Source organism: Pongo abelii, chromosome 5, assembly GCF_028885655.2.
Source record: "Pongo abelii isolate AG06213 chromosome 5, NHGRI_mPonAbe1-v2.0_pri, whole genome shotgun sequence".
NCBI classification, from domain to species: Eukaryota; Metazoa; Chordata; class Mammalia; order Primates; family Hominidae; genus Pongo; species Pongo abelii.
Genome location: NC_071990.2, coordinates 75,452,989 through 75,597,167, shown reverse-complemented (window position 1 = coordinate 75,597,167; position 144,179 = coordinate 75,452,989).

Here is a 144,179-nt window from a genome sequence, read left to right as displayed (position 1 = left end):
TCATTGTGCAATTCCCACCTATGAGTGAGAACATGTGGTGTTTGTTTTTTTGTCCTTGGGATAGTTTGCTGAGAATGATGGTTTCCAGCTTCATCCATGTCCCTACAAAGGACATGAACTCATCATTTTTTATGGCTGCATAGTATTCCATGGTTTATACGTGCCACATTTTCTTAATCCAGTCTATCATTGTTGGACATTTGGGTTGGTTCCAAGTCTTTGCTATTGTGAATAGTGCCGCAATAAATATACATGTGCAAGTATCTTTATAGCAGCATGATTTATAATCCTTTGTGTATATACCCAGTAATGGGATAGTTGGGTCAAATGGTATTTCTAGTTCTAGATCTCTGAGGAATCGCCACACCGACTTCCACAATGGTTGAAGTAGTTTACATTTCTTTGGGTTTATATTTTTCTTTGAAGTTTTTGAAATGAGTAGTAGATAACTTTTTTTTTTTGCCTTTTCCCCTTTTTGAGTATATTAATCTCCTACTAAGCAAGGCTTTAGGTACAGATCACAAGTTTTGGTATGATGTATTTCCAGCACCATTTAGTTCTAAGTGTTTTGTAATTTCCACTGTGATTTCTACATTGACCAATGTTTTATTTAGTGCTTAATGAATCAAAGTTCATTCAAAATTTCATATTTCTCCTTTTTAGTTATGTTTGTTTAGTAATATATTCTTTTAGTTTTTAACCCTGATTTAAAACACATTTTCAATTAATTTCCAGAGTCTAATACAAGTGAGCGCTTTTACCAGATTTATAATGTTAATCTTAGACATTGATGTACCACCCACTGCCTTTATTGCTGCTTTTTTGTTGTTATTTAAATTCTACATACAGTTTAAATCACATACAACATTATTATATTATTGATTTCTACTGATATACTAATTTATTTATTCCCTTTTTTTGCTTTGTTTTGTTTTGTCATAATATTTGAAGAGCATATTTTCAAATGTGTAGAATTTAAAATCGATAACTATTTTCTTTCAGCCCTTGGAATTTATGATTCCATTATTTTCTGTCTTTCATCATTTTGTTTAGGAGTCAATTTTAAGTCTTGCTGTTTTTTGGAGGCAATCATTTTTTATTTGTTTTCCAAAAAATGTATGGCTACTTTTGGCAGTTTTGCTATGAGGCGCCTGAATGTTGTTTCCTTTGTGTTCTGTTTTGAGTTTGTGGAGCATTTCATGCATGCTGTTACTTAGTGACTTTCATCAGGTTTTGGAAAATTAGCTATCGTTTCTTCAAATGTTACATCTGCCCTATTTGCTTTTTCTTCTTCTCCTAAAATTCCATTTACACATATGTTAGGCCTTTTCACCATGTCCAAATATATCTGTATTTTCTATTCTCTTTTTCTCTCCGTATGCCAATTTGCGTAGTTTCTATGGAATTGTTCTATCTCCTGTTTTTTTCACAGCTTATTCCAGTCTGTGTTTAAACCCATCAGTTAATTTTGTTATTAATTTGTCATTGAAGTGGAGGATTTCCACTGGATTTTTTTAATAGTTCCAATTTTATGGCAAAATTTTCTGTCTTGTCATTTATTTTCAAATGAATTAGAGTTATTTTCAAATCTATGTCTGATAATCTAATATATAATTCATTTTTGGCCCTATTTTTATTGTTCATTTTCTTACTTGGCCCCAGTTTTAGGTATTTCTGGTAATTATTTATTGAACACCTGATTTTGTGTGTTTGTGTATGAAAAAATTAAGTTCTGGAGACCATTATCTCATTCCTCAGAGGATTAATTTCAGCTCTGCCAGATAGAATAATGAAAGGTCATCTTTGTACAAAGATGGAGCTAATTCAAGTCTGGGTTTAAGCTCTTATATAGCCTCATGCATTTACAATTAGGATGTAGTCTTAAAATGTAGTCCTTCAGAGATTTTAACAAAAATTCTGGAGATCACTGAGGAATTGACAGGATCTTACATATCACTTAGGAATTGACAAATGCTGCAGAAGAGGCACAAAATGTCAGGAATTGTTATTCCCATCTTGCTGGAACTTTTATTTCAAATTCTATTGGCAGCCTCGAGCTCCAACTTTTGTGTCCTCAGCATTATATACTGTGGGAAGCTCTATTTCCCATTTCAGTTTTTTGGTCATTTTACTTAGCAGAAAATATGGGAAAAAGTTTAGAATTTTAGTCACTTCAGTGTGTTGCCCATTTCTATAGGATCTTGGCCCCTCATGTCCTGATGGCCTTGGTATCTCTGTGATGCCTCCAAACATATATATTTTATACTTTGGCATCTTCTCATTTGTTTTAATGTGAGTTGCTTAGTCTGCCACAAGTTATCATATCATAGACAGAGGTCCTCTCTGAAATTGATTTTTATTTATTTATTTTTTTATTTCAACTTTAAATTTATTAAAATTAATGTGGTTATAGGACATTGCAATAGAGATTTAGGAAGTATTTGTATGTAGTTAACAAGTTAAATCTGTTGAAGGGATTTAAAAAAAAAAAAAACTTTGCTGGTTTCTCTATTCTTATTGTTTTATAAGAACTCTTTTACATATTCTGGGCCAGGCATGGTGGCACACACCTGTAATCCCAGCTACTTGGGAGAATGAGACATGAGAATCACTTGAGCCCAAGAGGTGGAGGTTGCAGTGAGCTGAGATCGCACCACTTCACTCCAGCCTGGGAGTGAATAGAGTGCAATAGAGTGAGACTCTGTCTCAAAACAAAACAAAAAAACAAAAACAAAAAAGAACTCTTTACATATTCTGGATACAAATCCTTCTCCCAGGAGTATCTTCTGCTGGTTTGTATCTTTGTGTTTGTTCACTTTTAATATTTTTGTTGGTGTCTTTTGAGGAATAAAAGTTCATAATTTTTATGTAGTCCATTTTATCAATAATTTCCTTTATGTTTGTGCATTTTATTAAGGAAATTTTTCCATAGTGAGGCCATCAAAAATATTTTCCTGGATTGTATTCTAATTGTAGCTTTTTTGCAATCACATATAGATTATTAATAAAACTGAAGTTGATTGATTGTTGCTTATGGTATTAGAGACACAATATCATTTGTCCCCTTCATAGATGCCCAATGGTTCCAGCACCATCTGTTGAAGTGCCAATAGAAACTTCAACAGGTTTTTTTATCCTGTGTGTGTATGTGTACAAATTAATATGTTGAGTCTAAAATTTATATTTAGGTTCAAAGATCAAAAAACTGTTAAGACATTATTCTATTGAGGAAGAAGAAAAAAATGCTTTGTGCATTTTCTTTATTAGATTTCAAGATTTATTATAAAATTAAAGAAATGAAATTCAAGTACTACTGACATGGATTGATAATTAAAGAAATGGAATAAAGAGTTTAGAAACAGACTCATACATTTATTACTTAATATATGACCAAAGTGGTATTAGAAATTTGTGGAAGATAAATAGACTTCAACAGATGGTGCTGAAATTGATTTTTAGTTAAATCTTCTCTTGACAGTCCCTCTTGCACCCCACAGGCTGTGGAAGTTCTTCATGGTGCTTCTCCTACCCTTACTTCTCTCTTAATTTGTTAATGACCATCAAAAGGATAGGGGGAAGGAGAGAGAGGACATATGTTAGTCCCTCCTTGACTGTCAGTGTAATGAGATGATTTTATTCTGAGTCTAGTGGGAGTTTAAAATGGACTCTTTCTCTTGGGGGACGTTTGGCAACTTCTTCCGAGGGCCGACTAAAAATGTCTGTCTGCTCTTCTTGGGTCTTAGTGCGTTTTGCTTCAGTGGGCCACTCTGTTCTCATGCTTTGGTTTTCTGGTGGTCTCTGGGATGGTTTCTTTCTCTTCGGATTCCATTGTCTTTCCAGGCATTCGTCTTTGGCAGAACTCAAAATGGCTCCATATTGGTTCTTTCTCTTTCATATCCCACATTTTGTTCATGAGATACTCAGAATTGTTGCCTCTGCTGTCTGTGAAAATTTAACTGGTTTTAAGTATATTCTACTCTTTTTGACTCACTTCCCTGGCTGATAGTAGTCATTTGCTTTCAGATTCTGTACTTGTTTTATGTACCATACAGCAACCCATTGCAACTCCCCCAGATCCCAGGAAACACATACCAAGCCCTCTGATTGGTCTCTTTGAAGTCTCTCCACCTGTGGACTTATGGTACACTAGCAGCCCTTTTAAAAGAAATCGCTATCTCAAAAGATAAAAACAAAAATAAAAAATCTCTCTTAAACTCCATCTCTTTACCTTTTTACCCTTACATTTGTTTTCTAGAGCTGCCAAAATGAATTACCACAAAGTGGGTGACTTAAAACAATTGACATTTATTGTCTCACAGTTATGGTGGCTAAAAGCCCAAAGTCAAGGTGTTGGCAAGGCCCTGCTCCCTCAGAAACCTGTAGAGGAGTTGCTGTTTCCCAGCCCCTGGTTGTTTCCTGGCAATCCTTGTCATTTCTTGGCCTGTAGAGGCATCCCTCCAGTCCTCTGCCTTCACATGGCATTCTCCCTGTATGCCTTTGTCTTCAGATGGACATCTTATAAAAACACCAATCAGATTGAATCAGTGCCTCATCCTGCTTCTGTATAACCTCACCTTAACTATATTTGCAATGGCCTTATGACCAAACAAGGTCATATTCTCAAGTACTGGGGGTTAGAACTTTTACAAACACACACATACACAAACACACACACGTATTTTTTTTTGGCAGGGGAGACACAATTCACCTACTTTTAATTTCTCCAAATTAGTTTATTTCATAACTCATTTTGGTATCTGTTATTTATTGCCCATGCCTCAGTTGAAACTTCCAATTGAGCACTTTGTTAGAGTTGAATATAAATTGTGTTATGTCTGTCATTGTAGAAATACTACTGGTGAACAGTATTGGTTAATATGGGTTTAGACAAGATGTGAACCACCAAAGAATTATAAAAAATTTCAAGTGATACCTAGGCAAGTTTTTTTAAAGGTAACATTATAGTTAAACATTTTTAGTAAGAGATAATTTCAGTTCTCCAATGCTGTGTGAATTAGTAATTGTGAGGATAAGATGGCCTCAAGCTGAGACAACTCTAGAAATTTTAGTTGGTTAAAACTGGAAAACCAGGTGGAGCCAAGATGGCCGAATAGGAAAAACTCCGGTCTACAGCTCCCAGCGTGAGCCACGCAGAAGATGGGTGATTTCTGCATTTCCATCTGAGGTACCGGGTTCATCTCACTAGGGAGTGCCAGACAGTGGGTACAGGACAGTGGGTGCAGCACACCATGCACCAGCAGAAGCAGGGCGAGGCATTGCCTCAATCAGGAAGTGCAAGGGGTCAGGGAGTTCCCTTTCCTAGTCAAAGAAAGGGGTGACAGTCGGCACCTGGAAAATCGGGTCACTCCCACCCAAATACTGCACTTTTCCAATGGGCTTAAAAAATGGCGCACCAGGAGATTATATCCCGCACCTGGCTCGGAGGGTCCTATGCCCACGGAGTTTCGCTGATTGCTAGCACAGCAGTCTGAAATCAAACTGAAGATGGCAGTGAGGCTGGGGGAGGGGTGCCTGCCATTGCCCAGGCTTGCTTAGGTAAACAAAGCAGCCGGGAAGCTCGAACTGGGTGGAGCCCAACACAGCTCAAGGAGGCCTGTCTGCCTCTGTATGCTCCACCTCTGGGGGCAGGGCACAGACAAACAAAAAGACAGCAGTAACCTCTGCAGACTTAAATGTCCCTCTCAGACAGCTTTGAAGAGAGTAGTGGTTCTCCCAGCACACAGCTTCAGATCTGAGAATGGGCAGACTGCCTCCTCAAGTGGGTCCCTGACCCCTGACCCCCGAGCAGCCTAACTAGGCAGCATCCCCCAGTATTGGCAGACTGACACCTCACACAGCCGGGTACTCCTCTGAGACAAAACTTCCAGAGGAACGATCAGACAGCAGCATTTGCAGTTCATGAAAATCCGCTGTTCTGCAGCCACCACTGCTGGTACCCAGGCAAACAGGGTCTGGAGTGGACCTCTAGAAAACCCCAACAGTCCTGCAGCTCAGGGTCCTGTCTGTTAGAAGGAAAACTAACAAACAGAAAGGACATCCACACCAAAAACCCATCTGTACATCACCATCATCAAAGACCAATGGTAGATAAAACCACAAAGATGGGGAAAAAACAGAGCAGAAAAACTGGAAACTCTAAAAAGCAGAGTGCCTCTCCTCCTCCAAAGGAACACAGCTCCTCACCAGCAATGGAACAAAGCTGGACGGAGAATGACTTTGATGAGTTGAGAGAAGAAGGCTTCAGACGATCAAACTACTCCGAGCTACAGGAGGAAATTCAAACCAAAGGCAAAGAAGTTGAAAACCTTGAAAAAACTTTAGATGAATGTATAACTAGAATAACCAATACAGAGAAGTGCATAAACGAGCTGATGGAGCTGAAAGCCAAGGCTCGAGAACTATGTGAAGAATGCAGAAGCCTCAGGAGCTGATGCAATCAACAGGAAGAAAGGGTATCAGTTATGGAAGATGAAATAAACGAAATGAAGCGAGAAGGGAAGTTTAGAGAAAAAAGAATAAAAAGAAATGAACAAAGCCTCCAAGAAATATGGGACTATGTGAAAAGGCCAAATCTACGTCTGACTGGGGTACCTGAAAGTGATGGGGAGAATGGAACCAAGTTGGAAAACACTCTGCAGGATATTATCCAGGAGAACTTCCCCAATCTAGCAAGGCAGGCCAACATTCAGATTCAGGAAATACAGAGAATGCCACAAAGATACCCCTCGAGAAGAGCAACTCCAAGACACATAATTGTCAGATTCACCAAAGTTGAAATGAAGGAAAAAATGTTAAGGGCAGCCAGAGAGAAAGGTTGGGTTACCCTCAAAGGGAAGCCCATCAGACTAACAGCGGTTCTCTCAGCAGAAACTCTACAAGCCAGAAGAGAGTGGGGGCCAATATTCAACATTCTTAAAGAAAAGAATTTTCAACCCAGAATTTCATATCCAGCCAAACTAAGCTTCATAAGTGAAGGAGAAATAAAATACTTTACAACAAGCAAATGCTGAGAGATTTTGTCACCACCAGGCCTGCCCTAAAAGAGCTCCTGAAGGAAGTACTAAACAAGGAAAGGAACAACTGGTACCAACCACTGCAAAATCATGCCCAATTGTGAAGACCATCGAGAGTAGGAAGAGACCGCATCAACTAACAAGCAAAATAACCAGCTAACATCATAATGACAGGATCAAATTCACACATAACAATATTAACTTTAAATGTAAATGGACCAAATGCTCCAATTAAAAGACACAGACTGGCAAATTGGATAAAGAGTCGAGACCCATCAGTGTGCTGTATTCAGGAAACCCATCTCACGTCCGGAGACACGCATAGGCTCAAAATAAAAGGATGCAGGAAGATCTACCAAACAAATGGAAAACAAAAAAAGGCAGGGGTTGCAATCCTAGTCTCTGATAAAACAGACTTTAAACCAACAAAGATCAAAAGAGACAAAGAAGGCCATTACATAATGGTAAAGGGATCAATTCAACAAGAAGAGCTAACTATCCTAAATATATATGCACCCAATACAGGAGCACCCAGATTCATAAAGCAAGTCCTGAGTGACCCACAAAGAGACTTAGACTCCCACACAATAATAATGGGAGACTTTAACACCCCACTGTCAACATTAGACAGATCAACGAGACAGAAAGTTAACAAGGATACCCAGGAATTGAACTCAGCTCTGCACCCAGCGGACCTAACAGACATCTGCAGAACTCCTCACCCCAAATCAACAGAATATACATTTTTGTCAGCACCACACCACACCTATTCCAAAATTGACCACATACTTGGAAGTAAAGCTCTCCTCAGCAAATGTAGAAGATCAGAAATTATAACAAACTGTCTCTCAGACCACAGTGCAATCAAACTAGAACTCAGGATTAAGAAACTCACTCAAAACCACTCAACTACATGGAAACTGAACAAACTGCTCCTGAATGACTACTGGGTACATAATGAAATGAAGGCAGAAATAAAGATGTTCTTTGAAACCAACAAGAACCAAGACACAACACACCAGAATCTCTGGGACACATTCAAAGCAGTGTGTAGAGGGAAATTTATAGCACTAAATGCCCACAAGAGAAAGCAGGAAAGATACAAAATTGACACCCTAACATCACAATTAAAAGAACTAGAAAAGCAAGAGCAAACACATTCAAAAGCTAGCAGAAGGCAAGAAATAACTAAGATCAGAGCAGAACTGAAGGAAATAGAGACACAAAAAACCCCTCAAAAAATTAATGAATCCAGGAACTGGTTTTTTGAAAAGATCAACAAAATTGATAGACTGCTAGCAAGACTAATAAAGAAAAAAAGAGAGAAGAATCAAATAGATGCAATAAAAACTGATAAAGGGGATATCACCACCGATCCCACAGAAATACAAACTACCATCAGAGAATACTACAAACACCTCTACGCAAATAAACTAGAAAATCTAGAAGAAATGGATAAATTCCTCAACACATACACCCTCCCAAGACTAAACCAGGAAGAAGTTGAATCTCTGAATAGACCAATAACAGGCTGTGAAATTGTGGCAATAATCAATAGCTTACCAACCAAAAAGGGTCCAGGACCAGATGGATTCACAGCCAAATTCTGCCAGAGGTAAAAGGAGGAGCTGGTACCATTCCTTCTGAAACTATTCCAATCAATAGAAAAAGAGGGAATCCTCCCTAACTCATTTTATGAGGCCAGCATCATCCTGATACCAAAGCCGGGCAGAGACACAACCAAAAAAGAGAATTTTAGACCAATATCCTTGATGAACATTGATGCAAAAATCCTCAATAAAATACTGGCAACTGAATCCAGCAGCACATCAAAAAGCTTATCACCATGATCAAGTGGGCTTCATCCCTGGGATGCAATGCTGCTTCAGTATATGCAAATCAATAAATGTAATCCAGCATACAAACAGAACCAAAGACAAAAACCACATGATTATCTCAATAGATGAAGAAAAGGCCTTTGACAAAATTCAACAACCTTCATGCTAAAATCTCTCAATAAATTAGGTATTGATGGGACATATCTCAAAATAATAAAAGCTGTCTATGACAAACCCACAGCCAATATCATACTGAATGGGCAAAAACTGGATGCATTACCTTTGAAAACTGGCACAAGACAGGGATGCCCTCTCTCACCACTCCTATTCAACATAGTGTTGGAAGTTCTGTCCAGGGCAATCAGGCAGGAGAAGGAAATAAAAGGCATTGAATTAAGAAAAGAGGAAGTCAAATTGTCCCTGTTTGCAGATGACATGATTGTATATCTAGAAAACCCCATTGTCTCAGCCCAAAATCTCCTTAAGCTTATAAGCAACTTCAGCAAAGTCTCAGGATACAAAATCAATGTACAAAAATCACAAGCATTCTTATACAGCAATAACAGACAAATTGAGAGCCAAATCATGAGTGAAGTCCCATTCACAATTGCTTCAAAGAGAATAAAATACTTAGGAATCCAACTTACAAGGGACTTGAAGAACCTCTTCAAGGGGAACTACAAACCACTGCTCAATGAAATAAAAGAAGATACAAACAAATGGAAGAACATTCCATGCTCATGGGTAGGAAGAATCAATATTGTGAAAATGGCCATACTGCCCAAGGTAATTTATAGATTCAATGCCATCCCCATCAAGCTACCAATGACTTTCTTCACAGAATTGGAAAAAACTACTTTAAAGTTCATATGGAACCAAAAAAGAGCCCGCGTTGCCAAGTCAATCCTAAGCCAAAAGAACAAAGCTGGAGGCATCACGCTACCTGACTTGAAACTATACTACAAGGCTACAGTAACCAAAACAGCATGGTACTGGTACCAAAACAGAGATATCGATCAATGGAATAGAACACAGCCCTCAGAAATAACGGCACATATCTACAACTATCTGATCTTTGACAAACCTGAGAAAAACAAGCAATGGGGAAAGGATTCCCTATTTAATAAGTGGTGCTGGGAAAACTGGCTAACCATATGTAGAAAGCTGAAACTGGATCCCTTCCTTACACCTTGTACAAAAATTAATTCAAGATGGATTAAAGACTTAAACGTTAGACCTAAAGCCCTAAAAACCCTAGAAGAAAACCTAGGCATTACCATTCAGGACATAGGCATGGGCAAGGACTTCATGTCTAAAACACCAAAAGCAATGACAACAAAAGCCAAAATTGACAAATGGGATCTAATTAAACTAAAGAGCTTCTGCACAGCAAAAGAAACTACCACCAGAGTGAACAGTCAACCTACAAAATGGGAGAAAATTTTTGCAGTCTACTCATCTGGCAAAGGGCTAATATCCACAATCTACAATGAACTCAAACAAATTTAGAAGAAAAAAGCAAACAACCCCATCAAAAAGTGGGCAAAGGACATGAACAGACACTTCTCAAAAGAAGACATTTATGCAGCCAAAAAACACATGAAAAAATGCGTACCATCAGTGGCTATCAGAGAAATGCAAATCAAAATCACAATGAGATACCATCTCACACCAGTTAGAATGGCAATCATTAAAAAGTCAGGAAACAACAGATGCTGGAGAGCATGTGGAGAAATAGGAACACTTTTACACTGTTGCTGGGACTTTAAACTAGTTCATCCATTGTGGAAGTCAGTGTGGCGATTCCTCAGGGATCTAGAACTAGAAATTCCATTTGTCCCAGCCATCCCATTACTGGGTATATACCCAAAGGAATATAAATCATCCTGCTATAAAGACACATGCACACATATGTTTATTGTGGCACTATTCACAATAGCAAAGACTTGGAACCAACCCAAATGTCCAACAATGATAGACTGGATTAAGAAAATGTGGGACATATATACCATGGAATACTATGCAGCCATAAAAAATGATGAGTTCATGTCCTTTGTAGGGACATGGATGAAATTGGAAATCGTCATTCTCAGTAACCTATTGCAAGAACAAAAAACCAAACACCGCATATTCTCAGTCATAGGTGGGAATTGAACAATGAGAACACATGGACATAGGAAGGGAAACATCACACTCTGGGGACTGTTGTGTGGTTGGGGGAGGAGGGAGGGATAGCTTTAGGAGATATACCTAATGCTAAATGACGAGTTAATGGGTGCAGCACACCAGCATGGCACATGTATACATATGTAACTAACCTGCACATTGTGCACATGTGCCCTAAAACTTAAAGTATGTTAAAAAAACAAACAAACTGGAAAACCAAACCAAACAAAAGCAAAACAAAATCCCAAGTCCCTAAATGTAATATTTTCATAATTAGTGAAGTTTGCCTATACCTCAAATAAATCTTGCTTTTGATGCATTAGTGCTCAATATAATTATATCACTTCTTTAATGGAGTGTTCCTTGTATGCTTCAAATATGATAATTATCACACAGTAAAAGTTGAAACATAATTTTTACAGTCTTTATTATTTCAAGATAAAGTGATAAAAGACCAGAACATATATTGGGCAAAAACCCTGAAAAGCACTTAGGAAAAATTCTGAATTTGCAAACTGGACTTTTGTGGCCAGTGAGAAAGGCAATACCCTTCAATTTTCATTTGGTAAAAGTTGGAAAGAAAATTAAGACATTATTAACCAATATGGTTCCTACAGTTTGAAGGGAGAATGACTTGCCATGCTGCCATTTGAGGAAGAGTTCAGACACAATGAAGGCGTCAAATAAAGATAATTCAAACATTTAAATAGTGCTAAAAAACTAACAATGAAAAAAGTATATTCCTACTAAATTATTTTTTTATCCTATTCCACTTTCAAGAAATAGCTATTCTTTCAGCTGCTTCTTCAAGAAATTACCTCCATAATTATAAATAAAATAACATGTAGTCATGCATTGCTCAACAATGGGGATATATTCTGAGAAATGCATTGTTAGGTGATTTCTTCTTTGTGGAAACTATTTATAGAGTGTACTTACACAAACCTAGATGCTATAGCCTACTACACACCTAGGCTATATGGTATAAGGCTATTGCTCCCAGGCTACAAACCTGTGCATAGTGTTACTGTACTGATTACTGTAGGCAGTTATAACACAATGGTAAGTATTTGTGTGTTTAAACATATTTAATCATAAAAAAGGTACAGTAAAAGTATGGTATTATTATCTTATGGGACTAGTGTTGTATATGTGGTCCATTGTCGACTGAAACATGGTTTTGCAGTGCACGACTGTGTATGCATAGTGTTTTTTACTGATTCAGCACTTTTAGACGTTATCTATTGACTTCCTATGTGGCACATAAGGATTTTTTACTCTGTTGCACCTCACTTTTTCCAGAATAGTTATATCACAAATTTTAATTAAGTATTTTCATTATTATTATAATGGTAAATATTGTTCACTAATCAGCGAAGTAATATACATTTCTGTTCTCTTTCTTTCACTGTTGTTTGTATTTCCTGGAGTTAATTGTCTCAGTTCTTTCATTTGCTTAGTTTTCCTTGAATCTATGACTAAGTCTCATCACATCATTCAATTGTTCTGCAGATTACTTATTTTTAAAATTTCCTGTTTGGTAAAACTGCTCAAGTAATCTTTAACTCCTGTGTTTCTTTTTTTTTCCTGGAGACATACCTTCTGCTGCCCTTTATATTCCTTCTCCAATCTAGATTTGCTGTGCAGGATAATAGCTGTCATCCTGGGACTTTCTGTAGAAGTTCCGGGAATTCTCTTTGCCTTGCTCCTGTGTTAGGTTCTCATTTCCATTTCCATGTCTTTTTCTTGTTTTTTTGTTTTGTTTTGTTTTTCTCTCCCCTCCCCGCCCGCATTGTGGTGAAGAACATTCTTCAATAGATTCCTGAAAAATAGTGCAATAAATGCATGGGAAATAAATAATTAGAAACCATGAATGTCTGAAATCGTTTCCATTCTACCCACACACTATATTGATAGCTTGATGAGACATACACTTCTAAGTTGAAGATATTTTTCTGAAGAATTTTGAAAGTGTCACTCTATTATTTTCTAATTAACATTGCTGTTAAGAGCTCTGGTGACACTCTTATTCTCAATTCCTTGCTTGTGACCTACTTTTGTTTTCAGACAACTTTTAAAATCATCTCATTTCCTGTAAAAATTTATGGTGAGAGATTTTAGAATGGATATTTAAAAATCTTCATTGTCCTGAATATTTTCAGTTGGGAACCTTGTGCTTTATAGTTTTGCAAAATTCTCTTTTATTATTTTTTCCATCAGTTCTGACATCCTAATAGATTCTGACATCCTAGATTCTTCAATGTTATTTCTTCTTTCTCTTTGTCTATCCTTTTGTTTTATTTTTAAAAAACTTTTATCTTTCTTTTTATGTTTAAATTTTTATGTGTGCTATATTTGTAATTTCTAAAAGCTCTTTTTACATTTCCTAATCTCCCTTAAAGATAACATATTGTTCTTTATTTCATAAATAGAATACACTTTCTTATATCTGAGGGTGGATGATATAGTTTTATTTTTAAAATCCATTTTACCATGACATATGTTGGATTTGGATATGATCTTTTCTGGCAGGATATGAAGTCTTTCTGCTCGGAAAGTACTCCAGTCTTTTTAATCTCCCATTGAAGCTATAAACTTTTCAATAGACACTTCATGCATAGTTGGCAGCTCTGATTTTAAAAAGTGGAATGGATAGCAAAAATAGGAATTTGGAGTAACAGAAGTCCTGGGTATTCCTAAAATAATGCACATAGAGAACACATTTAAGACAATGGGTATAAATCATATTTCTGAGAAGTGGGAAACATGCCTTTCTTTCACAGATCTACTAGTGAATTATCATCTAAGCTATCTTAATATAAACCATAATGATGTAAATCCAAATCACTACCAAATAAATGAAGTGTTTCTGTGAAGTTAAACCAATTAATACTGCCTGTTTCTAAATCAACTTCTTATGAGCCTTTCTGTTAAAAGCACTTCCATTGTGACCATGCGGCTTCAAAACCTGCCTTCTTTCCTGCCTCTTCTACTTCTGCAACAGTACTTCTCCCTACTTTCTCTTTGCAAATCTTACAAGCAGGACTTTGGTTCAACTTTTATTTAATTAATTAACCTCTGAAATAATCTTCACACTTTTAGCCTTCTCCAACACATCTTGAAACGCTTTTGCCAAATTTACCAAATTTAGCTTCCTCAAGTGTAATTCTGACCATACACTCTTTTGCAAAGAACAAAAGGCCTTTTGTAGGCTACTCTTTGTCTACACAATTAAATGTGAATTCCTAAACTGGGCATTGAAGGATATCTACATATCCTTTCTATTTGTCCTCTGCTATTTTCTTCATATATTGCCTACTCTATGCTCTTCTCTTGCAAATTCATATAGCTACATGACTCAGCAAGGAGGATTTTTAGTGATGTAGGTCTATACATTTTGTTTAAACAAGTTTATTGAGGTATAATTGACATATAGTAAACTGAATATATTCAAAGTGTACAATTTGAAAAGCTTTAACATATATGCATACTTGTGAAACCATCACTACAATCAAGATAATGAACATATCTATCACTCCCAAAAGTTTTGTACACAGAAAGGAGGGCCTGGGATCGGCCCAGAGAAACAGAAGATACTCGGGATGTGGATCCCCGCACTGTGTGGCAGGTTTATCAGCCTCTGATTCTGCCTACACAATTTAGGCCGTAAGATGGAGCCCTAGCCAGAAAATTTCAAATAGTTGCAGCCAAGTGTTTGGCTCTCTTCTGAAATTGGAAAAAGGATGATTTTTTTTTTTTTCACTTACTTACTTTCCTCCAAGAGTGTGAACTTGTTTTCTGCAGCCAAAACAAACAAGCTTGAAGATGATGATATGTATCATACCCAACCACAAAAGCAAGGGGATTATCTGAGGCATAGCAAATGGCTTTGGCATGTTTCCTGGTTTCTGCCTGTGCAACACACCTGATTAACTACAAAAATAGACCTACAAGCAATGGAATTCTCTTTCTCCTCCTTTCCTCCCTGCTTTTCTTCCCTTCAGTATGAATTTGGGTGTGGACAAAATAATTCCAAATGGAAAGTCCAATAATGGGTCTCTATGATAGAAGATTACAGGGGCCTGCACTTACATGTAAAACCCTAGGGCGTGAGGAACCACCCTGTCTATTGCAGACAAAACACAAATCATGAAGACAGTGAGCAATAACTTATTTTGGCATGAATATTAGCCACAACCATGTGCAATCAATGTTAGTCATTCTCAATGACACCCAATTTCTTTCTAAAGACAATACACATAAACATATAGCCATATTTCACATTTTTTGTTGTTTTGAGACGGTTTCTGCTCTTTTGGTCAAGATGAAGTGCAGTAGTGTGCACATAGTTCATTATATGTAATGAACTCAAACTCCTGGGCTGAGGCAATCCTCCTATCTCAGCCTCCTGAGTAGCTGGGGCTACATGTGTACACGATGAGGTCCAGGTAATTTTTTTTTTTTTTGGTAGAGACAGGGTCTTCCTATGTTGTCCAGGCTGGTCTCAAACTCCTGGCCTCAAATAATCTTCCCTCCTTGACCTCCCAGATTGCTGGAATTATAGGCATGAGCCACTGGGCCTGGCCCTATTTCATAATTTTAATAAGAAAGATCATTATTTCTTGTCCCTGGCAATATGGTGCAATCAAGATTTTTACATTAAATATTTGAGAAAAATTACCGTTTAGATATTTCTGAAATGTGAATACCTTGAGCAGGGCTGAATGCTATTCCTGAAGATGTTACTGGGCCTTTACTCTCAAACAGGCATTTGAAGTAGGGGTCAAGATCTAATAGTCTCAGACCATTTAAGGGTCACTTGCAAGGGGATTTACCAAGGGGATAACATAAAGCCACCACTTAAGGGCTTGCAAGAACTACTGGAAACCTTCTATCTGTAAATTCGTGAGGTGAATGATATATCATTGCAAATGACCACTATGCTGGCACTTTCAAAATAAACTTTTTGTTGAAGTATAACAGATAAAGTGCACAGTTTAAAAATGTATGGCTGGATGAGTTTCCACAAAGTGCATATGCCTATATAATCACTCCTTGTATCAAGAAGCTGATCATTGGAATCCCATCTTGCCCCCTCCTGATAAGGTAACCACTATTCTGGTATGTAACACCATTGATTAGTTTCACATGTTTTGGAGATTTATACAAATGGAGACATAGAATATGTACTTTTTTATATTTTAAGGATTTATCCATATTGTTGTGGGTAGGAGTTGCTTATTTTTCTTATTGCTGAATAGTATTCCATTATGTGAATATTTACAATGTATTTATTTGTTCTTCTGTTGATAGACATTTGATTTTTTCAGTATTTGCCTGTTTTTGATCGTGTTACCTTTAAATTTTTATATGTGATTTTTGGTGCATATTAGAATGCATATTGAGGGTCATTATACTTAAGAATGGAATTACTGGTTCTTAGAATTACCATTTTGGTAAGCACATATTTACCAAAGGGTAAGTACATATTAACACTTTTCATTGTTTTTCATTCCTTACTGCATTTACATGTTCCATATAATATAATTTTCCTTTTGCTTGAGAATTTCATTTATGATTTTTTTTCCTTTAGACCTTCTAGTAAATAGTTTCTTCAGTTTTTGTTTGTCTGGAAATATCTTTATTTCACATTCATTTAAACAGCTATCTTTGCAGGGTATAGAGATCTAGAGAGTTTTTTTCTTTTGCATTTTAAGGCTATGATTGATTACATTTTATTATGGTTTTCATCCTTTCTGCTCAGAAGTGGGATGTCAGTCTTAATGTTGCTCGTTAAATATTAAGTGTCTTTTTAATATGGTTTACTAAATATATTTTTCTGTCTTTGGTTTTTAGCTGTTTTATACTGAAAAACCATTGCCTAGGTATAGTTTATTTTATATTTATCTTGCTTTGGGTTTCTTCCACTTCTTGAATCTATGGCTCATGTCTGTCATTAGCTTTGGAAAATTCTCAATTTTCATCACTTAATGAATTACTTGGGATTTTATTTATATAGCTTTTTCTTCTGTGAATAAAAATAGTTTTATTCTATTCCAATTTGGAAATCTGGAAATAAAATCCACCTTTTATTTTTCTATTTGGTCAAATTGTCCTGGTTATAATCTCTACTATAACATTGAATAGGAGTGGTGAGAACAAATATCCCTGTTTTATTTTTTATCTTAGAGGGAAAGTGCTTAGTCTTTTACCATTAAGATGATGTTAGCTGTAAGTTTTTGCAGATGCCCTTTATCAGATTGAAGAAGTTTCCTTCTATTCTTAGTTTGTTGAATTTTTTTAAAAATCAGAAACTGTGTTGGATTTTGTTTAATTCCTTTTATGTACCTGATCACATAGTTTTTGTATCTTATTAATGTGGTGAATTATATTAATTTTGAATATTAAATCAACTTTGCACTCCTGGAATAAATCTCACTTGATCATGGTGTATAAATCATTTCATAGTTAGCTAGATTCAGTTTGCCAGAATTTTTCCATACATATTCATAAGGGTGAATGGTCTGCAGCTTTTTTTTTCTTGTTATATTTTTGTCCTTTTGGCATCAGGGTGATATACTGGTCTCATACAATGAGTTTGGAATTGTTCCTTCCCCTTCTATTTCATGGAAATGTTTGTGAAAAATTGTTGTTAATTCTTTTTAAAATGTTTGATTGAATTTACCAAGGAAGCTATTTAGGGCCTAAGATTTTCTTCCTGAGAAGTTTTAAAATTAATAATTAAATTTCTCTACTTGTTATAGATCTATTCAGATTTTCTACTTCTTCTGTTAGTTTTGGAAATTTATGTCTTTCTAGGAATTCATCCATTTCATCTATCTAATTTGTCAGCATACAGTTCTTTGTAACATTCCCATATAATCCTTTTTTTTTTCCCTGAAGGTCTATAGTAATATCCCTCTTTCATTTCTGATTTTTGTAATTTGAACCTTCTCTCTTTTTATCCTGGTTAATCCAGACAAGAATAATTACTCTTTACTTGATTTTAGCCAAAAGGCCAAGAAGTATTGATAGATAATTACCCTTTAAATATTATTTCTGCTCAATTTTATCTCTTTTTTCCCTCAAGGACTAAATGACACATGCGTACACACATTCACTATAACTTATACATGTCACATTCTATTCTGCATGTTCTACATATACTTTATGTTTTAGTTTAGAATTTTTTTTACTGATCTGTCTTCTAGCTCACTAATTCTTGCTCCAGTGGCAGCCATTCTGTAAATTAAACTTATTTACTACATTACTAATCTAGTTATTTTTATGTTCGATAATTTCTATTTTATTTTTTCTTATAGCTCAATTTTCTGATTAAAGTTTCAATTTGTCATCCATTTTCTTAAAGATATTAATCGCACTTATTTTAAAGTCCACATATGAGAACTCTAAAATCTGGATCACCTCTCAGTCTGTTTGTAGTCTATTTATTTCTGGATCTTACTTCTTGGGAGACTTGGCATATTATTCCATTCTTGACTGCTATAAAGAATACTGGAGACTGGGAAATTTATAAAGAAAAGAGGTTTACTTGGCTCACAATTCTGCAGATGCTAGCATCTGCTTGGCTTCTGGGGAGACCTCAGGAGCCTTAGAAACATGGCAAAAGGCAAAGGGGTGGTGAGCGCTTCACATGGCTGGAGCAGGAAAAAGAGAGAGAGAAGAAAGGTTCTACACACTCTTAAACAACCAGTTCATGAGAACTCACTCACTGTTGTGAAACAGTAGGAAGGGGGAAAATCCACCCCCATGATCTAGTCACCATCCACCAGGCCCCATCTCCAATCCTGGGGATTACAATTTGACATGAGATTTGGGTGGAGAGACAGATCCAAAACATATTCTGCCCCTGGCTCTTCCCAAATCTCATGTCCTCATATTTCAAAACACAATCATGCCTTCTCAACAGTTCCCCAAAGTCTTAACTCGTTCCAGCATTAACTCAGAAGTTACAGTCCAAAGTCTCATCTGAGACAAGGCAAGTCCCTTCTGCCTATGAGCCTGTAAAATAAAAAACAAGTTAGTTACTTCCAAGACACAATGCAGATATAGACATTGGGTATATACTCCCATTCCAAAAAATAGAAATAGGCCAAGAGAAAGGGGCAGGCCCTATTCAGGTCTGATATTCAGCAGGGCAGTCATTAAATCTTAAAGCTCAAAAATGATCTCCTTTGACATCATTTCTCACATCCAGGGCACACTGGTGCAGGTGGTGGGCTCCCAAGGCTTTGGGCAGCTCCATTTCTGAGGGTTTGCAAGGTACAGCCCCCAGTGTCTGCTTTCATGGGCTGGCTCTGAGCGCATGTTGGAGATGGAGCCTAGTGAAAGGTAACTGGAACATGGGGGCAGATTTTCCCCTTTGCTACTGTGTTACAACAGTGAGTGAGTTTTCATGAACTGGTTGTTTAAAAGTGTGTAGAACCTCTTTTCTATCTCTCTCTTTCCATTCTCTTCCAGATGCATGGTACAAGCTGTCAGATCTACCATTCTGGGGTTTGGAGGACTGTGGCCCTCTTCTCACAGCTCTACTGGGCAGTTCCCCAGTGGGGACTCTGTGTGGGGTCTCCAACCTCCCATTTCCCCCCTGCACTGTCCTAGTAGATGTTGTCCATGAGGGCTCTGCTCCTGCAGCAGACTTCTGCCTGGACACCCAGGCTTTTCTATACATCCTCTGAAATTTAGGCAGAGGCTCCTAATTCTCAGCTCTTACACTCTCCACACCCACTGGCTAATACTATGTGGAAACTGCCAAGGCTTATGGCTTGCACCCTCTGATGCAGTGGCCTGAGCTGTATCTGGGGCCCCTTTAGCAACTGCAGGAGCTGGAGCAGCTGGGATGCAGAGAGTAGAGTCCCAAGGCTTCACAGGGCAGCGGGGCCCTGGACCTACCCCACAAAACCACTCTTCCCTCCTAGGCCTCTGGGCCTGTGATGGGAGACCTACAGTGAATGTCTCTGAAATGCTTTTGAGTCCCTTCCCTATTGCCTTTGCTATTAGCATTTGCCTTCCTTGTAGTTGTTCAAATTTCTGCAACCTGCTCGAATTGTTCCACTGCAAATGGGCTTTTCTTTTTTACCACATGGCCAGGCTGCAATTTTAAAAAACTTTTATGCTTTGCTTCCCCTTTAAATAGAAGTTACAGTTTTAAGTCATTTCTTTGCTCACACATATGAACATAGGGTGTTAGAAGCAGCCAGGCCATAGCTTGAATGCTTTGCTGCTTAGAAATGTCTTTTGCGAGATACCCTAAATCATCAATCTCAAGTTCAAAGTTCCACAGATTCCTAGAGCAGGGGCACAATGCAGCCAACCTCTTTGCTAGGGCATAACAGAAATGACCTTTGCTCTAGTTCCCAATAAGTTTCTCATTTCCATCTGAGACCTCCTCAGCCTGGACTTTATTGTCCATATTACTATCAGTAGTTCAGGCAGAACCATTTGACCAATATCTAGGGAGTCTCAAATTTTTCCTTGTCTTCCTGTCTTCTTCCAGGCCCTCCAAACTCTTCCAACCCCTGCTTGTTACCCCGTTCCAAAGCCACTTCAACATTTTCAGTTATCTTTATTTCAATACCCTACTCCTGGTACCAATTTTATATTAGTGTTCTTGCACTGCTACAAAGAAAGACCTGAGACTGGGTAATTTATAAAGAAAAGAGGTTTAATTGGCTCATGGTCCCACAGGCTATACAGGAAGCATGATGCTGGCATCTGCTTTGCTTCTGGGGAGGCCTCAGGAAACTTACAAACATGGCAGAAGGCAAAGGAGGAGTGAGCACTTCACATGGCCAGAGCAGGATGGAGAGAGAGGTGAGAGTAAGTGCCACACACTTTTAAACAACCAGATCTTATGAGAACTCATTCACTATTGTAACACAGTACCAAGGGAAAAGTCTGCTCCCATGATTCAGTCATCTTCCACCAGGCTCCATCTCCAACACTGGAGATTACAATTTGACAAGAGTTTTGGGCAGGGACACAAGTCCGAACCATATCATTTGGAAATTTTTGACTGCATATCAGCCACTGTAAATATCATAGAAGTTTTGGGTGATACTGTCTTACAACTCATGAGAAGACTTATTCTATCCTCTGACAGGAAGTCAGAGTAAGGACAGACCACCTCAATCCACGAGTGTTCTCTCTTGATATTGGGTCATTAAGTATAACATAACACATTTAGGAAACAGAACAACTTTATTTTAAAGACAGTAGGTTTTTATTTTTAGTTTTAAGATAAAATCTATGAAATTAATCTTTGAAGGGTTTACTTCAATATTGGTAGCTCTAAAAAAGTCAACACAATGTTTGATTAGAAAGCATTGATGGAAAACGTTACTGTGCTCATTTAAGCCATGGGGTGCTTAATATTGGAATAATGCAGAGTGTTTTGCTCACTGTCCCTCAGAGAGGTGGTAATTGGCAGGAACTTAGACCCTATTCCCATAGGTGCTGAATAATGCTTGGTCATTAAATTGAATACCAGAGCTGATTATTTTGAGGACAGTAGTGTCTAAATTCTAGGATTGTTTTAAGGACTAATTATGGGAACAAACAAGCACTGAATACCCTATAAAATTTACATGTAATATATATTTATGGATATCTGTCAATCATTTATAAAAATGATTTTTTAACATACTCTTCCCTCCTTGCTCTCCTCTCCCCATCACTATACACATCCGTTGTTGCCTGTTTGCATGTTACCCTGGGCATCAGATCTCCCTTTAGCTAGTGTCTTTATACTACTCATTCTAATAACTGATTATTCAACATTTAGCTGGCCTATCTTCTGTAATGCTTATATTTTTTAGGTTACCATACCTTATACATGCTTATGTAAACCTCTTGCCTCAGTGTTACTTGAGAAGAAACTATAGTAAAGTTTATTATCAAGTAAAGTCAAAGTCAATTCAAACAAATTCCAAATCACTGTTGACTTCCCAGAAGATTTGGATAGGTGACATGAGCTTTAAAATTGTGAACTGATTAACCTAAGGCATTAAACATGGAGATAAAGAAATGTTGAATATGGCTTCAAGGTCTCTCATGTTATAAATGTAAAAATTGAAAATCTGAAGACAGAGGGAACTTTATTTTCCATACCCTATTATTTTAGAATAAAGTAAACCAATTTCCCTCCAATTCTTTTACAAATAAAATAAAGAGAACCTCATTCAGTTCAATTAAGTACTATCATGTTTTTATTTTTTAATTTATAGGATTCAAGATTGTTTATTGGAGCGACTTCAAACAGAAAGGCCCCAAACCTCTCAAATAAGCCAAAATCTTGGCATTCCCCTATCCAATAGAGTTATTTTCAGGGTTAAGTGGTGTTAATGTTTTTAGATGGAAACAACCTCAATGTAATATGGAATTCTAAGTTTTCCTTGTAAGAAAGCACTTTTTACTGAGCTGGTGAGAATGCTGACATTTGAAATGCACAGGCATGGTTAGTTGGTGATATGTTTAGACTGGATTAATTTAAGGGGAGAGAAATTTTAAAGGTTGTGTATCAGCCAATGAAGTTGAGGAAGTGACTTGGCAAGGTTTAAACATGCAGCTTTCTGATATCCAGAAACACATTTGTTAGTGCTAAGTCCTAATGAAAGAAATATATCTTTAACAAGTTGGCTACAAATGTAGTTGTTTTCCTCCCTTTAAGAAGCTGATGAGGCCTGTCCTTTGGATCATTACAAAATTAAGAGATCTATGCATTTTTAGTAAATAACCATTGTGTTCCTACTTCTTTCCAGGAAGAAACAGCTTCTTAACTACAATTACCCCTGCCAAAGAAAGATTTTATTTGTGAGAATCAATTTGAAAATTGAGTAGGAATTGGTATTTTGTACTCTTAATACTACAGAAGGAAACTTAATAAGTTAAAAAATAATAGTGTAGTGTGATGCCTCCAGCTTTGTTCTTTTTGCTTAGGATTGCTTTGGCTATTTTTGGCTCTTTTTTAGTTCCATATCAATTTTAGAATAGTTTCTTCTAGTTCTGTGAAAGATGCCATTGGTAATTTCATAGGAATAGCATAGAATCTGTAAATTGCTTTGGACAGTATGGCCGTTTTAACAATATTGATTCTTTCTCTCCATGAGCATGGAATATTTTTCCATTTGTTTGTGTCATCTCTGATTTATTTCAGTTGTTTTATGGTTTTCATTGTAGAGATCTTTCACCTCCCTTGTTAGCTTTATTCCTAGGTATTTTATTCTTTTTGTGGCCATTGTAAGTTGGATTGTGTTCTTGCTTTGGCTCTCGGTTTGGTAACAGTTGGTGTATAGAATTACTACTCATTTTTATACATTAATTTTGTGTCCTGAAACTTTGCTGAAGTTGTTTATCAGATCTAGGAGTTTCTCTGGACAGAGACTATGGGGTTTTCTAGATATATAATCATATGATCTCTGAAGAGAAATAGTTTGACTTCTTCTCTTCTCATTTGACTTCTTCTCTTCTCATTTGGATGACTTCTGTTTCTTCCTCTTGCCTGATTGCTCTGGCTAGGACTTCCAGTATAGGACAATAAACAGACATTTCTCAAAAGAAGACATACAATACACATGACCAACAAACATATGAAAAAAGGCATAAAATCACTAATCATTAGAGAAATGCGAATCAAAACCACAATGATATACCATCTCACATCAACCAGAATGGCCATTTATAAAAAAGTCAAAAAATAACAGATGCTGGCAAAGTTGTGGAGAAAAGGGAATGCTTACACACTGCTGGTGGGATTGTGAATTAGTTCAGCCTCTGTGGAAAGCAGTTTGGAGATTTCTCACATAACTTAAAACTGGACCACTATTTGACCCAGCAATCCCATTACTGTATATATACCCAAAGGAATTTAAATCATTCTGTGAAAAAGACAAACACACACATTTGTTGATTGCACCACTATTCACAGTAGCAGAGACAAGGAATCACCCCAGGTGCCTATCAATGGTGGATTGGATAAGGAAAATTCGGTACATATACATCATGGAATACTAAGCAGCCATACAGAAGAATGAAATCATGTCCTTTTGCAGCAATGTGGATGCAGCTGGAGAACATTATCCTACGCAAGTTAACACAGGAACAGAAAACCAAATACCATGTGTTCTCACTTATAAGTGGGAGCTAAACATTAAGTACATATGCTAATTACCTGGATGATGAAATAATCTGTATACCAAACCTCCATGACACACAATTTACCCGTGTAACAAACCTGCACATATACCACCTGAACCTAAAATAAAATTTGGAAAGAAAAAGTAATAATAGTGCAAACAGCTAACTTATTTTATAGGACCAATTAGCAAACTGAATATGTTTTGTTAGATACTTTGATGAAGAAAAATAGTTTTCTTATTCAATTAAGGTTTATAATTGAAGGGCTGAAAACCTAAGAAGAAAGTCCTTTGGTTTATTTTATTGAAAACTCAGAGAACTTGCTTTTGAAAATTAGTCATTTTCATCTTTCCAATGCATAGGTTGGGAATCAGTGTGCTCAACAGGATACGTGCCTACTTCAGGGAGATCTGTTTTTCAGTTGCCTCTACAAGAAAGATATTTGGGCCCATCACCACTTCATCACCAGAGAAAGAATGCTTTCCAGGAGTCAAGGAGTAACTTGGAAAAGTTGGATGGGACCATTTGAGATAAAAAAATTGGTATTCCCTACATATGTCTTGGGAATTCAGTGTGGACACAAATTATTTCTCTGGGGAAGTAAAAGCACAGGAAGCCAGACATAAAATAACAAAATGCTATTAGGACCCTACTAGGTGCCAAAGCATACTCTAAAGTTGGCCATCAAAATGTTACATTATTAGCATCCAAATCAATGGAACAGAATAGAAAATACAGAAGTAGACCTTAGTAGTTAGAAGAATTAGTGTATTATCCATAAAGGTGGTCCTACAAATTAGTAGTAGATTATTGGGTCATAATTTAACAAAATTGTGCTGTGATGATTGGAAGATATTTGGAACATATAAAGTTAAAACATTACCTCATTTTATATGCCAAAGTAAACTCCAGATGGGTTAAAGAGTTACATATAAAACCATGTTTTGAAAGAAAAATATGAATAAAATTCATCTAATTTAGACTAAAAATCCCTCCAAGAATAAAAGCCATGAGGAAGTGCCAAATATTTAAACTACATTAACATTCTGGCATACAAAGTTTAACAATATCACATTTATCTATGTAAGAAAGCAAAAAAGCATCAAAATGAAAAGATAAATGTGGCAGAGGGTTAATATTTTTCTCACAAGGAGAGCTATAAAAATCATTAAGCAAAACAAGGCTCCAATAAAGTAATGCTCAAACAACATAAAAAGAAGAAATATAAATGGACTATAATGGATACTAAAAAAGTTCAAATTCATCAGTAAGTGAAAATGCAAATAAAAATGGGACCATATTTCACAGATCATATGGAAAATGATACTAGGAATGCTGGCAAGGATGAGTGTAGGGAGCTTAGTCCCATCCCACATTGGTGGTAGGAGTGTCAATTGTTATTAATGTCTGGAAAATAATACAGCAATGTGTGCTCTCTAATGAGGAGTACTTTATTATTGTAATTATTATCAAAATCAATTATTTTGTAAAAAAATTATTAATTTTTATTTTAGATTCAGTGGGTACATGCGCAGGTTTGTTAAAATGATATATTGTGTGATACTGTGGTTTGGGCTTCTAATGATCCTGTCACCCAAGAAACAAACATAATACCTGATAGGTAGTTTTTCAGCCCTTCCCCTTCTACCTGCTCCCTCTTCTTGAAATCCCCAGTGTCTACTGTTCCCATCTTCATGTCCATGTGTACCTATGTTTAGCTCTCACTTATAAGTGAGAACACATGGTGTTTGGTTTTCTGTTCCATGTTAACTTGCTTAGGATAATGGCCTCCAGCTGCATCCATGTTGCTGCAAAGCACATGATTTCATTCTTTTTTTATAGCTTCATTGTATTCCATAATGTATATGTACCACATTTTCTTTATCCAATCCACCATTGATGGGCTCCTGGGTTGATTCCATGTCTCTGCTATTGTGGATAGTGCTGCAATCAACAAATGCGTGTGTGTGTCTTTTTGGTAGAATGATTGATTTAAATTTCTTTGGATATATACCCAGTAATGGGATTGTTGGGTCAAATAGTAGTCCAGTTTTAAGTTATTTGAGAAATCTCCAAACTGCTTTCCACAGGGGCTGAACTAATTTGCATTTCCACCAACAGTGTATAAGTGTTCCCTTTTCTCTGCAACCTCACCAACGTCTGTTATTTTTTGACTTTTTATTTATAGTCATTCTGATTTGTGTAAGATGGTATCTCATTGTGTTTTTGACTTGCATCTCTCTGATGATTTGTGATGTTGAGCATTTTTTTCATAATGTTTGTTGGCCACCTCTATATTTCTTTTGAGAAGTGTCTGTTCATGTCCTTTGGCCACTTGTTAATAGGGTTATTTGTTTTTTTCTTGTTTATTTGTTTATGTTTCCTGTAGATTTTGGGGCCTCACTGTGTTTCCCAAGCTGGAGTGCAGTGGCTATTTACAGGTGCAATTATTGTATACTGCACCCTCAAACTCCTGGCCTCAGCGATTCTCCTGCCTCAGACTCCTGAGTAACTGGGATTAAAGGCATGTACCACCATGCCTGGCTAGGAATGATTCTTAAGAAATTATCACACTTAGAGTCAAATGCTACTGCACAAGTTTTTTTTTTTTTGCCATATTACTTATAGTGAAAAATAAGATGAAAATGAAAAAAAATCTTGCTATATGTTCAACAAAAATAAAATTATCAAATAAAATAAATGAAACATTATATAATTATTGTAAGTTATGTTTTTAATAAATACTTAAGAACAGGAAAAAGTACCTATAGTTTGATATCAAGTGATGCAAGGCAGGGTAGAAAGTTTATAATAAGTACTCTATTAATTTTGTAAAATTTTGTGCATGTATGTGCATATGTAAATGTATAGAAAAAACTGGTTGAAAATATATTAAACTGTTAACAGTACTTTCTTGTGGGTGGTAGGATTACATGTTTTAATTTTTGTTATTTATACTTTATTATTTTTACTATTTGTACATGGTTTGATTTGTTTTTCATGAGAAAAATAGTACATTTTTAAATTTAACATTCACTACTTAGTAAAAGAAATCAGTTTACTTGAAATTTTTAAACTTACAATGTATCATGATGAGCTATGTAAAAGTGACTAATATCTTGATGGATATCTGTGACTCAAACATTTAATACATTCCTTACATGTTTTAGCAAGGGAGGGACATCCTTGTTCTTCTCCCTCCAGGTCTGTCTCTTCACCTTAAAATGTGGCAAGAATAGTGAAACAATGAATTTCTTCCAGTAAATGGTGCAGTGCGAAAAAAAAAAAAAAATTCCGACGTTTCTCCATAGGATGTTTTCATCCATTTTACTCTTGGCAAGACACTGATGGTTAGCAAATAGAGAAGTTGTCCCTAGGGTGACAGGCATTTATTTCCTCTGGTAAAGGCAACATTTATCCCCTCAAATGGAAAAACTGGCAAAGCAGTGTGATTTGGAAATTAAACCCATAAGCATTCTATTGCTCCCCTTCACCTCTGCTGTGCTTTAACCCTCCCCTTTGCTGTCAAATCTCTTGAAGAACTGGTCTGCATCCATGTCCTGGTTTCCTCAGCACTTCCTCCACCTTTCCGCCTCCAGCAGTGTGACTCCTGTCCTTTCCATTCCTCTAGAAGTGTACTCTTCTTTGAGAGACTGCCCAGTACCCAGATCCAAATGACTTTGCTTCAATTTTCTATCTTCTCGACCTCTCTAAAACATGTAAAACTAATCACCAGTCCCTTTTATTTTGAAATAGTCTCTTCCCTTGCCCCTGGACACTATATCACCCATGTTAATTGAGGGTACTCTTCAAAATTTCATTGGCTCTATGTATTTCTGTCTTTGTAGTCTTGGGGAAGAGGGAGGGCAAAATTATATTCTCTTATTTTAATTATTACTGCCTTGAGATTGCTATTAATAGTTTATTCATTTCTTCCATTATCATGATGATGATGATGATGAAGAAGAATATCAACCTTCAAAGTATCTTAGATGAATTAACTAATTTCAATTTCCCAATAAGGCAATGAGGTAGATACTATTATTTTCCATATTTTTCTAATGAGGAAATTGACACACAGAGTTTAAAAAACTTGCCCAGATCATGGAGACAGTAAGAGGCACAGGCAAGATTCAAACCTTGGAAACTGTACTATTAACATTCTGTTATAATTCTGTTTGTGCCCTTAAATAAATTCACATTCAAGTATGGGGAGGCACACAACTAAGCAAAATCACAACACATGGTGATTGTTATTATAAGATATGGGAAAACTATTAGAAGCATAAAGTAAAGGCATCTAAGACATTCTGGAGATTCAGAGGAGGCCTCCTGAAGCTTAATTTGCGATATGAAGATGGTAAAAAGTCAAACATGAATACACCAAGCAGAAAGAACTGCATGTACAAAGATAAGAACACAATGTAAGAAACAAGCATTTGATTTTTGAAGAATTGCACTTCATCTGATTTTTCTTTATGAGGTAGATTCTCCAGAGTGGCAGAATATAAGATGAGAGATATAGGCGGTGGCCAGATCACACAAAACATAGAAACCAGGCTTAAGGGGCCGGCACGGTGGCTCATGCCTGTAATCCCAGCACTTCGGGAGGCCGAGGTGGGCAGATCACGAGGTCAGGGGCTCTAGACCATCCTGGCTAACACGGTGAAACCCCGCCTCTACTAAAAATACAAAAAATTAGCCGGGCGTGGTGGCGGGCGCCTGTAGTCCCAGCTACTCGGGAGGCTGAGGCCGGAGAATGACGTGAACCTGGGAGGCGGAGCTTGCAGTGAGCCGAGATCAAGCTACTGCACTCCAGCCTGGGCAACAGAGAGAGATTCTGTCTCAAAAAAAAAAAAAAAAAAAAAAAAATCATGTTTAAAATGCTGACTGTTTTTCTGAAAGTGATTGGCTGGCCCTGATGGATTCTAAACTGGGTAGAGACATGACGAGACTTTCATTTTATGAAAGTGACCCTGGAGCCAATACAAGGATGGAGAAAACAAGCTGCCGGCAGGGTGAATGGGTGATCCAGGAAAGCGATGAGAGGGCCACAACAGAGACATGCGCGTTTGCGAGGGAGATGAGGGTCAGACACAACCTTTAGAGGGTGGAATCGACAGAAGTAGTGTTTGATTATATGTGGGGAAAGATTAAAGGGAGGAATAGAAGTTAAGGATGACTTTTATGCTGCAGACTGGGGTGGAAAATGATCTCAATTCCTAAAATGAGGAATCAAGCAGGGGAAGCAAGTCTGTGGATGAAGACGAGGAATTCAGTTCTTGAATGCTGAGTTACAGTAGGTGACTGAGTAGCAGATTAAAAAGGAAGCTGCAAATGTAAGTCTTAGCGTAGGATGAGTGGATTTGGGAGTCCTGGATATGTGAACGAATGGTAAGTCAGACCATTTGGTGGGAATAAAAAGAGGAGTCAGGCAATAGATTCCCCAGAAAATATGGATATTTAAGGGACAAAAGTAAGCAGAGAAAGCATCAAGGAAGTCAGAGAGAACTGCCAGAGAAGTTTTTGTACAGTTTTGTTAAGTCTTTCCAAATTCATAACGGGCTGACCAGTGTCCTGTTTACTTACAATATAAGTCTAAATTCCAGGAAGCCCTGGTGAGAAAGCAGGTCAGGAAAAGAAGAGGCAGAACTGAGGAGTTTGGCCTTCTTGCTTTCTTTTGTTTTCTAAGTGGCAAAGAATAGGCTGTTCTCAAAGGATAAACAGAAGGATCTACAATGAGGTGTGCAATAGTTCTGCTGGGCTGACCATCTGTGCGAGAAGAACTGAAAACATTAAAATAAATAATGGTCTCTCCTGAAATGATATGACAGCTTAAGACAGAAATTTGGCTACTTTTTATTTTTTGATTTAATATTTCCAAAATATCTTTTCTTTGATCACTTTTCAATTTAGATTTTGCTTTTAGAATCATAGAATCATATGACACAGAAATTCCACCCAATTCTACCCAAGAGAAATGAAAATAAATATACGTCTATACAAAAGCTCAGAAAATGAATGTTCACAGCAATGTTATTCCCAATAGCCAAAACTGGAAACAATCTGGCTGTCTATCAACTAGTGAATGGATAAACAAAATGTGATATAGCCATACAATGGAACACTTTTCAGCAATAAATAAGAACAAACTGTTTGATATATGCTGTACATGAATGACTCTTAAAAAATTATGTTAAGAGAAAGACTGAAATGAAAGCAATAGTTGCTTGGAATTAGGGATGGTAGCAGGAATTTACTGCATATGGGCTGAGGCAACTTTTTGAGATGATGAAAATGCTCTAAAACCATAAATTTACTAAAAAAGTAATGTATACAGTTACAATGGGCACATTTTATGATATGTAAATTATACCACAATAAAGCTTTATGTACCATAAAAATCATAGATTCATATCTTATGGCTGAAAGAGATCATCTATCCAACTCTTTGTCTCAGATTCTTCCAGTTTTTTCCTGCCTATTTCAAGTTATTCCTCTTACTTTGTTGACAAGCTTCTACACATGATGAAGTTTATTTAACCTGGCTAGGAGACAGAGTGGATCATAGACCCTTACAGACATGTTGAAATCTTGTAGTTACCTTCCCAAATGACTAAACCTGTATACTTTAGTAACTGAAACCTCTGTAGTTATTTTTCCAAATGACTAAATGGATTTGGCCGAATTTCATATCCAATACTACCTACAAGATATTTAAAAATTACCAAAATCAGTTTTTGAAGGTTGGGACAAAATTTGTTAGTTGTGACAAAGTTTATGTTGCTTGTTGATTTTCTGAATTCCTTCCCTTGTGTTAATTACAATATTGTTGGCTGATTGGGAAATTTTAAGAATTCTTGAAGTTTGGATATGTTTCTCTCTGATTTTTCCTTCTAGAAGACTAATTCTCTTTCATTTTTGACATGTAAACTATTTCTGGTGAATCTTACAAATTGTCAAAAGGAAGATCCTTGAAAATCATATGTATTGTTCATTATTCTCATTTACCTATGAGTATCACAGTTTACTAATGATAAAAACAGGATCACAGGCTAGTGTAGGTTTAAAATTCCCAAGTGGTTTTTATGATATTCTTCAAAGATTTTATTCTAGTTACCTATTACCTCTCTTGAACTCTTCTCTCACAGTCAGACTTGTTTATCTGATTCCAAGTACAAGTGTTCATTTGGATGATTTACAGACACCTCTCCCTCAAAGAGTGAAAAATTGTGTTCTCCCTGAAATTGTGTTATGTTGGATTTCAAGTCATAGCTCCACTGTGTTAGTTTTATGACCTTGTATAGTAATTTAGCCTCTTTAAGCCTTAGTTTAATTATCTATAAAATGAGGATCATAATAGTATCCATTTCATTGGTTTGTGGTAAATATTGAGATAATTTAGAAAGTACCATAGACTTGATAGCTTATAAACAGCTGAAATTTATTTCTTATAGTTTTTTAGGCAAGAAGTCCAACATTAGGGTACCAGCATGGTCAGGTTCTGGTAAGGACCCTCTTCTGAGTTGCAGACTATTATCTTCTCATTGTCTTCTTACATGGTACCAAGAGAATAAGAGAGGTTGGGGTCTCTTTTATAAGGGTGCTAATTTCATTCATCAGAGCCCCACCCACCTAATTACTTCTCTAAGGCCCCATTTTCTAATACCATCACGTTAGGGGTTAGGATTGCAACGTAAATTTGGGGAGGCACAAAAATATTTATTCCATTGCAGGTATCTTCATCAAGTATCTCTGAGCTGTGATATTAGCTGTTGCTCCTGGCTGTGCACCTTCCATTCCTGATTTTCCTACAAGGTTCTATGAACTAGATTCTTTTAATAAATTCCTTAAAAGTTTTTTCAGTAGGTTTCTTCTATGGTCTGAATGTGTCCCCTCTGAAACTTATGTTGAAATTTGATTTCCAATATGGCCAAATTTGATTTCCAATGTTGGGGGGTGGGGCCTAGTGGGAAGTGTTTGAATCAAGGGAGCTTTGCTCTCATGGGAGGCTTCATGCCATTCTTGTAGTAGTGAGTTCTCACTCTTGAGCATCTGGGTTAGTTCTCACAGGAATGAATTAGTTCCCATGAGAGTGGGTTGTTATAAAGTGAGCATCTCCTTGAGTTTTGCCCCTCTTGCATGTAGCTGCTTCCCCTTTGACCTTCTACCATGTGATGAGGTAGAACAAAAGTCCTCACTAGAAGCCAGTGCCATGCCCTTGAACTCTCCAGCCTACAGAACTGTGAGCTAAATAAACCACTTTTCTTGCTACATTACCCAGTCTTAGGTATTCTGTTTAGCAACACAAAATGCACGACAGTTTGTATTGTTTGCAATTAATAGCTCTAACTGATAAAGCTGTAGAAAACTTTCATCAAATGAAAGCTTATTTAGAATATGGAATGTGTAAAACAAATAAGCATTTTTAAAAATGAGGAAATCCAAGAACAGGCAAGCTGATTAACTTACTTATGGAATTGCAGCCAGTGGGAGTGACTTTTATGGTGATTTGGGGGGAAGGAGGTTTGATGGTCTGGAGTAATGGAAGCTGCCTAGGTTCACTGGGCCATATCACTTTGGCCATGAGTGACTGAGGCAGCTGTTTTCTCATGGAAGTTGAAGAACGAGTAAACTTCTTTCTTATTACTTACTTCTTGAGTTTTCCCAGGGAGGGCCTGGTAGTCTGCTATGTGGACTTTTCACTAGGGTACTCTGTAGGCTTCCCATATGGGACCACCCCTTTGTGAAAAGCACAGGGGGCGGAAGTGGTGAGGTGTGGTTGGGAGCTGATGTTGCACAGTTTGTTGTAGTCAGCCTTCCCAACTAGGTCATACAAATATAAAACATGCTCTCATGCTCTTAAAGATAGAGAATAGCTTCAGGCTGCAGAATTTAATGAGACAATTTAGGTGCCAGGCCAGTCACAGCTTTTGGAAGGAGAGTATACGTGGACTAGGTCTTCTACACTATAGATTACTTGATAATTACAGTGTGTAGCTGGTTGCATTCTATACCACAGAGCAAGGAGATCTCTTTTTGCCAAATGTCCAGAAGGGTTCACCCAAAGTCATGACAGGTGTTTTCATTTCACTTGCAGACTTTGAAAAGCTCTTGGCATGAATAAGTATTTGGCATGGAAGTTAACCTGAAGGGAGTTCCAAGTTGCAGAAAGCCTTTTCTTTGGCTAATAAAATTCCTCCACCTCTTTCATTACCAATGTCTTCCCTCTGTTTCCAGGAATTTTTTATTTTGAGAGGTCTCAAACTAGCTCACACCAACATCTGCATACTGAAAGCTTGATTCTGTACTTTTGAAGATTTTAGAGGTAGATAATATATCCTATTTTGCTACTTCCATATTAAATCTGTGCCTTATCTCAGATTCTGGGGCCTCACTGTCCTTGGTTGGCCCACAGCCACATTTCTGTAGAATCGAGACACTGATAAAATGTGCTTATCATATGAGCTTTTGTGGGTTAATTTTTAAGTGTTTCATATAAATCTCTTCTTTATCTGTTTGGTCACTGTTCCATTCCTGACCATTTACTTCCTTTGTTTCCAGCTTTTTTCCATTGTTTTTTTTGCCCTCTGCATCATTGCCGTTCTTCAGGGTAGTGGGAAGGAAATGTATTCATGTTGTCCTCTTTTTTGATTATGATTTTCACAGTTCTACTAAATACAAGCACAAATACAAAATAAGATCCTTCATAGAAGTGTTCAAGGCCATGGGCAGCACAGTTCTCTCACGTCTACTTGCATCTGATGGGAGTTCACTGCTTGGTCATGACGTTTCTCAGGGTGGAGGGGACTTTTTGAGGGGCATCCTCTGCCTCAAGGAAGACTTTAACCTACTTCATCCCACATAGATTCTTTGCCAATGGGAATTTTATAACCTCCTCTAGTGTCTAATGATGTCTCATGAATTTCTGCCTTCTGTTCAGACATGTATGTAGATGGTATAAACTGAAAAGGTGTCAACTCCTGTTGTCTCTTCATTTCAAAGGATAGTTTGATGCTGAGATAGACTGGGAATTTCAGATTAAGCTCCAGGTCAGATTGCTGAGGTTGGGTTGTTAAGAAATCCTCAGGCTTACTTTGAGCAAATTGTTCTGTACTTAATATTGTCAAGATGCCCTTAGAACTGCCAGCTTACAGAGGCTTTTTATGCTGGATGTGCAAAGACCGGAATTTTACTTGTGGAACTTCGCTTCAGTGAATATCCCCAAGGCCAGGATAGAATTTGCATAATTTCAGGGGGTGGAAACAATACCTTCCTTTCCCCAAAATCACTTTGGTATTAGATTGTCATGAACATACATTTTTCCCTGATAATCAGGGAAAGGAGAACCACTAACTAAATTAAATGGAGAGCTATTCTCCATTTAATAGTTATTGATAAGCATAATTAATAGAATCAAACTGTGAATATAACTGATATGTAACTCTTACTGGGCATGAGCTGAAAAGCCATTGCATGTAGGGCCAAATCCAGGCAAATTCTGAGATAACAAAATATAAATTTTTATTATTTTTATTTTTTTAATCTCTTTATCTGGGACTCCTCCTATCTTCATTAATATTCTCTAATACTAATTCATATACCCGACATGCACCCAGTACTCTTATGTGTTCTTCCTACCCTCCCTTTTAAAATCTTTCACTCAAGAAAAGATAAAAATGCATTCACACTATTCAGCACTACCAGCACTATTCAGCACTACCAGCACTATTCAGCACTACCAGCACTATTCACACCAAGCATAGCTGAATACAATCAATTATAAAACTCTCTGTGGAATATTAATGAATTTATAGTATGAGAGATACAGTTCTGTATGGTGGATTTTGCTCCATGGAAACTATACCACAGAGAAAATTGGACCATGATATTTGACCTGAAGTTAACCTAATTATTTTGAATAATTCTTATGGAATGACAAGACAAAACATTTGGTGTAGAGGCTGTCCTGGAAAAAGTAAGACACAAGGTCATTGCACACTGGTGAGATCACCCATCATATCTTCATAAATTCTGTTTTGCTGCAGTAATTTTAGGACTAAAGCTGGCCTAACATGACCTTTTCATTTTTTTATTAGCCTTTAGTTATCAGTAGACTAATGTAGACTATTAATATAAACTCTGGAAATTGGTCAACCATAAATTATGTTGATGGGAAAACTAGCACATATTAAAAATTCATAGAAGTCACTTTCACTTCAGTAGTACACATAATATAGACCTTGTGTAACTGGATTTGAGGATATGATTATTGAATTTATTTGAAAATCATTTCCAACAAATATAAAAACCACCAGTTCTCTGTAATTTTTTAATGGGGCTGCCTTCCAACATGGAGGAGTCAGGTTAGTATTCACTTCTAGCCTGGAGAAAATGGCATGTTTTCTCAAGTATTTATATAAATGACCATTTATCAGACTATTCTAGAAAAATACATGATAAAATAAGCCTGTTTGAAATGCAGCCTTTTCAAAATTCTAAATTTGAGGCAAGAACTCTTGATCCTAGTTTAAATAATTCGTATATATTTTTCATACCCTTTGTTCCTCACTAACATTTAATCCCACTTTAAATTATGGAATACTTTTTTTTTCTTCTCAGGGAGAAAAATCTATGTTCACATAAGGAATAGATATATAAAAGCTATCACTGAATAGACTACTTTAGTATGTTATCCTGGAAGGTAAGGAATAAAAATCTTCCATGCCTTTCACAATCGTTGGCCCAGGGTAGATACTCAGTAAATATTGGTTTAATAAACAGAAGGGGAAAAAACCAAATGACCAATTTGAATGATAGACACAAATATTTTCCTTTGAAAAGGGTCACACATTGGTGGTTTAAAATGACATCTGCCTAAAAGTCCTCCATGGACTATCTTCTAACATCTTCTAAAATATTTAAAAAAATAAAAATGTAGTGAAAATGAAAACAGTCTAAATGTAATTCTTGTAGACAACCTACTGTAGAGTCTTGGAGAAACTCCAAAGACCAATATTACCAATGTCTTGATTGATAACAATACAACAATTATCCTAGCCTAGCTGTGTTTTGCCACATCAAATCTTACCTATATGAAATAATGGATGATATCTACCTCAATTACTAATCTCTGATTTAGACCTAGGGGCAAATCAGCTAGAGGACTAGAAAAGTAAGTCTTCTACTCATACTCTTAGAGGAGGTCAAAATGCTCCCATTTTTTTTGTCTATATTAAAATAAAGTGAGCTCATTAAGATGATATATATCCCTAGGAGATGTCAACACTTCAGAAGACTATCAGAAAACCTGTTGACCAATCAGAACTAAATTTATTAGACCTAATGCAATAAAGCAGAAGGCTACCTAGATCATCTTAGAAGTGTCATAGAAGAGGCAGATCACAGGAGGATTTTTATAAAGGTTATCCAGACTTAAGTGGCTTAAGGTCGGTATTTCAAGGTGGAAACATGTTAGAATTTTGCAAAGTTCCTAACATAATAGTTTAGGATTTACAATTACAATGGTGTGAGGATCTTGAATGATTCCTAATAAGTAAAATATTTCCTGGGCAAGCTGCTTAGATTTTTTTTTTTTTGATAAACTGGTTTTCAGGAATTTACTAAAGCAATAAATGAAATTATGTATTTATTGACATCCTTATCTTCCTTTAATAATGTCCTAGCATAAATACTTAAGTCATGTTGACACAGGTGTCCTGACTTCTCCGTTTGGATAGTGAAGCTCTGTGGATGCAAGTGTTTTCAACTCTCACCAGTTAGGAAGTAGGGAGAGACTGAGGTGATCATTGCATCCTGGAACATTTAAAGCAGAGGTAAGTTGTCTGAAAGTCGGAAGAGTCTTGGTTTCAGGAAATGCCGTGGATTGTAAATTGTGCACAATCTCTTAGGATTATCAGACACCTAGGAGGTGGAATTTGAAGCCAATCTCACCTAAATTTAGCTGAAGCACATGAAGACCTGGAAGACACTGGGAATTAAATTACAAACTGCACATGTTAACCTGCAGTAAGCCTCAAATGGAATTTTGACTGGCATCCAGCCAAAGAATGAGCAGAGCCAATGACCTGCTATTTCCCTAGTCTTTTGGAAATACCATGTCTTTATATTTGAAGAGAAGTACACAGAACAAAACTTACATAGGGCCAATAGAAATACAATTGGAAAGTGGAAAAAAAAACATCATGTGTAGGCTCATAGAAGGGCATAGTGCTCAAAATGATTTACCTTGGAAATCACAGAAAAGTTTATATGCTATTTGGTGTTCTTGGTAGGGTGCACAATGACCTGACCACCACGAAAAAGGAGCAGAAAATTATAGGCATTGAAGAACTCAAATAAAATGAAAAGGGCATAAAATAAAGAGATGATAAGATACAGGGAGAAAGAAGAAAATAATGAAGATTAACAGTCTAATAGCACATTCTTTCTACAGGTTCCTTGTTGAAGAATAAACAGTTTTGAATTGTGTTGCAGGATTTGTGACTTTAGAAGCAATTTTTCTTTTAAACATGTCACAGCAGAGACAAAGAGCTGCTGTTCAAACACTGGAACTAACAGTTTTTTGGTAACAGTTTTTGGGCACTGGTGGAAACAAGAATACGGGTTTGGGGAGGAAAATTAAAAATTCAAAAATTACATTTGTTTGATTTATGAATTACCACAATCACATTAAAAGCATACTTTATAATTCTTAACTTTTGGAAAAGCATTTAGAAGTCTACAATGCAGATGGCTAAAAACAGGACTTCATATTAAATGAATTTAATAGTAGTATAGTCCTTATTTCCATACATTGAATAGTGGAAAAACAACAAAAATAATTTCATTATATCAGAAAATAGTTATAAAATAGAACTTAGTTTAGCTCATCAGGTCACAAGTACTGTGTATCCTCTAACCTCTCTTACCAGCAAAGAGAAGATATGTAGAACACAGTACTGGAATAAACAAAATAAAAGTTCCCTTATAAATAGATGAGAGGGTTCATAATTTTCTTTTAATCAAAACTGACTTTCTTTTTGAAAGAAGAATCACATTTGTGATTACAGATTTTTTTTTCTCAAGATGGGAATGCTATATCCTTTAATTTAGATACGTGTAAGACATTCTATAACTAGATTTCAGCAGAGTAATTGAACTGGAAAGAACTAGTTAACATAAAGTTAGATATAAATAACTTCATAAAGCTGGTTACAAAATTTAATAGAAATTTCCTGGATAAGAGTGAAATGAACCTGCTCTGAAGAATATCCCTACTACAATTCATAATGAACTGAAAGACAATAAGAGAGTACAAATCAGCACCCCCACGTCTTTCCCCTCCAACAAATAAAAAAGTCCACAGCAGCAATTAAAACCAGAATGGGACAAAACCCAGTGCTTCAAAGAATTACAGCTAAGGAAAGAAACATAACTGTGGAATGGTGAGCCTCTTAAACCCAACCCACTCCTCAGGAGCCCTAGTGACAGGTAGGAAAATTCCTGAGAATTTTGTCTTACATTCCCCAATCTGGAGAGAAGCAACCTGAGTCTGTGACCTTATATTTGCCCTGACTGGAGTTAGGGGAAGTCACCATGTTTGAAATTAATGATTCAGGTACAATGAACAAGGTCTGCCCCTCCCTGAGAGAAGTAAAAATTTCAGAACTAACAATGAATTTGGGGCCTGATCCAAAATAGGAAAGCATATCTCAGAGAATAATACTTTGCCATGTTGAGTGAAACTTGACACAAGAACTTCAAAGCCCAAGTCCTTTTAACAAAGATTACTCAACATTGTAACTGAAGTCTCTTCCTCCCTCTACTTCCCTGCTCTCAAGCTACTGGGGAAGAGAATGAAAGATCCTGTGTGAAGCCAGAGGAAAACTCCTCGGCTGATACTGCTACATTTGGCAACATTGAAAAAAAAAATCGATGCTTTTCTTGTGTTAAGATTTATCAATGCTAATAAAAGATCATCTTCTAGGAACTGAGAATTGTAAGAGAATAGAGCACATTGAACAATTTTTGTTATTGCTCAGAAAGCATCACAGACTATGTGTATTTCTGAAAATACAAAAAAGTAGAAGAAAAGAAACGAATCTTGGTAATGCCATTCTCCATTTAAATGATGATCATAGACCTACTATCAAACACATTAACAACATTGTAAAACAAATACGTTAAACAAAAAAAGTTTTGTGACACCATGTACTTTTCCAATGAATAAGGCTTAAAAATTTAAGTGTTAACAAGGCCCAGAGTAGTATTTTGTAAACCAAGGGTCTTATACAATTAAATAATTATTTGATCCTAGTGGCTCAAAATTAGTACTTTTAAAAATTATAAAATAAAATGGAACAGAATAAAAATATAGTTTACTCTTAAACAACTTGTGGGTTAGGGGTGCTGATCTCCCTAAGAAATTGAAAATTCCTATGTAACTTCTGACTCACCAAAAGCTTACCTACAAATAACCCACTATTGACCAGAAACCTTACTGGTAACACAGAAAGGTGATTAATGTATATTTTGTATGTTATATATATTATATACTGTATTCTTACAATAAAGCTAGAGAAAAAATGTTATTTAGAAACTCATAAGGAAGAGAACAACAACTCTTGTTGTTCAAGGCTGCACTGAATATCAGTGCATTTTGTAAAGGTAAGTTTTTTTGTTTTTTTTTTTTTTTGTAAAACTGTTACTTAATTTGTGTGTGTGCATGTGTTCACAGAGTTGTAATATAAAATGCATTTCTTTCTGGGGATTATACAAAAGAATTTTTAAGGCCACCAACCTACAAATTAAAAATTATATTTCAGATGCATAAAGGCCATCTTATATCTTACATTAAAGAAAATAAAACAAGAGAGAAAATCTTACAAGAGAGAAAATCTTTTACAAGAGAGAAAATCTTTTACAATAAATGGCATACCAAAATCGAATCTTCACTAGTCAGCAAATTAAGTCTGTTTAGGTAATTAGACTATAGAAATTCAGGGTTTCTTTTTATCATCTTAAAGTGAGACTCCCTCCAACCTTTCTTTTAATTAAAAAAAGTGTCATTAAGCCCTAGAGACCACTTATGATCTTGTCCTAATTCCCATCTATTCCAAAATATTACTTTTTTTAAAACTCGAGATTTATGAATTTTATTCTACAATTTTCTTACTAAATAAAGACTTGCCTTTTCTAATTCTAAATTGATTATATAGACAATATTAAATGTGAAAAGGCTAGTCATTAAAATTTCATACGGCCATCTCTGTACACAAAAGCAAATTCATAGCTTTAAATCATATACTAAATATAGGATAGGAGAAACAAAAGGCAGATAGGAGACAGGACTAACATGATGCTCCATGGAAAGAACAGCATCTAAATACTCACACTGTGAACATTTACTTCAAGAACAACTGTAAGAACGTACCAGGAAAATAGAAAGAATTCACAGATCCTTCGAAAGAAGCAGTTTACTGCTGGAAATGCTGTGAGACAGCCAAAAAACTGTGAGTTCCCAAAGTGTGAGAGGGGAAAAAGTCAGCCTCCAAACACACATTCCTACTGGAAAACTTGAAAATCCAGGAGAAGGATTTAACCTTACCTAGAGCTGAAATGGATTTAGGGGGCTGAACAACATATAAAAATAGAGGAAGCAACGGGAAGGGCCCTGTAAGCACTCCCAGTTCTTAGTTGAAGCCCAGGGAAGCCATCATTGGCCTGATCTCACAGAGGTCCTTGGAGAAGGGAAGGCAGCCAGAGAAATTTGGGAGGGTCCACAGGGTGAAGGAAGCTCCTAGCTGAACTTTGTAATCATTTCAACTGATCATGAACTTTCCTGAGCAGAATCCAGTGTTGGGAGGGTGAGAGGGAAGTACAGATATGAGTGCAGAAGCCACAGCCAAAGGTGTGGGCAGGTGGGGAGGGGCAAGGTCTGACAGCCCTGCTTGCTTTCTCAGTGGGGAGGCTTGTAGCCTGGGGCAAGATCTCAGCCCTGCTTCAAGGCTGCCTGGATATAAACTCAGCATGATTAGGGAGGCGTGGCAGGAGTGAGACTGGCCTTGCTGGCTGTGTGTGAGCTGAGTGAGGCCTTTCACTGCTGGCTTTCCTTCACTTCCCTATGACACAGTAGAGGCAGCCATAACCCCCCTGGGACCATAACTCTGTTGGCCTGAGAACCACCCCCAATCCCCTATAGTGGTCACAGTAAGTCTCACCCAAGGAGAGTCTGAGCTCAGACCCACCTAACCCTGTCCCCACCTGATGGTTTTTTTCTACCCTCTCTGATAGCTGAAGAGAAAAGGCATAACATCTTGGGAGCTCTATGGCCCTGCCCATCACCTGAGAAACTAGAGTACTCATGCTGGCCTATGTAGGACAAGATTATATCCCCCTTCTACTACTGCTGCTGGAACTCTCTTAATAAAGTGCCACCTCCTGGCTGGAGGCCAACAAATTCAAGCCATTACAGCAACCTAGACAAGAGCAACACTGCTGCTGGAACTCTCTTGATAAAGTGCCACCTCCTGGCTGGAGGCCAACCAATTCAAGCCATTACAGCAACTTAGACAAGAGCAACACTGCTCCAATGAAGGAGAAAACAATAGCTAATTCCACTAACTGCAACATCCTGTCTAGCCGGAGGTCTTTGGTCTGTCTACATGACAACTTAACTGTTAGCATAACCAGCATTCCAGAAAACCAGTGTACTAAACAAAAGTACAACCAAAGACTTCCACAGAGTCCACTCTCCTGCCACCTCCAATGGAGCAGCAGGTGCTGATATCCATGGCTGAGAGACCTGAAGATGAATCACATCACAGGACTTTTTGCAGACATTCCCCAGCACCAGCCTGGAGCTCAGTAACCCTGCTGGGTGGCTAGACTGAGAAGAACAATAACAATCACTGCAGTCTGGCTCTCAGGAAGCCCTATCCTTAGAGGAAGAGGGAGAGCACCACGTCAAGGGCTCACTCTGTGGGACAAAAGAATCTGAACGGCAGCCCTTGAGTTTCAGATCTTTCCAGTGAAGCAGTCTACTCAAAGGAGAAGGAAACAGAAAAGTAATTCTGGTAATATGACAAAACGAGGTTCTATAACACCCCTAAAAGATCACACTAGCTCTCCAGCAATGAATCCATGAAAAAGAATTCTCTGAATTGCCAGAAAAAGAATTCAGAAGGTTGATTATTAAGCTACTTAAGAATGCACCAGAGAAACGTGATAACCAACTTAAATAATTTAAAAAACAATACAGGATATGGATGAAAAAGTCTCCAGAGAAATAGATGTCATAAAGAAAAGACATCACAAGTTCTGGAAATGAAAGACACACTTAGAGAAATGCAAAATACACTGGAAAGTTTCCATAGAATTGAACAAGTAGAAGAAAGAAAGTCAGAACTTGAGGATAAGTCTTTTGACTTAACCCGATCTGATAAAGACAAAGAAAAAATATTTAAAAAATGAACAAAGCCGCCAATAAATTTGGGATCATGTTAAATGAGCAAACATAAGAATAATTGGTGTTCCTGAGGAAAAGGAGAAATCTAAAAGGTTGGAAAACTTACTTGAGGGAATAATCAAGGAAAATTTCCCTGGTCTTGCTAGAGATGTAGACATCCAAATACAAGAAGTTCAAAGAACACTGGGAAATTCATTGCATAAAGATCGCCACCTAGGCACGTAGCCATCTCGTTATCTAAAGTCAAGATGAAGAATCTTAAGAGCTGTGAGGCAAAAACATCAGGTAACCTATGAAGGAAAACTTATCAGATGAACAGTGGATTTCTCAGCAGACACCCTGCAAGCCAGAAGGGACTGGGGCCCTATCTTTAGCCTCCTTAAACAAAATAATTATCAGCCAAAAATTTTGTATGTAGCAAAACTAAGCTTCATAATGAAGGAGAGATAAAATCTTTTTCAGACAAGCAAATGCTGAGAGAATTTACCACTACCAAGTCAGCACTACAAGAAACGCTAAAAAGAGTCCTGAGTCTTGAAATAAAACCTGAAATATACCAAAATAGAAGCTCCTTAAAGCATAAATCTCACAGGATCTATAAAACCATAACACAATGAAAAAAACCCAAGGTATTCAGGCAACAACTAGCATGATGGATACAACAGTACCTCACATCTCAATACTTAACATTGAATGTAAATGGCCTAAATGCTCCACTTAAAAGATATAGAATGGCAGAGTGGATAAAAATCCATGAACCAAGTATCTGCTGTCTTCAAGAGACTCACCTAACACATAAGGACTCACATAAACTTAAGGTAAAGGAGTGGAAAAGGTATTCCTTGCAAATGGAAACCAAAAGTGAGCCAGAGTAGTTATTCTTATATCAAACAAAACAGACTTTAAAGAAACAGTTGAAAAAGACAAAGAGGGGCATTATTTAACAAAAGGATTAGACCAACAGGAAAATATCACAATCCTAAATATACATGTGCCTAACACTGGAGCTCCCAAATTTATAAAACTATTACTACTACTATTACGCAATAGTAGCGGGGGACTCAATACTCCACTGACAGCACTAGAGAAGTCATCAAGGAAGTCAACCAAGAAACAATGGACTTAAACTATATTCTAGAACAAATGGACTTAACAGATATTTACAGAACATTCTACCCAACAACTGCAGAACATACATTCTTTTCATCAGCATATGGAACATTCTTCAAGATAGACCCTATGATAGGCCACAAAACAAGCCTAAATAAATTTAAGAAAATCAAAATTATATTAAGCACTCTCTCAGATCACAGTGGAATAAAATTGGAAATCAACTCCAAAAGGAACCCTAAAAACTATACAGATACATGGAAATTAATCTGCTACTGAACGATCTCTAGGTTAACAATGAAATCAAGAGGAAAATTAAACAATTAGTTGAACTGAAAGATAATAGTGACACAACCTATCAAAACCCCTGCGATAGAGCAAAAGTGGTGCTAAGAGGAAAGTTTATAGCATTAAATGCCTACATTGAAACTCTGAAGGAGTACAAATGGACAATCTAAGGTCACACTTCAAGGAACTAGAAAAACAAGGACAAACAAAACCCAAACCCAGCAGAGGGAAAGAAATAACAAAGATCAGAGCAGGACTAAGTGAAATTGAAACAAGAAAAACAATACAAAAGATAAATGAAACAAAAAGCTGGTTCTTGGAAAAGATAAACAATATTGATAGACCATTTGCAGATTAACAAAGAAAAGAAGAGAGAAGACTCAAATAAACTGAACTAGAAATGAAATGGGAGGTATAACAACTGTTGCCACAGAAATACAAAAGATTATTCAAGGCTATTATGAACAGCTTTACACACACAAACTAGAAAACCTAGAAGAGATGGATAAATTCCGGGAAATATACAACCCTCCTATATTAAACCAGAAAGAAATAGAAACTCTGAACAGACCAATAACAAGTAAAGTAGCAAGATTGAAACAGTATTAAAAACACTGCCAACAAAAAAAGTCCAGGACCAGATGGCTTCACAGCCAAATTTTATCAGATATTCAAAGAGGAATTGGTACCAGTCCTACTGAAGCTATTCCAAAAGATAGAGAAGGAGGGAATCCCCTCCCTCAATCATTCTGTGAAGCCAGTATCACCCTAATACAAAAACCAGGAAGGGACATAACAAAATACAGAAATCTACAGACCAGTATCCCTGATGAACATAGATGCAAAAATCCTCAACTAGCTAACCAAATCCAACAGCATAGCAAAAAGGTAATCCATCACGATCAAGTGGGTTTCATAGCAGGGCTGCAGGGTTGGTTTAACATATGCAAGTTAATATCACAAGTCAATAAATGTAATATACCACATAAAGAGAAGTAAAAACAAAAATAATATGATTATCTCAATAGACACAGAAAAAGCATTTAACCAAATCCAGCATCCTTTTATGATTAAAACCCTCAGCAAAATCAGCATAGAAGGGACATACCTTAAAATAATAAAAGCCATCTATGACAAACCCAGAACCAACTTTATACTGAATGGGGAAAAGTTGAAGGCATTTCCCTTGAGAACTGGAACAAGATAAGGATGCCCACTTTTGCCACTTCTATTCAAAATAGTACCTGAAGTCCTCTCTAGAGCAATCAGACAGGAGAAAGAAATAAAGGGCATCCAAATTGGTAAAGAAGTCAAACTGTTGCTCTTTGCTGATGATATGATCATCTACCTAGGAAACCCTAAAGACTCATCCAAAAAGCTCCAAGAACTGCTAAATGAATTCAGCAAAGTTTCAGGATACACAATTATTGTACACAAATCAGTAGCTCTGCTATACACCAACGGTCACCAAGATGAGGATCAAATCAAGAACTCAACCCCTTTTACAATAGCTGTAAAAATAAATAAAATACTTAGGGATATACCTAACCAAGGATGTAAAAGACCTCTACAAGGAAAACTACAAAACACTGCTGAAAGAATTCATAAGCAACACATACAAATGAAAACACATCCCAGGCTCATGGATGGATAGTATCAGTATCGTGAAAATGACCATACTGCCAAAAGCAGTCTACAAATTCAATGCAATTCCCACAAAAATACCACCATCATTCTTCACAGAGCAAGAAAAAACAAACCTAAAATTCATATGGCACCAAAAAAGAGTCTGCATAGCCAAAGGAAGACTAAGCAAAAAGAACAAATCTGGAGGCATCACATTACCCATCTACAAATTATACTATAAGGCCATAGTCACCAAAACGGCATAGTACTGGAATAAAAATAGGCATATAGAGCAATAGAACATAATCAGAAATAAAGCCAAATACTTAACAGCCAGCTGATTTTTGACAAAGCAAACAAAAACATAAAGTGGGGAAAGGACACCCTATTCAACAAATGATACTGGGATAATTGGCTAGCCACATGTGGAAGCATAAAACTGGATCTTCATCTCTCATCCTATGCATAAATCGCCTCAAGATAGATCAAAGACTTAAATCTATGACCTGAAACCATAAAGATTCTAGATGATAACATTGGAAAAACCTTTCTAGACATTGGCTTAGGCAAAGACTTCATGACCAAGAACCCAAAAGCAGATGGAAAAAAGACAGAGATAAATAGATGGGACCCAATTAAACTAAAAAGCTTCGGCACAGCAAAAGAAATAATCAGCAGAGTAAACAGACAACCCACAGAGTGGGAGAAAACATTCACAAAGTGTGCATTGGCAAAAGAATAATATCCAGAACTTACAAGGAACTCAAACAAATCAGGAAGAAAAAAACAATCCCATCAAAAAGTGGGCTAAGGACATGAATAGACAATTCTCAAAAGAAGATATTCAAATGGCCAACAGCATATGAAAAAATGCTCAACATCACTAATTATCGGGGAAATGCAAAGCAAAACCACAATGAGATACCACATTACTCCTGCAAGAATGGTCATAATTAGAAAATCAAAAAATAATAGATGATGGCATTGATGTGGTGAAATGGGAAGACTTTCACACTGCTGGTGGGAATGCCAACTAGTACAACCACTATATATTTTACCTAACAACTAGAAATGTTACAACAAAACAAACATAAGAAGAAAAGAGGAGGAACTGATAAATAGGAAAGCACACACAAATGATTTTGAATACAGAATGGATAAATAAAATTTATGTATTTCTTTGGGAAAAATTATACCTATGGCAAGATTAAATCAGTAAAAGAGAAACCCCATCCCCTGTAGAATTAACAAACAAATTTGAGAGAAAAATGGTATTTATCATCAGAAAAAACAAATTATTGAAAATTACAAAAGAATAATATGTGCAGCTGTATTTGGAAATATATGAGACTAGAGATATTTTTGAAACAAAATTAAATAATAGCAGAAAATATTAATTGTTCAATAATACTGGAAGAAATAACAAAAATCAGTTATCTTTCCCAAAGATTGCAGAGTCAAATGGTCTTAAAGAGTAGTTATTTTAAGCTGTTAAGTTACAACTATTTCCCTCAGTATATTCAACTTTTGGAAGTATAGAAAAAATGAAAACATCTTCATTAGGTTTTATGAAGGTAGCATAATCTTAATACTAAATGATAACACAAAATTAAAAAATGAAAATAAAATAATTAAATATAATGAAGCTACTTAGCTCATATTTGAGTTTAAATGATAAAATGTTTAGTAAAATATTAGCAAATCAAGTTACCAGCCTATTAGAAAGTAAATATTGAGATAAAAAAGGGTTTACTTCAGAAATAGAAGAGGATTTAAAAAATGAGAATTCATTAATATATTAATGTCAAAATTGTATATTTTAAAATTTCATATAGTAATGGTATTAAAGAAAGACATTTTTCTTATTTAAAAACATTAAAAACTCTTTGTAAAAGAGTTCAATATTTTTGAAAGTTATAGAGGTTATCTATTTTCAAATAATAGACAAACAGATGCGGAGCCAATGAAATGTGCTCCCAATGGCTAAAGCTAGAACAAGTTGAGCAGCAAAACTTTTTTTTAAGTATTGGATTATAAGTCAAAGTATAAAAAACTATGCATGAGTTAATACAGATATAAATAAATGATTATATCTATTATTCAATGAGGGAGAAGAGATAAATTTACTTTGCAGAATTCCAAGTAAGTTATGTAGATACTCTAACCTAAGAAGAGAATAAAACTTTCCATCCTTTAAGACTACATGTAATGACTTCCTTCTAAAGAGTGTGGTATGGAAAGAGGGAAAAAAGTGTAATATTACAATGGATAAATCTGACAAACACACTTCATGCAGGTGATGAAGGTAAACATAAACAGTGATAAGTTATGATGATATTATGTTTCCTGGATATGACATGAAAAGGAATTTTATATTTGTGGTCTTGTTTCTTAAATCCCATAAATCTAGTCTAATCATGAGAAAAACATCAGAAAAACCCTAATAGAGGAGAAGTCTGGAGAATAACCTCCTCAAAATTGTCAAGGTCATCGAAAACAAAGAAAGTCTGAGAAAATATCACAACCAAGAGCCTAAGGAGCCAGGACAACTAAATGTCATGTGGTAACCTAGATGGGATCCTGGATCATTAAAAGGAATCAGGTGAAAACTAAAGACATCTGAATAAATGATGTATGGATTTTAGTTACTAATAAATGTATCATTATTTCTTCATTAATTGCAACAAATGTACCATACTATGGTTATATTATAACTAATATTATTTTAAATTGTGTTTTTTGCCATTAAAAGTAGATGGCAATTACTTTTGCACCAACCTATAATATGTTAATAAGCGGAAACTGTGCAGAACACATGGGAGCTCTTTGGAGTATCTGTTCAATTTTTCTGTAAATCTAAACTGCTCTAAAAATTGTTAGTTAAAACACATACAAAATGCAATTGCCACATTCAGTCTGAACAGTGAAAAACTATTCTAGTGGATTTTTGATTACTATAGTTCTTTTTAGAAGTTCTAACTTAAACAGTAGTACATGAAACAGAAATATGGTTTAAAAATAAGTGAAAAATAATCTTTCTTTACAGGAGATAGTACAGTTTTCTAGAAAACTCAATAGAATAAAAAAAACTCTTAGAAATAAAAAGAAAATTCAGAAAACTGGGTGCCTAGAATATGTATATATTTTTCATACACCAGTAATAACCAGTTATAAAATAAAATGGAAGATCTCATTTGTAGCCCTCCAAAATAGAAAATACCTAAGAATTAACAATATAATAGGAAGTTTGTACATGAAAAAGAAAACCTCGTAAAACTATACTGAAAGATGTAAAATATTTGCACAATGGAAACAAGGCTCTCTGTGGCAGAATCTGGTAGTTGTTGTCTGATATCCATTGTTGCATTCTTCCTTTTAGGGATAGAACCCCATGTTTTTATGGCGGTCATGTAACCTAGGAAGAGTTCACATTTCCCACCCCATCTTGCATTTGAGTTCAATGGTCACATAATTAAGTCCTGGTCTATTGGATATGAGTGGAAGTGATGTGAATGCCTAGGCCACATCCTTAAGAGGAAACTGCTCTCACTTTTTACTCCTCCATGCTTGGTCCACAACACAGATGTGGTGGATGTGATGAGCTCTTGATTTACTGGACTTTCCTTAAGTGGAAGGTTATTTATTTATTTATTTATTTATTTGAGATGGAGTCTCACTGTGTTGCCCAGGTTGGAGTGCAGTGGCACAATCTCAGCTCACTGCAACCTCCACCTCCCAGGTTTAAGGGATTCTCCTGCCTCAGCCTTCTGAGTAGCTGTGACTACAGGCACCCGCCACCACGCACAGCTGATTTTTTTGTATCTTTAGTAGAGACGGGATTTCACCATGTTAGCCAGGATGGTCTCGATCTCCTGACCTTGTGATCTGCCTGCCTCGGCCTCCCAAAGTGTTGGGATTACCAGCATGAGCCACCACGCCTGCCAAAAGCGTATTTTTGTCTTCATTTTTAGCTCTAATATTTTCTTTCTCCACAACCAATTTTTCCCCCCGAGATGTTTAGAAACTTTAAAGTAACCTTGAAAGACTCTGACATAACACCTTGACTAAGCTTGAGTCATGGGACTATGGTGCCACCTTGCTGTGTTTTTCATGCCCCTGAGGTCTTTGGCAGCATCCTCTGTGACATGAATACCATTTGTAGTTTGCCTACACTTTTAATAAAACCTTTTTGCTGGAATAAGCATTGCTCCTTCCAAGTTGTTGCTTGCCCAAGAAGGCAATGCTCATAAGTGCCACCATATGAGCAAATCTCTTGCAAAACTTGTGTCTTTGGTTTTGTGCACAGTTGCTGATGAAGAGATGTTCTTCCTGAGGAATCAGGTTATTCAGGCTTAGCGGCATATTCTTCTGAGTTGAAGCTTGTTTTAGAAATTGTTTTAAAGTTTCTTTTAGCATGTATAGAGAAATAAGTAAATAAAATAGTGAGATATCCTCATTGTAAGAAGAAAGTCAAAGAGAATCTTACTTGACTATTTTCCTTACTTTCCTCCTGTCTTGAAACAATGCCACTAGTGTGGAAAGGTTATACAAACACAGTCCTTAAGGAAATTGACACACGCTGAACATCGATTGTGGGGGTAGGGGTGGGGGAGTTGGAGCTTAAGCTGGTCTATTTTTTATTACAATTCCAACTTGCCTAGTTGTCTGTCAATCCACTCTCTCCTCATCTCCTTATCTCCTTTCTCCCCTTGCCTAGTGGAGCAGCTTCTTGAGATCTTCTTGTTGAGTGTATCAGCACACACATGCACACTCTCCAGTATCTGAGAAGGGCAGAATCAGCCCAATTTCACCCATGTGACTGGACAAACAATTCCAGATTATGTTGATAACGCCTTTGTTTATAAAATAAATGTTACTAATGTTCTCATGACAATGAGTTAAACTGATTGTTTAAGATCCCTACATTTGGCTTGCGTAGTGGATTTTCCTCTTGTTTTCAAAATGAAAATTGTTATATTATTTATTCTAACTGCAAAATAATACAGGCTTTTGAAAAATGTTCAGATATTAGAGAAACATATTAAAGTAAAAGTTACCTACATTTCAGTATCTAGAAATAACCACTCCTACCATTTTGTTGTGTCCTTCCAGGTGGTTTTCCATGCCATCTTTCTCAAACGGCTGTCTGTAAAATGCTGGTTCAGATTATTTTTTTATAGTAGAAGACTTTAATGAAAAGTTTGAGAAATGCTGGGTTAAACAATGTTAAGCATGCTTGTTGTAGGCCACAGAGTTTTTATTCCTGATTTTGCTATGAGAAACTCTAAAAAAGACTTAATTTGCAGTACTTCCCAAATCTATGAGACTGGAATACTTTTTTTTTGGAGAACAACAACAACAAAAAAACCTGGAAAATGCTATCGTTTGAACATTTACTCATACATTAATACATGTCATACAAATGAGATAAAAAAAACTCAACCTAGTTTTTATCCTGTTTCCATATAAACTCAACAATGTATGATGAACATTTGCCCATATCCGTAAATAGAGATTTACATCATTCTTAATGACTGTGTAACATTCCATTATATATATGTATTATCCTCTAGTGAACCAAATTCTCTGTTAATGGACTTTGGAGACAAAGGAACATTGAGCAAAGAGGCAAAAAAAGAAAAAAGAAACATGCACTGAATTCACAAAAATATTTGCAAAAACTAAAATGAAATCAGTAAGCAAACAGGTGAGTATATCTTTAAGAACATGTACAGAGAACACAGAGAATTCACAGAAAGAAAAACAATGGACCATTATAAATATAAAATAATGTTCAGCATTACATCTATGCCATGCAAATAAGGATATCCAGTTTTAATATTTAATTGATTAAAGTAGCAAAAAATAAAGACTAACAAAATACAGCATTGTTGAGGATTTGGGAAAGTGTACACTTTTACCCTGTTATTGAAAAATGTAAGTTGGTACCACCTTTCTTGAGGGTAGGGTACCTATACCCATTATAATTTTCAATAAGCATATCCTTGGAACAGTAGGTCCAGTTTAGATTACTTTTTTGGCTACAAGACTATGATCTCTTTTTTTATAAACAATCCCTTATTGAGATCTTGCCCTGGGCTGTACACTGTGCTAGATTCGTGGACAAGACAATTTTCTCAAGAAGCCTATGATATGTACAGTTTGAGCAAATAAGGCTCACACAGAAACCACTGGACTGTCTCCAAAAACTTTTGAATCTCCAGTAATAATAATGCATTTGAATAAAATCATGATTAGAACACTGAAATTAATCAAGCTTTTTCTAAACAGAATGTTTCTAGTTTCAATAGTGATTAGAAGAAAGTTTATATTCCTTTAATTTCCTGGCAGGGCTAGCATTTGTTACAACTCGAAATCCTGGTAGTGAGTATAAGCTAACAAACAGCAGGTTTCAAAAATCAGGATTTTATATTCTGGGACATGCTTTTCTGTCTTTTTCTTCTTGCACATAATTACACTTCTATTTCCATCGTGTTTTCCTACTTCAGTCACTGAGTGTAGCTTTCTTCATCAGAAAGATAAATTCTGATACAGAGGAAGAAGTCAGCTGGATGCATATATTTAATCCATTCAATTGGAAGCTCCGTGAGGGAATGGATTGTTTTACCCTCCACAGATCCCCAGTACCCAGTGCCTATTGCTAAGCCCATTGGGTGGACTCAATATTTGTTGACTATAGTTTGAGTGGACCTCACATAAGGTGATGTTAATGAACTTAGAGCTTTGAAGGTGAGTTCTAGATGGAAAGCTTAGCCATGATATCTGCTCCACATCCAAGTACTTTTTAAACATAATTGCCTAGATAGAAATGTAAAATCACTGGATAGAAATAGTAGAAACTTCATGGCCAAATGCAAATTTAGCTAAATGAAAATTATAAGAAGCAAGTATTTGGAAATTCCCCTTTATCTAAATCAGACTGGATCATTAACATAGAGTATCAAGAAATAGGTGATTTGATAAATATGAAAATAAAATGGAAGGAGAAGGAAAGGGGATCAGAAAAAGTATGTGTTAAGTAGATTAAGTACAACTTATACTTTTATGGGTATACTACCTTTTATCCTCCCTATCCCTACAATGTTGCAATATTTTTGTTACTGTGCTTATTTTACAAACGAGGACAGAGTGTGTCTAACAGTTTAAATAATTTACTAAAGACCACCTACCCTCCTAGTACCTGGAATACATTGGAAATAAGCTCTGCCATTCCTTCTTATAGGGAAAGACTTGCCAAACATGGTGAAGATAGCAAATCGAAGGAACAGCATAAGAATTATCCATTTGATAAACTATGGAAGTAGTTCTCACACTTTAGTGTATCAGAATCACCAAAGAGCTTGTCAAAACCGGCTTTCTGGGCCCCACCTTCAGAGTTTCTGAATCAGTAGGTCTGGCATGGGGTCAGATAATCTGCATTTCCAACCAGTTCCCAGGTACTGCTGTTGCAGCTGCCAGTCCAGGAAACACACCTTGAGAATCACTGGAATAGAGCAATTTCATTATTATCATCTGTCTTGATTTTAGAAGGGCATTTGCAAAGTCTTTTTATGATATCCATTTGGTCAAGATTTTTTTTTAAGTATTAATCCATAATTAATTCAACGAATGAGTCATTCAACAAATAGAATAGTGATGGAGACAAAGCATAGAATTACAGTTGAAACCTGTTACTAATATATAAAAAGTGACTTAATGACTTAATAGATATTTTAAAAGTTTGGATCATAAAGTCAATATATGGTTGAAGAAAAGAGACTCTAAAATTACTAAGGCTTTTTCTGATTATATTAATACAGGCAGTCTATCTATTTTATTAATTTTTTTTGAGAAACCCGCTCCTGAATTCATTGATCTTTTGAATGGTTTTTGTGGCCCGATCTCCTTCAGTTTAGCTCTGCTTTTGGCTATTTCTTGTATTCTTCTAGCTTTGGGATTTGTTTGCTCTTGGTTCTCTAGTTCTTTTCTTTGAGATTTTAGGTTGTTAACTTGAGCTCTTTCTAGGTTTTTGATGTGGCCATTTAGTGCCATAAATTTCCCTCTTAACATTGTCTTAGTTGTGTCCCAGATATTCTGGTTCATTGTATTGGTTTCAAAGATCTTGGTTTCTGACTTAATTTCATTATTTACTCAAAAGTTATTCAGGAGCAGGTCCTTGTAATTATACAGTTTTGAGTGAATTACTTATCCTTGAGTTCTAATTTGATTGCACTGTGGTCCAAGAGGTTTATGATTTCAGTTCTTTTGCATTTGCTGAGGAGTGTTTTACTTATGATTATGTGATTGATTTTAGAGTAAGTGTCATGTGGTGATGAGAAGAATGTGTAGTCTGTTGTTTTTTCTGTAGGTATCTACAAGGTCAAGTTGATCCAGTGCTGAGTTCAGGTCCTGAATATCTTTGTTGACTTCCTGTCTCAATGATCTGTCTAATATTGTCAGGGGAAAGTTAAAAGTCTCCTGCTATTATTGTGTAGGGGTTTAAGTCACTTTGAATGTCTCTAAGAACTTGCTTTATAAATCTGGGTGCTCCTGTGTTGGGTGCATATATATTTAGGATAGTTAGCTTTTCTTGTTGAATTGAACCCTTTATCATTATGTAATACCCTTCTTTGTCTTTTTTGATCTTTGTTGGTTTAAATACTGTTTTATCTGAAAATAGAATTGCAACACCTCCTTTTTTTCTGTTTTCCATTTGCTTGGTAAATTTTCCTTCATCCCTTTATTTTGAATGTCTTTGGAGGTGAGATGCATCTCTTGAAGGCAGCATACCAATGGGTCTTGGCTCTTTACCCAGCTTGCCACTCTGTGTCTTATAATTAGGGCATTACATTTAAAGTTAGTATTGTTATACATGGATTTCATCTTGTCATTGTGATGCTAGCTGGTTATTTTGCCAACTTGTTTATGTGACTGCTTTATAGTGTCACTGGTCTGTATACTTAACTGTATGTTTGTAGTGGCTGGTAGTGATTTTTCCTTTTCATATTTAGTGCTCCCTTCAGGAGCTCTTGTAAGGCAGGTCTGGTGGTAGGCATAATATGACAATTATGGGAAGGAATCCCACTGTTCCCCTTGGTTGAAGAGAATATATAGATTAATAAACTTAATTCCAGGTGCCTCTTCAAAAAGTAGAAGAGACTCCAGAGTAGTGAAAGGTCCAGAACTGGTACATGAGATGCCAGGACACAGGGAAGATTAAGTGGCTCAGCTTATTTGAGTTGTGGAGTAGCAGCTCCTACACTGGTGAGGAATTGTACAAAATAAACTCTATCTACTTCTGACCTAAGATTTAGTTCAAATTTTAGGGGAAAGACACATAAACAACTATTATACTGCAACACAAAAGGAACCAATTGCTATAATAGGGCTTATTAAAAATGGGCCAGGAGAGAATAGGAAAGAGGGAGTAGATAGGACCATCATGATCCAGCAAGGTTCACAGGAATGCTGCGTCCAAGGTAAGTCCTGAGAAAGTAGTAGAATTTCAAAATGTGGAATTTAAATTTATTCAATTCAACCAACACTTGTGGGACATTTATTGCATATGGGGCCAGGCACCAGATACAAAGATAAATATGACATTGTCTCTGCCCTCCAGAGTGCTGACCACAGTAGATGTTGTACTAGCTGCTGGGTATTGGGTGATGGGAAGAAAACAGAAGTGGGTTCTAAGTCTCATGAAGTATATATGACAGAAATTTGTATAATGGGGTAGAAATTTTGAAAGAAGGTAGAAAGGAACTCTATGGAAAAAGCATGAAAAGAAACACAAATATGGCTGTCAAATGCAAGAGGTACTCTCCTTGACTGAGCAGTTCACTTGTGGGAGTGAAGATGTGAATAAATACAGTGAGAGATAGTTTGGGTGAGTATTAGTGTAGATAAATGAAGGGGACATCCCCGGAGAAGCTTTGACCTAATTAATTGGGTAACAGGATTTATGTAAAAGATGTTAAAAAAATGGGGTTGATATCATCCAGTCTGTTTGGGAGTATAACTGGTGACCACATAAAGGACAGATTTGAGAAGCAAGAGGTTAGATGTGAGGATATTAGGTGAGAAGTCACTGCTCAGGACCATGTGAAAGAGGAGTGCTTTTGCTCATTATGTTAGAAAGTTCAAATATGATATTAAAGAAAAAATGTACGTAGTATATGCTTAAAAATATTCAAAATAGCCATTTGCTTTCTTCTCTCTTTCCTTCCTACCTTCCATGTCTATTTGCCTCTCCTCTTCTCTTATCTTTTCTTACTGTTTGGAAAGATGTTTCTAGGTCCAATGAAATATTTTTGTGTTAAAATTACTAGAGGGATTTTTCCTGCATTTGACTGAGAGATTCTAAGCGGGCAGATTGCTAAATTATATCACTTATTTATCAGTTGGTAAAAACCAAATCCATATTTTCATAGCATTCATTATGATTTGGACTATAAGTATGAGTGCATGCATTGCATATTTGATTATGTTTTCCTTTTTGGCATGGTGCATGGACAAATGATTTTGTTATTAAGTTCTACTTTTAATATAATATTATTCCAGTTCTATGCTGAAGGTACTGTGCTGCCAGAGCAGGGAGTTTTCTGCACTACTTACCAGTCATTGGCTTATCTTATACCCATGTCCTCTCCTTTGGAGCAGGATAACCCAGGGAAACAAATAAAGCATAGGCTAAATAGTCATCAAGTCAATAGCATTTTCGATTTCAAACAAGACAATAGAACACCACTAACAAATAAATGTAAAACGCTAAACCTAGTGAGGCTAAGAAGTTTAATATCAAGGGAAAATAATAAAATTAAAACTTCAACAGTTTGCTCTCACTTACCTTCACACTAAACTGTTCTCAAGTTTATTTGGTAATTCTCTTATTCTGACTATATTTCATCAGTACAAATAGCGAGAGGAAAATCTATCTAACTTATGATAATGAACCTATGGCTCTCATTAAACTCTGTGACATAATTTATTTGCAGAGAGGGTACTTAATGTGGTCTTTGAGTTATTGTTTCAAATAATTCCATTTATCAGAAGGGTATTTTCAATGGCTGTGGATTCAGGCAACATTTATTTGTATATAAGATTGATTAGATTACTTCCACTAATTTTAAAATAATTATGTCAGAGAATAGAATTTTTTGTTTGGTGTGATAAAGTTAATTATATTGACTTGAATAACAAAAATAAATATGATCGAGGAAAGGGAATGAGGTAATATTTCTGTTAGCCTGTTCGGATAGGAGCAAGTGATAATTATTGAGAGTCCACAGGTCTGGCATTAACCAACTGAAAAATAAGAATACATGTCACGGTTAGGAAGCAATATTGGTGATAGTGTGCTCGTGGCTATTTCTGTAACTCTAGCTCTTGATACCAGTGGTGCAGATGCTGCTTCTGAGTATAGAAAGATACAAATTTGCAACTTTAAACAAGTAAGCAAGAAATGGAACTCATCTAAATGGTCTAAACTAAGACCTATCTAGGAATCTGTACTCCCTGAACATGTAACATATCCAATTTCAGTTACTTTTTGGAACTTCTTCCTTCCCAAGGCCATACCAGAAAGCGTAAGGCATAAAGGAAAGCCTGAGAGGCTTTCCTCTCAGGCCGTGAGTGGTTGCTGACACCTCATTAATGAAGCCAGCCTGGGCTGTTGTCGTTTATGGTGCTGCTGCTCCTGCACTAATATGAAGGTGGGAATCTTGGCCTAGGCTGAGAGTTCTGGTGTTTAGGGCTCATTTTATTTGCATTCTGAAATATTTTCCTGGCATTCTAGCACTTTGTGGGGACTGGCTCCCCAGTATTCTTGGGATCCTGTAGACCGTATCTTCTTCATAGCCTCTGGAAATCTCTGCTTTTCTTACTCTCAAGAATATATGCGTTCTCCCACTCTCCTCTTGGGATCCAGAGGACAATCTTTAATTAGCACAGACTCAGACTCTTGTGAGAGATTACAAGGGGAGTTTTATCCAAGCTGAAGGATATGTTAAAAAGGTCTTGCTTTTGGTTTGGAACAGAGGAAAAATACTATAAGGCAAACAACTATAAAATAGTATGCTGGTACATTACCATATTTCTTATGTTGCTCCCTTTCTCTGGTGATGCAGATGTGGGCTTACTGGTATAGACTGGCTGGGTCTCTTTATGACTGCAGAGGGCCTATGTGTTATACAGCTGGGGGCTCCATTCCCCACAGAGTCAAGCTGTGCAGAGTCAGCATGGTTGCACACAGGCCTGGGTTCAGCGGCAAGCAGTATATCCTGACAAACACGGTAGGTTGCAGAGTTAGTCCTGCATCTTGCCTCCTCTATCCACCACTCCCTCATCCCCCCACCCCTCTCAACATGTGAGTCTTTCTTATTTCCCTTTATTTGCTTTTCTTCACTTCTATGATCTGTTACTTATGTGACTCCGTTCTGATTTTCTTATTTTGAGTTTCCCTTTGAAGGATAAGAGATGCTGGCAATTTCCTCCATCAACATGGCAATGTCTTTGTCCCTTTGTGTCTGAGCATCACAAGATATATAAGATATCCATACATTAAGATGGAAAATGTGTCTGGATTCACTCCTATTTGTAAACATTTGGGTCTGGGAAGAATGAGGAAAGGAAATGCTAATACTACATTTCAAGCTTATAAACATTTGCAAAAATAGATGCATCAAATTGGTTTTTTAGATACCATTTTGCAACATGTAGATGCAACTCATACCAAAATAACTTCTTTGACAGGTGTTTCTCTGAGTAGGCATGGTGTCACTTCCATTAAGGCAGAGGGCTTGATCATACACTTTTTGATGCTTCAGTGTCTAAAGTACCCTTCCTTCCTTCTTCCTTCCTTCCGTCCTTCCTTCCCTCCCTCCCTCCCTCCCTCCTTTCTCCCTTCTTTCCTCTGTTTCTCCCTCCCTCCCCCTCCCTCCCTTTCTTCCTCCCTCCCTCTCTTTCTCCCTTCCTCCCTTTCCTTCCTTTTCCTCTCCTTCCTTCATCTCCTTCCTTCCTTCCTTCCTTCCCTTTCTTTCTTTCCTTCTTTCTTTTTGACACAGTTTTGCTCTGTCACCAGGCTGGAGTGCAGTGCACTCTGCTTGGCTCACTGCAACCTCTGTGCACGGATTCAAGCGATTCTCCTGCCTCAGCCTCCTGAGTAGCTGGCATTACAAGTGCATGCCACCACGCTCAGCTAGTTTTTGTTTTATTAGTAGAGATGGGGTTTCACCATGTTGGCCAAGCTGGTGTCGAACTCCTAACCTCAAATGATCCACCTGCCTCAGGTTCCCAAAGTGCTGGGATTACAGGTGTTAGCCATGGCACCCAGCCTAAAGCACCATTTCTACTGTGAACAGCATACCAAACTTTTATTCCAGATGAAAATCCCAAGCAAAAGACAAAGAAGATCTGTAAAATTCCTGCAGCAATTTTATAATGTTTTGTTTATTGGCTATATTTTAAATAAATAAATGAAACATTACCTCAAATGAAAGCATTCACATTGAATTCTAAACAAATGGAATGAGCAAAATTGAGTCAGGGAGCAAGAAGTATTTATTTGAAGCCCTTTGATATGCCTGATACTGTTTTAAGTGCCCAGGAATGCATGAAAAACATATAAAAAAAATCCCTGCCAATAAGGAGTGTTAAATCTAGATCGAAAAACTATGTGTAGAAAATAGCTAAAGAACGATGTAGAAAATAACAGATTCTTTTTGGTAGGTATAAACTTAAGTACAATATGATCAGACTGAAAGTTTATTTTAGGTTCAGTTAGGAAAGTGAAGCTGTAGTGGAACCAAGAGACATAAAATCAAAGAATCACTTTCCTACTTTCAAGACACATTTGAAGTCTTGCTCATGATTGGAAAAATATACACTGATTCTAAATATGTTTAATATATTTTATTAAACCTATTTAGGTACCATTGGTCATGTTGGGAGGGAGTAATTCCCAACTTAGGCCAAATGCTCAGTGGGGAAAACATCCTACCTTGGCAGAAGAATAAGATGAAAGGTGAAACAATAAGGCACTTTCCAGGTTCAACTAAGTTCTGTGTAAACTGAAGAAGCTAGGGTGAGAACAAGACAGAATTGTAAAAAGATCAAATGAAAAAGAATTTGTGCACTGGCTTGCCTCTGTGACTCATTTGAGAGTGAAATTGTTATCACATAAGCCATTTCCTGAAGTTTTAAAAAACATCGGGCCCATCTTTGAACTCTGGTCTATCTACCTCCAAAGCCTGTGTTCCTGTGTCCTTCATCTTCCAATGAAGAGCCCCAGGAGGTGTTATTGGGAGAAAGATATCATGAAATTGCTTGAGGCGCTTCTAGGAGACAGAAGACATTGTGGAACTAGCAGTAGAGCAGAGAGATTCAAACTCCAGTGAATCGAAAATGGTCTAGGAGACAACTGGGGCTGGTGGTGACTGTGGAAAGTATACTCGTGTCTCAGAGGACCCCTGGCTAATCAGCCTCTGACAACTGTTGTCATAAGGAGATGTGGGTACGCTTAGTCCGCCAGTGTTTCAAGAGGAACCAGAAATCTAATTGTTCATGTAAAAATATCTGTCATATTTTAAATGCTGGTACTTATTCATTTGTTTTTAAAAATAAAAATATTCTATAGGTCAAATAAAACATTTCTGACTGGTAATTGGTCTGTGAGTCAGGAGCTGGCAAACTCTGAGATGGTGTGCCATGCTGAGCAAGCCTTATTACTTGAAGGTTTCTTGTTTTACCTCTTTTACTTGAGAAAGCCTGAAGGGAGACAAGGGTTATCTTCCTTTGTGCTTTTGACTTTCAGGAGAATGGAGCTATTCTGGAGAGAGAATGGCAGTGGATTAAAAGCTCCGAACCTGCCTGGGTCTCAATCACAGAAATCTGAAACAGCCATTGGACCCCATTGCTAATCCCTGTGCAGTCTATAGTCACACCCGGAGTGTCGGCTTTTATAGGTGGAGGTAAGCTTTATATACCTTCATTGTAACTAGTCCAGGTTGAGACAGAAAGTGAATACTCAAGAAACACCCTAATGTTCACAAAACCATTTAATGTAGATCTAGGCATATGAAATGGATAATATTTGATTGTTTTTGACCTTAAAAGAGTCAATTTCATATTGTTGTTACTGGCTCAAAGCCATCTTCTTTCTCAGATACTAACCCATATAAGCAGATTTGTGAAGTCATCAGAGTTTGTTTTTGAAGAAATTTAGCATGATGGTTAAAAGTGTGGGGCTATGGAGCCAGATTACCTGGGTTTGAATACTGGCTTTCCTACCTTCCAGCTGGTTTGCCTCAGATTCCTTATCTATACAGTAAAGCTAAAAGTAGAAACTACCCTCTTGTAGTATCATGTTTGAGAGGGCCAGAGGCATTATTGCATGTGAGACTTAGTGTCACAAGGTATGCTCTTGGCAAATGAAAGTTATTTTTTCATTTTCTCTTTCTTCACTTATCATGATTTGATTGATTAGGAGTCCTTTCCTGTTATGCCTTCCCCAGTCTAATTTTTCCCTTCAAAATTACCTCATTTATGTCCTTATCCAAATTTCTTTCCCATTAATCCTAATCTTAGTTGGCACAAGAAACACATTTGGATAAATACGATCAATGCTAGTTTACTAGGTAAATTTTCCCAGTAGCATTTTCATTTTAAATAAAACACTGGAAGAAGTTTGTTTGTTTGCTTGTTTCCCAAACTTGCCTGGTGGTAAGAAGTATCCAAGACTGTTAAATCTCCAGACTCCATCCTTGGAGATTTTGGTTTTGTTGGTTTGGAATGGGCTCTGGGAATCTATATTTTTAATAACTACCTCAGGTGAGTTATTATTTCCAGGCAAGTTTGGGAACACTGTTTTAAACCAAATAACGCAATTTCTGATGATGACACACCATCCTCTATGATTGGCACATTTGCTTCTCCTTTCTTGGGAGGGTTTGCATATGCACTTCTAATGCTCCCTAAATCACAAACATGGGCAACTTTCTTCTCCACCCACACAGATAATCTGAGATCTTAATTTTAAAATTAACTGTGAAGCACACCATTTCCTCTCCCCACCCAAATTAGTTACTCTGCCTTAAAGTCTTCAAGGAAAAGATCTTGCTCGTATTGTTGCTCATACAAATACTCTTCAGATTAGTGCCATTCAAAGTGAGGAGGAACAGGAGCATTTGCATCATCTGAAAACATGATAGACATGCAGGATTTCAGGCCACATCTCAGATCTAATTGACTCAGAATCTGCATTTTAACATGCACACTAACATTTGAGAAGCACAACTTTAAAGTGTAAGACCTTGCTGATACACATTTAACTTATTCAATATAATTTAGTTGGCAGTGAACGTTATAAAACCTTCTCTTCTATGTTCTTGATATTATTATTACTATTTGAGATGGAGTTTTGCCCTTGTTGCCCAGGCTGGAGTGCAATGGCATGATCTCGGCTCACCACAACATCCGCCTCCCTGATTCAAGTGATTCTCCTGCTTCAGCCTCTTAAGTAGCTGGGATTACAGGCATGCACTACTATGCCTGGCTAATTTTTTTTTGTTGTTGTTGTATTGTTAGTAGAGGCAGGGTTTCTCCATGTTGGTCAGGCTGGTCTTGAACTCCCGACCTCAGATGATCTGTCTGCCTTAGTCTCCCAAAGTGCTGGGATTATGGGCATGAGCCACCACACCCAGCCTCTTAATATTATTTTTAAGGTAATTTAGTGTTTTATATTTTGACAATATTTTAGATGAAAGCAAAAGCATTATATCGCATATTTCTATCTGTAGAGAGCCTTTTCTGTATGTTAAATCTTCCTACCCATAGGTAACACTTTAAGCAGTGCATTTTAACCAGACAGTAACCACATAGCTAGCTAACCACTATGTACATTGGCTCAGTGAAAGGGCTGAGCATGCCTTCCATACGTGGCAACTTACAGAAAAACCACATGAATACAATGTGGATTTTCTATTTACTTGACATATTGGTGCTTTCTTTGCAGACTACATCTCAGCTACCTCTCTTTAACATTTTGATAAAAAGTTACACGGAAGATCTAAAACAAGTTTAGATCAATGACATTTGTTTACTAGATAGTAGTACTCATTTTTCCATGTTTAGCAGGGAGAGCAATTCACATTTAAAAAATTATACTGACTTAGATACATGTAGTAACAATTAACATTTTCTTTTTATCTCCTTAATCTTTACCTCTCACTTTCCCCCTTCCAGCCCCCGAACCTCACATGTAGCATATGCTCCACTACAGTACTTGCTTATTTAATATTTGTTGAGTTATAAAAGAATTGAGTTTTGCTCATGACTCTATGCTGCTGGTCCTGTATCAGTTTTTTCAGTTATGTCTAAATATACATGTAACGCTGGTGGTCCACATCATCTTTATGCAAGAGTGATTCAGCTCTCTGTGGACACTCATTAAACACTTATTGAGAATGAGGCTGTTTTTGCAGAGCATGTCTCTTTGAGAAGAAACACGAGCATGGCAACATGCTTGTATGGATTTTTAGTCTATTTTGAGGATCATCCACCTCTAAGTGACTCAGATTAAAAATATGTTATTTCATGAAATAAAAAGAAGCTACTGACTCAGTGTTTAGAGAGTGTATGCATTCTACCAGAAAGGTAATCAACTTCTCCGAGTCATCCATACTCTCGGATAGAACATATACCAGGAAAGGGGGATGTCTGGATTAGTTTTATTTATAGAGAATCACACCGTTTAAATAAAGGCAACCACAAATCATTGGTATTCCTGTCTTTACTTTCCACAACCATAACCTCTCTACCCATATTTATAAGTCAAATCTATATGGAGAATTGGCTTATTTAAAATAGAATTTTAACAAATACAAACAACAACCCAGAAGTGGAATTGCTTTTATTAGTCTCGAAATTGACTTGGGGATGTCTTTGCCATCAGAATATTGTTAGTATGACACCATTATAAGGTTCAAAATATGGTGCAGCACAAAGCAAAGCATGTAGTCAACTCAAATTGTGATAGTGCAGAGCATGACACTAAGTATGTAAATATAAGTATTGTTTTACTTTATAATAGCTATAAAATTTTTCATAGCTTTTTTACTGCCACATGTGTGTTTGGATTTAAAAAAATTCCCTTGTATTTTAAATTCAAACAGGTTCCAAATCACAAACATCTGGAGAAGAGTTTTCTTGAAAGTTTATTAATTTCATAGTACTTTATTTTCAGAACATCTTACATTTAAAAACAAAATCAACTATATATTTCAACAGAAAGAAAGCAAAATGAAGTTCATTATGTGGTGAAATGCCAAGATCAGATGTTTTTAAAATGATCTTGGACACTGTTTCTAAGAGCATAGAAAAGTATTAGCAAAACCATGTTTAAACTGAACATTCTGATAAACAAAATTGTTTTTATATTTTTTCAGTTAGAAATGTAATACATGCACTATTATACCATTGTGAATTATAAACTTAAATTTTTTTTGAAAGGAAGGAATGCTATCATGATGATGCAAAGCTGCAAACCCCTCATGAATCCATTGTTGGATCTATTGCCTCTTCTAAAGGAAGTCTACAGCTGTGCTGTTCAATATGGTATCCACTGGATATAAGGGGCAGTGGTCACATAAAATTTGGCTACTAAGACTAAAGAAATAAATTTTCAAATTTTATTTAGTGTTAATTAAATTAAAATTTTAATATCCACATGTGACTAGTGGCTATAATATTGGTAAATGCAATCCTATACAATAAAAAAGAAAGAATTCTAGTTCCTAGGAAACCATTTTTGGCTTTTTAATGCCTGAAATTTTGGCAGTAGATTGCTATATCCCAATTGGGCTCTTAGATTTTTCCAGACTAAACAGGTTACTGTAGATGAAAGTTTAAGCACAGTCTGTGACAGTGAAGTGGTATGTATGCTCACTCAATTACTTTACTACCAGGGTTGTTAATGTTACTACACAGACATCTTTCCTTCCAAATTCCCTGGCTTTCTAAGAAGTTCACCCACAATTCTGCATGTGGGAGAGCAGCTTTGGTGTGAGTTTCTCATTGCTCTTGGCTCCACTTCACATTTGACTTCTTTCAGGTAATGCCTCCCCTGAGTTACCCATTTGAGTAGAGAGGGAGGGCCAGGATTGCAACCATATCCCATATCTTTCATTCAGTCTCTAGAGATTCAAGGGCTGTGTAAATAGGATTTCCATTCATGCTGAAAATGACTAGGAGATAAAGCCACAGGCACACATCACAAAGAAATAAAGCTGAATAAAGACAGACAAGTAATAGAAGCCTAAAGAGTCAACCAAGCTATCGAATAAAATATATTCACTAATCCTGGAGAAAATACATGTTTAATATTCTAAGTTAGAAGACACGAAGGTAAAAAATTTGACCAAGGAATGTGTGAATCAATCAGATTTTACTGGTGCAAGGAATGTTTTGAAGAGTCATTTCAACATCTTATGTAATAATGAAATGTATCCAGAGAGAATAAATGAGTTGACTCAGATCATATGTGTATGGAAAGAGCTCTGGTCTATACTGTGAGTCAAAAACGACTAGGCCAGTGGTTTTAATTGATAAAACATTTCATACATCTTTAATACTCTGTAGAGAATGCCACTTACTGCTGTTTCTGAAGTGATCTGAAGGACAGTTGAGAGTCAACCTAATGCAGGAATGTCTCTTGTCTCTTTTCCCAGCACTCTCTCCAGAAGGGAAAATCCCCAAACAAGTCTTCAAATATGAGCTTTTCAGCTATCCATAACCTATAATTTCAAGCTTTTTAAGGCCATTCTGGGAGAGATGTTTAAGATGAGAGAGTTCTTTTTCCTTTTGAAAAAAGAAACCTCTGGTTTTCCAAACATTTCATAAACCTCTGGAATTCTTTGGAGTGAGCCAGAAGTGGAAAAAGTAACTGAAACTGCTTGGGAAAAATTAGTAGTAGCTGTTGAAAAGAGCATTTATCAGTAATCCAGACATCGAAGACATTTGGACTTTGTTGAACAGGCAGTTTGTGGTGAGAAATGACTGGTTTAGGGTCATTGCTGGTCAGGCAACCTGGGCTAGAACTGGCTGGGTTGTGTTAGTTTCCTAGGGCTGTTGTAATCAAGTACTACAAACGAGGTGCCTTAAAACAGTGTAAATTTATTCTCTCACAGTTCTGGAGGCTGTAAGTCCAAATCAAGTTTTCTGCAGGGCCATGCTTTCTCTGAAGGCTGTAAAGGAGAATCTCTTCCATGTCTTTCTCTTAGCCTCTGGTATTGCTGGCAATCCTTGGTGTTCCCTGGCTTGTAAATATGTACATCAGTCTCGACCTCTGTTACCTGACGTTCTGTCCTGCAGTGGTTTCCTCTCCTCTTCAGCATGTGTTAGTCTTATGCAAATGTACTCACGCACACAGTGACATCTAGTGGGTCTGGACATAGACAGTTGAATCCTCTTGAATGCTGGAATCCCTTGATGGTTTGACTATCTCTTTATTTGAGGATCATAAGTCTATGTGTTTCCAAGGAATTTTGCTGACACTGTGCAGCTATCAGCATGAAATGAGGCTCAAGTTTATTAGTAGCTCTGTGAACGTAATAGATGGAAACTATATTTCACCTGTTTTTTTTTTTTTCTTGGAAAGCCAATAAAATTTCACACAAGCCAGGATAGAACATGAGACACAAGTCATTTCCTCCACATTAATATCTTTAAGCCATAAGAGAGGCAAAGTATCATCTGAAAGAGACTTTACATATTTGTGTATAAAGTTTTCTTCATTAAATGTGACTCTTAAATGGAAAAACAAAGATATGTTTTACGCAGAGTCCTCTTCAACTTTTCTTTGGTCACCCTCTTCCTCCCTCGCTGACAGCTTTGTTTTCATTCCTTGAGAGGTCTTTCTCTTATCCACAGTGGACGGATCATGTTTTCAAGAGCTTCTGCATATACAGTCACAATAATAGGGAAAGTTTATTGAGATGTTCAAGTATGGTTTGGTTTAAATATTTATAATGATATATATAAATATATATATATAGACAGCTGATATGAATGAAGAACTACATGTCAAATTGTAAACATCAGGTGAATAACATCTAGAAAGTAGAAATGTTTGTTTCTTGTGAATGTAGTCATTGGTTCAAATGTGAATGTTAATATATTATCAGATTACTGTGTAATGCTTTCAAAGGGGCCAGGAAATAAAAAGTAACTGTTTGTTCTAAGATAAATGTCTCACAAAAGATATGCTACCCTTTGTATTTTCTTTCTGAGAACCTAGCAAAACAAAAATAGTATTTGCCAACCATTTTTAATTTTTGTAACTATGTAAATTTCAGCATGAGACCTTTCTCAGAACATGAATCATAAAATATAGATTATTAAAAAAAGTATCCAGCCCATTTTCTTGCCTTTTCTTCCTCAGTTTCCCAAGGATAAGTATTGTTGGGCTTACATTCAGGTCTAAACATAGTCTGGGTCCTAAGTCAAGAGTTTCCTTGCATGGCAGCTTGTCTTTTTGGGGGGAATTGAGTTACATTGTGTTGGGCATAACCTTGCTGAACCAAAGCCTCCCCTGGTTGTTGGCCCAGTCAGACATTCCTGTAGCTTCCTTGTGTCATATGCTAGTTTTTCTATAAAACAGATTGCAGTCTGCCTTCTTGACTGAAGCCCTGGTGCCTTGATTAATTCTTACAATCCTCTTTCCAGGGAGTTTAATTCTGTTCTCTGAACTTCCAAGTTCTGGCTGAGTGTACCTACCTCCCAGGGTCATGGTGCTACTGACTTTGCTGTTGCTGCAGGCCAATGCAAGCAACTGATTCTGTGCACCAATAGCTACTTCTGATTTCTTGTTACTTGTTCTTGGTTTTGTGTTTTTGTGAACCACACTTAAACTTTTTTTTTCTTTTTAGACAGGATCTTTCTCTGCTGCCCAGGCTGGAGTGCAGTGGTGCAATTATGGCTCACTGCAGTCTCGATTTCCCAGGCTCAAATGGTCTTCCTACCTTAGCCTCTTGAGTAGTTGGGACTACAGTCATGTGCCACCATGTTCTGCTTTTTAATTTTTTTTTATTTTTAGTACAAACAGGGTCTCACTGTGTTGCCCAGACGGGTCTCGAATTCCTGGGCTCAAGTGATCCTCTCACCTAGGCCTCCTAATGTGCTGGGATTATGAACATGAGCCACTGCATCCAGCCTTTAACATATTTTGACACCACCATGAACTGACCAGGTTCCCCTCCCCACTTCATAGGTGTTTCCCCAGTTTCATTAAGTCAGTTCCTCAGATTTCAGATGCTACCCACCTGCTCTCCAGAGTTTCCATAGGTGGGGCTCTCTCTGGCTGTGCTCATAATGGGGAGAGGCCTGTGTTCTATCCTAGACTTTGTATAAGGAAACTAGGATGGCAATCTGATTGGAAGGGAAGGTCTGTGAAATTTGCCGGGAAGCTGCATTAAGAACAGACACACCATTTTCTTTAGATTAAACATGTATTAGAGTTGACTTTGGGAGAGGTTGGGCAGTGGAGTTTAAGCCCTCTGAGGGTACCCCTTAGTGCTACTGCAGAGCCTAAACATTTCTTTCTCATTTTCTAGGAAACTTTTTTTTTTTGTCTCAAGAACTTGATAGAGAGTAGAAAAAAATAACTAAGTTATTACATAAAAAACCCCCAATATAATCATATTAACAGCTGACCAAAGGGCCTAAGTATCTTGATCCAAAGAAGTGACTAATTACAGCCACCTTAGGCATATGGTATGCCAAGAATGGGGGCAGTAGTCTTGGTAATTTGTAATTCTTGGTTCAAGATGTGATCTTCCCTAACTTTATGTATGAGGCAACCCAAACAATGAAAAGAGAGCACTTACTTATGTGTCACTTTTCCCCCTAAAGTCACAGTGTGATCCTTTGGCATCTGGAACAAGTAAACTTCCTCATAATAATGAAAATTTGCTTTGGGTTTCAATTTCTCCATTAAAACAAGCTCCTTATCATTTAGGTATTTTTATAAAATGTCTATTCAAGCTATTTATTCTTCTTACTTCTTTCTTGGCTGCTTTTCTATTTGGTCTTGTTTATTTATTTTATGTCAGTCTCTTTTTTCTGTGACTCTACAATAGCTCACACTCCGGTGTTGCTACCTCAGGTTGCTTGCTGAGAAAATAGAGTTTAAGACGGAGGTTCCTCCAATGCTGTGTCCTAAAAAAAGGGCTTGAAGGTAGGAGCCTAAATCAGCCAACCATTTAAGGTAAGGACAAGTAAAATACATAGCCCAGGACCAGGAGACAGGTTGTTTATTTATTTTTTAAATCCCCAATCCAAAATTAAGATAGGCAAAATTTTCAGCAGAAGTGAGAACATCAAGGAAATACTAGGAGCTATTATTGAACTGGAATTCTCAAAGTTTTTATTTTGTTTTGCTTTGTTTTTAGAGCCATCATTGACTACAGCTAAGACCCTTAAGCTGAGGCACTTTTCTCAGCAGATGTGAGGCCATAGAAAATTTAAAACTGATTTGGCAGCCAAACTTGGGGAAAATAGGAACAAAGATGGCAAATAATAAGTTTTGTAAGTTATCATGTGATGTTGCCTTGATTAATCACTTTTATCTTGATCTCGAGTTGATAGGTCAAAGGATTGCAGTTTTGCTTTTACTTTACTTCAAAGTGGACAGCACATTTTCCTAGACTATATCCTTAAAGCAAAAATAAAGTCTTCAACCTAGAAAACAGAAATCTATTTTTCATATAATGGAAATTATGTCTGAGAAAGTCTTTACTGCTCAGTTTTCCAGTTTTTAAGTCAAAAAATGGCCTATTTGCTTCCTATGCCAAGTACACATTATAAAAATTAAAACCTTCTTCGATTTCATACTATATCAATATACTAAATGTCTAGAAGAAGATAGTTCAGGCTGTTCCTTGAGTCTGGGTGCCAGGATGAAGTTAGTGTGGCATAGATATTTGATGGATGGGTAGTAGGCGTGAAAATTAGCTTTGCAGTTGCAAGGGTTGTTTATTGTCACAGCATAATTTGTTCTGCACTGACTGCTACAAAATTATAGTTTGGTAAACAACAACAACAAAACACAGAGGCTGTGATAAGGGATCAGTAGGAGTGTGTATACATGTGTGCATGGATGATCAAGTACATGTATCCGTGCTTATCTATAAACCCTGGATATTAAACTTTTCCCTTTTTTATGCCATACATTTCAGTTTCTCCTTGTAATTAATTTTTTCTATTTGGAGTAGAAAATGGTCAAGGAAGCATGGTCAGATTTGGAGCTGGTTTCATCCATTTCTTCTGGAGTAAGAAGAACAAGGAGGATAATATTTTATTGTTTTTCTTTAATAATTAGGACAAAATCCAATCTGATGACCTCTGCAGATCTGTCTAGCTTTATGACTTTATGGTGTTAAATGTTAATGTTAAATGATAGGCAAAACTGAATCTTCATGAATAAAAGACGTATTATACTTTTGTAACAGAGCTAAAATATAAGACAGGGCAAAGGTAGGAATTCTGTGAAACACTTACCCTTATGTATAAAATGGCTGCTGAGTGTGTGGATATAACTCACAGCTAGTGATGACCAGGGAGATTGAATTATTATTCAGCATGGTCCCATAGCCTTCCAGTAGCTGGGTCCCTACCCCTTGAACTAAATATCATGCACTGCAGTGATTTTAACTGCATTTTCATTAAAATATCTATGATTGTAGAATGAAAGATTTTGCATTGTTAAAGGGATTTTAAGAATCAATGATGAGAAAAAGATAATTGGGGATGAGAAAAGTTAAGGCAAATGTGATTTTCCTCTGAGATGACATAAAAATGTCCAGTTGTCTGTTCTGCATGATTGAGTGCTCTAAATCTACTATGGACAAACTTCACAAGATGCTGAGCATGATTAGCTTAGAAGAGCATGGGATTTGGAATTCAAGGATGCTTCAACTTGGGTTCCTCCAGAAACAGAATCTAAGATGGAGATGAGTGTCTAGGAGGCTTATTAGGAGCGTCCTTGAAAGTAACACCCATCGAAGGGAAGAGAAGCAAGTAGTGGGGAGGAAGAAACTGAACTCTGAGGCAGCTTCAGTGAAGGCAGCGGCTGACACCACGGGGGAATTTAAGGCTTCCTAGCTTGCAGAACAAATAAAAGAAAAAATAGAACTTAGTTCTTTATGCCAAATCATACCTCTTTCAAGGTAACCCACATCCAAAGACTAATGTGGGATTATAAAGGCTTGGCCCTCTCCCCTGTCTCAAAACAGTTCCGAGAAAACATATCATAAGAACTACCCTTGGAGTTTCCTGCAAAATCTCACACTATTACTACTATCACCATGGAAGATGGTGAAAGTGTCATTGAATGAAAAGCTTCTACTTATCTTGGACTATATAAAGTGTAAGAACTGAGTGACTTGATTCATATGGCAAATTTGCTCTCATACAAATTCCTTCTCTTTTGTCCAAACTCTCTCTTTACTGGCACAACTTCCCTCACTCTTTCTACTAGTTCACCCATTGCATCTTTTTTGCTAATCGATTATCTTACTATTCAGAATACATAATTTGTACAGAAATTTTTTTTCCTTTTTTGATTATGATGCATATAATAGCTTTGGGGAAAATTACTGAAATGATAATTGTGATAGTCTTCACTTAAGCGAAATCTGCTTGTGATATTGTAAATATATACTAAATACTTCTGTTAGCAGGCATAGAATTTATGCTGCTATTTGTGTATGCAGGGTAATAATTTCCTAAGCAGCCTGTTTTATGATTACAACATGTTTCTTGAATCTCTTTTAAGATTAACAGGACACATTTCTTGCCTACTTGACTTTTTTTGGGAGTTCTAAGTTTGGAATGATAATATTGCTAGTATTAACAGAGTCAGAATAACACACATGATGTCTTTAACATTTGGAGTTTGAAGATTTTAAAATTTCTTTTTGTGTGTACACATCACAAATATAGTTGAGCATATAACCATCTCTAGATGTATATATTTATAAATGTTATGTGTTCATATTTGGAAAAAAGTAAAAGCCTAAGGACAAATTGTACTTTTTAGGTCAAGGGTAGCAAAATACTTCATGTTATGACATTGCATTTCGATTATGGTTTTCTCAAATGGAAAGAAATCTCCAAGAATGAATCAAATCTAGTCTTACTTGACTACTCAAGCTTAGTTCTTTAAGTTCTGAAGTCCAAGAGAATAATCTTCTCTAATTTGGCAACATTCAACTGACTATTGAGTCAGGCTATAGAATTGGCTTCTTTCTTCTTTTTCTTCATCTGGCATCACTCATTTTATCTCATTGTCTTCTGTCTTCCTATAAATTCTGATTCTTTTATGGCTAACTAAAGTCCTAGGGTTACGTTTTAAATAATAAAGATAAAAAAATCTACTTTTCTTAAAGGGTTAAAGTTCTCCAACTCTTTCTCTTTGTAATTCTATCTAAAATGTGTGACATTTATTGAAAGAGCTGATTACATAAATGTGTTCTCCAGCAGTAAATGTGGAACCAACTTCTACATGTGCACACAGCTCCAGAAGGCAACAAATAACCCTGAGAGTGAACTTAGTACAACATCCAGTTGCACAGCATTGTTACTTAGAAACTATGGAGAAAACTGAGGAAATGCAGTTATTCTGACAAGTGCCCTGACATAGTGGGGGCATAACTTCCATAATCTTTGATGAAGACCCTTGACTTTGCTACTTGTGGGAAGGGAATTATAAATTTGTATCTCAGTTTATTTTTTTAGGGGGGTTGTGATTCTGGGGAGGGTTTAGCTAAAAATGCCCCCTGCCCAACCTAGAATGCTTCTTATGCACAAGAAAAACTGGGCTTATACAAGTCTTAGTGACATTTAGAAGAATTCAGTAGACTAATGACTGAAAATGCACGTTGTCAGAATAAGAAAACAAAATAGGGACTTCATCAACCAAACCAATATTTGAAGCTTTGCTGGAAGTCAGGTGGACAAAACCTAAGAGTAACCAATGAGTTATAGCTCAAAACTTGAGTGAAAAATCCTGTCATACAGGGCATGCAACATTATAAAACCTGTTGTAATACTTCAGAGATTGTGACCTGTGCCGATTCTGCCAGGCAGGGTTCTCAGCACAGGCTGCTTTCCATCTTGCTGAAATCAGTCCACTTTCAGCCCCAGGCTCCAATGGGGGAACTGCATTGCATCAGACTTGGACTTTTGATCCAACAGTGCCCAGTTGCAGCTTGGACCGCGTTGTTTGAGGTGATGTGGCATAAAGTGCTGTCTAATTGGGGGAAGTAATTAATTAAGGTCAGAATGTAAGGAAACAACATTGGTAATGAGATGAGGGCTGAGTAGACATGCATTAGTGGGTCTCTGGGGTGTCATATTTCCAATTCGACCACAAGTATCCTCAGCTAAAGTGAACCGAGGAAGCCTCTGCTTGTCACAGGCAGCTTGACATTAACACTTGACTCTAAGTGTCAGCCACTCTTGTGGCTTGGTGCTGATAGTCAAGAGATCTGATCACCACTGTTTTCATTACCTTTGATAGGAAAGGTCACATTACCTGCCTTATACAAAAGGATTAACCAACCAAAGCCAATAGGTAGTATAGAATGACTTCGGAAAAAAAAAAAAAAAATGAGGTTGTGGGATTGTGAAAACCTTAGGGGTAATAGTTTTCTCTCCAAATGCTTCTCCCTAGTTTTGGTAGACATTAACCTCCATTCAAATGGAAACGCCCTCATTTAAGCAAATGCCCACTTGTTAATGTAAAAATGAATTAGTAAAATTCCTTTCAAACCATCTTTTGGAATTTAGGCATATTATTACTTCTAAATCTTGAATAATTACATGAACAAACTTAGTTTAAGTTTGAACAGAGGACTGACAGCAGAAAATTTTGAGACATTAAAAAAGGGAGCTTCTGAAATTTGTTAAGTACATTCATTTTAAGAATATGAGGGTGTGCCTGCATGCATTTTTGGCAGCTGTGGTTCTGTGGCTAGGTGAAAGTATTCAGACTAATCATGAATGGGAAAGAGTTGATAATTCAGTGCAGAGCACAGGGTGTTCAATTTAGCACACAGGGAATAAGATTATGTGGTATAATGTGAACTGTGTCCATGTGCTCTTGTGGACCTAGTATATTAGCAAACTGAAAAGTTATCTGTCTGTTTATGTAAGCATGCCACTGATATTCCTCATTGCAAGATACATTCCAACCATTTATATTTCAGGCTTCTTGGAAAACAAAATCTCAGACTGCCTGGAAGGTTTTGCTACTTCATGACATTGTTGCCAGTATTTCATTAGAAACATATTTAGTTAAGTACCTTCAGAAGAATTTTATATACAAAAAGAACCCCAAATTAAATTATAATGTTTTGTTATATTTTGACAAATAGTAGTTAACTTGAAAGATAAAATTCTTTGAGAGAATCATTATTTGTTGACTCAGTATTTACCTATGTAACAAATCCAAAATATTTGTGTTTCAAAAAAAAAAAAAAAAAAAAACAAAGGATGAACTGAATGTTTCTTTCATATTGTGCCACATAGACCCAATTTAAAGGCTCAAGAGAAAAACTCCCCAAGAGGGTGTGAAATCTGATTCCTCATAAGCCCTCACAGGTCCAATCAAGTACTGTTGGAGGAGATTCGGCTTCAGTGAGATCATTATATATACATGCATTGTTTAACAATATCAATAATTTGTATTCCTAAGTTATTTTTGTGGCTGTTTGCTAGTTTCTGGGAGCCCTGACATTAAGTGTTACAGAATCAAAAAAGGGGAAAGATTTATTTAGAATCAATCAATTTGTGGAAAGAAATCCATTAAACCACTTGGCTGATAATAGTGAACAGTTTCATTAATAGGTTGAGGAGGGTAGGTGAATGAGTAGATCCTGAATTTGACTCCACTAATGTGGCAACATTAACATCCTGAATGCAGCTATTCATGAAATAAAAAGTTAAATTCTAATGTATTTAAAATACATTTAACTATAAGCACATTCAAGGCTTCCTAATTCTGACAAATTGCAGGGAGGATTAGTATAGCGCTAAGCCTACATTTTCAGGTTGGCCCAGTAAGGAAAAGAGTCAGAAAAAAATTGTTGAAGGTCTTCAGGGGCAGCTGATGGCATCTATTAAAACTTAATTGAGTTCAGCATCTTCAACTTCTATAGAGTATTATAAGTTCTTCCATAAAACAGCATGTGATTTATGAAAATTAAATATGCTACATGCAATTTTATTAACAAGATAAACTTGTCCAGAAGCCCTTCTTTCCTGGACATTATGAATGTAAATATTGCTTTGTACCATTAAAAACAATTAGGTAGTTCAAAGTTGTGGAGTCTAAATTAATATTTAAAACTATAGAGAATAAGAATATCATAAGACAAAGTTCAGATTCATCTTAATGATTTTAGATTCTTTTACATAAAACTTGTGTCACTAGCATGTGCATAAACTGGCACTATAATTTGCAGAAAACTATAATTAATCTATGTTTTGGGATTCTTTTTCAAAATTGGATCTAGTTCTATTTTTCTTCTGAAATCTATCATGCCATGTTTTATTGTGTGGAAAGCTAAGCATAAATAGTAGGGGCTGCATTTTTCTACTGCGGTGGTTTGCGGTAATTTGAAACAGGCAAGGCTCTTCCACATTCTGCATCTGTACTGGTGCTCTGTACCAGGAACTCACATTGATCATATATCATGGCTGTCCTTTGTCCTTGAATCTCTACCCTCCTTCTACCTGGTGGTCCTTGGACTTCCTTTCAGCATCTCCTTTCCTACTTCTCCTCTTCCTCCACATCGTTTTCTCCTCTCATTCTTCCTCCTCCCTTTCTCCTATTGCTTTTCATTTTCTTTCTTTCCTTTCTATCCTTTTCTTCCTCCTCCTCCTCCTTCAATACTTTTAGAAAATTTTATGAAAATACTAATTTGCATTGTTGAAAATTAGAAAAGTACAATGAATAAATGTCATATTGCCATCAACCACAGAATACCATGTAGAAACTCTAATGAATGTCTTTCCAAATTTTTCATATATATAAAAATACATTTTATAAACCTATAGTTTTTATATATATACACATAGAGTTTTTATGTATATCTATATTTTGCATGTTATGTGTTTACATACATATAAATATATGAATATATGTGTGTATTTGTGTAATTGGTTGTACTATAACCTGCTTTTTCCAGTTAGCCATCTTTTAGTCTACTGTTTCAGTACATTTTCATCTAATATGATACCCAAACCTTATTTAAATTTCTTCGGTTGATTCCAGAATGACTTTTGCTGCTGGTTTATCTAAACAGTATCTAATTCCCACCCACGGTGTGCATCTGGTGGGTATGTCCCTTTGAGTCTATTTTCATGGAGCACGTCTCTTTTATCATGACACTGACTTATTAAGGAAATAGGGTCAATTGTCCTGAAGAATGAGTTTCCTTCTCTTGAATATATTGTCTAGCAATCATGGAAAAAATAAATTTATTTATTATTCTGGGGTGGGAGCTAGTTTGTTCTCTACATTGACAACACTGTAATTTTCTGTCAGTACGTAATTTGTTCTTCCTATATAGAGGTTTTTAAGTTATTTTTCTTATCCATCAGGATGTGCCTAGATGTATACCTTTTTCATCAAAACATGTTGGATCTTACTGTCCTCTTTCAGTGTGCAGATTCAGATCTTTCCCCAGCTCAGACATATTATATTTTCGTGTATGTATTTCATTGCTTTCTTCCCAAATACCCAATATTTGCTTGTCAGGCTTTCCATAACTTTTTCATCTTTTACCACATGCCTTCTACTACTTCCTGTGTTTTAAACTATAATTTAATTTCTGTGCTTTAAGATTTATTAAAATTAGGCTACTGATTCTGGTCATCCACTGGTTAAACTCATTCTTATTTATTATCAACTGATTTGTTTTCATTGGAAAATAATGATTGTAATCTCCAGAGGATATTTTGTTTCGTTTTATATTACATTTGGATCTCCTTCAGCTTTCATTATTAATTTTTTTCAGATGATCATCTGTCTGATATAGCAGCGCATGCATCCACATTGTTTGCCTGGTCCTTTTATTATAGGTTGTGGGCTGTGGGCAAGATGTCAACCCTCCTTAGGTTGCAGGAAGAAGCTTCCCTATTCTCTGTCATCCCACAGTCCCTTAGCCAAGTGAAGGTAAATAAGACCTCTCATTTTCAGTTGGAAACTAGAAGACAGACCATTGAGAAAAAAGACCCACAGCCCAAGAATCGTTTACACAACCAGAATTCATTCACATGTCAGGAAAAACGCGAAGTCATGGATAGGCAAGCACTAACTGAATGCCACCCAAGTTCCCCATATAAGGAAAATGCATGAGAAAAGACTATAACTAAACAACAAACGACCTCAGGCAGACACCTCAACCTGGACCAAGATAAAAGAGACAATCATGGTGGGGCAAGGCAGGGTGGCCCAGGAATTATGTACACAGGCCCTGAGCAGCACACCTGGATTCAGTTTCTGATTATGTCACTCACTGGCTGTGTAAAATTAGGCAAGTATTTAACATCTCTTTGACTTCTTCATCTGTAAAAGAATAAGAAAAATGGTGGAGCTTATCCCATAGTATGGTCTCAAATAATTAGCTAAAAAATGGAAAGATTTAGAAGAGAACCTGGCACACAATATATGCTCAACTGTCATTATTGTTCTATATATTAGTTTAAGAAAACATTATTTAAGAATATATAATGTGAGTACTGGATTCTTGAAATAGAAGAGACTTTCCATAAGGGAAGTTTTGATATGGTAAGCACTAAACTATCTCAGCAAACCATAGGTATGTGGAGACAAGAAAGTGGAGATAGAAGTATCCCAAAAGGTGGGAAGGTTATATAAGAACTAAGGAATGGAGGGAACATAAAGTGTTTTTTAAAATTCTCTTTATATTGGAGGGGTGAGGAAGCAGGTAGGGTTAGAACACAGTGGTAGAAGAAACAGGAATGTAGTTAGTGTCTTGTTTTTAAAATAATCACAGCGACATATGTGTCTGATTAAGAGGCCAGGGAAAGCAACTGTAACCATTAAGGGAATGGAAAAATACACCAGAACCTTGAAATTAACATGAGGGAAAGATAAATGACCAGCAATGTAATCATACTAGCAAAGCCAAGGTGAAGAAAAATAGGGAAACAACAATTAAATTAGCGGTAAACAATTTGGAGTAAGGTGAAACAAATAAAGCCAACATTTGACCTTGCACTAAATATGAATGAACTGAATTCACCCATTAAAAGTCAGAAAATACTACTTTGGGTTAAAAAAACAAGTTCAGATATGTGAGTTTACTAAGAAGTTCATATTGAGTCGAATCTCTCTGTGTCTCTCCTTCTCTCTCTTTTCCCCTTCCCTCCCTCCCCTTTTCCCTTCCTTCTTTCCTTCCATTTTTTGCTCAATAAAGGGATTGAGCAATGTAAAGAAATGCAAACCAAAAGAAAACTGGAATGATGACATTAATATCAAACAAAATAAAATTTAAGGTTAAAAGACCTTAGCAGAATAAACAGGCATATTGTATAATAATATAAATCTATGTTTATGAAGATGTATCAGCCATTAAATTACACGCATCAAACAACACAGTTATAACATACAGAAAATGCTATTAAAAATGCAAGGAGGCCAGGTGCAGTGGCTCACACCTGTAATCCCAGCACTTTGGGAGGCCGAGGAGGGTAGATTGCCTGAGGTCAGGAGTTCGAGACCAGCCTGGCCAACATGGTGAAACAGTGAAAGTCTATCTCTACTAAAAATACAAAAATTAGCTGGGCGTGGTGGCACGCCTGTAATCTCAGCTATTCTGGAGGCTGAGGCGGGAGAATCGCTTGAACCCTGGAGGCAGAGGTTGCAGTGAGCTGAGATGGTACCACTGTACTCTAGACTGGGCAACAAGAATGAAATTCTGTCTTAAAAAAAAAAATCAAGGAAAAACCTCATACAAGTACAATGAAAGTGAAAGACTTTTAAAATGTATTTTTCCCTCAGAAGTAGATCAATTTACTAAGCAGAAAAATAGTATTTCTTTAGCAAACTCAATGCTTTTGATGTATACATCTTACATTCTTTAAGTAGAGAATATAATTTTCTTCAAGTATCCAAGTATAAAACAATTTATCATGTACTTGTCCACAGAGAAATCCTTACTCAATTCAAAAAGGGGACCCTTTATAGGACCCATACACTATTAAAATTAGAAGTAAATAATAAAATGGAGACCCCTTATTAAAATTTTAGAATACTTAAAAATTAAGAAATAATACTAGATAATATTTGGACCAAAAAGTAAACAGAAAAGTAAATAATTTTCTGGAAATCAATGGGAAGGGGAATAATTCCTTCAAGTCTAATGAAATCTAGCAGCCAACAGGTCTCAGAAAAAATGTGTAATATTATATATTACTGTTATTAAAGGGTAAAGATGAAATAAAATAACTAGCTACTTAACGAATTTGAAAATATACAATAAAATAAAGCAGAAGAAATTGACAAGAAGGAATTAACTGATAAAAACCTGAACTTAATGAAATATAAAATAAAACTTATTAAAAGGGTAAATAAGTCCAAAATCAGCTTATCTGAGAGGAAGTTACATATTTCTATTAAACTTCATCTCTAAGATCAGGCTCCAGAAAAAAAACAAACACAAGACAAAAACAAAAACCAAAACAAAACAAACAAAACCCAGATAGTTCACTCAAATTAGAGCAATTTCAGAATGGTTTGAAAAAGATATTATTTATCAAAACAAGGGCATAGGGTAAGAAAACCAAAAAGAGTAACACAGTATGCCAGCTAGTAGCAGTGGAGTTGCTGCCACCCTTGTTGTTGAAAGGAGAAGGAGAGGAAGCGGTAACCAGAATTTGGAAAGATGAAGTGGTGCAGAGGATATCCTCAGTGACTTTCTGTGGAGAGTTACAGCCAGCCTGAAATGACCCACTGGGGAGGGAGGAAGAGATGTGTGTGTGCGTGCATGTGTGTGTGTGTGTGTGTGTGTGTGTGTGTGTGTATAAAATGTCCTCCAGCCCCACTCTATTCCTTATCTCCTGGTATTCTCTGTCTGTGAGCCCAACTGGAAGCCAGAGGGCCCTGGAGTTCACTTATATGGTCCATACTGGTCAGCCTCCTGGGTCACACGAGAGGGGCAAGCCGAGCTATCCAGAACATCAACAAATTAAGAGTGAGTTCTCAATCTAAATTAATACCTCTAACATATTTCATGCTGGGAAATTATAGGTTGTCACCTGAAAATACGAGACCTATTTTGTCATAGATAGTGGACAAACTACTGGTTTTAAATCATATTCATAGCCTTTCTTTGCAGGAAAAAGAAAAAATTAAAAAAATTATTGAGTTATGTTATTAAGTCGAGCAAGTTGTTAAAGTACATTTACAATGTGTTCTTATAAAAAGTGTAATCTACTTGCCTAAAGTTTTGAGACAATATGGAGAAGATTTCAATTAAAGAATCTCAAGAGTGTAGTTAAAAAATTTTAAAGAAACGTAATAACCCACATTGGATCAACATTTAAGTGACACATATGCTACGCAGGGGAACTGAGGTTGGAATTTTATTTTGATGAAAGAAAAATTATCCCCATCTGGTGAAGGAAAGACTGCAGCTTGTACAGTGACTTCTTCTATTTCACTAGTCAACTAGTCACTAGTATTGGCTTTGGCTACCATTTACAGTCACATTGATGTGGCATTAAAGACATCCAAGTGTGAAACACCAATCAGTGCTCTAACCAATATTAATCAACACTGTGGCTTGACATTTAGGCTTCCACAGATATTTCAGAATGGCTTCTTCACCCTTGTCAAAGAAATCCAGCGCTTCTTGACCACTGCAAGGTAGTGGGTGTCTGGGCAGAATGGAACAAAAGAAAATGAAGAAATATAACATGGGTTTATTTTCCTTCCTCTTATTTATGTGTGCATTCCATCCTCCTTTTTGATTCCATCATACCAAACTGGATGAGTAATTAACCCTCAAAAATCTGTGACTTCTCTTATTCACTGATTGGGGTACTACAGTACTACTGAAACCTCTCAATGTCAATAACAACATGAAACACCAGGATATGCCAAGGTCTATCCCTTTCCTTTGATTTCCTGGTCTTTTTATAACTCTTGGAAGTCTTCAAGACTTATGCTAGCAGCTTTGATAGTAAATTTACCTATGATGTCAAGTAACAGGATCATAAAAATTAAGAGGTGAGAAAAATCGTAGGGATCATCTAGTCCAAACTCTAATTTTAAGGATGAGAAAAATGAGATCAACAGACTGCTTAGCTGGACAGAGGGCATAGCCATTAGTGGCCAGGACTAGGAACTTATATCTCTTTGTATCCAATTAATTGCTTTTTCTATTATTTCTTAATAACTCTTAAATAAAAAATATAATTTAAAGAAAAATTTTATACCTACCTGAAAAATATATCTGAGAAAGTATTTAAATAAAAATAAAAAGAAATAAGTAGAGCAGAATTGTGCCGCTAAAGATTATATAGATTCTTACCCTAATGCCTAAAGTAAATTATATTTACATGTTAGAAAAAGTGACATCAAGTTTTATTGTAACGTCAAATTAGAGTACTTATTTGATCACATGATCTTCTAGTGTCTGAAATACGGTAAACTATACACTGCATTTCTTTATTTTCTTTATTTTCTTAGGGGTATTGAAAGTAAAGAGAAAGTCTTATGGCACATGTTTTTGGAAGGAGAGAATAGTTAAAAATTGTTTTTAATAGAAGAATGGTTAGACTTATAGAACCCTATAATTTGAAGGGCGTATACTGATTTCTAGTCCACCTTTCTACCTAAAATATGAATTCCTTTTGTAGTATCCCTGAGAAGCAAACCATGGTCTCTGCTTACATTTTTCTAGTAATAAGAAACATGCGATTTGTGCAGCAATAGTTTTTGCCAAGATGACATAAAATTCTTCCATATGGAGCCTAACTCAGTCCCTGCAACACTATACCTTCAACTCGGTAGTATTAGTTCTTCTTTCCTCGAAAGTAAATAAAATAATTTTTGTAACTTTTTTAGTAGCCATTGCACATCCATTTAAAGATTGCTATTCTATTTATCCTAAGTGTTCTATTGCACCAGCATTTCAAGTTTTTTTTAGTTGTTCCACACAAAACATGGCTTTGAATTTCCCAGCTGTTTTAGTGATTCCTCTGTATATAGTAATTTGTCAATGTACTCCTAGAAATGGATTCTTACATAACTATTGTGGATGTCTTATATATTCCAGGTATTGTTTACCAGCTCAAGTGGTTGGTCCATTATGTTCTTGGACTGGGGCATAAAGCTTTCAGTACAGTTATGGTTCATGTTCACTAGGGAGGCAGGGATTGATAAAATATCCCAGATCTTTTCAACATGAGCCTTGTTTAAATCTCCCTGATCCTATCCTGGTGAAATTCAGTTGATGAAACTTAAATATAGAACTCTACATGTTTTGTTGCTAATTTTTTTCATGAGTTGTTTACAGTGTTCTAGCATTGTGAATGACATGAGCAAGTGACAAAACTTGGTGAGAAATCTGGAGCTTAACCTGGGCAAGGATAGACCCTAGTGTCATATTTAGAAAAAGCTCTAAACCCTGGGGAATGGAGTTGGGTGTGGGGACATTCTGGCTTTTCAGGGAACACACTGATGGGGATAAAGAAATATTGGCTGGGCCGGGCGCTGGGGCTCACGCCTGTAATCTCAGCACTTTGGGAGGCCGAGGCAGGCGGATCACAAAGTCAAGAGATCGAGACCATCCTGGCTAACATGATGAAACCCTGTCTCTGCTAAAAATATAAAAAATTAGCCAGGTGTGGTGGTGGGCGCCTGCAGTCCCAGCTGCTCGGGAGGCTGAGGCAGGATAATGGCATGAACCCGGGAGGCAGAACTCACAGTGAGCTGAGATTGCACCACTGCACTCCAGCCTGAGCAACAGAGTGAGTCTCAAAAAAAAAATATATATATATTTTATATATTTATATAAAATTATATATAAATATAAAATATATATTTATATATACAAAATATATATTTTAATATATATATATTGTCCGGGCACATTGGCTCACGCCTGTTATCCCAGCACTTTGGGAAGCCAAGGCAGGTGGATCACCTGAGGTCAGGAGTTCGAGACCAGCCTGGCTCACATGGCGAAACCCTGTCTCTAATAAAAATACAAAAATTAGCTAGGTGTGGTGGCGGGCACCTGTAATCCCAACTACCTGGGAGACTGAGGCAGGAGAATCGCTTGAACCCGGGAGGCAGAGGTTGCTATGAGCCGAGATCGCCCTACTGCACTCCAGACTGGGCAACAAAAGTGAAACTCCATCTCAAAACAAAACAAAACAAAAAAAAAAAAAAAAAGAAATATCAAAAGAGGAATGAGGCAGAAGGGGAAAAGTAAAAACTTCCTATAGGCAAAGTTGAATAATCTGTAGTTTTGTCTGGGGCTGGCTAAAAATTGGGCTTAACAAAAAGACATATTGATATTTTATTATATAGAATTCATCTTTTATGCCAAAAATGTCATGGGGGTGAATTAGGGGTACATTAGTCAAAGATTCTCTATTATTTTGATGCAAACTTTTTTAGAGCAGGACTTTTCAACCCAGTACTATTGACATTCGGGGCCAAATAATTGTTGTGAGAGGCTATCCTTTGAATTGTATGATGTTTAACAGCATCCCTGGCTGCTACCTGCCAGATGCCAGTAGCACTCCTGGTCTAGCTGTGACAACCGAATATATCTTTGGCACTCTCAAATGTCCCCCTGGGGAACAAAATTGCCCCTGATTGAGAACAGCTGGTCTAACTCAGTGAATAATTAATAAATGACATCAATCATGGTAAAACACATAATGTTACATTAGTTGTTAAATAGCCAACAGCAAACAGTAATTTTAGTGAGCATGTCCATTAATAATATGTTTCCATGCTCATTTTTGTGCATGGTACTTGTAAGGAATTATTTATTTATTTTATTTATTTATTTTTTTGAGACAGAGTCTCGCTCTGTCACTCCCAGGCTAGAGTGCAGTGGCATGATCTCGGCTCCCTTCAACCTCCACCTCCTGGGTTCAAACAATTCTCCTGCCTCAGCCTCCAAGTAGCTGGGATTACAGATGCCCACCACCACGCCTGGCTAATTTTTTGTATTTTTAGTAGAAATGGAGTTTCACCATGTTGGTCAGGCTGGTCTTGAACTTCTGACCTCAGGTAATCTGCCTCGGCCTCCCAAAGTGCTAGGATTACAGGCATGAGCCACCATGCCTGGCCTAATTATTTTTTTTTTCCAGTGCCTCCATGCTATTTATTTGCAAAATCTGTAAAATATTAATTCATTAAGTTAATACTTTTTGAATGTCTATAATGCTCTTGGTGTAATTCTACACATTGGGGTTACAGCAATAAATAAGAAAGTGGAAAACCCCTGCTTTCATAAAGCATGAGTGTCTCTGTGTGTGTGTGTGTACACGCTCATGAGCAGGTGTGCTGGAAGTGTGATAAAGAAACAATAAAATTTAAAAAAAATCACATAGTGCTACAAAGTGATTGAAGTGCCATAAAGAAAACAAAAGCAGAGTAAGAATGAAGAGGGTATGTATCCTTTCATTAATTGGTGGAAAAGACAGCTTGTTTGAGGAGAGGACATTTGAGCAGAAGATGGGATGATATGAAAAAAATGAACCATGAAAGTTCTTAGACAAGAACATTTTAGCTAGAGGAAATAACATTCTTATGGGATGAATTGCGTTCCTCCAAATTCATACATTTAAATCCTAATCCTGGTACCTCAGAAAGTGATTGTACTTGGAGATAGGGCTTTTGGAGATAGGCTAATTAAGGTAAAATGAGGCCGTATGACTGATCCCTCATTCAATATAATTAATGTCCTTGTAAGAGGAGAAAATGTGGACACAGATAATATGTGAGCACAGAACAAAGACCATGTGAGGACCCAGAGAGAAGGTGGCCGTCTGCGAGCTGGAGAGAGAGAAGAAATCAGACCTGCTGACTGATACCCTCACCTTGGACTTCCAGCTTCTAGAATTGTGAATAAACATATTTTTGTTGTTTAAGCCATCTAGTCTGTGGTTTTTGATACGCAAAACCTAGCAAATGAAACAAGCATGTCAACTAGAAGGGCTTTGATGTGTTTGATGAACAGCAGTCAGGCAAGAATGAAAGGAGGGGAGAGTGATAGAAGGTAGGACTGAAAAAAAAAAAAAAAGACAGGGATCAGACCATGTGGCAATAAGGGGGTTAGTCTTTGTTCTGAGTATAATATGGACAGGTTTTTGAGCAGGTAACTGACACGAGTGACTTACATTTAAAGACGAGCAATTTACTGCAGCATGAACCATTGACTTTAGAGAGCTAGAACAGAAGCTGTCAATGGATTAATAGGCACGTGTAGCAGCCTACATGAGAGGAGAATGTGGCTTAGACAAGGCTGCTGTTGGAGTAGGTGAGAAATTGTTTGATGCAGGATATGTTCTGAGGGCAGAGCCAACAGATTTTGCTGATAGACTGGAAGTGCTGTGTAAAGGAAAAAGAAGGCAAATACAAATCTTAGGTTTTGCACCTAAGCAAAAGATCTAACGATGGTTTCATTTTCTGAGAGGGGGAAACTTGAAGGAAGAAGCCTCAAATGTATGCTTTGTTATATTATGTGCATAATGAAATATGTTTCCTTAATTAAAAATTATAACTGTAGTAGTTGTGGTGGAAATGCAAAGAATATAGGAGTATATCGAATAAAAAATTTTCTGTTTGTAATCTCACTCCTGAGAGTTGAACACGGCACTGTTAACAGTTAACACTGCATCTTTCTAGACCTTTTGTTCTAGGTATTTTTAATCTCTCTCTCTCTCTCTTTCTCTCACACACACACACGTCTTAGAAAACTGATTTATATTATCATGAAAAAAGTGCCAGAATTCTAAAAATATTATTGAAATCAATGGAACATGTATTTATCTCCTCCTTAAAAAAATTTAAGTGAGCTTGCTAGAATTGTATGTAGAAGGTCAGAGAGTGAGTGGTAAAACCACCACTTTGAGGAAAAATGAGTGACATTCTCAAATGGCAATCACTGCTGTTATTCTGGGCTCCAGATTCCGGATCTTTGTTGTCAACTGAATTTAGTTTTTATTAAGGTGAATTTTGTTCAATTGATTCAAATGTTATTTGTCTATAATTTTACAAGTGTATCATTTTTGGGGTCTGGTGAAAAGTTATATATGTATTAGCTAATGGAGTAATTTTTAGTTTGATAATTAATGTTATTTTAAGGGCTATAGATATTTTTATGCAGTGATTTTCTTTTTCTAAAATTTTTACATGATTAAACCAAATGTGAACACTGATATTCAAGAAACCAAATTCACTTGCTGAATTCACCAAGTCTCTAGATGGGAAAAACAGAAATGAACAGATTCCATATAAAACATGCAGAGGAAAGGGCAGAATAAATTCAAAATCTTCATCTAAAATAGTTTAACAGATCAAAGTTTTTAACCCACAAAGCGCTGTAAAATAAGATAAAGTGAAAATGATGTGTGTGGCTGCTAAGTTAGTATATCACATAGAAATAAACATTGTAATATGTTGTATATGATTCTTGAACAAAGATTCTCAATCATAAACCAACAAATTCTCCATAGCCCACACTATCCTGTTCTTTCTGGTCCTTCTTTTCTCAATCCCCATACAACAAGAAATATATTCTAGAACAAATGAGTAATACAGTGCTCTGAAAAAGAGTGAGTAAATTCAGAGGACCACATATGGCTCTGGAAAAAGGAAGCATGGCTCACATGCTGTATGGGGTCTTTGGAGAGAGAAACAGTGTATCTATGCCAGTCACTGTGACTAGCCTTTGACATTGACATCTCATTTAATCCTTATATCTCATTTAATCCTTACAATCTGATGACTATTGTTATTCCATTTTGTAGACAAGCAAGCAGACCCAGAGACATTGACTTGCCCAAGTTCTTCCATTTAGTAAGTTTCAGGAGCAGAGAGGCACACAGACTTGTCAGACCTCAAAGATTAGTTCTCTCCCCCATGACACAGTGCCCTCTGCTCTGAATCCGAGCACTGAACAGGTGTTTACCGAGTAATAATCAATGAAGGATGTCACACATTTGTCGCTTACTATTAGCTCCTTTATATTAGAAATCTTTTACAATTATATTTTCTATTTTCAAACTAAATATAAAGCTCATTGTGTCTCAATCAACTTTACATCTTGAGCCTTTAGCATTGCACGTCACACAGAGTGAATGTGAAACAGACATTATTGATGGGATGGTGAAGGTCAATCTTTTGGCATCCCAAAAAGAGAGAGTGTGTTTATGACAGAAGCCTATTTTTTATTTAAAACTATCTTAAACATACATTATACCATCTTAGTATACACAAGGAAAATAAAATAGAGAAATACGAAAAACTTTTATTTAGAAATGTAAATAGGGAATCTATATAGCTTCCAAGACCTACAGACGAAATAGATAATCAGTTATGATTTTTTTCCTGTTGGGTTAATCTTTTTTAGTGTTGAATGCACATAGGATTTTTGTTATTTCAAATTATTTATTAATATTAATATAACTCATGGCTGGTGCAGTGGCTCACACCTGTAATCCCAGAACTTGGGGAGGTCTAGACAGGCAGATCACTTGGGGTCAGGAGTTTGAGACCAGCCTGGCCAACATGGTGAAACCCTGTCTCTACAAAAAATATGAAAATTAGCCAGGTGTGGTGGCGGGCACCTGTAATGCCAACTGCTCTGGAGGCTGAGGCATGAGAATTGCTTGAACCCAGGAGGCAGAGGTTGCAGTGAGCCGAGATCATGCCACTGCACTCCAGCCTGGGTGATAGAGCGAGACTCAGTCTCAAAAATAATAATAATATTAGTATAACTCATTACTCTTCTCTGAGCTGCTAATGTATTGTAAAGGTTTACCAAATGGGATAGGTTATTATTGTGCATGTATTTCCCCATCTAAATGTTAATAGTGACATATAACTCAAGTTTTGAATGTTCCTTATTTCTTTACATTTAGCTAATAGAGCTCATTTAAAGATGGCCAAATTTATAGTTTTGTGGTGTTATATTAAGCAATAGAATATTATTTATAGTACATATTACTCATGAATCATGAGCTTTTATGATACATGTAAATAATTCATATGCCCACTACATTTCTTACAAATAATTTTGCCCTAGCTACAGGAAAATTTCTTCTACAAACAGGTTAGATACCAAATAGGAGTGAAAATTGCTCCTTCAACTTTAAAACTGGGAAGGGTGGGAATAACATTTTTAAGAAATTTAGCTAATAAATTATTGTCTTTATATTTCCAAGATGCAATTTCTTTAGGAAGAACTTCAGTTGGCTGAAGCAGATCACAAGTTTCTCTCATTGTAAAGAAAGGATAACACTTTGCAATTAAGACTGAGACAAGTGTCTTTTCTCCAGAAGAAGCAGGGCAAGGTGGAGACAAAGTTCTACTAAGAGGGGAAGGGGAAGTAGGAAGCCACCCGCATTTTCCATGGTATTCTGGGAAGAGGAAGATGGAGGTCAAATATATGACAGGACTTCTTACTTTGGATCCAAACATCAGGGAACAAGTTGTTTTCTTTACCTTGAAGTCTAAAGCTGAGGAATATTAGCTCACCCTCTCTTTTGGAAACCTAGAAAGACACTGCCTTAGCTTATGGTCTCAAAATAACGTGGTGGGATTATACTAATGACGTACATTAGTTTAGCAGTAGCCAAAGAAGATGTCTGGATAAATAAGCTTGACTGGGAATTCTCAAGGCTGACCTCAGACTCTGATGTCATAGAAATTCTGACATGCTCTGAAGGAGAGGGTAAATATAGTTAAGAGTTTGACTGGTGGGGGAGGAGCCAAGATGGCCGAATAGGAACAGCTCTGGTCTACAGCTCCCAGCGTGAGCGACACAGAAGACGGGTGATTTCTGCATTTCCATCTGAGGTACCGTGTTCATCTCACTAGGGAGTGCCAGACAGTGGGCGCAGGTCAGTGGGTGAGTGCACCGTGCGCCAGCCGAAGCAGGGGCGAGGCATTGCCTCACTCGGGAAGTGCAAGGGGTCAGGGAGTTCCCTTTCCAGGGGTGACAGACGGCACCTGGAAAATCGGGCCACTCCCACCCGAATACTATGCTTTTCAGACGGGCTTAGGAAACGGTGCCCCAGGAGAGTATAGCCCGCACCTGGCTCAGAGGGTCCTACGCCCACGGAGTCTCGCTGATTGCTAGCACAGCAGTCTGAGATCAAACAGCAAGTCGGCAGCGAGGCTGGGGGAGGGGCGCCCGCCATTGCCCAGGCTCGCTTAGGTAAACAAAGCAGCCTGGAAGCTTGAACTGGGTGGAGCCCACCACAGCTCAAGGAGGCCTGCCTGCCTCTGTAGGCTCCACCTCTGGGGGCAGGGCACAGACAAACAAAAAGACAGCAGTAACCTCTGCAGACTTAAATGTCCCTGTCTGACAGCTTTGAGGAGAGCAGTGGTTCTCCCAGCACGCAACTGGAGATCTGAGAACGGGCTGACTGCCTCCTCAAGTGGGTCCCTGACCCCTGACCCCCGAGCATCCTAACTGGGAGGCACCCCCCAGCAGGGGCAGACTGATACCTCACACGGCCGGCCAGGTACTCCAACAGACCTGCAGCTGAGGGTCCTGTCTGTTAGAAGGAAAACTAACAGAAAGGACATCCACACCAAAAACCCATCTGTACATCACCATCATCAAAGACCAAAAGTAGATAAAACCACAAAGATGGGGAAAAAACAGAGCAGAAAAACTGGAAACTCTAAAAACCAGAGTACCTCTCCTCCTCCAAAGGAACGCAGTTCCTCACCAGCAACGGAACAAAGCTGGATGGAGAATGACTTTGACGAGCTGAGAGAAGAAGGCTTCAGACGATCAAATTACTCCGAGCTACGGGAGGATATTCAAACCAAAGGCAAAGAAGTTGAAAACTTTGAAAAAAATTTAGAAGAATGTATAACTAGAATAACCAATGCAGAGAAGTGCTTAAAGGAGCTGATGGAGCTGAAAACCAAGGCTCGAGAACTACGTGAAGAATGCAGAAGCCTCAGGAGCCGATGCGATCAAATGGAAGAAAGGGTATCAGCCCTGGAAGATGAAATGAATGAAATGAAGCGAGAAGGGAAGTTTAGAGAAAAAAGAATAAAAAGAAACGAGCAAAGCCTCCAAGAAATGTGGGACTATGTGAAAAGACCAAATCTATGTCTGATTGGTGTACCTGAAAGTGATGGGGAGAATGGAAACAAGTTGGAAAACACTCTGCAGGGTATTATCCAGGAGAACTTCCCCAATCTAGCAAGGCAGGCCAACATTCAGATTCAGGAAATACAGAGAATGCCACAAAGATACTCCTCGAGAAGAGCAACTCCAAGACACATAATTGTCAGATTCACCAAAGTTGAAATGAAGGAAAAAATGTTAAGGGCAGCCAGAGAGAAAGGTCGGGTTACCATCAAAGGGAAGCCCATCAGACTAACAGCGGATCTCTCGGCAGAAACCCTACAAGCCAGAAGAGAGTGGGGGCCAATATTCAACATTCTTCAAGAAAAGAATTTTCAACCCAGAATTTCATATCCTGCCAAACTAAGCTTCATAAGTGAAGGAGAAATAAAATACTTTACAGACAAGCAAATGCTGGAGATTTTGTCACCACCAGGCCTGCCCTAAAAGAGCTCCTGAAGGAAGCGCTAAACATGGAAAGGCACAACCGGTACCAGCCACTGCAAAATCATACCGAAATGTAAAGACCATCGAGACTAGGAAGAGACTGCATCAACTAACGAGCAAAATAACCAGCTAACATCATAATGACAGGATCAAATTCACACATAACAATATTAACTTTAAATGTAAATGGACTAAATGCTTCAATTAAAAGACACAGACTGGCAAATTGGATAAAGACTCAAGGCCCATCAGTGTGCTGTATTCAGGAAACCCATCTCACATGCAGAGACACACATAGGCTCAAAATAAAAGGATGGAGGAAGATCTACCAAGCAAATGGAAAACAAAAAAAGGCAGGGGTTGCAATCCTAGTCTCTGATAAAACAGACTTTAAGCCAACAAAGATCAAAAGAGACAAAGAAGGCCATTACATAATGGAAAAGGGATTAATTCAACAAGAAGAGCTAACTATCCTAAATATATATGCACTCAATACAGGAGCACCCAGATTCATAAAGCAAGTCCTGAGTGACCTACAAAGAGACTTAGACTCCCACACATTAATAATGGGAGACTTTAACACCCCACTGTCAACATTAGACAGATCAATGAAACAGAAAATCAACAAGGATACCCAGGAATTGAACTCAGCTCTGCACCAAGCAGACCTAATAGACATCTACAGAACTCTCCACCCCAAATCAACAGAATATACATTTTTTTCAACACCACACCACACCTATTCCAAAATTGACCATATACTTGGAAGTAAAGCTCTCCTTAATAAATGTAAAAGAACAGAAATTATAACAAACTATCTCTCAGATCACAGTGCAATCAAGCTAGAACTCAGGATTAAGAATCTCACTCAAAACCACTCAACTACGTGGAAACTGAACAACCTGCTCCTGAATGACTACTGGGTACATAACGAAATGAAGGCAGAAATAAAGATGTTCTTTGAAACCAACGAGAACCAAGACACAACATACCAGAATCTCTGGGATGCATTCAAAGCAGTGTGTAGAGGGAAATTTATAGCACTAAATGCCCACAAGAGAAAGCAGGAAAGATCCAAAATTGACACCCTAACATCACAATTAAAAGAACTAGAAAAGCAAGAGCAAACACATTCAAAAGCTAGCAGAAGGGAAGAAATAACTAAAATCAGAGCAGAACTGAAGGAAATAGAGACACAAAAAATCCTTCAAAAAATTAATGAATCCAGGAGATGGTTTTTTGAAAGGATCAACAAAATTGATAGACCACTAGCAAGATTAATAAAGAAAAAAAGAGAGAAGAATCAAATAGATGCAATAAAAAATGATAAAGGGGATATCACCACCGATCCCACAGAAATACAAACTACCATCAGAGAATATTGCAAACACCTCTACGCAAATAAACTAGAAAATCTAGAAGAAATGGATAAATTCCTCAACACATTCACCCTCCCAAGACTAAACCAGGAAGAAGTTGAAGCTCTGAATAGACCAATAACAGGAGCTGAAATTATGGCAATAATCAATAGCTTACCAACCAAAAAAAGTCCAGGACCAGATGGGTTCACAGCCGAATTCTACCAGAGGTACAAGGAGGAGCTGGTACTATTCCTTCTGAAACTATTCCAATCAATAGAAAAAGAGGGAATCCTCCCTAACTCATTTTATGAGGCCAGCATCATCCTGATACCAAAGCCTGGCAGAAACACAACAAAAAAAGAGAATTTTAGACCAATATCCTTGATGAACAATGATGCAAAATCCTCAATAAAATACTGGCAAACAAAATCCAGCAGCACATCAAAAAGCTTATCCACCATGATCAAGTGGGCTTCATCCCTGGGATGCAAGGCTGGTTCGATATACGCAAATCAATAAATGTAATCCAGCATATAAACAGAACCAAAGTCAAAAACGACATGATTATCTCAATAGATGCAGAAAAGGCGTTTGACAAAATTCAACAACTCTTCATGCTAAAAACTCTCAATAAATTAGGTATTGATGGGTCGTATCTCAAAATAATAAGAGCTATTTATGACAAACCCACAGCCAATATCATACTGAATGGGCAAAAACTGGAAGCATTCCCTTTGAAAACTGGCACAAGACAGGGATGCCCTCTCTCACCACTTCTATTCAACATAGTGTTGGAAATTCTGGCCAGGGCAATTAAGCAAGAGAAGGAAATCAAGGGTATTCAATTAGGAAAAGAGGAAGTCAAATTGTCCCTGTTTGCAGATGACATGATAGTATATCTAGAAAACCCCATTGTCTCAGCCCAAAATCTCCTTAAGCTGATAAGCAACTTCAGCAAAGTCTCAGGATACAAAATCAATGTACAAAAATCACAAGCATTCTTATACACCAATAACAGACAAACAGAGAGCCAAATCATGAGTGAACTCCCATTCACAATTGCTTCAAAGAGAATAAAATACCTAGGAATCCAACTTACAAGGGTTGTGAAGGACCTCTTCAAGGAGAACTACAAACCACTGCTCAAGGAAATAAAAGAGGATACAAACAAATGGAAGAACATTCCATGCTCATGGGTAGGAAGAATCAATATCATGAAAATGGCCATCCTTCCCAAGGTAATTTACTGATTCAATGCCATCCCCATCAAGTTACCAATGACTTTCTTCACAGAATTGGAAAAAACTACTTTAAAATCATATGGAACCAAAAAAGAGCCCGCATCGCCAAGTCAATCCTAAGCCAAAAGAACAAAGCTGGAGGCATCACGCTACCTGACTTGAAACTATACTACAAGGGTACAGTAACCAAAACAGCATGGTACTGGTAGCAAAACGGAGATATAGATCAGTGGAACAGAACAGAGCCGTCAGAAATAATGCCACATATCTACAACTATCTGATCTTTGACAAACCTGACAAAAACAAGAAATGGGGAAAGGATTCCCTATTTAATAAATGGTGCTGGGAAAACTGGCTAGCTATATGTAGAAAGCTGAAACTGGATCCCTTCCTTACACCTTATACAAAAATCAATTCAAGATGGATTAAAGACTTAAATGTTAGACCTAAAACCATAAAAACCTTAGAAGAAAACCTAGGCAATACCATTCAGGACATAGGCATGGGCAAGGACTTCATGTCTAAAACACCAAAAGCAATGGCAACCAAAGCCAAAATTGACAAATGGGATCTAATTAAACTAAGGAGCTTCTGCACAGCAAAGGAAACTACCATCAGAGTGAACAGGCAGCCTACAAAATGGGAGAAAATTTTCGCAACCTACTCATCTGACAAAGGGCTAATATCCAGAATCTACAATGAACTCCAACAAATTTACAAGAAAAAAACAAACAACCCCATCAAAAAGTGGGTGAAGGACATGAACAGACACTTCTCAAAAGAAGACATTTATGCAGCCAAAAAACACATGAAAAAATGCTCACCATCACTGGCCATCAGAGAAATGCAAATCAAAACCACAATGAGATACCATCTCACACCAGTTAGAATGGCAATCATTAAAAAGTCAGGAAACAACAGGTGCTGGAGAGGATGTGGAGAAATAGGAACACTTTTACACTGTTGGTGGGACTGTAAACTAGTTCAACCCTTGTGGAAGTCAGTGTGGCGATTCCTCAGGGATCTAGAAATAGAAATTCCATTTGACCCAGCTATCCCATTACTGGGTATATACCCAAAGGACTATAAATCATGCTGCTATAAAGACACATGCACACGTATGTTTATTGCGGCATTATTCACAATAGCAAAGACTTGGAACCAACCCAAATGTCCAACAATGATAGACTGGATTAAGAAAATGTGGCACATATACACCATGGAATACTATGCAGCCACAAAAAATGATGAGTTCACGTCCTTTGTAGGGACATGGATGAAATTGGAAATCATCATTCTCAGTAAACTATCGCAAGAACAAAAAACCAAACACCACATATTCTCACTCATAGGTGGGAATTGAACAATGAGAACACATGGACACAGGAAGGGGAACATCACACTTCGGGGACTGTTGTGGGGTGGGGGTAGGGGGGAGGGATAGCATTGGGAGATACACCTAATGCTAGATGATGAGTTGGTGGGTGCAGCGCACCAGCATGGCACATGTATACATATGTAACTTCCCTGCACATTGTGTACATGTACCATAGAGCCTAAAGTATAATAATAATAATAATAATAATAATAATAATAATAAAAAGAAAAAAAATTAAAAAAAAAAAGAGTTTGACTGGTTAACTTGCCAGAGACTTATTCTAATTAAGACAAACTGATGTTTCACAAAGACTGGAGAAAAGGAAACTTGTTGAGGCAGGGACTGAATTAGAAGTTATAGACAGACCTCATAGGAGGCCCACAGTGCAAGTATAAGCTAATGTAGGGCTGGCTCAGCAAGATATGCAAACAAGAGAACACCAGCTGCCTCGAGACCAACAGGGTGCCAATGATGAGGCTGACAAGGGACAGCACCATGGGGAACAGAGATCCCAAAAGACACAGGACAAGACCAGAACATTTATGTTGTTCCTCCCCCACAATGAAGCCTTATAAACCTTCTGTCTTTCTTCACTTGTATCTTTAACCGAGATCCACCTTGAAGGTGAGCATGGAGATGGGAGAAAATTTGAATGACTGAACATTTACTCAAAGGAGACAGAGTAATGGAAAAGGGTCTCTTGTACTTGAAAAAGTTGAGACACCACTGATCTGCAAGGTTAAGATTTCTCTTTCACCTTGGCATGAAGACATGAAGATGAGTAGACAATTTTTTTTCTGCCCATTTGTAAACCAATGCAGTACTATAATTCTTGTTGACAATTTTTTAGGCATATTTTAAAAAATCAGTTATTTTCATAGATTGAGATACCAGTGAGGCACGTAACCTCTTTCCTCTGATGTGGTGGAGAGCTCCTTAGCAGCAGTAATTTTGGCATGTACTACCTTGCCACACACTTTTTTTAAAGTGTCTTTAACTCAGTGAATTATTCCTGGGTAGTAATAGATCATGAACAGTAGCGCTTTCATCTAGCTCCACTTTTGAGTTTTCCCTTTCAGGCTTTAAGAACCATTATTGCTGATCCTCTAAATATGCACTAAGATGTCATTCTGTTTGGCCAATTTCCTCAACTTTGGTTGATTGATTGATTCATTAACTTATTCAATAAATAAGTACAGAGTACTATGTGCCAGGTATGGTAAACCAAGCTGAAAACTTACCCATTGTCTCTGTCTTTATGGAACGCATATTTTGATTATTTGGATTATCGTCACCACAAAGGCACACTGCAACTCTTGCATACATAGTTTGTTCCTTATTCTCTACAATTGTTCCTATCATCAAACAACTCATTTTTGTTTGTGAAACATTTGCCTTTTTTATCTCCACTATCAGTTTTACCTTTTTCTGCTTTTATTTCCCTTGTATTTTTATGCCTCTTAATATCACTTTAAACATTCTCACTATGTCTGCACTTACAGTGTCTTAAAAAGTTTCTAATGTTTGAAAAACAGTTAACTCATACCTATAGAAAGCACATCAACGAATGAAGTGCACAATAACCAAATGTGTAACAATCTGTTACAGTCACTAACATCATCTATTGGTGATCACCTTTTGCTCTGAGACATAGTTTTGTTCATATCTATTGAAATTCCTGAATTAAAGTTTGTAAACTAAAAACAGAACATGTGTTTAATTATTTAGTTGAAGTAAAAAGAAATGATCAAGCAGTAACCAAAGACACAAAAATTAATAATTAAAAATTTCTGCCTTTAGAAACGTATTGCCTGGATGCGGAGACCATTATCTAAAAATAACTTTTAAAATATGTTATATATAAGGTATTAGCGGTGTAATAAATGAAGGTGTGTTTAATTATCTACAAAGAAGAGATTACATTTGATGTGTGCCTTGAATACTGGGTAAGAGCTGGCTGAGCAGATGGGAAAGAATGATGTAGGCACAGGAAACAGCACATGCAAAGGCAGAGAGGTGGGAAGGTTTCCATGAGGCACAACATGGGAAAGAGAGAGGGAGCTGGAAAATAAATCAGGGTCTGAAGGTGCGGGGTGTTGTGTGTCATGCTAAGGAGGCTGTAGTTAATTCTATAACAATGAGAGCCCCTAGATGCTTTAAAGTTGACCCGTTCACATTTAGGTTTTGGAGCTGTCTGGCCAGTGGGCAAAGGAATATTTGTGCTGAGAGAAGGGTAAGGAAGTAGTGTTATCACTGGAATATATTCCTTATTTTATTTTATTTTTTGACACCATTGCTTGTAACAGGATTATATTACAGTTTGTGATTTAAAATATCAATGTGGAATATCCTACAGAGTGAAAATATGTCTCCCGAGTTACATACAAGGTATCTATGCGATTATTGACTTGATTGCTTTCTAATAGTGCATTTTATTGCTGTAAACAACCCAATTCCCTGAAATTGGGCACTTTTTCTTTATCTGATCAATAGCACAAGCTTACGACTTGTAATTTCCAATACTTCCAGCTTATTTTGTGTAGACATAGTTATTTCAAGTTCTTATTGTAGAAAGTGTGTTTGGTTCATTCATTCTTGTAATCCTCATATGCTTTTACACTTTAGTTATTTTATAAGGTAACATTGCTGAAGAGAGTAATTGGATTGAGCTTCAAATGAAAATAAATCTAAAATTATTTTTCCTTACAAAAAGTCTAAAAAATTATTAACAAATTTGTAAACTCTAAAGATGTGCAAAAACCTATGCTAAAGTCAATATAAGGCCTTTTTTCATCTTGGCTTTATTTTTAAGAAAATAAAATTTAGAGTTGCTGTAAAATCCTATCGTAAATTCAATTAAAAAATTCAACACAGTATAAAATCTCTAACACTATGAATGCAGATTTTGGTGGAGCATCTTGTCATAGTATACATAGTGCTCTTATGAAATTAAAAAATGTATACAGATCTCTATTTGGAATTGGTTGTCAAAATGTATAATTATTTAAACACACATTTAGAATAACTAAACTATAATTCTTTTGTGAAAACGGTGACATTGAATAAAAAAAATGGCAATGCATATTTCTTCCCTGTACCTACCAGTAAGTAGATGCTAAAATATGCTTGAGCTTAAACCAATCTAGTTTACAATGGAATTGCAGTGTTTGTAAATATGTCCTTTAAATATTGGCTCATTTTTTTTTCAAATTTGTAGGAAATCTTTAATCAAAATATTTAATAAATGTGGTGCTAAAACTTAAGGTTTTGAAGCTTTTTAACAAATCGCAATTATTGAGAACAGTGCTTGAGACAGGAAAACAATGATGTTTATATCCCTAAAGTAAAGAAGAAAATGATCCAATTAAATGACATGAGCTCTGGTGGATTCAAGATTTAATTTGTAAATTCTATAATGATATTTTAGAATATCCTGACTTGTGAGAAAAAAACTTTCAATAAAACTCCTATTTTAATTGAACAATTTAAAAATTTTGTATTGGAATTGAAATGAAATTGAGAGGGCCTACAATTTTGCAGTGTTTAAATTTGGAAAAGTATTCAAAGGATCATAGAGACAACTTATTTTAATAAGTTTTGCACAAAATGAAGTTCTCTGGAGAACTCTGGATGAAATTACTTGTGCTGTAAAATTAATCTATTTCAACACAAAAAATAAAAATAAAAATGAGAATAACCTTCATTTAGCAGGTATTTTTCTGAGTATGTCAAACCTTTGGAAAATATGTTTCTCAGTAAAGTATATTTTCTATAGAAAATTAAATTAAAAGTGTTATAATTTCAAATTTACTTCTCATAAAATACAATTTTGCAAAATATTGCAGGATATTTTCTAAAAAACTTTAAAAAATGAAAAAAATTTCTCAAAAATATTATTTTAGGGATGGAAATATGTATCAAGAATAGTTAATCTATACATTTTTAATATTCAACTAATCAATATATTTTTAATTTGTTTATATATGTTTAATTTTTGTTTTTTAAAATCAATTTATGTTAATTTTATTAAAATAATTTTTGAATAAAATTATTTTACAGATTTACCAATCTAATACAACCAATTGTCAGTTAATAAATAAATGTTTCATAAAGTGTATATCTTCATTATTTTAGTAATTTTGCTCATACTCAGAAGTATCCTGGCTAACAATAAATTATACAGTCACTTTATTTAACAGCTGCATGACCTTGAGAAAATCATCACCTCCATTAAACTTTAGTTTTCTCATCTAAGAAATAGAGATGATATTATCTATCTCAAAGTTAATTATGAGGTGTAAAGTAAATAATGTATATAAAGTGTGATCACAGTCCTTGCGTATAATTATCATTTGATAACTAGCAATATTATTAATATAGTGGTTCTTTTAAAAGAGGCTAGTGTTTTTTTTCTTCCCCCTAAGATGGTAGCGTGCCTCACTCACTTGGAAATAGCAAGATAGTGTATAAAGATAAACTCTATGAGCTTTAATTCAAGAAGGAAAATGGGAATCCACTGGAATCATGAAGGACATCCCAGATCGCAGGGAGGAGAACGAGAGCAAACAGCCCCTCTGATGGCAACTGGCTGATAAAAGTGAGTGAAGCCCCAGTACATGAGAGAGGCAGAGAGTCTCCCTCTGTGACTCACCTTTCCCTTAGGGATCTGAGCAGCCCAGGCCGAGGGACAGCACTTTATTTCTCCCAAGTCCTGGAGCTAACTTGGGGAGAGGCTTGGAGATGCTGTGAGAGAAAGATACTGGGAAAAGCTGCAGGCATTTTCCCAGACCCAGGACTGAGAACAGGATGCTGTTTTTAATCTAGGTGCTTACAAGGTCAGGCATTCTTTGGACACCTGGCAGCATGGCCATGCAGGCATTTAGTCTGCCTAAATGCAGAAGTTCCAGTCTATAGTGATTATCTATTATAACTTCGATGGTAATAAAGTAAAAAAAATTTTAAAAAGAAAAATAATAGATGCTACAATCAGACAATCGACAAGTATTTAAGGAACATTTTCCACTTGCATAACATGCTAGCTATTATGACAAATGCAGGGATAAAACAGACTCTTATAGCCTGCTAGAGGAGATACCATTTACATTCATGAAAAATGACTATGTTTAACCTATTATAGTTTTAATTACATATCTATGTGGTTACAGAAGTAGAAAGGAGTTCGGGATAGGAGTGAATACTGTGACCTGGGGTTATCATTTAATCTTTACAATATGCTTAGCACTATGTAAGAAACTGGAAATACAAGAAGACAGATTTCTTATCCTCAAGAAATTCAGAATCTCCTGAACCAAAGTAAGCTTCAGGTATCAGGTGAGATACACTATTCTGGGCAGCAGAATAGAACTTCACATAGAGGAATAAGCATTGCAGGTGGAGTGAGCTTTGTTTATGAGGGCAGTTGGCTTGGCTGGAGTGGAGGGAGCATTGGAGAATGATGGGAGGTAAGCCTGAGTAAGCAAAGTAAGAAATTCCACAATAAAAACACTTGGGATTGCTTTCTGAGCATGGCATTTGTATGTAGTCTGGCATAAAAGTATATTTCTGAAGACCTGCTAGATTGCTAAGTTTTCTGTTAGTAGCTTTATAATTCTTATATTCCTCCTGTATTACACGGAGAACAAATAATATGGGCTTTACTCTTGTTAACACTTGTTCTTGTATCAACCAGTTCTCAATCATGTGGAAGGATGGCATTAGCAGCCACACTATGGTGTAGAGTTATTATGTGGGTAGATTTTTTTCACACATATGACACAAAAAACATTCTGCACAATAGCATATGAGACCTCATTTCTTTATTTTATAGAAGGAAACCAAGGTCCATAGCAGTTGCCTAAGATCCCACTCAATGTGTGGAGGGCCGGGACCCAAACTATAATTCTCCTGATGCCTGTCAGGGGCTTTTTCCACTACATCAGCATCTCCACGATGGGATCCCAGGAATACTCATTCCAGAGGTGTTAATTGGGGCTCACAGAACAAAAGTTTCTAGGCAGAAAAATAACCTTGGAAATATTGCATGTTAAATCCTTCTCTTGAAGATCCAAAGTTCACAGTAGTACATTAAAGACTTACAAGAGTTCCAACAGTAAAGAAGAAACTTATTTAACAATGTTAAATAGTTAAAATGACTTATTTGTAGAAAAGACTTTTCTTTGTATACCTTTCTAATGGGAAATTATTTTCCCTTAAGTTTGAAATGACTTCACTGTCTTCATCCTCATTTCTCAAACTTAGGGTAGCCCAATAGGCTTTGCTACAGGTAGCTGAGATGAGGTGGGCCAGGATTCCTACTGAAAAGACAGCAGAAGGGTTTCACAGCAGGGCTTCAGCCTCAGAAGTGATTGAAGGAATAGCTGGAACCCTGTTTTATTGAGTGTCACCAGACTGATGAGGCTTGTACTGGGCTGAAATATGAGCTAAGTGTATCTTATTTCTCACTTATTGAAAGCAGTGTGGCCAGCAGTTGAGAGCTTGATCTATGTGTCAGCTAGCCTTGTTCTTGCCCCGTAGTAACTCTGTGATGTTGGGGAAGTTATTTCAGCTTTTTGAGCCTCCCTTTTCTCATCTGTAGGATGGAGCTAATGATTCCTAAGTCTTAGAATTTTTGTAAGGCTGAGATGCTGTAATATAGAACATCTAATGTGTTACATATAATGTATGATATATATTTTTTGTAAGGTTCCTAGAAGAATTCTTGGCACATAGTTTGTGCTTGTGTTCAGCTCTATGGGTATTATGTGATAGCTCCTGCTTACAGAGTGAATGTGACAGGCCTGTATGAGTGCCTTTACACATGTAAATGTATATGTAACACACATGTACATAGTGTGCTTTATATTTGTATATTAGAAATACTAGCTGCCATTTAGTGAAATTTCCTGTATGCCAACCACTCTACTAATGCTTTTTATGAGTTACCTCATTTAATCTTGTCAATGATCAGATTCATTCTGTTAATATTTTCATTTTATGGAGCAGAGAATTGAGGCACAGGAGGGTTACATAACTTTCCCAAGGTTATACTATTAATACATTGGCAGAGGCAGGCTTCAAATCCAGTAAAATGTTGTGTTTTTCTGCCTCTTTAATCAAGATAAACTATAGATTCATTTTTAAATTTCTATTTTTGTGTTAGACATATAAACATAGTATAATACAATAGATATTCAGAAATTATTTTGAAATCTATAAAACAATACTAAAATTAGTATAAATTTTTAAAAATCTATTATACAATCATCCACACTTAGTTTTCACATGATGTATTTCCTTTTAGCCTTTGTGCAAAATAATATTTTTCCATATTTATAACCAACATTGTGTTCTTGTTTATCAGTAATAATAATAAATCATAACAGTTTTAATTTTCATTTTAGTTTTCATAATTATTTTTAATCACTAAATAATATTTCCTCAAGATGACATAACATAATTTGCCCGATCATTCCTCTATTGCCAGACATTTTGATCTTTTCCAACCTTCTAATTGTTCTGCATACATGATTTAGGGTCACTTTTCATAAAAATGCATAAAACCCTAAAAACAAAAAAACAAACCTGAATCATCTATATATATTGTTGATTTTAAACTTAGTATTTATGTATTTATTTATTATTATTATTATTATACTTTAGGTTTTAGGGTACATGTGCACAACGTGCAGGTTAGTTACATATGTATACATGTGCCATGCTGGTGCACTGCACCCACTAACTCGTCATCTAGCATTAGGTATATCTCCCAATGCTATCCCTCCCCCCTCCCCCCAACCCACAACAGTCCCCAGAGTGTGATGTTCCCCTTCCTGTGTCCATGTGTTCTCATTGTTCAGTTCCCACCTATGAGTGAGAATGTGTGGTGTTTGGTTTTTTGTTCTTGCGATAGTTTACTGAGAATGACGATTTCCAATTTCATCCATGTCCCTACAAAGGACATGAACTCATCATTTTTTGTGGCTGCATAGTATTCCATGGCGTATATGTGCCACATTTTCTTAATCCAGTCTATCATTGTTGGACATTTGGGTTGGTTCCAAGTCTTTGCTATTGTGAATAATGCTGCAATAAACATACGTGTGCGTGTGTCTTTATAGCAGTGTGATTTATAGTCCTTTGAGTATATACCCAGTAATGGGATGGCTGGGTCAAATGGTATTTCTAGTTCTAGATCCCTGAGGAATCATCACACTGACTTCCACAAGGGTTGAACTAGTTTACGGTCCCACCAACAGTGTAAAAGTGTTCCTATTTCTCCACATCCTCCCCAGCACCTGTTGTTTCCTGACTTTTTAATGATTGCCATTCTAACTGGTGTGAGATGGTATCTCATTGTGGTTTTGATTTGCATTTCTCTGATGGCCAGTGATGGTGAGCATTTTTTCATGTGTCAGTTGGCTGCATAAATGTCTTCTTTTGAGAAGTGTCTGTTCATGTCCTTTGCCCACTTTTTGATGGGGTTGTTTGTTTTTTCTTGTAAATTTGTTTGAGTTCATTGTAGATTCTGGATATTAGCCCTTTGTCAGATGAGTAAGTTGTGAAAATTTTCTCCCATTTTGTAGGCTGCCTGTTCACTCTGATGGTAGTTTCTTGTGCTGTGCAGAAGCTCTTTAGTTTAATTAGATCCCATTTGTCAATTTTGGCTTTTGTTGCCATTGCTTTTGGTGTTTTAGACATGAAGTCCTTGCCCATGCCTATGTCCTGAATGGTAATGCCTAGGTTTTCTTCTAGGGTTTTTATGGCTTTAGGTCTAACGTTCAAGTCTTTAATCCATCTTGAATTGATTTTTGTATAAGGTGTAAGGAAGGGATCCAGTTTCAGCTTTCTACATATGGCTAGCCAGTTTTCCCAGCACTATGCTTCATCCCTGGGATGCAAGGCTGGTTCAATATATGCAAATCAATAAATGTAATCCAGCATATAAACAGAACCAAAGACAAAAACCACATGATTATCTCAATAGATGCAGAAAAGGCCTTTGACAAAATTCAACAACCTTCATGCTAAAAACTCTCAATAAATTTGGTATTGATGGGACGTATCTCAAAATAATAAGAGCTATCTATGACAAACCCACAGCCAATATCATACTGAATGGGCAAAAACTGGAAGCAGTCCCTTTGAAAACTGGCACAAGACAGGGATGCCCTCTCTCACCACTCCTATTCAACATAGTGTTGGAAGTTCTGGCCAGGGCAATCAGGCAGGAGAAGGAAATAATGGGTATTCAATTAGGAAAAGAGGAAGTCAAATTGTCCCTGTTTGCAGATGACATGATTGTATATCTAGAAAACCCCATTGTCTCAGTCCAAAATCTCCTTAAGCTGATAAGCAACTTCAGCAAAGTCTCAGGATAGAAAATCAATGTACAAAAATCACAAGCATTCTTATACACCAACAACAGACAAACAGAGAGCCAAATCATGAGTGAACTCCCATTAACAGTTGCTTCAAAGAGAATAAAATACCTAGGAATCCAACTTACAAGGGACATGAAGGACCTCTTCAAGGAGAACTACAAACCACTGCTCAATGAAATAAAAGAGGATACAAACAAATGGAAGAACATTCCATGCTCATGGGTAGGAAGAATCAATATTGTGAAAATGGCCATACTGCCCAAGGTAATTTACAGATTCAATGCCATCCCCATCAAGCTACCAACGACTTTCTTCACAGAATTGGAAAAAACTACTTTAAAGTTCATATGGAACCAAAAAAGAGCCCACATCACCAAGTCAATCCCAAGCCAAAAGAACAAAGCTGGAGGCATCACACTACCTGACTTCAAACTATACTACAAGGCTACGGTAACCAAAACAGCATGGTACTGGTACCAAAACAGAGATATAGATCAATGGAACAGAACAGAGCCCTCAGAAATAACGGTGCATATCTACAACTATCTGATCTTTGAAAAACCTGAGAAAAACAAGCAATGGGGAAAGGATTCCCTATTTAACTTAGTATTTCTTTTACAAACTGAATTCTGGGATTTTAGTTACAGAATATCACTATCCTTTGGAAAAGCAACTTAGTATATTCTAGAATTTTAAAAGGCTGGCTAGAGTTGCACAGATGCAATTCTTTGGAAGAGGACTTGGTACAGCCTGCTCACACAAGCATCTCCTTGGACTATTATTATCACACATATTTTACACTCAGAAATGGAAGAGGGAGTGAACAAACAATGCCAAGTTCCTACAGAAGAGAAACCCATTTCATATTATCAATCACCTCTTGGAATAAGTTACACAGTTTCAGTCATGCTGCTAAAATGAACTTCCATTGCTGGTTCCATGTTTTCTGTTGTTTTTCTCTTCTCTTTATCCTGTAAGCTATACTCAGAGTGTTGCTGTTAATAAAAGAATATTCTTCTATTTCTCTAGAAAGATACCTAGTATATCTCTGTAATTTCTGGATCCAGAAAACATTATTCTTCCTAATTGAATCCACCTACACTAAAACTACATTTTCATTCTCCATATTACCTTCATTATTACAAGTTTTGACAGAATATGAGATATTCATATACATTTTATTCATCAGACTTTTTTTCTGAAGTTATGGAATACATTTAGAAATGGCTTGTTTCATTTTGCCATCTAAATTTAGCTACTGAATAATGCCATGCTATCCATTTTGGATCATACTTATATTAGAAATAAACATTTATTGAGGTTTCAAAATTTCTTATTGTTTTCCAGAGTAAGGCATACATTAAATTTGGTATTACAATTTTTGCCAACAGTACAGAGCCTGCTTAGGAAACAGTTCATTTTTTTCAGAGTATAATGAAACGTTAAGCTTTGTGTATCTTTCTTGGAGGGCCAAGTACAGCTTGCCTACATCTGCAACCCTAGGGGAAATGATCACTGCATAAACTTCATATTTTTTAATGGAAAAGAACAAGCAATAGCTCTCCAAAGACTCCTTTAAGAAAGGCAAAATTATGGAACTTGAATATTTTCTGAAATGTTTGGCTTCATGATGTATTTACATTAGGAACTCACTGTTTTCCTTGAGCCCTCAAACTTTTATTTTAAGACTTGTATCATTCTAAAGCTATAAGTTAACTGCTGAAGGATGGAATTTTACAGGATGTACTGTGGACAGGGTGCAGGCAGAGGAAAGCATATGTTCTCACACTTTAAGTTGCTAGGGGAAAAAGGTATTTTAGCCCAAATTGGCATCAGATGGCAGGAAAGTCTTGGTTGGTTAAAAAAAAAAGTCTGCTATGTTGAACCACAATGAATGAGCTCCTCAGAATCATGTACATTTAAAAAAATGATTCATATTTTTAAGCAAACTTGGAGAAAATTTGGGAAGGAAGGGACCTTGAGATCGTAGGTCGAGGTTAGATTTCCGTCGGCATTTTCATCTTCCATTGCGGTGCCAGTGTTGCAATATCCATTCTAGCTGAGGAAAATACAACTAGAGCTCATTCTCAAAATCTCCAACCACCAGACATTTCCACTCAAACAACCTGCCACCATCTGAAACTTATTTAATGTTGGACTGATCTTTTCACTGCTCCCTGAACCTATTCCTTTTCTTTCCTTCCTTGTGTTAATATAATTGTTTTCTCATCCCTTAGACATGAAGGCTTGAAATTAATTTTAACTTTCTCTCCCTCACATTCAATGAGTCACCAAGTTCTTTATTCCATCTTTCCTATGTATCTGTTCCCTCCTGGCCATCTCCACAGCCTCTTCTTATACCATACCTTGGAAGCAGCACACACTTGATCCAGAAGAGAATTTTTTTTTTTTTTGTTTTTGGAGTTAGATACCCTGGACTCAAATCCCAAAACTGTCATTTACTAGCCTGGGAAAATAAAATAGGGTTGTTAGGGCCATCTTATAAAATTGTTGTAACTAAAAATAATGTACATAAAGCATAATACTTGACACAAACTAAGCTCTGTAAATGAAAGTTGATTTCCGTCTTGCTGCTCTTCTTTCCAAGCTCAACACTGCCAATTCAGTCTAACTAAACCATTTTCAGCATACTATCCTCACCCTCTGGACTTGCCATTACTCACTGCACCCAAAAGACTGGTTTTAAGCTATGTGGTTATCATCTCTTCCTCTACATACTTGAACGCTTTACTCCATCTAACCAGATTTTTTTTTTTTTTTTAACAAGCCCCAGAAACTGGTTTGCAATTTCCCACCTTTCATTGCTGTCCCGCTTTGGCTGATACTACCCTATTCACTAGGAGTATCTTCTCTCTGTAAATCCTTTCTACATATCCAAATCTTGTAAACTCTTTAGGATAATGTCAAACCTATCATTACTGCAAAGTCATGCCTAACTGTGGCAGATGAGAGTAATTTTGTCATCTTCTGAACTTTTGTAGTTCTTAGTGTCAGTGACTAACTTTTTGGGCATAACCTTGTGCCTTATGATATGGCTTTCGTATTATTCTGAACTTTTCTTGATGTGTATTACTGTTACTTAACCTTCCATGTATTTATTTCTTAGCTCTTCAATTGTTTTCTCAGTTCCTTGAAGGCGGAAAGCATGTGTTTTACTGTGTAGTCTCTGTCATAATATCTAGGACTTAGTAAATCTTACTAAATCATAAGTGATTGAAGAGGATACAATTACTCTTGCCTGACATTCAGATATCTTGGATTAATATATGGGGTAAACTTTTGTAGAGGAATAAAGTTGTGGAGCACTTGCTTTGTGCTAAGTACTAAGCTGGGTAATGGGGATAGAGAGGTTGATAACATGGTTCCTCAAGGAGCTCACTCTGGGAGAAATGGATGTGTAAATACATTCATGCAAGAGGGGGTATGCGTAAACTAGTACTAGGCATACTTGCGGCCCAAAGGAGGTTGTCTTGCATTCTGCATAAGGAGGCAGAGATGGTGAGAGAAGCAGAGGAGAAACCTGAGAGCTGGTTCTTGTAGAATGAGAAGTACTTTGCTCAAGAAATGGATGTGTGTGTTAGTATGTGGGTGGGAAAAAGATGGAGTATCCTTTGAGGTACATGGCAATTCATAGAAAAGAGACCATCTGTAGGAAATATAACAATCCTTTCAGAAGAATATGGAAATAGAGACTTCTGGTTCCAAAATGGTATCATAGAAGCAAGCTGGCTACACTCCCCACCACAGAAAACCAAAAATAAATATATAGCACCAAGATTTATCAACAGTAATATCCCAGAACTCATATACAAGGAGACAGTTCCCAAGGCACAGAGAAGTGGAAAAACTCCAAGCAGGTGGTAAGAGAATAGGATTTCCATTCTGTGATGCTCCTCCTCCGAATCTGATTGGCACCAAAAATGCAGAAAATTTCTTCCCAACTCATTGTCTCTACACTAGAAAAGGTGAAGTCGAGGTGAACAACCAGTTTTCGTAACATCCTGGATTTCCTGGCAGCCAGCCTGTTCCTGTCTCAACCCACAGGAACCATCAAGAGAGCCTGAAGGAAGAGATATTTCCTTCAGGCAGAGACAAATGAAGGCAGGACAACAATCCCCAGCCCAGGAAACTCTGCTCTGTAACTCAGCCAAGGGAGATGCCAAATCAGAGTGACTGTTCAGCAGCACTGTTCAGGAAGTTTGTTCCCACAGATGTCTTGGGCAAGATCCCCTAGCCAGCTTTCCCACACTGCCAGAATAACTCCTTTGGTATTTCCCTCATCTGGGATGGGCAATGCTCTTATCATTTACTAGAGCTGAGGCAAACCTGGACTTAAGGTGCCATCTAGTGCTGAAAAAAGGCAGCACCTTACCAGAAAAAATGATATTTGATAGGTAAATTACAAAAAAACTCTAAGCAAACATATTCAGTAATAACCAAAATGAGCCAGACATAGAAGACTTGCATAAATAATTATTTAATGCAAAGACACAGAAATACATCCACAAGAAATAGCAAACAGGGAACCATGACTCCTCAAATGGACAAAAAGAAATGGCTCACCCTAATGAGATGGTGATATGTGAGTTCTCTGATCAGGAATTGAAAAATGACACTTATAATTTTTTGTTTTTTTTTGAGATGGAGTCTCACTCTGTCCTCCAGGCTGGAGTGCAGTGGCGCGATCTCCGCTCACTGCAAGCTCCGCCTCCTGGGTTCATGCGATTCTCCTGCCTCAGCCTCCCAAGTAGCTGAGGCACCCGCCACCATGCCTGGCTAATGTTTTGTATTATTTTTAGTAGAGACGGGGTTTCACCGTGTTATCCAGGATGGTCTCGATCTCCTGACCTCGTGATCCACCTGCCTAGGCCTCCCAAAGTGCTGGGGTTACAGGCGTGAGCCACCGTGCCCGGCCGAAAGTGACACTTCTAAGGGAACTCAGTGATCTCCAAGATACCACAGAAAAAAATCATTCAGAAACTTAGAGAAATTTAATAAAGAGATTAAAATAATTTAGAAAAACAATTCTTGGAACTTGGAAATGCATTTACTGAGCTGAAAAATTTATTATAGGATTTCTACAACAAAATTGATCAAGAAGAAGAATTAGTGAGCTTGAAGACAGGTTATTCTAAAATATAGGGGAATAAAATAAAAAAGAATGAATATTATATATGATATACAGAAAATTACGTAAAAGGATCAAATTTAAGAAATGTTGATGTTCAAAAAGGAGTTCAGCAGCAGCAAAGCTTATTCATATAAATAATAACAGAAAACATTGCAAAATTGAGAAAGATCTAAATATCCAGGTACCGATAGAAAGGCAGAGAACACCAAAGAGATTTGACTCAAATAAGATTACCTTAAGGCATATAATAATCAAACTGTCAAAGGTCAAGGTCAAAGAAAGGATCCTAAAAGCAGAAAGAAAAAGGAAGCAAATACCGTATAAAGGAGCTCCAATTCATCTGGCAACAGACGTCTCAAAAAAAAAAAAAAAAAATACCAACTATACAGGCCAGGAGGGCATGGAACAACATTTTCAGTGCTGAAAGTAAGAAACTGCCATCGAAGAATACTGTGTCCAGCAAAGCTATTCTTCAAATGTGAAAGAGACATAAAGTTCTTCCCAGACAAACAAAAACTGAGAGAATTCACTACCACCAGACCCATCTGACAAGAAATGCTAAAGAGAATTATTCAATCCGAAGGGGAAAAAAACATTAAATGTGCAAAACAAGCAAACATTTAAAGGTATAAAACTCATTGATAAAACTAAATACAGGGACAAGCCCAGAATAATCTAATACTGTAATTGTGGTATGCAGTTAACTCACAACTTTAGTATGAAGCCCAGAAGACAAATCTATCAAAAACAATAACAGCTACAGCAACTTGTTAAGAGATAGGCAATATAAAAATATGTAAATTGAGACAACAAAAAGTTAGAATATGGGGAGGTTGGAGTTAAAGTACAGAGTTTTTTCTTTTTTACTTTTTGTTTCTCATCTTTGTGATCTAACATAAGTTGTTATCTCTTTAAAATAACTTGTTATATTGATAAAATGTTCTTTGTAAGCCTCATGGTAACCACAATGCAAAATCCTATAAAGGATCCACTAAAAATAACAAGCAGCAAATCAAGCCACAAGAGCAGAGAACCACAAAAGAAAATAAAAACAAAGGAATATAAAAATACAGGAGTTGCAAAACAACCAGAAACAAGTAACAAAATGGCAGTAGTAAGTCCTTAGTATCAGTAATAACACCGAATGTGAATGGACTCAATTCTCCAATTAAAAGGCATAGGAGGATAAAGGCTGAATGAATAAAGAAATATGACCCAACAATATGATACCTACCAGAAACCCACTTCTCCTATAGAAACACAAATAGACTGAAAGTGAAGGGAGAGAAATGATATTACATGCAACTGGAAACCAAAAAAGAGCAGAAGTAATTATACTGGGATAATATAGACTATAACCCAAAAAGTACAAAAAGAGAAAAGGTTACTATATAATGATAAAGGGGTCAATTTGGGAAGCAGAGGTAACAATTATAAAATATCTATGCACCCACCACTGGAGCGCCCAAGCATTTAAAGCAAACATTAATAGATGTAAAGGGAGAGATAGATGGCAATACAATAATATTAGGGACCTCAACACCTCACTCTCAATAATGGGCAGATAATCTAGACAGAAAATTGATGAAGAAACTTTGGAGTTAAACTACACACTAGAGTAAACAGGCCTCACTTATATTTGCAGAACTTTTCACCCAACACATTGTTTTCATCAGCACATGAAACATTCTCTAGAATAGACTATAGCTTAGTCCACTAAAGAAGTATCAACAAATTCAAAAACAGACAAATAATATCAAATATCTTTTTTGACCACACTGGAATAAAACTAAAAATGAATAACAAGAGGAACCTCAGAAACTACATAAAAACATGGAAATTAAACACATGCTCCTGAATAACCAATGGGTCAATGAAGAAAGTAAGGAGAAGATTAAAAAATTTTTTGAAACAAAAGAAAATTGAATTACAACATACCAAATCTATAGGATATAGCAAAAGCAGTACTGAGGTAAGTTTATAGCAATAAGTAACTACATCAAGTAACTTACATACAAGTAACTATAGCAATAAGAACTACTTTCTACTGTAGAAAAGCCTTCATATAAAAACTCAAGGGTACATCTCAAAGAAGTAGAAAAGCAAAAGCAAACCAAACATAAAATTAGTAGAAGGAAAGGTATAATAAAAATCAAACATAAATTAATAAAATTGAGACTAGAAAAAATATATAAGACTAACAGAAGCAAAAATTGGTTTTTGAAAAGATAAAAGTGACAAAACTTTAGCTAGACTAAGAAAAAAGGAGAAGATCCAAATACAGAAAATCAGAAATGAAAAGGGAAACATAGCAACTGAGACCACAGAAATAAACAGAATCATTAGCGACTATGATGAGCAACTGTATGCCAACAAATTAGAAACCATAGAAGAAATGGATAAATTCCCAGATCCATACAACCTACCAAGATTGAACCATGAAGAAAACGAAAACCTCAACAAATTAATGCGTAATAAGATTGAAGCTGTAATAAAGTCTTGCATCAAAGGAAAGTCCAGAAACTGATGGCCTCACTGCTGAATTTTACCAAAAGTTTAAAGAACTAACACCAATTCTACTCAAACTTTTCAAAAAATTGAAGTGGAGGGAATACTTCCAAACTCCTTCTGTGAGGTCAGGATTGCCCTGGTACCAAAACCAGACAAATACGCAACTAAAAGAGAAAACTACAGGCCAATATTGCTGATGAACACAGATGCAACAATCCTCAACAAAATACTGGCAAACCAAATTCGACAGCACATTTAAAAGATCATTTACCATGATTACATGGGATTCATCTCAGGGATACAAGGATGTTACAACATAAACAAATAAAAAAAAACCCATAAAACATTACATTAACAGCAGCAAGAACAAAAAACATATGATCAATTCAATAGGTGCAGATACGAAAAAGCACTGAATAAAATTTATCTTCCTTTTATGATGAAAACCCTCATAAACTAGGTATAGAAAGAATATACCTAAAAGTAATAAGGCCATATATGACCAACCCACAGCTAAAATTGTATTTAATGGGGAAAAATCAAAAGTCTTTCCTTTAAGATCTGAAACAAAACAAGGATGCTCATTTTCATTGCTGTTATTCAGTGTAATACTGGAAGCCCTGACCAGAGCAATTAGACAAGAGAAAGAAAGAAAGAGTATCCAAATTGGAAAGGAAGAAGTCAAATTAGGCTTGTTCACAGACAACATGATCTTATACTTAGAAAAACCTACACTATCCACCAAAAAGCTGTTAGAACTAATAAGCAAATTCAGTAAAGTTACCAGATACAAAATTGACCAAAAAATCAGTAGAATTTATATATGTCAATAGTGAAGAATCTGAAAAGGAAATCAAGTAATCAATCCTAATTACAGTAGCTGCAAAGTATGTAAAATATCTAAGAATCAACCAAAAAAGTGAAAGATTTATACAAGGAAATCTATAAACCACTGATGAAAGAAATTGAGTAGGACACAAGAAATTGGATTGGAAAAATTAATATTATTGAAATGAGAATACCACCCAAGGCTATTTACAGATTCAATGCAATCTCTATCAAAATACCAATGACATTCTTCACAGAATTGGCATTGTCCTGGCAAAACAACAGACACATAGACCAACTGAATAGAAGCGAGAACCCAGATATAAATCCTCATACCTCCAGTGAACTCATTTTTGACAAAGGCACCAAGAACATACAATGGGCAAGGATTGTTTCTTCAATAAACAGTGCTGGGAAAAAGTAGATAACCATATGCAGAAGAATGAAACTAGACTCCTATCTCACCATAAGTAAAAAACAAATCACGATGGATTAAAGACTTAAATCTTAGACCTGAAACTATGAAACTACTAGAGGAAAACATTGGGGTCATGCTACAGGACATTGGTTTGAGCAAAGATTTTTTTTTGTGTAAAACCTCAAAGGTTCTGGCAACAAAACTGAAAATAGATAATAACTGAAAATAGATAATTAGGATTACATCAAGCTAGAAAGCTTCTGCATAGCAAAGGAAACTGTCAGCAAAGTGAAAAGATAATTTCCAGAATTGGAGAAAATATTTGCAAACTATCCAGCTGACAAGGAATTTATAAATAGAATCTATAAGGAGCTCAAACAACTCAACAGCAAAAACAAGAAAACCAAAACATCACACCACAAAAATCAAACCAATTAAAAACAGGGCAAAAGACCTAAATAGACATTTCTCAGAAGAAGACATATAAATGGCTATCAGGTATATGAAAAAATGCTCAACATCACTAATCATCAGAAAAATGCAAATCAAATCTGCAGTGAGATATCATTTCCAGTTAAATGGCTTTTATCAAATAGACAGGGAATAATGGATGCTGGTAAGGATGTGAAGAAAGGGGAACCCATGTCCACTGTGGGTGGGAGGGTAAATTAGTTCAGCCACTATTGAAAACAGTGCAGAGGTTTCTCAAAAAACTAAAGATATACCATATGACCCAGCATTTTCACTGTTGAGTATATATCCAAAAGAAAGGAATCAATATATTGAAGAGATATCTGCACTCCCATGTTTATTGCAGTGCTATTCACAGTAGCCAAGATAAGGAATGAACCTAAATTTCTATAAATGGATAAATAGAGAATATATATATTTATATATATATACATATACATATATACATACATAATGAAATATATTTAGCCATAAGAAAGAATGAAATTCTGTCCTTCGCCCACTTTTTGATGGGGTCGTTTGTTTTTTTCTTGTAAATTTGTTTGAGTTCATTGTAGATTCTGGATATTAGCCCTTTGTCAGATGAGTAGGTTGAAAAAAATTTCTCCCATTGTGTAGGTTGCCTGTTCACTCTGATGGTAGTTTCTTTTGCTGTGCAGAAGCTCTTTAGTTTAATTAGATCTCATTTGTCAATTTTGGCTTTTGTTGCCATTGCTTTTGGTGTTTTAGACATGAAGTCCTTGCCCATGCCTATGTCCTGAATGGTAATGCCTAGGTTTTCTTCTAGGGTTTTTATGGTTTTAGGTCTAATGTTTAAGTCTTTAATCCATCTTGAATTGATTTTTGTATAAGGTGTAAGGAAGGGATCCAGTTTCAGCTTTCTACGTATGGCTAGCCAGTTTCCCCAGCACCATTTATTAAATAGGGAATCCTTTCCCCATTGCTTGTTTTTGTCAGGTTTGTCAAAGATCAGATAGTTGTAGATATGCGGCATTATTTCTGAGGGCTCTGTTCTGTTCCATTGATCTATATCTCTGTTTTGGTACCAGTACCATGCTGTTTTGGATACTGTAGCCTTGTAGTATAGTTTGAAGTCAGGTAGTGTGATGCCTCCAGCTTTGTTCTTTTGGCTTGGGATTGACTTGGCGATGCGGGCTCTTTTTTGGTTCCATATGAACTTTGAAGTAGTTTTTTCCAATTCTGTGAAGAAAGTCATTGGTAGCTTGATGGGGATGGCATTGAATCTGTAAATTACCTTGGGCAGTATGGCCATTTTCACGATATTGATTCTTCCTAAAAGTGGGCGAAGGACATGAACAGACACTTCTCAAAAGAAGACATTTATGCAGCCAACTGACACATGAAAAAATGCTCACCATCACTGGCCATCAGAGAAATGCAAATCAAAACCACAATGAGATACCATCTCACACCAGTTAGAATGGCAATCATTAAAAAGTCAGGAAACAACAGGTGCTGGAGAGGATGTGGAGAAATAGGAACACTTTTACACTGTTGGTGGGACTGTAAACTAGTTCAACCCTTGTGGAAGTCAGTGTGGTGATTCCTCAGGGATCTAGAACTAGAAATTCCATTTGACCCAGCCATCCCATTACTGGGTATATACCCAAAGGACTATAAATCATGCTGCTATAAAGACACATGCACCTGTATGTTTATTGCGGCACTATTCACAATAGCAAGGACTTGGAACCAACCCAAATGTCCAACAATGATAGACTGGATTAAGAAAATGTGGCACATATACACCATGGAATACTATGCAGCCATAAAAAATGATGAGTTCATGTCCTTTGTAGGGACATGGATGAAATTGGAAATCATCATTCTCAGTAAACTATCGCAAGAACAAAAAACCAAACACCGTATATTCTCGCTCATAGGTGGGAATTGAACAATGAGAACACATGGACACAGGAAGGGGATCATCACACTCTGGGGACTGTTGTGGGGTGGGGGGAGGGGGGAGGGATGGCATTGAGAGATATACCTAATGCTAGATGACGAGTTAGTGGGTGCAGTGCACCAGCATGGCACATGTATACATATGTAACTAACCTGCACATTGTGCACATGTACCCTAAAACCTAAAGTATAATAATAATAAATTTAAAAAAGAAAAAAAAAAGAAATTCTGTCATTCACAGCAACATGGATGGAATTGGAGGTATTATGTTAAGTGAAATAAGCCAAGAACAGAAAGACAAATACCACATTTTCACACATTTGTGGGAGTTGAAAAAGTGGATCTCATGAAGATAAAGAGTAGATTGCTCATTATCAGAGCTTGGGAAGGGTAAAGAGAAAGGGGGGGGGGACAAAGACAGGCTGATTAATTGGTACAAATATATAATTAGAAGAAATAACTAGAGTTTGATATATCAGTAGGATGACTATAGTTTACAAAACTCTATTGTATACTTCAAAACATAGAGGGGAATAATTTGTGTCTAGCATACAGAAAACACAGATATTTAAGATGATGGATATCTCAATTATCCCGATTTGATCTTTACATATTATATTAATGTATTATATAATCACATGTACATCTATTATGCATCAATAACAATTTTTTAAAAAAGGACATGGAAAAATAAAGATGACTTTTTAATAATGACTAATCTGAAATTTAATTTCTAAAAACATGTTCACACCAAATTCCTCAGTTTTCCTCCCACACTCTCTCTCTCTCTCCTTTCTTCCTTCCTTCCTTCTTTCCTTCCTTCCTTCCTTCCTTCCTTTATTCCTTTTTTTCCCATTTGGACCAGAAATCTAGAGCATTCTTAAACGTGCTAGGATGTATTGACCTCTTGCTGTGTGCCAAGCTCTGCGCTAATCTCCATCATACATGATCTCATTCATACAATCCTATGATGCTAACATTATTTCTGATGGAGAACTTGAGGCTTAGGGAAAATAACTTGCTCAAAGTCAGGTAGCTGACAAGTCGCATAGCCGAGGCTCTAATCCCTGCCCTTAGTCACAAAAGCAAAAATGCTTCACTCTCCCTATTCCACTCCATAATATTCAGCACATCATAAGTCCTGCCATTTTTAACTCCTAAATATTTTTCGTTGTTTTCATCCCTATTACCACAGCCCCAATTCAGACCCACAGCAGCTCTTGCCTAGACAATGATCACTTCCTCCTGATGGGTCTGACTACATCTAGCCTTTCTCTAGTTAAGCCTGTCTTAGATGGTGGTCAAAGTGATATGCTTGAAAGGCTGCAAGTCTTCTTGTTGACTATCAGACACTTTAGTCAGGTGATGCTGACTGATAGTTTGGAACACACATTGAGAATCACTGCCCTGTAGTGTTTTGACTGAGTTTCACAAAAGGAAATGAAAGGTAAGAATATGGCAGAGAGAAGACTGAAGAGAGCAGAGAGTAACCCCTGGAAATCCAAATGAATTATTTGGTCTTTACTTGAATGTTTGGTGTCACAGATATAGAACTTGAGAATGAGCAAGCTCACTGCTAGGTAAAGTCAAAGAAAATTGATTCACAGATCATTTTGTGTATGAATTAAAAGAAAGTCTGAGCAGTGAGAATTTGCATCATCCTTGAAAATCAATGTGGAAGTATGTGTTCTAATTTTCACTTTGGTATTTAATTTTCTGAAGCTATTTTATTATTATTATTATTATACTTTAAGTTTTAGGGTACATGTGCACAATGTGCAGGTTAGTTACATATGTATACATGTGCCATGCTGGTGTGCTGCACCCATTAACTCGTCATTTAGCATTAGGTATATCTCCTAATGCTATCCCTCTCCCCTCCCCCCAACCCACGACAGTCCCCAGAGTGTGATGTTCCCCTTCCTGTGTCCATGTGTTCTCATTGTTGAATTTCCATCTGTGAGTGAGAACATGCGGTGTTTGGTTTTTTGTCGTTGCGATAGTTTACTGAGAATGATGATTTCCAATTTCATCCATGTCCCTACAAAGGACATGAACTCATCATTTTTTATGGCTGCATAGTATTCCATGGTGTATATGTGCCACATTTTCTTAATCCAGTCTATCATTGTTGGACATTTGGGTTGGTTCCAAGTCTTTGCTATTGTGAATAGTGCCGCAATAAACATACGTGTGCATGTGTCTTTATAGCAGCTATTTTTTGTGTCTAGTTTTCCAGATATACATTTTATTAACATAGTTCAATAATGAAGTATTGACATAGTTAAATAATACAGATTGATTTGAGTCTTCTCTTAATATAAAAGTGGGAGAACATGATGAGTAAGTTACATTTTTTACCTTTCCACGTTCTTTTATTTGTATTTAGATTGAAGTTGGGAAAAGCAATCACTTTCAGAAAGCAAACCATCTTGTGCCTGGTGCTCACCTGGAAGATTGCCCCGGCCTCTGGGTGGGTATCATATGTGTATATACAGGGCTGTGTATTTGTACTCAGAGATTGGGACTCTTAAGCAACTCTAATTAGAAAGTTAAATAAATACAGAAAGCTTTAAGAATTATCTCAACCCTATTCTCAATCTATGTAGGTATCTCTGAATCAGGCCGTTGTGTGATATGAAAATCTTTCCTATGTTAGGAAGCAGAATGAGGTTATGATGTATTATTTTTATTGTGTTGTTTTCTTTCAGCATAAAATTAGAGAGATTAAAACCAAAATAGAACTATATAAACTACACTGTTTATTCAGTTGTGTGCCTCTGTATGAACAATTATATAAACTTGTTCAAATTTTTCCTAGACTGTTTTTTATATTCATTTAAATTGCAATGTAAACTCTTAATCTAATTTTTGATAGATGATTATCATAAATTGTCTACAAGTGGATTCGTTTTCTATGATTTTATTTTTTTCTAACCCTGAATCTGACCATGCTTTTTAAATTATGTGTTTGTCATGCTTGGCGGTCCCTTCCATGTTTGGCCATTCCTAAGCTTCTGTAATTCTTTTGAGGGCTCCAAAAGGTCATTGTGTGCCCTGACCTCAGCTGGGAGAGCTGCTTTTTTCTCTCTCCAGATGTTTTGCAGTTTTAACTTTTATTGCTGCAATCTGTACACAAGTCATATATGAAAAGTGTCAAATATCATTGTCCAGCAGTGAAATTAGGACTCTTTCAAATTGGAGGGAGATGTTAACAGAGTGCAACTGTGTCCTGCCAGTGTTTCTCCTGGCAAACTGGCTCTGAGAACACTGTTTTCCCTTTAGCCATCTGTGCTTCCATAAACAATCTGCAGTGGTTTCTTTTTCTAATTCAAATTCTAGCAGCTGGTTTTCCTCCTTAGCTCCTTTTGATGCTGTGACACCAGTAGCAGCACACCCATGAATCTTTGTGCTTCTTTCTACTTTTAGGGATTATATCACCAAAAATGTTAAATAAGCAGTTCACATGAGTTTCCCACATGGGGATTCTGCAACGCATGTGCTAAAGTAGGCCAACTGAGTCCTGGGTGAGAAAATGGAATAGAGCGTTCTATGCCCCCTGCCCGACTTTAAATGTCCATGCTTCTTCTTTTCTATTTAAAAGCAAGTAAATCTTCCTATCTAGTTAACATTTTTGTTGTTGTTGTTGAAAAATCTACCTCATTACTCTATCCCCACTACCCACCAATGCTGCCTATTTCTAGTATCATGCACTTCAGCTTTTTGGATTTAGTTCAAAAAAGTTTTTTTTTTAATAAATATCTTATTTTGTTAGGTATTTGTAGATGTAAACCTGCCTTGTAAAAGTCTTTAGATATATAATTAGTGTTATTATATATGTAATATATAATATTCATAGAATAGAACACACACTCTTCATTCCTGTTTAAATTCATCTAATGCACAAATATTTTGCTGTTCAGTGGAATTAGCAGTCCTTAAAATTGGAATCTTTCAGAATACAGTATATTGCCTTCTTTTTAAAATTTAAAAAAGTTAAAAAAATCTACAGTAGCTATATTTTTAGTAAAATTTCCTTGCAAAAGAGTCATGTTGCAAAGCCTATAAAATATTTTTCTTTAAAGGAAAGACAAATGTCAGAAAATAAGATGTTATATAAACAAAAAGTAAATTTCAAAATGTTTTTCAGAGAGATTTGTGAGTAATTGAATTGGCAACCTGATAGTTGAAAGCAGAAGACCAAGAGAGAACACAATGACTTTACCAGAAAAAAAAAAAAAAAGGACAGAAAACACCCAAAACCAAAAAACTAAACTAAACAACATTAGTGGCCCAAATAACAGAAAAAGCCCATACAGATAAAGATAAATTAAACCATCTGAACATTAAATACTTTTTCACTGTTATACAAAAGATTTGGATTTAATGAAACATTCAAGTGATTGATCAATATTCCTCTTTTCACTGACAAGTTTTGTTGATTTGTAGGATAAAGACATTAAAAATGAACTTGGCTATTGGTCTTAATCAGATACTGTTAGTTTCATGTAGTTTTATATCACTAAACTCAGTAAGAAATATTTTCTTGAATTCAATCAGAATAATGAGCTTTTCCTTGAGAAATCATTCTTAAATTCCTATGAAATATCAATTATTGAGTCCCGATAAATAATGCTGAGCATCCAATATTACATGGATACTCAGGAATTGATTTTCATTAGCTAAAAGTTCCACAGGGTCAGTGGTTATCTTCTTCATTGTGGTCCCAGTGTCTATACGGTAGGCACTCAATTAACGGCTGGAAAAAAAGTGAAAGAGTGTTAAATTAATGTTTGAAATTCATTACTCTTAAGTGGCATTGTAGGAAATGCAAAGGCTAAAAACCAGAAATTCTGGTTTTGCTACTTGGCCATTTGCACAGCCTTGAGAGAGGCACTTGTTAGCTGCTGGTTTCCACACCCCTACAATGAAGGGGTTGGAATAGACAGTTTCTAAATTCCCTTGCAGCATTATTCCAGTGTGATCTCTAGGAGGAGCAGCATCATCTCATTTATGCAATAAATATTTATTGAGCACTTTGCTAAAACCATGCTGAAGTAAATAACACAGAAGTTAGGACATAATGGGAAAAATAACTTGAGTAAATGGATGAACTTTGATAAATGCTGTGAAGGGAATGCACTGGGCTTTTTCAGGGGATGTAACATGAAGGAAATCTAGTCTAGATTAGGAGTCTGTTGGGATCTCTCTGGGCACATGGTATTTCTGTAATTCAAAGTATAAGTTAGGCAGAGGATGAGATAAAGTATTATTAGAAGTATATTAGAAGCATTATTAGAAGATAGTACAGAAAGTGAAAACCCAGAGGAACCGAAAGAAAACATTATGTGGGGAGTGGAGCCAAGATGGCCAAATAGGAATAGATCCAGTCTACAGCTCCCAGCATGGGCAACCCAGAAGACGGGTGATTTCTGCATTTCCAACTGAGGTACCAGGTTCATCTCACTGGGGAGTGTCGGACAGTGGGTGCAGGACAGTGGGTGCAGTGCACTGAGCATGAGCCAAAGCAGGGCGAGGCAACGCCTCACCTGGGAAGCACAAAGTGTCAGGGAATTCCCTTTCCTAGTCATAGAAAGGAGTGACAGATGGTACCTGGAAAACCGGGTCACTCCCACTCTAATACTGTGCTTTTCCAACTGTCTTAGCAAACGGCACACCAGGAGATTATATCCTGTGCCTGGCTCGGAGGGTCCTACGCCCACAGAGCCTGGCTCGGAGGGTCGTACACCCACAGAGCCATGCTCATTGCTAGCACAGCAATCTGAGATCAAACTGCAAGGTGGCAGCAGGCTGGGGGAGGGGTGCCCACCATTGCCCAGGCTTGAATAGGTAAACAAAGCAGCTGGGAAGCTCGAACTGGGTGGAGTCCACAGCAGCTCAAGGAGGTCTGCCTGCCTCTGTAGACTCCACCTCTGGGGGCAGGGCATAGCCAAACAAAAGGCAGCAGAAACCTCTGCAGACTTAAATGTTCCTGTCTGACAGCTTCGAAGCCAGTAGTGGTTCTCCCAGCATGCAGCTTGAGATATGAGAACAGACAGACTGCCTCCTCAAGTGGGTCCCTGACCCCAAGTAGCCTAACTGGGAGGCAACCCCCAGTAGGGGCAGAGTGACACCTCACACAGCCGGGTACTCCCCTGAGATAAAACTTCCAGAGGGACGATCAGGCAGCAACATTTGCTGTTCACGAATATCCACTGTTTGGCAGCCTCCGCTGCTGATACCCAGGCAAACAGGGTCTGGAGTGGACCTCCAGCACACTCTAACAGACCTGCAGCTGAGGGTCCTGTCTGTTAGAAGGAAAACTAACAAACAGAAAGGACATCCACACCAAAACCCCATCTATACGTCACCATCATCAAAGACCAAAGGTAGATAAAACCACAAAGATGGGGAAAAAACAGAGCAGAAAAACTGGAAACTCTAAAAATCAGAGCACTCTCCTCCTCCAAAGGAACGCAGCTCCTCACCAGCAATGGAACAAAGCTGGACGGAGAATGACTTTGATGAGTTGAGAGAAGAAGGCTTCAGAAGATCAAACTACTTTGAGGTAAAGGAGGAAGTTCGAACCCATCGCAAAGAAGTGAAAAACCTTGAAAAAAAACCAGATGAGTGGCTAACTAGAATAACCAATGCAGAGAAGTCCTTAAAGGACCTGGTGGAGCTGAAAACCAAGGCACAAGAACTATGTGATGAATGCACAAGTCTCAGTAGCCGTTTCGATCAACTGGAAGAAAGGGTATCAGTGATGGAAGATCAAATGAATAAAATTAAGTGAGAAGAGAAGTTTAGAGAAAAAAGAATAAAAAGAAATGAACAAAGCCTCCAAGAAATATGGGACTATGTGAAAAGACCAAATCTACGTCTGATTGGGGTACCTGAAAGTGAAGGGGAGAATGGAACCAAGTTGGAAAACACACTGCAGGTTATTATCCAGGAGAATTTCCCCAATCTAGCAAGGCAGGCCAACCTTCAAATTCAGGAAATACAGAGAATGCCACAAACATACTCCTCGAGAAGAGTAACTCCAAGACACATAATTGTCAGATTCACCAAAGTTGAAATGAAGGAAAAAATGTTAAGGGCAGCCAAAGAGAAAGGTTGGGTTACCCACAAAGGGAAGCCCATCAGACTAACAGCGGATCTCTCGGCAGAAACTCTACAAGCCAGAAGAGAGTGGGGGCCAATATTCAACATTCTTAAAGGAAAGAATTTTCAACCCAGAATTTCATATCCAGCCAAACTAAGCTTCATAAGTGAAGAAGAAATAAAATCCTTCACAGACAAGCAAATGCTGAGAGATTTTGTCACCCTCAGGCCTGCCCTAAAAGAGCTCCTGAAGGAAACACTAAACATGGAAAGGAACAACTGGTACCAGCCACTGCAAAAACATGCCAAATTGTAAAGACCATTGAGGCTAGGAAGAAACTGCATCAACTAACAAGCAAAATAACCAGCTAACATCATAATGACAGGATCAAATTCACACATAACAATATTAACCTTAAATGTAAATGGGCTAAATGCTCCAATTAAAAGACACAGACTGGCAAATTGGATAGAGTCAAGACCCGTCAGTGTGCTGTATTCAGGAAACCCATCTCACGTGCAGAGACACACATAGGCTCAAAATAAAGGGATGGAGGAAGATCTACCAAGCAAATGGAAAACAAAAAAAGGCAGGGGTTGCAATTCTAGCCTCTGATAAAACAGACTTTAAACCAACAAAGATCAAAAGAGACAAAGAAGGCCATTACATAATGGTAAAGGGATCAATTCAACAAGAAGAGCTAACTATCCTAAATATATATGCACCCAATACAGGAGCACCCAGATTCATAAAGCAAGTCCTGAGTGACCTATAAAGAGACTTAGACTCCACACAATAATAATGGGAGACTTTAACACCCCCCTGTCAACATTAGACAGATCAACGAGACAGAAAGTTAACAAGAATATCCAGGAATTGAATTCGACTCTGCACCAAGCAGACCTAATAGACATCTACAGAACTCTCCACCCCAAATCAACAGAATACACATTCTTCTCAGCACCACACTGCACCTATTCCAAAATTGACCACATAGTTGGAAGTAAAGCACTCCTCAGCAAATGTAAAAGATCACAAATTATAACAAACTGTCTCTCAGACCACAGTGCAATCAAACTAGAACTCAGGATTAAGAAACTCACTCAAAACCACTCAACTGCATGGAAACTGAACAACCTGCTCCTGAATGACTACTGGGTACATAACGAAATGAAGGCAGAAATAAAGATGTTTCTTTGAAACCAACGAGAACCAAGACACAACATACCAGAATCTCTGGGACACATTCAAAGCAGTGTGTAGAGGGAAATTTATAGCACTAAATGCCCACAAGAGAAAGCAGGAAAGATCTAAAATGGATATCCTAACATCACAATTAAAAGAACTAGAGAAGCAAGAGCAAACACATTCAAAAGCTAGCAGAAGGCAAGAAATAACTAAGATCAGAGCAGAACTGAAGGAAATAGAGACACAAAAAAACCCTTAAAAAATCAATGAATCCAGGAGTTGGTGTTTTGAAAAGATCAACAAAATTGATAGACCACTAGCAAGACTAATAAAGAAGAAAAGAGAGAAGAATCAAATAGACACAATGAAAAATGATAAAGGGGATATCACCACTGATCCCACAGAAATACAAACTACCATCAGAGAATACTATAAACTCCTCTATGCAAATAAACTAGAAAATCTAGAAGAAATGGATAAATTCCTCGACACATACACCCTCCCAAGACTAAACCAGGAAGAAGTTCAATCTCTGAATAGACCAATAACAGGCTCTGAAATTGAGGCAATAATTAATAGCTTACCAACCAAAAAAAAGTTCAGGACCAGATGGATTCACAGCTGTATTCTACCAGAGGTACAAGGAGGAGTTGGTACCATTCCTTCTGAAACTATTCCAGTCAATAGAAAAAGAGGGAATCCTCCCTAACTCACTATATGAGGCCAGCATCATCCTGATAACAAAGCGTGGCAGAGACACAATAAAAAAGGAGAATTTTAGACCAATATCCGTGATGAACATCGATGCAAAAATCCTCAATAAAATACTGGCAAACAGAATCCAGCAGCACATCAAAAAGCTTATCCACCATGATCAAGTGGGCTTCATCTCTGGGATGTGAGGCTGGTTCAACATATGCAAATCAATAAACGTAATCCAGCATATAAACAGAACCAATGACAAAAACCATGTGATTTATCTCAATAGATGCAGAAAAGGCCTTTGACAAAATCCAACAACTCTTCATGCTAAAAACTCTCAATAAATTAGGTATTGATGGGACGTATCTCAAAATAATAAGAGCTATCTATGACAAACCCACAGCCAATATCATACTGAATAGACAAAAACTGGAAGCATTCCCTTTGAAAACTGGCACAAGACAGGGATGCCCTCTCTCACCACTCCTATTCAACATAGTGTTGGAAGTTCTGGCCAGGGCAATCAGGCAGGAGAAGGAAATCAAGGGTATTCAATTAGGAAAAGAGGAAGTCAAATTGTCCCTGTTTGCAGATGACATGATTGTATATCTAGAAAACCCCATTGTCTCAGCCCAAAATCTCCTTAAGCTGATAGGCAACTTCAGCAAAGTCTCAGGATACAAAATCAATGTGCAAAAATCACAAGCATTCTTATACACCAATAACAGACAAACAGAGAGCCAAATCATGAGTGAACTCCCATTCACAATTGCTTCACAGAGAATAAAATACCTAGGAATCCAACTTACAAGGGAAGTGAAGGGCCTCTTCAAGGAGAACTACAAACCACTGCTCAATGAAATAGGATGCAAACAAATGGAAGAACATTCCATGCTCATGGAGAGGAAGAATAAATATTGTGAAAATGGCCATACTGCCCAAGGTAATTTATAGATTGAATGCCATCCCCATCCACCTACCACTGACATTCTTCACAGAATTGGAAAAAACTACTTTGAAGTTCATGTGGAACCAAAAAAGAGCCCGCATTGCCAAGACAATCCTAAGCAAAAAGAACAAAGCTGGAGGCATCACGCTACCTGACTTCAAACTATACTACAAGGTTACTGCAACCAAAACAGCATGGTACTGGTACCAAAATAGAGATACAGACCAATGGAACAGAACAGAGCCCTTAGAAATAATGCCGCATATCTACAACTATCTGATCTTTGAAAAACCTGACAAAAACAAGCAATGGGGAAATGATTCCCTATTTAATAACTGGCACTGGGAAAACTGGCTAGCCGTATGTAGAAAGCTGAAACTGGATCCCTTCTTTATACCTTATACAAAAATTAATTCAAGATGGATTAAAGACTTACATGTTAGACCTAAAACCATAAAAACCCTAGAAGAAAACCTAGGCAATACCATTCAGGACATAGGCATGGGAAAGGGCTTCATGTTTAAATCACCAAAAGCAATGGCAAGAAAAGCCAAAATTGACAAATGGGATCTAATTAAACTAAAGAGCTTCTGCACAGCAAAAGAAACTACCATCAGAGAGAACAGGCAACCTACAGAATGGGAGAAAATTTTTGCAATCTATTCATCTGACAAAGGGCTAATATCCAGAATCTACAATGAACTCAAACAAATTTATAAGAAAAAAACAACCCCATCAAAAAGTGGGTGAAGGATATGTACAGACACTTCTCAAAAGAAGACATTTATGCAGACAAAAGACACATGAAAAAATGCTCATCATCATTGGCCATCAGAGCAATGCAAATCAAAACCACAATGAGATACCATCTCACACCAGTTAGAATGGCGATCATTAAAAAGTCAGGAAATGACAGATGCTGGAGAGTATGGGGAGAAATAGGAACACTTTTACATTGTTGGTGGGACTGTAAACTCGTTCAACCATTGTGGAAGTCAGTGTGGCGATTCTTCAGGGATCTAGAACTGGAAATACCATTTGGCCCAGCCATCCCATTACTGGGTATATACACAAAGGATTATAAAACATGCTGCTATAAAGACACATGCACCCATATGTTTATTGCGGCACTATTCACAATGGCAAAGACTTGGAACCAACCCAAATGTCTAACAATGATAGACTGGATTAAGAAAAGGTGGCACATATACACCATGGAATACTATGCAGCCATAAAAAAGGATGAGTTCATGTCCTTTGTAGGGACATGGATGAAGCTGGAAACCATCATTCTCAGCAAACTATTGCAAGGACAAAAAACCAAACACGGTATGTTCTCACTCGTAGGTGGGAATTGAACAATGAGAACACATGGACACAGGAAGGGGAACATCATACACCGGGGCCTGTTGTGGGGTGGGGGGAGGTAGGAGGGATATCATTAGGAGATATAACTAATAATGTTAAATGACGAGTTAATGGGTGCAGCACACCAACATGTCACATGTATACATATGTAGCAAACCTGCACGTTGTGCACATGTACCCTAAAACTTAAAGTATAGTAAAATAAAAAAAGAAAACATTATGTGGTAGGAGCATACTAGATGATGTTAGAAAGCAGCAGGTGAGGAAGAGGAGAAGCAAATTAGGAGGCCCATCCTGTGTTCCAGAGGAGGGACAAGGTAGGTGGGGAATAATGTGAGGCAGTGAACTGGGGAAAAGTGGATGAAATTGAAATTTATCTTGTGTCTGCAGCCAACAGTACTTGGATAGGCTTTTTATGAAGCATGAGTGATCAGGCACCATCAAAAGCGATTCCTAAAATTCCTGCTTGCTTGACCCACTGAGTAATGGAAGTCTCATTAGTTAAGGTGAAGAATTCAAGTGGGCAGGAGATTTGTGCGTATCAAGTTTGAGTTGTGGACATTAAGTGGAGATATCAAGCAGGCAACTGGAGGTACTGAGCTCAGGGGTGAGGCTAGGAGTCATCAGAATATATAGATGGCATTTAAATTATAAAATTTGGAGTAATAAGTGCAACTATATCAAACCTCAAGCAACTCTAATACTTTTTGTTTCAAGAGGTATTTAATGGTATCCGATCCGTTAGAATGTCTTTTTCAGTTGAGGTGATATATGAAGTAGTCATTAATAGCCAGAAGTTTTAGTGGCAAGATTGTGCAGAGATTTTTGTCTCTTTAAATCCACATTTTCCAAATATTACAGAAATATTTTTGTATCAAAGAGTAGCCTTTGATTAGAGATATATTTATGCAATATATACATTTAAAGGTGAATTTGCTCCATGAAACTCAGATGGGAGAACTGTCACATTTTAATATTTTGTGTTACTCCAACTTCACGGGCTTTTATCCTCCATGCTCTATTGGTGGGAAATTCAACCTTAGTTTTGTTTTTCTGAGAAAGTTCTATTGTTTCAATGGCCTTCACAGAAGTTCCAGGAATTTACCTGGTCAGAAAACTTGGCCAAGGACCCCCTGAGCTCTTCACTTTCCCAGGGTTGACTGCTCAAGGCATCTACAGCTTTATCAGGCACGGAGAAGCTATCTTTGCCTTAAAGAAAGCTGCACAGGATTGAATTTTGAACAACAGTTTCGGCTGATCTTCCAACCAGAATTCATAACATATTGCTCTCTTCTTCAACAGCCTCAGAATAAAAAACTTGGCTAAGAAAGTCTCTCTCTTATTTTATAACACGCTTTGCATTTCTACATGAGTTTCTTGGATAGAGGGATCCAGATTGTGAGCACTGTAGGCCCTTCCTGTACTCAGGAGAGGCTGGTGCTGTCAGGTCACAGACAAGCCCTCTTCTACCAAGGGTCTATCACCAGGGAGAGTTTCAAGATTTTCCTCTTTCCTAACAGGGCGAGAGACTATTTTCTTATGGGACCAGGCAATTTACCTCCCTAACTGGTTTGTGGTTCTCAAAGTCCACAGGCTGCCTTTGCTTTTACACTGTTCTTATGCTTTGATGATGTCACTTTGATGAGTGTAGCCTGACACAAAATGCCTACATTCCCCACAGGCAAAGCTGGGCACTTGCCCTTCTCTAACTCCCTATAGGTTTTTCTGAATCCTTCTGTTTTGTGGTTGTGCAGTGTTATTTGTAGCCCGCTATAGACTTAGACCTCCTCCTATAAATCTTTGTGGCTTTGCATGCCCAGTTACACAGTAGGCAGCCTTGTAGCCCAGTCACACAGTAGGCAGCTTGATGGACTTGCTCATTTGTATGTATGAGTGAGTACGCTTGTTTTTCCAGTGTATTTTGGAAGGGATCTCAGGAAAGGAGTTTATACCAGGCTTTCCAAAATCTGAGAAAGTGGCTGCCTGGGCTTTTTACCTGTTCTAATAATGCCTTGTTCACTCTATCTGGTAGATTATCAGGCTAGTTCCCCTGAAATCCATTTGACACCTGTTTCTTAAATCTTGATGTGAGCCATCACTTTCTTTCTCTGTTCTTTCCGTTGTTAGCATTAGTAGTTGAAAGAAGATGAAAGAAGTGTCAAATTTTAGGCAGATTGATCTCAGAGCAAATTAAGTTGCCAAATATTGCCCTTCTACACTTATTTTAAAGAGACTGATCCACATTTCCTGATTCTAAGGGTACTATCCTAGTCTTTTCAGGCTGCTATGACAAACTACCATAATTTGGCTGGCATATAAACAGCACAGATTTATTTCTTACAGTTCTGGAGACCAGAAAGTCCAAGATCAAGACACTTGCATATTCTGTGTCCAGTGAGGGATTGGGTTTTGGGTTCACAGACAGCCATCTTTTTGCTGTGTTCTAATATGACAAAAAGAACTCTGTTCTCTTCAGCCCCTTATAAGGGCACTAATCTCATTTATGAAAGCTCTTCCCTCATGATGCAAGCATTCTATCTATAGCAGGTATCCTAGACAGAGCCCTCCAGATCAGTCTATTGTTACAGTTTATATATACAGACATCTTTTCAACCAGCCTCCTGGTGTTTATCCGAAAGGCTGACATACCCTGCTCTCTGGTATTCAACCACATCCAGAAGCCTGTTTGATTACTTGAGACATTCATTCACAGTCACTAAAGTAGTAATGGCTTTGACAACATGAAGATCACCAAGATTTGGTCCTAAGACAGCCTATCGGCTGCCCACCGTTGCTAAAGTATTTGGTAATATGTCCCAGCCACAGTTCATATGTCTCTTAGGCCGGGAGCATCATTCTTGGAAAATTAATTCAATTATTGATAATTTGCTTTTTTCATCAAAAGGAGTACAGCATTCCTGCTGTCTACTCTAGCATATTAGCTGATGTCTTAAGTGGCATGTTTATGTGTAGGGCTATAGGGATGTTTTCACACCCAAGTACTCTGACATCCTGGTCACTCTATGTTCTTTTCATTTAGAGAGAGATTTCCTTCTGACAAATTCAGGGTCTGAGATAAGAACATCAAAAATCAACTTCCATCCTCCTCCATTTTTGGTATTTTTCTAGTAATGAGAGAGAAATCTATCTCTTGGGCAACAAAACTGCACTCATCTTTTTTTTTCCTTTCTCCAAATTTTTGAACATCATTCTATATTTTCTTAGGAGATTCAAAGCATTCTGTACATGTTTTCAAACCTAGTTCTGTTACATCCGTTTTCTCACATTCATCTTTTTCAGCATCCACATTCATCTTTGCACAACAGTTTTCCAACAGGGTCACAGCTGTGACTGGTTTCTCCAACAGTCTAAACTCAGTGGGTAGTGAATATGAAACCATTCTGTTTTTCTCCAGTCACTTACCGAAACCATACTCGGATGAATCTCTTTTCTTATAACTTAACAACATCTTGGATAGACTAACATCTTAGACATCTTGGACAGATCTTGGGTCACTTTAGATTATTTAAAGTGAGTCCATTTTAAGACTGTAATTTCCTGTCTGATTGAAACCTTAGCCCCTCCTCTTTCCCCAGTAGATCTGAAATGGAGAGTGATCATGATCTCCTCTTTTATTCCTCTTTTACTTGTGCGAGGGAGGCTGGGACTGGAATCCCCCAGGGGTAACTCTTCTCTCTTTTCTCTCTTCTTATGCTATATAGCTCTTTCTGTGAATGGAACAGGGAGCAGAAGATGAAGAATATATTACCATTGTAGCTGGTGACTACTGTCAATCATCACTCTTTCTGCGACTAACACTGACTTGCTGTGTTAGCCTTGCTGCGCTGGCTTTGAGGAGAGGCAGGTGTGTATTTTCAGAGGGTCCTATGGGGGCCTCCTATTCTACAGTTTTTGACATGAGAGATCTGGTTGCAGCTTCAGCTCTTCCAACTGTTTACAGAATTACCTAGTGTTGCCTCAGTCAGCAGCCAGCCTTCCTGGGTGGCAAGTCTGCTCAAGTCTTAAGACTGTGTGTTGCTCTAGTTATTTGTGATTCACTTCAGGATATGCGCCTGGTAGGTGCTGTCACTTTATGTCCAGTATTTGGCCCTAGCAGTCAATTCTGGGCTTCTGAAAGAAACTCCACTTAAAAATAACATTGTATGAGTCACGATAGGATAGGTTATGTTGCAGTTGCAATTACAACATCTCAGTGACTTAACACAGTGTTTATTTATTGCTCACTTTATAAGTCCAGCACGGATGAGTTGGAGGGCTCTGCTCATTATAGTCAGTCAAGAACCCAAAACAATGGAGGATCCATTTTGTCATATACCTTCATAATTACAGAAAGAGGAAAAGAGAGCATGAGGAATCTCACTTTCCTAAAGCTTCTACCTGGAAGTGACGTAAGTCACTTTTTATTGATCAATGTGTGCAATATTTCTAAGCCTACCCGCAAAAAGAGTGAAGTGTAACACTTTCATGTGTCAGGAAGGAGAATGGGAACAATTGTGAATAGCCCTAATGACTGCCAAAGGCTGCCCTTTCTGATCCCCAAATATTTGGTTCCCCCTTACCCAAAAGTTCCATCCAGTGACTGTATCCATTGTCGAGTCCAGGATCTCTGAATGGTGCTCCATCATCTTTTTATCATGTCTGGGCATGGCTCCTCTTAGTCTGCAGACCTGTAAGTGTAAATGAAAATTGTCTATCTCTTATACACCCATTATACAATGGTGGGAGAGGGATAGGATAACAACAACAACATCTTCATTAAGTAAGGGGAAAGACTGTGAGACACAAAACACTGCATAGCAATTCTGAAACCCAGCCAGGCCTACACTGACAGTGAAAAATGTTATTTAAAGATACCCCAATTCTGCCAATTGGGAGGGCTTCCCATTCACTACTCGCCATGGTTCTTGGCTCTGCTGCTTAGAATATTCTTCCTTTTCCATTACCCTTTGATGTAATCTAAAGTAGACACTGGAAAAGTTGTCTGCCATTGAGTGCTGAGCAATTTTATCAGTCTGCTTCAAAACTGTGGAAGGTTGGAGACCTAAAATCATTTTAAGTCACTGAGCTTTTTCAGTTTAGATATGTGGTTTATTTGTAGTATAACTGTATTAAAACAGCATCATATGTATTAGATTACATTCAATTTTGTATGCCAACAACCACACATAGTTTATTTTTAGGCATACTAATTAGATTTATTCGATTTCCCCTCTGTCTCCACCCTCTGTTAATTAGGAGCCTACAAGGTTGTTTTTTTTTCTTTCCTCTAAACCATTTTTTCAATGGAAAGAAATAAGTAAGCATTAAGCCTTTAGTTGCACTTGCTCTTCCTGCCTTCTTAATCTAGCTAGAGCTTATAAGAATGGGTTTGAAAGTTATACTCTTGATTTTATCCTCATTGAGTTGTAATTGGCGTTGCCATTGTAAGGCATTCTCAAGCTTTTTCTTTGACAAGTTGAAAAAGGAAAAATAGTAGCCTCTTGCAGCTTTGTATGTATATTGTTTTTTTGCTATTCAATTTTTATTTCTGTAAAAGAAAGTGGCTGAAGTTAACCAATTCTTTTCTGAACTCATCTCTTCTTCATAATACCTTATCAAATGAAGCCAACAGCAATCAGCACACAATGCTGACATTATTTTCTGATCTCTTTTATGAAGGCTGCAGGCTTTTTAGATACATCATCTTCCTTCCAAGCTGCGACAGGAAACAGTTTTACCAAAAGGACTATTGATTATAATCCTTCTAGCTTCCAATAACAGCTGCCTTACTACTTACCACCTGATTACTAAGCAATTCTATGTATTAGTAGTTTTATGTTATGCATTATGACTGCATCTCACATTGGGTTCCGATTTCTATACCAATCAGAATGTGTTTGTTATTCTGTATATTGCAGGTAGTGTTTGCAAGAATATGTTGCACTAACAAGCATCTCTAAAATTTAAGTGGTTTAACCCAACAAAATTTATTAAAATTCAAATGGATTAACTCAAAAAATTATTTCTTGTTATGGCTACATATCTAACATAGGACGAAGAGCTTTGCTCATATAGTTGTTCAGAGATTCAGGTTGATGGAGGCTTCAGTTGATGGATGTTCCATGTAACTAACTTTCTTTTTTTTTTATTATACTTTAAGTTTTAGGGTACATGCAAATGTAGCACATGTACACTGTGGAATACTACACAGCCATAAAACATGATGAGTTCATGTCCTTTGTAGGGACATGGATGAAGCTGGAAACCCTCATCCATGCAACTAACTTTTATTGGCTATAGCTAGTCACTTGGTCCTGTGTAACTTCAAATTGATTAGGGAAGACTAATACTATCAGATATCTGGAAAGAAGACTGGAATATTTGTGAATGGTCCTAATTAGTTGTAGCTTGTAACATTTTAATTTGCCCATGTGTGGTGCAGATGTGAGATATACAAGGATGTTTTAACAATTCTGAGATTTCTCTAAGCCTGCTTCTTCCATAGTATTCCCAATCTACTTAATAGCAATTCCAATTGTTAAATTATTTGATCAAAAATTGTGTATCTTTCACAATTATCTTTTTATCGCACCCAGCCTTCACTAGAATACCAATCCTATTGGTTGTACCTTCAAAATATATCCATCATTTTATTGCCACTTCTTACTACCTTCATCCCTACCACCCAGATCTAAAGTACTATTATTGTTAACCTTCTATCTGGTTGCCCAATTTCTGCACTTTAATCCTGTGTAATTATTCTTAACACATTCATCATATTAATGCTTTCAAAGCATAAAACGTATAACTTCTTTGCTCAAAACTCTCCAAAAATATCACATTTTACTGTATGACCCAGCACCTTCCAAATTCTTCTGTCCCTCTCAAGTCCTTCTCTTTTACGTTCCCTTGCTACTCCAGCTTCATTATTTTCCTCACAGCCCCTTAAACATACAATCACTTGCTGTTCATTTTCTTTTCCAAGAGATCCAGTAACTTACTCTCTGACCTCTTTCAGGTGTCTGCTCCTTTGTCAATGAATCCTTTGCCAACCAATGCATTAAAATATCCACACCTCCAACACCCTCTCCCCGCTTTCTGCTTTGCTCTGCATTCGTAGCAATTATCACCATCTAATGTATTTTTACTTATTTATTTTATCATCTCTATCCACTAGAATGTTAAACCCAGTGGAGAAAGAGGGCTTGTTTCTTTTACCTTTTCTCTCTCCCTTCCTCCTCCTTATTCTTCTTAATTACTTTTTTTTTTCAAAAAAGTATTTTTATATTGCTGTATCTCTAGTACCTGAAACAGAAGAACAGTGCCTGGAGCATAGTAAGTACTCAGGAAAGTTTGTCAAATACATGAATAGAATATTGGAGCATGAAACATGAAACCTAACTGAATATTCACACAGCAATTGTCATAAATGGTGAAAGTGACATTTCATATTGGTGAAGAAAAGAAAGATTTGCCATAATGAGTAGTTATCTAGAAAAACATAAATTTGGATTTCTTCAAAAGTTGCAGCTCACTCCAAAATAGATTGCAGATATATACGAGATTTAAATTTTTGAAAAATTATAAAATACTAAAATAAATAATTGGAATATGGGAAAGTATGAGTGTGGTGTAATATTTGGAAACTATAAAATAAAGGATCGATAAATCCAGTTTATCAATTAGAATGTATGCAATTCAGTTGCAAATTACTTAAAAAATTGTGTATGGCAAATATACCATAAAAAATCAAAACAAATAAATACGAGAACAAAAATGTTTCAGACTTATAAGACAGACAAATAGTTAACTTTCTTGTTATATGATATAACCGCTTCTTCCAAATCAAGACAAAAGGAAAAAGAAAAACCCAAACAATGAAATGCACAAGGAATATGACCACAGAGAAAAAGAAATGGCTCTTAAACATATTTTAAAAATCACAATCTCACTGCTAATACTGCAAAAAAGCAAATTAGAACTGCAATGAGATACAATTTTTAAAAACATATTATTGGCAGAAGTAACTTGTTTTTAGACATCTGGTCTTTGACAAATAGGATAAAATTATAGTTCTAGGAGAAAGGATAAACACCAGATTTAAAAGAAAATCTATCATAGTCCATAAACACAAATAAAATTCCATCACAAATTTGTTAAGCACTTTCTGTTAACACTTTATTTTCCCAGGAAATGCTGATATTCTTTAAAATGTTCTGAGATTCTCTGCATAAGGAGAAGAAATGATGATGCCCATTCCATTACTCTGATTGGATTGGGTGCTGAGTCAATGAAGAGTTTTCTTTGGATTTTTGATATTTTATGGAAAGATCATTGAGAAGATTTTGTTTCGTTTCTTACTAGGAAACATATTTACTGAGAGAAAAACCTTGTTTAGCTTGTTCTTAACAGATAGAGGGATTATCAGGATCATACCATTATGCAAACCATAGATATAAGAGTAATACGCGGGGCACGGTGGCTCGCGCCTGTAATCCCAGCACTTTGGGAGGCCGAGGGGGGCAGATCACAATGTCAGGAGATCGAGACCATCCTGGCTAACATGGTGAAACCCTGTCTCTACTGAAAGTACAAAAAATTAGCCGGGCTTTGTGGCGGGCACCTGTAGTCTCAGCTACTCGTGAGGCTGAGGCAGGAGAATGGCGTGAACCCGGGAGGCGGAGCTTGCAGTGAGCCGAGACAGCGTCACTGCAGTCCAGCCTGGGCGAAAGAGCAAGACTCCGTCTCAAAAAAAAAAAAAAAAAAAAAAAATTAAATAAATAAATAAAAAATGAGTAATAGAGCTGCCTATTCAATGCTGGGGACCCATCAAAGGTGGGTGGATTCTCCATAGGCAGCATGGCTGTTATGCTTTATTCTTGTTCCTAACACCTCTATACTAGTGCCTTTTTGCTGGCAGAATTCTGGACATTGATTTATCTTACTGTCTGTGGCAGCTGAGCAGAGCTTTTGCTCAAATGAAAAGGCAACAAATTAATGTGATATTTCTTCTTGGATGTCGTCTTCCCACAGAGGTCTCTCGCACCCTCCCAGTCTGGCCATGTTTTCCCCAGGCAATAGAATTGGAAGTACTTTCTGTTAGGCAGGACTGGATTTTCAGTAAAGCCAGTAGGAGGATATATAGAAAGAACAGGCTGTGGGGGCAGTGAAGCTGTTTCTAAAATCTTGCCTTGAGGCTCAGAACATAAAGCTAAACTACTAGTAGGAAGCCATAAATCCTTCATTTCAGTGAAAGGATTGTAATATACTTTTTACAGCTCACAAGGACGTTAACAGAAAAACATTTATCTTATCTAACCTTGTAAAATTGTTCCAGAAACAGACTAGAAGGGGACAAAAATGATGGGAAAGCACCAACTACGAAGTCACTGTTCATAGAGGCAGCCCTCTGTAGGAGGGAGCTATGCATCCACACAAAAATGCTTTCATGGTCTGACTCAATTTCTTTGGCTTGGATGGGAGGCCAGATTCAAGGACTTCCTTCAGGGAGATCTGCTTGCGATTTCAGTTACCCTGGGCCCCACTTCACTACAGTTATATTTTTCTGTCTCTGATAATGATGATCCGTAAACAGTTACGGCCTCTTTGTGGCAACCCAGATGTGAGTTATACACTATGATGCAGAGAGAATTAAAAAAAAAATTTGGCCCAGTATTTTCTTTGCGACATTTAGAATTCCTTTGAGAGGAATTTTCCAACTTAAAGGTCTTTTTTTTCCTCTCATAAGTATTTTATAAATCTTGCAGAATGATTAATCATTCTAAATAAAACATTAACTACTCAATGTCTAAATAAGGTATTTGAAAGGCAAAAAGGTCTTCGTCTCTTCTTGAAATAAAACATTTCTAACAATTTTTTAGATGAAAGGATACTGATGTTCTTAGGTTGAAATGTGTCAAAAAATTTGAGAAGATAGGGATGGAACTTATTTACCTGGTGACCTGGCTGTATTACTGCTCTGCATTTATGTTTTGTTAAATGATTTGTAGCATATTGAGCCTGAGAGGCCTTAGCACTGTTCCAATGCATTCCATTATATTTTCACTGCTAACATAATTACAGACATCTACAGAATATCAAGTATATATAAAAATGAATCATTCTATTTCTGCTGGCTTAACAAGCTTCTCAAAAGAAAGAGAGAGAAAAAAGGAATGTGTCTATTAATAAGGCTCCCCTCCTTCCTCCCTTCGGTTTCCCAGTATAGGGTATTTCCTTAGCTACTATGACATTACCTTCTTTATTTCTTTCTCATTTCTAGGTGTAGTGAATAACAAACTTCCAAACTTCCTTCCTTCACAACCACTGACCATGACTAACTCTTCGGGAAAGAACTCTGAACACTATAAGGTACTGTAGTAATGTTAAGTAAACTTTGCCATAGGAAGAAAAAGGAAAAGTAATAGAAATAAAATGATAGAAATAAAAAAGAGAAAAAAGGCATAAATAGAGAAAAGTTTAATTATGTAGTGATAATTATAGGAGAGACAAAATATAAGGTAAGTCTTGTTCAGAGATAAGAAAATTATGATTCCAGTGATCCCTGATTCGAATATTAACATACTTTTGATGAGCGGGCAAAAATATGAGATGACTAGAAAATGGAACAGATACTCTGTCCTTTTAATTATCATTTTCTTTATATGACTTGGGAATCCAATAATTTGGCTAACTTAACCTAGTAGTTCTCAACTGAGTTGTTTTGCCTTCCCCAGGGGGGTTATTTTTCAATGTCTGGAGACATTTTTGGTTGTCACAAATAGGGGGAGGTGTGTTACTTGTGTCTAATGAGTAAAGGCCAGGGATGGTGAGGAACATCCTCTAACACACAGGACAGCCCCATGTCTTCACAACAAGAATTATCTGACCCCAAAGGTCAAAAATGCTGATGTTGAGAAATCTTCGCTTAATCCAATTCATTTTTAAAACCGAAATGATGAGTTTTAAAACCCCAAATAAGCAAACAAACATAAAAACTGAGCCTCATATAATCTTCAGTCATTCCTTCTTTTTGGTCTGTTCTGTGATCTACTACTATTGAACTATCCAGAGCCCCACTACATGGAACTTTATGATCCTGTACTTTAGTACTTTTTTTTTCTTTTTCCTTTCCACATTTAAGGATCTTCAAGACTTTTTTTACATATTACCTCTCCTGTGAGAGATTTTCTGTGACGTTGCCTCTATAAGACTCTGTCTCTTAGGAAAGGTGAACTATATTCTAAACAACCAGTGTCTATGCCTTTACTATGTACCCACTGTATTAGTCTGTTTTCATGCTACTGATGAAGACATACCCAAGACTGGGAAGAAAAAGAGATTTAATTGGACTTACTGTCCCACATGGCTGAGGAGGCCTCAGAATCATGGTGGGAGGTGAAAGGCACTTCTTACATGGCAGGGTCAAGAGAAAATGAGGAAGAAGCAAAAGCGGAAACCCATCAGATGTCATGAGACTTATTCACTATGACAAGAATAGCAGGAGAAAGACTGGCCCCATGATTCAATTACCTCCACCTGGGTCCCTCCCACAACACGTGGAAATACTGGGAGATACAATTCAAGTTGAGATTTGGGTGGGAACACAGCCAAACCATATCACTCACATTCTATTATTTGTTTACATGTAACCACCTTCCCCAGACTATAAGCCCTTGAGGGCTCTTTCCTGGATACTTCTTGGGTTTCTCAAACTCAACCTCATCAAAACCAAATTTATTTCTCTTTCTAACTCATTTCTTTTTGCAAATGCACTGTATTAAGATAAATATACAACATGAGGATCATTGTACACCTTTATTGTTTCTCAAATGATGAAACTCTAAATCCCTTTCAAATTCCTCCTTCTCATTTCCAGACCACTGCTTTAGTTCAGAAATCTATCTCATCATTCTGTTGCTTCCAGAATTTTTTTAAATGTAACTCTCTCCTGTCCCCTGGTTAAACTGCTCAATGGTTCAATGGCTCTTCATTGTTAAATAAAATCCATACTCTCTAGACTGATAGTATAGAACCCTTCATAGTATTATTCCATGATATTATCTCCCCAGCCTTATCTCATCTCACACCTACATATGTGCTCCCAGCACACCAATTTGTGGTTTCTTAAAGCACTATGCTTTGTCCAGTGTTTTTAACTGTTTTGTTTCCCTTGCCTAAAATCACCTTATGTCCCAATCCCTTTTGTCATTCACCCATTGTCATCCACCACGCATATCTCTTTTCTCTTCAGGATGGATTGGTGTCCCTTTTCTGGGTTCCCAGCTCTTTCTGCGTGTATTTCTAGCACAGCTCCTTTTTCCTAGTATTGCCAATGTCTGTCATCCCTATTAGATTGCGACTTATTTAAGGAAGGAGAATGCATGATATCTCTATCTTCCTATTGCCTATCACAGTACTTGTTACAGAAGAGTCAGTAAACATAAAGCCTTTTGTGTGGAAGGTAATCAGTAAATACATATGCAGTTAAACTGAATCTCAAAGGAAGAGTCCATTGGAAATACATCTGGAGGTGTTGTGGTTGTAACATCTTCAGGTGTCTTCCATGTATGAATGTCATTTAGTGGAACAAAAACTCAAATTGTCTCCCCAAAGTGTGAAGCTCCAGTCTCTTGGTTTGTCTGCCATATTGACTTCTGCTAATCTTCATTCCTATGCTATCATTTAGACCTTATTTAACAATTCAAACTCACAAAGATACCATTCAATTACTTTGTTGAGTGGAATTTAGTTTGGGCTTTAGAAAAGTATCCTAACTCTTTCCAGCCACAGGTTATCATTTAGTCAGACTATTGTGGTAGCAGTGGTTGGAGAATGAATGTGGAGGTGATGGTGGTCTATGACGATATTGCAGGAAGCACATAAATGGCAGGAGCAACGTCCAAGTACGCAATGTGAGGGAAAGGAAACTGGGTGTTAGGTGAGGTCCAACAATGAGATAATCTAAGTAGCATTTCCAGCTCTCAGCTACTACAGGAATTTTGAAGATTTAAAAATAGATATAATATGTTCCTTGTTGCATTCCCAGACATGGAAGGGCTCTTCTGTCACATTCTCAGACTCTGTGGGTCCTACAAGACATATAAAATAGAGAATGGGTGTTTAAGTCTGGACAAAACGGAGGCACAAATTAACATTCCACATTCCAAAAGGAAAAAGAAAAACCTCGAAACAAAATCACATCACTCTATATCCTTGCAGACATAGCTGAGGTTAATGTTAAAAGTGTTAAATCAGCTCTGTTTTTTTTTTTTTTCTCTTTCTGAGAAACGTATTGAGGGAAAGGAGGAAATAAAGTTTAGGGGGGTGAATACACGACTTGTAGTTATATTTTATAGAAAAATATAGAATGTAGAAGTCTTTCTGGAAAAAAATGCTGAAAATTGAATTATTATAAATTTTGAATGCAGGTACACTTTATCAAAATGAAAGTCAAGTAGTTCACCATCCAAAAAGCATTCATCATGCTTTTTGTTGATGCTAAATGTTGTTATTTAGTTATTTAGTTGTAATTTAGTTTGTCATTCAGACTTTACTGATCTATAGGTCAGATCTTAGTTGGGCAAACCTTTATGGACTCATGTTTGACAAAAAAATAAATACAAATATTTTATGTATTATTTTGTTATTATAGTTTAAACTTTTTTTTTTTTTTTTTTTGAGACGAATTCTCGCTCTGTCGCCCAGGCTGGAGTGCAGTGGCGTGATCTTGGCTCACTGCAAGCTCTGCCTCCCAGGTTCACGCCATTCTCCTGCCTCAGCCTCCCAAGTAGCTGGGACTACAGGCACCTGCCACCATGCCCGGCTAATTTTTTGTATTTTTAGTAGAGACGGGGTTTCACCATGTTAGCCAGGATGGTCTCCATCTCCTGACCTCGTGATCTGCCCCGCCTCGGCCTCCCAAAGTGCTGGGATTACAGGCGTGAGCCACCGCGGCTGGCCATAGTTTAAACTTTTAACAGTGAATATTTTATTCAGCTGTTTATTTCTTAATGTAACAGCTAAATTAAACATAGTGAATTGTATTACCTGAGAAATCACCTATATATCAGGAAAACTATACATATTACTGATATTTGATCAAAAAGAGGTTAAGAAATATTTTGCTGAGGAAAAACTGTAAAAATAATTCCTTTTTCTTAGTTTGTGAAAATGAGTAGAAGTCAAGGACGAGCCTCTAGTGTCATTTATAGTGGAAGGATTAATTTGTTTTTTTAAACACGGGTTTACGGAGAAAATTGAAATGAAGAAAATTTCCACACCACTGATTAAAAACTTGCTTGGGCAAATCAACTTGCTACCCTGTGTTTTGGTTGCCCCATGTATAAAATGAGGTGAGATTAAGTATGCAAAATTTCTCTAATCTTTAAAATGTAATCATTCTTTTATCTTCTTAATTACATAAAGAAAAGTTGATTGAAAAATATATAACATTATAAAATGGGTACTGTAACACAAGTCTTTGGAAAAATGAACATTATTGAATATCAAAGATGAAGTAATGTTTAATTTGTTCTTATCTTGCTTTTGTAGTCAAATATTTTTTAAATGAAAGAGTAACAGTTCTATATGTTGAACTGTTTAAAGAGGTAACAAAATACACATTTTAGTCAGATGCTGAAAGTTTGGGTGTTAAAGTCAATGTCTAGTTAAAGCTGAGGTTAAACAGCATCATAGAAAGAGTGCCATAGAGAAAAATCTGAAATTTTATCAAAAAATGTAATTGTTATTAAATTTTCCATGTTAAAATGTTAAACATTTTAAAGGGGTTAAGTTATGCTGGAGCAATGATCTCTGAGCACTGCCAACAACAAATTTCTCTTGAGATTCCTCTAAACCATATTTACGTTGAATTAATAGTTAGTGGAAGAGCCTTACTTTTCTCTAACACCACCATTGTTTTTTCTTCATATTCTTTTTTATTTCTAGATAGAAGACAGTTTTCATTGTCATTGCCAACATGATTTTGGATTTCCACCCTAAAATCTTGGCGATCTTGAGATGTTAAATCTTGAAATGTTAAATTAATATTCTCCTTTATTTCATCTTGACATGTAAAAATTGCAAACCCGGCCGGGCGCGGTGGCTCACGCCTGTAATCCCAGCACTTTGGGAGGCCGAGGCGGGCGGATCACGAGGTCAGGAGATTGAGACCACGGTGAAATCCCGTCTCTACTAAAAATACAAAAAATTAGCTGCGCGCAGTGGCAGGCGCCTGTAGTCCCAGCTACTCGGGAGGCTGAGGCAGGAGAATGGCGTGAACCCTGGAGGCGGAGCTTGCAGTGAGCCGAGATCACGCCACTGCACTCCAGCCTGGGCGACAGAGCGAGACTCCGTCTCAAAAAAAAAAAAAGAAAAAAAGAAAAAATAAATAAATAAAATAAAATAAAATAAAATACAAATTGCAAACTGGTACTACACTCCTTGAAAAATTTATGACCTAAAAATAAAAAGATTATAGATACATGAGGAAACACCAAGACATTAATCTTTCCTAAACATTGTAACTTCTGTTATACAATCACTTATTTATGAAACCAAAACCCAAAAAATTCTGAAAATGTTTTGTTTTTGTATATATGTGTCCAATTCATTTGGTGGCAAAATGTGATCTGAACTGACACCCATCGTAATGTTTATTTACTTAGAATGACTAACATACTGGGAAAGTATTAATATGTTTGATTACAATTACTTCCCAGATCTACTGGGGAGTTTATATAATAAATATTACATATACCATGTAATCTATCTAATAGCTGAATAATTCTGAATTCTACAATACATCCTACCCCAAAGATTCCAGGTTTTCCAGTTCTTAGGAATTCTTAGGAATATGCTGTGGAAAATTGTGTTTTCCAAAGCTGTCCTCAATAAAATTTCCCATTCCACACGTTCTTTTAGAACCTTGCCACTCTTCCATCCAGAGGTGGAGTCTAATTCCTTTCCCTTGAATTTTGGCATATTTAGCAACATTTTTTATAACCAATGGAATGTGGCATTGGTGATGCTATGTGATTTCTGAGACTAGATTTGAAAATGCCACAAAATTCCCTTGTCCTTACGGGATACTCACCCTTGGAATCCAAATATCATACTTTAAAGAAGCCCCCAAAATGTATTAAAAGGCTTACTCTGGGATCCCGGTTCCACAGTCTTAGTTGAGTTTTCAGCCAATAAACTGTACTAATGTGTCAGCCACATGAGCAAGACATCTTAAAAGTGAACTCTCCAATTTCTAATTGAATGACTAGGTGACACTATGCTTAGTCCTGCTTAAATTTCAGACCATGAAATTTGAAAGCATTCATAAGCAAATAAATATTTTTTGTTGTTTTAAGCCACTTGGGGTAGTTAGTTACGTAGCAATAACACTAGAACCCTAACCTGCCTTACAAGCAATTCAGTTGTCCTGGGAAGACCATGCAATAAAGAAGCCCAAACTATCCCACGTGGAGATCTCATGGACAAGCTCTGGGACAATGTTTAGAAAAAAGATCCCTGGCCAGTCACCTGGTCCTGCTCCAGCCAACATTTGACTGCAGCCACATGAGACACCCGAGTTAGAACCTCCTGTTCAATATCTTCTTGAGTTCCTGATCCAGAGAAACTGTGATTGGGAATACAACAATTGTTGTTTTGAGCTACTAAGTCTTGAAGTTATTTGTTACATAGTGATAGATAACCAGAACATCTGCACATAATTTTTAGAAACCAAAAAAGGAAAACTATGAACTTTAAGAAATAGAAGAGGCAGCAGTTTGAAAACCATTTGTAGAGAAGACCACGCTGACTCTGATAGTTCCTGTAGTCATGGGTTCTGGGGCTCTCACTCTTATCGCTCTCAAAGAGGATAGACCTTAACAGAGCATGTACCAGTATGTACGTATGTATGGGATCACAAAGAGGAGGGTGATTAATTCTACTCTGCAGCATTTGTGAACACTTTGTAGGACAAATTATATTTAAACTGGATCTTGATGGGTGGTTATGAGTTTTCTGCAGGTTTCAAAGTGTGTGTTGACATGTGCTGTGGCTACATGGCCAGAGAGAAAAAGAAAAAGAGAAACAGTTGTGAGAATAGTTACTTAGAGTTCCAGTGGCTTATTATTGGTTTCTGTGCTTCTTGATGCCCAATTAAACTTCCCTTAAAAAATTTCCTTGAGAAAGATATTTAAAATAGTTGAACTTTTTTTTAAAAACTTGCCATCAAAAGAGTCTTGACTAAGACAATTCATCTTTTTAGTGGTTTCTGTATTCTAGCTATTATGATATTCATATTGCATATAAACCTGTTTAATTTTTGCAACTGCTTTTTGAAATGAATATCATGATTCACATTTTGAAAATAGGCAAGTTGAGACTAAGTAACCTGTTATAAAGTGAATATCCTGGATTTCAAATCTGGGCTTTTGCTCTTCACTGTATAATGGCTCTATTATATGATCTTATTAACTGTATAGCTCACCTTGTGTGTGTGTGTGTGTGTGTGTGTGTGAGAGAGAGAGTATGTATCAGGTGAGCCATAAAGATTATATACACACACATTTGTATATCAGGTGAGCTATATATATATATATGTCTGTGTATATATTATATAAATGTGTGTATATTTATTTGTGG